Source organism: Melospiza melodia, chromosome 2, assembly GCF_035770615.1.
Source record: "Melospiza melodia melodia isolate bMelMel2 chromosome 2, bMelMel2.pri, whole genome shotgun sequence".
Lineage (NCBI taxonomy): Eukaryota > Metazoa > Chordata > Aves > Passeriformes > Passerellidae > Melospiza > Melospiza melodia.
The window spans coordinates 79,752,756-79,885,606 of record NC_086195.1 but is presented as its reverse complement, the minus strand read 5'-3'; the positions used below and the strand labels follow the sequence as shown (position 1 = coordinate 79,885,606).

The 132,851-nt window shown below is 37.9% G+C and overlaps 2 protein-coding genes across 11 annotated transcripts; one reads left to right on the top strand and one right to left on the bottom strand.

The window, feature by feature from the left end:
- The first annotated feature begins 35,546 nt into the window (after positions 1–35,546).
- PSPC1 (paraspeckle component 1) lies at positions 35,547–94,249 on the top strand. Of its 10 annotated transcripts, none has more exons than XR_010026728.1 (12): positions 35,547–36,038; positions 37,642–37,943; positions 40,459–40,554; positions 41,566–41,762; positions 45,683–45,767; positions 46,733–46,841; positions 63,237–63,294; positions 67,384–67,553; positions 89,231–89,335; positions 92,421–92,524; positions 92,784–93,058; positions 93,691–94,249. XR_010026728.1 is itself a non-coding variant. In XM_063148989.1 (9 exons), the coding sequence occupies exons 1-9, from the start codon at positions 35,658–35,660 to the stop codon at positions 70,885–70,887; spliced, it is 1,584 nt and encodes a 527-aa protein (XP_063005059.1). In that variant the 5' UTR covers positions 35,565–35,657; the 3' UTR covers positions 70,888–79,001. The 10 variants fall into 10 exon arrangements, 3 of the variants coding, with proteins under 3 accessions (XP_063005060.1, XP_063005061.1, XP_063005059.1); XR_010026726.1 differs by having other exon boundaries at positions 92,780–93,058; XR_010026729.1 differs by lacking the exons at positions 63,237–63,294; positions 67,384–67,553 and adding an exon at positions 86,170–86,423 and having other exon boundaries at positions 92,780–93,058.
- A 1,326-nt stretch (positions 94,250–95,575) lies between these two features.
- MPHOSPH8 (M-phase phosphoprotein 8) lies at positions 95,576–122,772 on the bottom strand. Its single transcript, XM_063150325.1, has 15 exons — positions 122,752–122,772; positions 120,352–120,498; positions 119,263–119,904; positions 115,365–115,520; positions 113,648–114,472; positions 110,618–110,714; positions 108,829–108,954; positions 108,654–108,742; positions 107,391–107,531; positions 106,545–106,631; positions 104,471–104,625; positions 100,928–101,082; positions 99,523–99,650; positions 98,798–98,881; positions 95,576–97,917 (listed from the first exon to the last, which is right to left on the bottom strand). The coding sequence occupies exons 1-15, from the start codon at positions 122,770–122,772 to the stop codon at positions 97,876–97,878; spliced, it is 2,895 nt and encodes a 964-aa protein (XP_063006395.1). The 3' UTR covers positions 95,576–97,875.
- Between the last annotated feature and the right edge of the window lie 10,079 nt (positions 122,773–132,851).

The window sequence follows — 132,851 nt, the reverse complement described above, 5'->3', positions numbered from 1 at the left end:
GCCTCTCCCGCTCCGTCCCCTGCCGCCGAGCCAAGGGGCTGGCAGCGCTTATCCGAAGGGTCCCACTCTGCTCCTTCCTTCCCCTCACTAGGGTTTTGAACCTGGGGCCATTTCCATGGTGGACAGAGCATGGGTAATGGAAGCATACCCAGAGGGAAAAGGGAGAGTTCACGTCTCCTAGGGAGGGCGCCTGACCCGCGTCCCCGCAACCTGCCCCGCCGAGCAGCGCCTCCTCAGCCGAGGACGCCTTGCTGCCCCCGCCCGGCGCGGGGGAGGGCGCCATATCAGCCGCCGACATGGCTCCTGGAGGAGATGGTAGTGGTGGTGGTGCTGGTGGTGGCAGTGGTGGTGGCGTCCTCCATTTTGTCGGAAGCCGCTGCGGGGAGCTTGGTACCAATTCGAACCAACGTGAGGCGCAGCTGGGCGTCCATTTGAACGGCCTCCGTCCGGCTTCCCCGCGGGAAAAAGAGCCGGGTGCCCCCGGCAGTGCCGCGGGGTGGGGACGAGTGCTGCGGCCAGGCGCCGGGAGCCAACTCTCCGCCCGCCCTTCGCCAAAATGGAGGATGCGCGCTTCCCTTGCGCGGCTCCTTCCCCGCGCTGGCCATGGCACCAGCGCCCGCTCCTTCGAGGACCGCGAGAGCGCAGCCACCCGTCTGGCGCGCTGGTCCCGCTCTGCTCCATTCACCCATCCTCCTCTGCCCAGAAGAGGGAGAGAGAGAGCGCGATACCCGCCCTGATCCTCTAGCCGGGATCAATCCATGTCAACCACGCGGAGCAGCGTCCCCCGGGGAGAGAGGCTCTTGTGTGCGCAAGGCGCTGGGTTTCAGCGGCTGGCGCCATTTCCAGTCGGGAGCTGGAGCCCCCCGCGGGATCAGCCTGAGGGACAGCCTTCCTCACGGGCGGCGCAGGAGTCATTGAAGGGATGTCGCCTCTCTCTCAACAAACCTTTGATGTGTTTGGCTAATAATTTTCATGTGTGGGAAAGACGAGAAATTTTCTATCATCCATTGTCACAACAATACATCTAGTGTCTTCCCAATGGTGCCACCCAGAGACACAGGCTCCAGCCAACAACTCAACCTAAAAGCTTATCCAGCACTGTTACTCTAGGTTGTTGGGTGGAATTAATATGGGTTTGGGGTTTTGGGGCTTTTTGTTCAAAACATGGGTTTGGGGTTTTGGGGCTTTTTGTTCAAAACACACTGCTCATCAGATGAAGCTTGGAAGGGCTACTTGATGTGGAGGGACAGAGTTCCCTCAGGGCTGGCAGCAGCTTGCTCATGCCTGCAAAAAAATATGTGAGCTGATGGCAAAACAGCTCTAATACAACCACTGCCAAGGAGGAAAGTGCCATGTCTGCATGCATCATCATCCATTTTGAAGATCTCAAAGTTGACCCATAAATTTATATATATTTGGTCTGCAGTATCACACTACCAAACTAATTATGTAACCAGAAAGGTGTTGAAATTTTGACATTGAATCCCATTCACTCCATGTCAGCTGGCTCCAGACCATCTTCGTCATTAGCCTGGAATATCTTCTAGGTTGGTAAAATTCAAAGCTGTTTAAACTTGTCCTCCCTATTACATATTTGCCAACGTTCCTAGTCGTATGTCTCAGGAAGATGTCTTTTGTTCTACAACAGTGTTTATCCATAAGCATTTAAGTTCTCATGGAGTTCAGAAAGAAATTCAAGAGGGCTTAAGCACTATGAATGGATGGTAGAAAACAAGTGTTTTTCTAATTAAGAACACATTAAAAGAAACCTATCATTCTTAGTATTCTATAGTACTAAAAGTAACTGGAGAATACTTTGCATCTTACCACTGCCATAGCAAGAGACATTACCTAATGGTGTTATCTAGGACTATTACATAGCAATAGAACGTTTTCATTAATGTTTTAGATTATAAAGCCTAAACAAAATTTAATGGTTTTGCTTGCACTTTTGGAACTATGTGAAATGTTTTTATATATTAAAGTTTATAACTCCAGAGAACTGTTGTCCCCCTATAGACATGTTACGTTAGTTATAAATTCATATGTTGAAATATAGCCAAAATAATTAAATGCACCGTGACTTTTCCTTTATTTTTTCAACTGACACCAGGAAAAAGGGTGAAAAGTTCAGGCAATGATGTAAATTCCTCTTCTTCTATAGAAACATGTATAATTCAGATAACTTTTAAGAACAATTCATAGAGAGTAATTCTTTTTATGGTTTGAAAGTGTTAGCGTTATTTCAAACTCTTTCAGCAAAATCTCTTCATGAACACCAGAGAACTGAAGCATATGTATTTATAAGCTTCACACCACTTCTTTCATGGATAGGCCTGATGTCAGTAACCTTACTAGAAAATGTCAAATGTACTGACCAGGAGTAGATAAATTCAACAAAGTTGAGCCAACAGTTTGTTTACCAACTTACAAGAAGAATGACATCCTTCTCTCTGTCATGGAGGACTATTTTCTCAAAAAGAAGTCAACTTTGAACTGAGAAGGACTAATCTGATATATTTTGAAAGGTTTATGTTTGAGCAGAAATCTTAAAAGCACTTACCAAGACAACCTTCAAGTGATGCATATTGTATTGTAGTTACAGGATGAACATAGTTTAAAGCCACTTCTTAGAACAACTTTTCTTTTTCCCCCTACCATTTCTTCCAGTTTTTCTTTCTTTTCTGTCCTTAATCTCACTTCTTTATCTACTTACCCTCAGACCCTTTTAGCCACACAAAGAAGAAAGATGTGAACAACCTGTATGGGTTGATGGAACATGTGTTCTCATAGTCATGGCATAATGGAATTCTGATCTACCAGTGTTTGCTCAATACAACTTCAAGAAATAGTAGTGGTTGGAAAAGACATTAAAAATACAAAATCAAAACAAAAGAAAGCAGAATCTTAAAACACCTATAACCAGTAACAGCTTCATCATTTTGGTTTTGCTTCCTCTATTGGTGTTCTGATTTTTGAGTTTCATCAGGCATAGCAGCTATTCTTTGTAGACTAAAGCTCTGAATGAAAAGATACTTAGGAAAAAACTCTTCACTGTGAGGGTTCTGAAGCTCTGGAGCAGGTTGCCCAGAGAAGCTGTGGATGCCCCATCTCCAGCCATGTTCAAGGCCAGGTTCAATGGAGCTTTGAGCAGCCTGGTCTAGTGGAAGGTGTCCCTGCCCATGCTACAGGGATTGGAACCAGATGGTCTTCAGAGTCCCCTCCCAACCCAAATCAATCTATGATTCCATGATACCATATCTGTGTGTTTGTACTCTACATAACAGAACCCTTAGAATTTTTTAAAAACTACAAAAAAATGCTTTGTACAGGATATTACCTGTGGTATTCATTATGGCTGTTGAACTACATATATATTTTGTAATATTTATAAATAAATCACTATGTAGCTATAAGCAGATTGCATTCAACTGTTTTATATGCAGTTTAATTAACCAAAAGTGATCTTTCCAACAGTTAAATAAGGAGACAATATATTCTATTCTATAAGATTATCATTCATTGCATAGTATAATATGCCTTCAAATTACCTTTATGCCACATCCCATATTTAAATTTTGGAAGAGTAAATAACAACTTATGTTCTGGTCTGGGCAACTTCCCCACTGAAGACATTCCCATACTGAAAGAATAAGATTGTAATACCTACCAGTTGTTCTTCTGAAATAATTTTAAGAGAGCTTACAATAATCAACATAATCTTTACTTGCAAAATTTTTATTAATTTTTAAACATTGGAGGATTTTAGTTGGATTCATCTCTTGTCCTAATGGAGCAATGGTATTACAAAACACAAGGTAGGATCTTAAAACTGTAAGAGACTGCTTAGGTCACTGAGTCTACTATCTTGCTATTAGAGGAAACTGTGTCATATAATCCCTTGCAGAAACTTTTCAAGCCCCCTCTTAATGGTAGCCTGATATGTTTACCCCCCACTTCTGTTGCAAATCTGTTCCAGAACTTCATTGTTTTGGTGGTTAGAAACTTCCTTCTAATTTTCAGACTAAATTTATTCAAGAATCCATTTGTTTTTGTGCCAATATTCATCCTTTGGCTTAAATAGCTCTTCTCCCTCCCTGGTGTTTAGTTGTGATATATTTATAGACTGCCATCATATTCCCTCTGAGCCTTCCTTTTGCTAGACCAAACACAGATTTTTTAGTCACTTCTTGCTCAACAGATCTTCAGTCCACTGGTCTGAACTCATCTGTCTGAATGTGAGTTCAAATTCTCATAATAATCCATTTTAGGCTAAATTACTGCATTGTACAGTAGATCAATATTTCCATATCTCCATGGAATATTACAGTCCTGAGTGTGTAGTTGCCTTTTTGTATAAGTGCATTAGATAGCCACCCAGTGGTATCTATGTTCTTTTCTACCACTCAGTTACTGGGAAAGTTCTCCATTAACAGCAAAATTTTTGTTAGCATCCAAGTGCATGACCTTGCATTTTGTATTATGGTAGTTTGTTTTGTTTCCATTAGTTCAATCATCAAGGTCATTCATTGTTTTTCCATATGACATCTCACTGCAGCTCTGTTGATGATGCTGCCTAGTTTTGTGGAACCAGCCACTGCAATAAATTTATTTTCTCTTCTTTGCCAAACAATAAGATTCATCCCCAGAATAAGTCCCAAAGAAACCTACTAGAAGATACTATTCGTTCTGATACTCTTCTGCTTGATACTACCTGCTGCCATTTCCTTCATTCTGTTCTGAAAAATATGACCTTACCTCTGGGATTCTCAATGGGTGGCAAAACTCTTCTGCTACTCAGTCCCTCTTTCCCCAGAAGCACTCTACTTAATGATCCTTTTTATGAACTGTCTTAGCACCTGCCCCTTTAAGAAAGGGCAAATAATTTTAATTTCAAACTTCTGAGCTCCTCCATTCAGTTGACTTGATTAACTAGGTCATAGTTTACCAAAATTTGCCTTTTGAATAAAGGGGTTTAGATATAGACCTGCTTTTGTCTTCTTTCCATACAATTTACAGCATCAACTTTCAGGATCATTTTCTACAACCAGTTTTTCTATACTGTCCTGTCCTCAAACTGTAAGTCCAAGTCTAAAATAGCATGATTTTATGTTGGTTTAGTGACATTTTGCTGAGAAAAACTGTCAGCTATGACATTCAGCTATTTTGGGGGTGCTGCCACCATTAATAACATTTGTTCTCCAACCTACTAAATCAATTAAGTAAAAAAAAAAAGTGAATAGCTTTTTGCCACCTTAGTGAGTTGAAGTGACTTATGTGTCAACCAGGTACCAAAGCCCCCACAAAGACCGCAGAGAAGAGTGTGCAGCCTGAAGGAGGAGAGAATGACTCCGTTTCAGCAGGAGGGAGTTGTTGCATGAACCTAGCTTCTCATCTTACCATAACCTATCTTTGGAGCAGCATCTGTGTATGTATTCCTATATATAAAGAAAATTCCCTATTCTTTCTAAATCCTATTTCTTTCTAGATTTTTCACTTGTGGATCTCAAAAACTATTTGATCACAAGTACTAATCAAATACTGGATTTGCAAGTTAAACCTTTTCTAGTTTCCTGAATAGGATATTTCTACTTAAGAGGTTGAAGATCTCCTCCTGTGGGATGTGTAAGAATAGCACTGAATGAAAGAGCTTCTGTGTACCTTCACCTTTGTTTCTTTCCATTAAATATGGCTGCTGATATTCCTTTTTTTTATCCTGTTATTTCTCTTACAGAATAACTTGAATAAGATCAGGCTCCACGGTTTCACCACAGGCAAGTTGCTGCATGATAAAGCTGCTGCCAAAAGTAGCAGTCCTGCCTTCTTCTCAGTGACTAGCTATAAATTTATGTCCCCTTTCTATGGTGACATGAGCATTCTTGCAGCTAGAAATTGGCCAATTTTCAGTTGGACCAACACGTTGATCTTTCTGCATGTGCAATCAGATGAGTGATAGTGCTTGATAAGGGGGTGCAGTGGAAAGCACAGGGAAAAAATGTATTTTCCTTTTTTGAAACAGCACTACTAGCCTGCAGAAATTGAAGTGATGCTACATATATATAATGGAATCAGTAGTTTTTGGCTGATGATCTGGCTTCTGTTTTATCTCAGTAAGATCCACAATGTAGTTTTTAATTGGTTATTTGCATTGTTTAGAGCTGTCTGAAAGAAAAAAAACAAAATTGAAAAATATAAAATTGTCAAGTGAATTTTATTTCATAATGCTTAAATTTGGTCAGTTTTTAAACCATTCTTTAATATATTTCTTGTAATAAATTTCATTTTAAAATCAAATTATTCAGAATCATAATAAGATTCTCTTACTACAAATCACTGTGATAATAGTTAAGTAATATTTTGACATTTTCTATTTCATAGGAAAAAAATGAAAAAATATTAATTTTTGTGAACATTTTCATTTTCAAAGCAAAGCCATTTTTCTTCAGTTTCATTTAGTGTCTGAGCAATGAACAAAGTTGCTTTTGCTTTTTTAGGTAACTTGTCCTTTCCTGTTGGATGAGGACTGCGCCATAATCAACAGGACTGTCAGGTTGGATTAATGCACTGCTTTTTTATATTCTAAAAGGCCATTTGGAAAAATTAGTTAGGGCAGAACACAGTCAGGGCATTTACTAGAGCACCTTTCCACAATGGCTTTGTTAAACTGTAGGGTGGATGGGTGAATATTCTAAAGAGCAGAGTCCCTTGCTTGTCACGAGGCTCAGAATTTGTCCTGCACAGAGCCTTGCAAGTGGGAAGACTCCAGCCTACTTCCCACAAAGAGAAGATTTTGTGATGGCACTCTCACAAGACTCCTGACTGACCTGACCATTTCTTCCTTTAAAAAGACTACAGACTTGGACTTTGACTTGTGACCCAAAACACAAAATTTTTGCTCTTTAAACATCTGTCATCGTGGTGCAGCCCGTTTTTCATATAAACACTAACAGTGCTCTGTTCTCCATTTCAGACCCCTTATTAGTGCACCATCACCCCCAGAGCTGACTCTGTTGTGGTCTCTTTATTTTTGTGATCTTTCACAGGTCCATAATTTCTTTTTAGTTTTCTAGTGTTTCTTAAGGTACCTTCCCTTCAATCTCTTGCTCTTACTCTAAAAGCATAATTTTGTTCACAGACTTTTCTTCATTTAGTTCAAAACCAAAAACCATTCTTGTTCATCATAACTAAGTGTGCTACACACGAAAAAGTAATTGAAGGAATAGAAACTTTCCAAGGTCTAATGCCTACAGGTTAGGATGTGCAGCATTCCCTACATCCCCATTCAACTTCAGTTCTAAAAGGCCAAATGTGAAATTCACAATGAACTTGTGACATGGCTTTTAAGAACTGCCTTCCATAGTGTCTGCTCTCTGGAGCTGCTGTCTCCAATCCTTGTGTCCCACTGCCTATGTTCAGCTCAACAGGCAGCTCCTTGTCCCTCTTTGTCAGCTTATGGCGATTCAGACTCAAAAATCCCCACCCTGTGATTCCACCTTCAAGCTGTATTGATGTAAATTCAGATTGGATATTAAAAAGTTCTTCACTGAGAGTGTGGTCAACTCTCAGTGAACTGATGGGAAGTGCTCCAGGCCTGTAGGTGTTCAAGTAGGGTTTGAACAAAATTCTCAGATATATGATTTAACTTTTACCTTGTCCTGTGGACAGTCAGGACTTGAACTTTATGATCCTCATGCACCTTTTGCAACTCAGAATATTTTATGATTCCACAGTTCCTTTGACATTTATCACTAGCACATGACAGCTTCACAAACATTAATGCATTTATCCCCACATTATACACATGAGAGAGCATACAGTTAGTGTCACAAATATGTGTTATTTGGCTGCCTGGTTTGGATGGCTATTTGTCAGGGATATAGCATTTATTTCTACACTTTATTTGGCAATCACCTCTGACATCAACTTTGTTTGCAGTTGAGGAGTCTTCACAGCATGAGGCTGGGTGCCCAGAAAGTGAAAAATACCTATTTCTCATTGCCTGTCCCAAAACTGAATTAAATGAGATTCAGCCTCACACAGGATCCATTGAAACAAGACAATGAGATAATCCACTTGTTCAGGAGATATTCTTCTGTCCAGAGAACACACTTTTTCTTCATGAAACCAGGTGCCTCAGTCACTGGACTGTGTAGCTTTTGTACTAGAAAAGGTAAATACAAAGAGTCGTACAATCAGCAGGCTACTCCACGTCTTCTCCCTACTCTGAACACTAGATATCTTGTGTACTGAAATAAGTAAGGAATGGAACATTCTGGTTCAAACAGAATGTGATCTCTCACAGATAAAAGACTGTATCTTCCAGGAGTTTGAATTAAGTTTTTACAAGTAACCCAAGTTCGAGTGCACTCTATTTTTTGTGTGTTTTAATGTCTGTATTCTTAAAACTGCCCAAATTACTTTTAAGAGTTAACTGACCCAGAAAAACAACCATCAGAAATTCTGTCTTGTTAAAGCAAATTTATATCCCTGGGGCTCATCCAAAAAGTTCAAAACTCACAAGTTTATGGAACAAATTCTGGTGACATAAGCCAATAGCAAATGAAAGCAGGAGAAAAATATAATTCCTGAATTCTGTGTAGCTCAATCATTTGGGAGAGACAAGCTTAAATGTTAGGTTGTCTCTTTACCAGCTAACTCAGGAATCCTGGCCCCTGAGCTGTGTTCCAAAGGACCACACATTCCCTTTTCTTCTGCACCACTACCTGCCCTGCAGCCTCTGTCTGATTCTTCCAATTTCTCACGTCTTAACTTCCAGTTTGAAGATGCACGTCCTGGTACATTTGAGGCTTATATCATTGTCCCCTATTGCTTTGAAGCATTGTTCCAGCTCCCATTCTTTCCTTATCTCAGTAATCATCAAGTCCCTTTGAGCATATCTTCTCACATTTATGTATTCCAGTACCACTTCCCTACTCTCAGTTCTTGGCATTGTAGCAAGCTATTCAGGAATAATGTCGGAGTTTGGACCTCAGACTGGAGCATATCAGTTGGTACGTAATCAAGAATTTATGAATCACAAGCTAACTTGTGCATACAGAGAATTTTCAAACTTACAGGAACATATAAACATAAAAGCAGTCAAACCAAGCGTTTGTTTTGCCCAAGATCCCCTCTCTAACAATGGCCAGTGGACATCCTGAGAACAGCAGAAGACAGCAGTACAGTGATACCTCCCAAATATTCTCTCAGCCTCCATCTTATCACTTTTTCAAATATAGGTCAGTGAATAGAAATCAGGAGATAGAGAGGTAGGAAACAACAGGTTGCATATATTGCCATGGATCATAGTTGTTAAATACACTTGTTTCAAGGTTTCTTTTGAGAAAACAGGACATTTTTGTGGGTTTTTATTCTGCCCCATGGCTTTTGGTTAATATTTTGCCACATTTTAAAGATTTGAGATTTCAAGATGCCTCACCTTGATCATATTTTCAAAACAACCTACCCAGCCCAAAGTCACTGTTCTGCTGGAGAACAGTTTACCCACTGGGGTAAGTGGCTTGTTTTTCTGCTCAATTAGATACCAAATAATTACTAGACAAGGAATCATAGAATAGAATCATAGACTATCTTTAGTTGGAAGGGACCCACAAGAATCGTTGAGTCCAACTCATGGCCATTGTGGAAAATGGACTGACTGGCTGTTTATGTCAAAATAGATGCTGTGAGACAGTGGAGAATTGGTGAGGCTGAAACCACAAGCTAGACCACTTCCTCATCTTGTGCCTGGGCTTGAGCAAGGCTTAGCAGCTGAATGTTGCCTGGGCTGAAGCAGAGGCCCCAGAGCCCAGTGTTGTCTCAGTAAAGTGCTGAAGAACCTACATCTCTGTGCCAGCCCTCAGCCTCCTTCACTGTGCACAAGCAGCCTTGGTTTAGATCTGTTCCTCTGAGGAGACAATGATGGGAATATAGACCTGGTGAAGGTCAGAGGGCCACCAGTGCTGCCTCAGCCCTGTGGAGGAGCACACTGAGGTACCACACTTCTGTGCTATGTTTCAACTGTAAATTTTGTTCATACCTTCAATCAAACAAAAATTCTGCAAACTCAGTTTGACTAAAGATAACCAGAGACCTTCTTTGTCCCCTTATTTACATATTAAAACCACACTCTAATTGGTCATAATTCAGAAATAATTAGCCACACCAAGCCTCTCTGATGTCTAAGGACTAGTTGGAGCAAGGGGTTTATTTTCTGCCAAATTTTGTACACTTACTGCACTAACTGTGCAGGACAACCCCAAGGATCACACCATGTGCCTGGGAGCATTGTTCAAACGATTTTTGAACTGTGTTGGGCTCGGTGCTGAGACCACTTCCCTGGGGAGCCTGTTCCACTGCCCAACCACCCTCTGGGTGAAGAACATTTTCATAATGCCCAACTCAAACCTCCCCAGACACAGCTTCATGCTATGCCCTTTATTTCTACCACTGGTCACCAGAGAGAAGAGATTGGCATTGTGAGAAGTGCCAATCTCCCCTCAGTCTCAGGAGGAGGTAGAACTTTGATGTAGCACATTAAAGAGGAAGCTTAAAACCACATAACCTACAAGAGAAAGTTTCATCTGAACTTAAAATATCATTTCTGAGAAATCCCTTTATAACAATGTCAAATGCCACAGATTTTAACTCCCTGCAGTGTAGAGATCTTTAATGTAGTGGAAAAGTGGCAACAGATACATTTTACTGATTGAAAAAATTGAGCATGACATCTAATTACTGGAGCAAGTAAAACTATGAACACACCTATGAGGAAAGATCCTAGGCTGGAAACTGCTCTACAAAGACACTCTTCAGAACACTCAATGTAAAATGGCTGGAGATAATTAGTGGAAAATCCCCATTATGAAGAGCTATTCATCAGGACATGACTAGGGAATCAGAGAGAAGAAATTAATGTAATCATGTGTTTCATACAATCTAGGAATGGGAAAGAAATGAGTTTCAGAATTTTCTTGCTATATACTTGATGGGCTGCTGATAATAGCAGCAAAATTTATGATGGCATAATTTACAGAAACTCTTGCTTTAACTTTTGTCAGGACCCACATATGAGAGATGAGAAGTCACTTTCCACTGTATACAGAAGCAGCACATGTGATCCAGTAAGACATTTAGAAAATGCATTTGGGGATCTTCCTTGGTTTTGACTGTAAGCCACTTTGTTAATGCTGCTATTCTGTAAGCACATGTCACTCTCATAAAATGATACAATCATTTAGTAAGAGAGTGCAAGGAACAAATATACATTTGAATATTTCTACATGAAAACTCATCAGCTGGGAAGAAATTTTACCATCTTTAGAATCCAGGTGCTCTGTTCTGGCCTGTGCTAACTGGGTCACAGTGAAATATGATTCTTCAGCACAGTCTTGTAGGCAAGAGGGCCATTATAATCCTTAAATGTATAAAGAATAACATAATAAGATGTTGTAGGGAAATTATATTACAGCTGAATTTGCCAAAGTTGTGGACTAGTACTGAAGTGACCATTGACTGTTTACATTAGTTAGTTTAGTAATTGTTAACACACAACTTTTGGATGTCATGAAGCCAATCTGTAGTGAGAGACACCATTGTAGTGAGAAGCTCAGGTGATTTTAGCTTTGTGTGAATCCTAACTTTACTTAACATTTCTCCCATGGGAAACTTACATTTGGTAGAACCAGGGCACCTTACTCCTTGCTTATGTGGAGGAGGATAGAACAACTGAAAGAAATGTGGAGGTCAGATAGAACAGCAACAACAACAAAATACACAGACTGCACTGGAAGTGCTTATCAAGCCTTGATATGGACTCTTCATCACTACAAATGTTTAAATTTTTTTTTCCTAAAAGTTGTACTATAACTCACATGGGAAATAATTCTGAGAAAGTCTTTCATTCAATGTTGTTTAGGCACCCAAAGGTCTATTCTGGAATCAATCATCAGAGGAGAGACAACAGCCTTTCCTGGCTTTCTGTCAGTAAAGCCAACCTGGATATCCTTTTTTTTTTCAATAATAGGGCCCAGGCAGTTTAGCTAGAATTAAGAATTAAGAAGACAAATGGAAAAATGTCCTGTGACACTTAAAATACATGAGGTCTAATCAGTTCTTCAGAGGAAGGCTGATGAGAGTATCATGTTACTGTTTATTTAGATGTAATTATCCTAAGTAGAATGCACATCAAGGAACAATAGAAAAATTCAGAATGTACAACTGCTAAAGAAGACTTACTATCACTTTCTTGAAAAAGAAAAATTATTTTTTTGCATATTCCTCAGAATATATATCTGTTATTTCTTTGGAAATAAGTGGGACTGTGTCAAGAAATAACTGACTGTGTTACCAGTTTTTCTTCTGGAGGAAACAAATCAACACCCCAGGTTGTTGGGAAATTGACTGTATAAGTTATTGTATTTTCTTCTAAGCAGTTTTGTGTTGCTGGTTTTGTTCTTTGTGGCAATTGCTAATTTTGGAGAGCTTTTCAAGCTTGATTAAATTCTAAGAGAAAGATAGCAGGAAAAAACTTGTTGTTTATTTATAAATATCAGATAATAACTGTTAACCAGTTATTTCTCCTGAACTGAGTTGCATTTCTTAATTCTAATTTTCCCTCAACAATAAACAGCAAAGGGCTTAATTTACTTTACAGTTGCCTAGATGCAAGTTCAGATAGATATTTAAAATTAATAATTACATTGTTGTCAATGTCTGTATTTGCTAGACAAAATAACCTGATTCAGACATTTTTGTGTGGATTACTGGGTGCATTAAGAATTCAGTGCGGTTCTGTATCAAGTCTGTCACTGCTGTGAATATCATCTAAATCACACTAAATGTATAAATCCAATGTGATGCTTTCAGAATTAAAATGAAACTATTTTACTAGAGCTAGAAGCAGAGAGGTAAACAGGAGTTGGTATAACAAATGAAATTGATATCAAAACCTTTATTTGTTTATTGTAAGATGTGCACTTTTGTAATAAACATTTCTTAGTGTATGGAATGGAATTTCAAAGTGGTTTACTTTTCTTTCTTTCACTGATTCAGAGATGGGTTCAGAAGCTTCACAGAATTCCTACCCCTCCCAATTCCCTCAGTTCTAAAAACTCTAAAGCAGGTGTTTCTCAGACATTTATCACCTTTAAATTTCAGACTCAATGTGATTCATGTAAAAAAAATAGAGAGAAACTACAGCATTTTCCTGTTTTAGTGTTTTCACTTTCCAGTTGTCACTTAGAAGCTGATGTACTGAATATTCCCTCTTATATACCAGCTGAAGTAGCAATTTTCTTCAATGTTTAGCAGTGGCCCAGGGAACCATGATTACTCTTCTTTGCTATAAAATGAAGGAATTACTATTTAATAATGAGTGATTGTGAAATATTCAACCATGTTCATAATTTACAAAAATACTCCAGAGGAAAAAGGGAATTAGCTAACCTTTTAGAAAAGATCACTATGAAATTTTCTGCATAGCACAGGATTTTTTAATGCAGGAATGGAATTTTGTTAATCCAGTGTATTTCGCATTATAGAGAAAGAAACATGAAATTTAAGTGCTTGGACAGTACTATTTTTATATGCAAAGTTAATAATACTGTCTTGAGATTAACCTTCTTTCCGGAACATACTCAATGTCTTTTCCTTACTAGCTGTTGACAAGCTTTATTCCAAGATGAGTCTAGCCAAAGTCAATGGATACTGAAAGCAGAACTTTGAAATTAAAACACTTAAAATCATATCTATATTTTAATAGCCAAAAATATTTCCACCTACTATTTCTTAACAAGCAGTCGAGCATGCAAACAGGCCACAGCAAAACCCACAGGTTTTTGCTGTAAGTAAAGAAGACACTGAATTCAGGAAGACAGAACTGTCAAAGGATTTAGCACCTTAAGTAGTCAGTCAATGTATGTCCACTAACAAAGCTAAAAAGAACCAAAGAAAGTCCTAGTGCACGCAGAGGACTGGCATGAATTGGTCAAAAACAAGTGCCACTGATGGAGTGTCAGGGAAACAACACCAGAGCAGAAAGCAGATCTCAAGAATACCAGTAAGTGCTCAAGAACAAAAGCCAGGAGCATGATTACAACTTAAATGCAAAGAGCAGCAAAGAATTACAGTGCTCATTAAATGTATTGGGTGGATCTCCTGCTAAAACAGAGACAAAGCTCTAGGATCAGCTTCTAACTTGTCCACTTGTCAGGACTTGATGTGATTAGCTGCAGAGCTGTTGGCCCAGAAAGTAACTCCCAGGGCAATCTGACTGGAGGACACAACAGGACGTGAGCCTTAACACCTCAGTGTTACTTGGATTTCTCAGTGGCACAAGTGAGCAGCAGCACCTTTCAGCTCCACAATGTACTTTGCAGCTGAGCATGGTTTTAGAGGGAACAGAGTAAAGAGTTTAAAGCCAAACAAAGTAGAAATGCTACTGTGGACTTGTGGCAATATTTCCTCTTGAATATGGGGAAGAACATTTTTACTGTGCAGGTGGCCAAGCCCTGGAACAGATTGCTTAGAGTAGTTGTGGAGTCTCCCTCACTGCAGATATTCAAGAACAATCCTGTGCTGTGTGCTCTAGGATGACCCTGCTTGAGCACAGAGTTAGCATCAGATGACCTACTGCAGTCCCGTTCAACCTTACCTATTTTGTGATTCTGTGAATGCCACTTAGAAGGTTAATTCCATAATTAAAAGTTGGTTTAAGACATTTTGACTATATAGTATGATTTGCTAAAGGGAATTTTAGTCATTGGAGCAGTTCCATTACCTAACACTGGGCCAGAACAGTTACATTCAAATGAAACGTTAAACAGCAGAGAAGTGAGTTGATCTCAATGGACCAAAATTTTCAGTTGTCATTACATTTTTATAATCTGAAATGATTCTTTAATATCATAGTACATATTTGCATATAACTTGTCATCCTCCTCTAGAGACAAGGAAAGTAATATTTTTAAATATCTTAGGATGATATTGAACACTTTCATATTTTAACTCTTACCTGTGTAGAACAAATCCATGTTTACATGGATAAGATGTTCTGAGAACTGTAAAAGTGTCACCAGCATGGGTATGGAAAGCAACTTATGTCATCAGAGGTAACATTTACAAGTTTAAATTTGCAGTGCTGGAGACAGCTCCTTTGTTGAGTGACACATACATCCAGATGGGCTCTTTTACCCACCACACTACAGAAAGAGTACGCCTCAGCACGTTCCCAGCAGGGGTGGGAATTTGAGACTGGGTGGGAAGTTTGGGAGGAGTTCAACATGATTCTACCCTTCTTTGTAATTGAAAAAAAGGGATACCTGGAATGGCAAGTGTCCCATTAGAGAAACAAATGTTTTCAAAGACTTGACAAAAAAGAGATAAAAAGTAATGACCAGCAGACTAGTAGTGGACTTCTCACATTTTTATCAGTGATGGCAGGTGAGATTATCAAGATACACAACTAGAAGTGGCTCATCTGTTGTGTATGGCACAGACAGAAACCTGTGAATCCTGTGGAAACAAAGAGATGCAACATGAAATCAAAAGTGTGATTGTGCTGGCTATGATGTTATTATATTAAGAAAAGGGACTTGCCTAAGTGAACAACTTACTCCATCTTTATTTGCTTAAAATTACAGTTTAGAATATACCAAAGATAGTGTAAAGTACCAAAACATTTATTCCTGGCAAACTTACTACTATGAGTAGTAAAAATTACAGTCATTACAGAGGTAGTGCAGTATCTTCTGCAAATATAAATTATAAAGTCAAGGAGAATGGCATCGGCAAGAAGTATAAAAGAAACTGTCTGGCACCTTTGGGAACGGCTAATTACTCTGCAGCAGTCTGTGCACACTGAGTGATCAGAAGGGGTCAGCATGTGACAGTGTGCCATACCAGCTCTGTTTAGAACATCAGACAAATGTTCTGGCACTTTCCAGATACTGATCAGAGAATGAATAATTAATTCCATTTCAGCTACTGTGCTGTATATTTAGGTGCAAAAGGTCTAAAATAATCTTTATTTTATGCAATGAACTATAAATTGTTAAAGTACTAAGGCCCACAAAGAAGAATTCCTTGAACAGACAATAAGTTACAGCAGCTCAGTTCACATATTAATAGTTCCAGCTGCTTTTTGAGGAAATGGTATCAAAATGACACATCAGCCTCTTACCCTCCTGCCATGAATGGTTTAGTGAAATGATTCATTCATCTGTTTGAGAAAGCAATCTGTGCTCCATTCCTGCATGGTGTTAAGCTAGCTAGCTCAAGCTAGTTACCAACACAATAATCTTCTGTCTGTAGAAAGGCACTCTGGCACTACCCTTTGTAGGACTTAATTTAAGACCTCACCAGGATGTTCTAATCCTTAAATGCAGAAGGGTACTGAAAATAAATATTATGACTGAATAGTTACAGCTAAAAACAACAGGGCTTTCATGTTACAAAAAATCAAACCAAACCAAAACAAAAAACCCACAAAACCCAAAAAGAAACCCCAAAACAACAACAAAAAAGGATATTATGGAAGCATTTGGAAAGGTGGAGTAATTAGGACAGAGAATGATCCCATCCTCTTCTTCACTGTAATATATGGTAGGGGTAATCCATGATATTAATGTATAGTATAAAATATTGTGAAATCCAAAAGCATGTCTTTGACCATCCCGGCTGGGAGCAGCTGTCTATTTAGATTCAACTCGTTTCTGGACACAAGACAGGATAACGATCAAAGCCTTAAGACAAATTAATAAATCTTTGCTAAATTTTTTATAATTTTGGCTCACGATTTGATCATTTATAACATTCACTAAGCTGAAATCTCATAGAACTAATTAGGTTGTGAAGAAGACATGGAATATTAAGACTGAAAGAGATCTCTCAGGGTCTCCCATTGCTTTGGCTCAATGCAAAATGAATTCTATCGTTATCATCCCCAAACTGCTCTTTAAAACTTTAGTTAGCTTGGTTTTAAACAACCTCTACATCCTCATGAGTTTTATTCCAACTCTTCAACACCTGCAACATTCAAAAGTTTTTTCTAACGTCCAGTTTGAATATTCATTGCTTTTTCAGAACAAATATAAACAGACTATGTTTCTAATTTCTTTCAGTCCTTACTTTCTACAACTCTCGTCATTCTTTTGGGCTTCTCTGGACTCTTGCTAGTTGATACATGACCTTGTCCAGAGCCTTAAATTGAACATGACATTGCATTAGATGAGCATATATATGTGTCAGAGCCATATGTATGTGTCTATTTCCTGTGTCAAGTAGGATGTACTACTGTGCATCCACTCTACTATTGGTGTTTGTAACACCACTTTATGTAGGCAATACACCTGGAGTCCCACATCCTTCTTTGCAGAACAGTCACCTGAGCACTTTATTGTTCTCCATCCTATATCTGATTATTTTTGCCTGAAGGTAGCATCTTTTCCCTGTTGAGTTTTATCCTTTTTCCCCCTTCAGATGATTTCTCTGATTTAATTTTTTGAGTACTAATTCTGATTAAACACAGCTAAAATCGCTCCCATTTTTCTGCAAAGTTGAAGTTTCTATTTAACTACTCAGATACCTTTTGAAATAGGGAAGAATACTGAGCCCTGACCTTGCAGGACTCCAGTCAATACACTGTCCAAACAGTCAATAAAAACTCTCTTAGTACAGTTTTGCATTACAGTAGTTTCATCCAGGGCATCTTTCTCCAGGTTCTTTATTGGACTCTCACATACAGGAATATCAAACCCATTACTTAAGTCAGTATACAAAAAATCAACCAGTTCTTCATCTGTAAAATCAATTAATCTGTTGCAGAGAACAATTAAACTAGCTTGCTATTATTTGTTTTATGCTGTCTATAACTTTTGTTCCTTCTGATTCTTACAGATCATTTGTTACAGCATTTTACAGGAAAAAACTGATTGGTTTATCATTTTCTGATTTATCTTTCCCCATTTTAAATGTTTTCCCTTTTCTAATCTCTTGATACTTTTTAGAATTTGTCAAAGCTAGGTACTAACTACTTCACCCATATACTAGAGAGAGGTTTCTTAGGTTCAGACAGTTTAAGAATTCACAAATCAGTGTATTTCTAGTCTGCTCGTGCTTATTCTTGGCTGAATACTTAATCCTTTAGCTATAGGTTTTGTGCTACCATCTGATTGCAACTGACCTTGATGGAAAAAGCCGATGCAAAAAAAGGCATTAAACTATCAGGTCTGTTATTAACTTCCTTGTGTATTTGTCAGTGGGCTAGTTATTTTCTTAGCATCATATTGCTAATGTATTTAAATATTTTTGTGGATATTGGCCTCTCTGATTTTTGTACCTTTATATTTATGCTATATATTTTTATTTCTTCCTTGGTAATTTGACCTATTTTGCACTTCACCTGTGTTTCCTTGTTGTTTAAGAACTCATGGTTTAACCAGGTTGGTCTCTGTGCATTTACTGTCTCTCCTACACAATGAAAACAGTACACATTTGTGTACATACATTATTGTGCACCTGGTATCTTGCCCCCAGTTTCTGACTGCTTTAACTTCCCAAAAATCTGGAATTCCTATTTGCTATTCCCTCCTTCCTAGGTGTCCGCCTAACTTCACATTTTCAACCAGTTCCTCAGTTGGTTAAAAATATCATGTAGAAGAATCCTTCAAGGAGCTTTCTCCTGCTGCATCAAAAATTTTTCACAGACTGGACAGTCTGTGTTATTTTCCCAACAAATAACAAGCCTAATTATTAATCTATATTATTATCAAATAGTGGCTCTTAACCCCTTGTCTGCATGACCACAATTAGTTACAACTTTTGGTTTGCTGGTCTGTGATAGGTTCCCACAGTGATAACACCCATAATTCCTTTATTCTTTGTCCAGAGATCTTCAGCATGAAATGTTCCTCTGTTAGCGTTCAAAAACACATAATCACGGGGGATTATATGCGGTGCTTTTTATTAAGAGCTCTGGGAATCGGGGTATATTCAACCCAAATCTGACTCCGACCATACATCCGAAATGATCATGTTTTGTACTCTATCGTTACATAACTTTCATGTTAACTATTAAACTTACATTGTTCTATTGTACACATAAATTTAGCCCCTCTCTGAATTTCCAACATAGTTTCTCATTATTCTTCTTATAGTTATATAATAAATATATTTAATTACTAAACAATCATCACATCAAACAATTATATAATTTACCTTACTGCTTACGCAGGTGCAGTTGATCAGGGAAAGCACAAAGCCTAACATTTTAGATTCTATCTTTAACTTTTTCCAGGGCTCCACTATCACCTCTACCATCTGCAGCTCATCGCAAAGCTGTCTTATAAGTCTTTGCTTATTTAATTATCTGTTATAGATGGATAATGAGATGATTGGCTCTCAAAATTAAAAAAATAACTATTGTGTGACTATTAAGAAAAGCTTTAGTGATGTTCAGTTATGTTGTTGTAGTTTAGATGTCCTCTGTTCTCCCCATAGTTCCCTTTCCCCCCCCTGTATTGTTGCCATCAGACAGCCAGAGTTGTCTAGGACAGGTAAAAAAGAAGGTGTGCACGTGTATCCCTTGCATGGGGCAGTTGGGAATGGACAAGCTTGGTGCTTTGGGGGTGTGGCATGGCAACACCTGATCTCCAACCAAGTTACACGAAAATGGTTTCCACCAATAAACGGCAAAGCAGAGCTGACTGACCGACTATGGGAGGGGCCAGGGCTGGCTGATGCAATCCACCCCAGAGGTATGAAGGACTGAGCATCCATCTTGCAGGTGAACTGGATGCGTGGTGTGCACGAGGGGCGGTTCCCAGCACTGCAGCTTTTTCCTTATGTAGTCTTTTGTTGTATTTTTGTTAAGGTTTAATAAGCCTCTTTAATTTTTTAAGTGAGCAGTTGTTTCTCACATTACGTATGTAATATAACAACCGGTTTTACACCATTCTAGTTCCCTGAAAAATAATACAATCTCTTACTCCAAATTTATGATCATTTGAATAATGTGATAGGATTTAAATGTCTTTAGACACAGTTTAAGGGCATGTTCATCTTCTAAATATCAGGTGAAGACTGAAGATTCATGACTGCTTATACTAAGCATGAACTTAGTCTGGGGTTCTGTTTATTTTAACATAGTCTCATCATCCTATAAATTTTTATCCTGCAAAGACTCAGAGGATTCCCTAATCCTTCCAATGCTTAGTGGGGGTCAGCAAGTTCTCAGTTTAGAAGACCTGTCTGATTAATCCCAGTGCACCATCCATGAATTTGTGCAGCAGCATCTCCTAGCCCTCAAAGCAGTCTATGGACTCAGGTATATCATGACAGGGGATTCCAGCTTTGCTGTGGGTTCTCTGCTGGAGTAGTGGTGGCAGGAGCTGCCTTCTCCACTATCCTGGCAAGAACAGTGTCATAGAACCATTGAATGTCCTGCATTGGGAGGGACACACAAGGATCATTGAAGTGTGACTGCTGGCCCCAGCAGGTCACGCCCAGGAATCACACACGTGCCTGAGCACCCTCTGTTATCTACTCCCAGACATGCCTCAGGGGATGACTCCACTCAGGAACAAAGAAGTGACTACAGGAATCCCCATTTCCTTTCTGAGCAGAAGCAGGAGCAGGAAGAGATATGCATAGATAGTGCTCCTCTGTTGCCAAGCTGTTCATGTGCCTTAGTCTGGAAGAAGTCATCTGTGAATTCTTTTGTTCACATAGTTCTTTCACTAAGTGGTGGTTTCCGCTCACAGCTCGCATTTCTTCTTTAGGTATATAGGTTACACACCCTCAGTCACTCACACCTAATTTATGATTGCAGTATTTCCTTCAGAGCCACATGACTGGACATTTGCTTTTTAAATTTTAAATACAAGTCCGAGGTTTTTTTAAAGAACAGTTTTGCAGGAGGTGTACAGCAGTCCCTGGGATATAATAGCTATACATTAATCCTACCCTAGATAAAGTTAGCTCTCAATATCCCAGAAAAACTCTGAAATGTTTTATTCAGATCAGGTAGATTTTCACTCATGTTGTTAGGCTAAAAATGAGATTCTAAGATAGACATTGAATAATCTAATGATTTTTAAACGTGACACATGATAGTTCCTAGTGAACTTACTGGCAGCTCCTAATTACTGTTACCAAAAATCAAACCATACATTTAAAAAAAATAAATATGGATAGGAGATACTAATTTATATTTCCATTAGAAAACTAACAATGTTTAAGGAGCTATAATGCAAGTAACAATCAGTTACCACATACCAAAAACTTTCTCTTGCACCCTAAGATTACATAATGAACTTTCCATGTCTATTATGAGAAAGAAAATTTACTTGAAACTGTCCCCTATTTAAGTAATTTTCATAGTGCACTAGCTCAGTAATATTCTGTTTCTTTAATCTTTCTCAGTCTTTATACAGTGCAGCTGGTATTGTTACTCAGGTGCTTTAATTAAAACCAAACCAAACCAAACCATGCAAATTAAATCCATCAGGTGATTTCTGAAGACAAGCTTCCTCTGCTTGTTTGTCAATGGATGCAGAGAGCCCAGACCCAACTTCTGACCTTTAAAGACATTCTGCACAGGAGGAGGTGCTAGGCTTCCTGAAGTTAGCACCTCTCTTTGGAGGGTTTGCAGGCTTTTGTACAAGTGACAGCAAAGAGAAGGTTGCAGGAAACTTGTTAATTGGTCACCTTGACCGATGCATTTCTGCACATGCTCCAGCTGCTCACTGCAGAGAGGCAATCTGATATTAGCATGTCAGGTTCCTCTCAGGGGCGTAATTTTTATCAAGGTAATTAATCTTTAGTTATCTTCAGACAGCCTTGCTCTCTTCTCTCCAGTCTCCCTAGACAGGAGGTGATCCATCTTTGGCATTAACACACCCTTGTCATTCTTGTGTGTGATTCTCCACTTTGAGGAGGACCACAGTATTGGATCACAATACAGATGATGCAAAGTCCTGAGCTCACACAAACCTACTCCGAAAATTCAAGTGTGTGTTAAAAATGTGAAGGTGGACTGTGTCCTAGAGGATTTGATATTGGATCAGGTATTATCAAGTTACTTTTGACTTCTTGCTGAATCAAGCATACTTTGGCCTCCTACAGACAGTATGAAAAATTATAGCCATTATAAAAGGGGCTGTATCAAGTGCTAGGGTAGTGTGGTGGAAATGCAGTGCTTTGTTCATGCTTGATCTATATTAAATCTGAACTGAAAGTGATCCACCATGCACAAATTTGGAACCAGGTCTGAGGCTTCTCCTGGTCAAGGAAAATACTCCAATGAATGACCAGCATGCTTATTGCACTTGTTATAATTACATATAGTTTTACTTGATTTCAGCTCTGTTTAGGTAAAACATCCCTTTCATTATTTTTCCCAGGACTTTTAAGGGTAGAAGATAAGATAAGAATAGATCCTTCTGAACTAGTGCATCTAGGTACTACAAGGCATTTGGCTATCACATTATTGTGGCTATATAACTTGAATATTTGTGTTGAAGCAATTTTAAACAATATGACAGTTCTGCACAACATTAGGGGTTTTTTCCCCATCATCTAGAACTAGTCTGCCCAACTTTTCAAGTCAAACAAATTAACTAAAATAAAAAATACCAGGAATTTTTATAAAAGCTTAATTGTTCTGAAAACAGCTATACAACAGTAGGAGATTGAATCAATTAGATTGCATATTCAACTACAGTTAAAAACAGTGTATTCTAGTGAAATAATCATAATATTAAAAGACACGCCCAAGCTTCAGCTGAGTAGATGAAAATGCAATATTTTGCCACTTAATAATCAAGTAAGTGACCACAGTTACTTTTTACTTTACAGTTACTTCCAATCAGTATCTGGAAGGTGAGTAGAAATAGATTTGTAATTGTGTAACTATGAAGAAATGTGTAACTTTAAAAAATACATTGTCTAGAACTCCTGGTATTTGGGATACTAGGTACATGTACCAGGGTGTTTTCCTAGGTAGATAGATAGTTTTGTGACCAGTTCCTGCCGAACTGGGACAAATGCAAAGGCAGGACATATACTCCTACAAAAGCAGCAGCTCCAGTCTCCAAGGAAAAACAGGCTGATGAAGGTTCTTCCTTCATCATTATTTCACTGTGCAGCACAACTGTCTGACTGTGAAGTGATGATCTCCAAACCACTTTTTACTGTAATTCCTCTCATTCTACATCAAATAAATTTGGATATTAAGAAGTCCTCTGTAACTTTGGAAGGCATTTTTTCACTAAGACTTCATTCAACCTCAATCTCTCTATGCCATTCACCCATTCATTAAAGCTACCTCAGAGAGCAAGTTTCTATTGCTTTCCACAAGTTTAGAGAAAGAATAAGAGTTGTCTTTGATGACCTTACTGCATTTCTTTGTATAATATAAGCTTTTCCCACAATTCTACAATGTGCTGTTTTCTTCTCTGTTCTATTTATCCCTCTGATCCTCAAACATATGTTGGAAGAAGTAGCAGATTCATACAAGAATATGGAATATATATTTTTAATTCTTGATTAACCAAAACTTTTATCATGCTCTCAAAATTATTTGCATCTGAGGATGCTGGGATAGGTTTCCCTCGAGTGATTCTGAAATACACAAATAATGTTTTGTAACAGTAAATACGGTGCTTCTCACAGGCAACTCTTCTCTAGGTTAAACATTCACACTGTCTGGATGGACAGCAGTCTACGTTCACAGATTTATGTGTATTTTTCACCCATTTTGCACAGTATGGTCTTCTGAAAGTTCACTTGGCAAGAAACAGTTTTTGCTAAGTAAAAAGTGTGAAATCTGGCAATAAAGTTTTAAATTAAACCCAACATTTGTCAGCCTACATTCTGACAACTGCTATCTTACTAAACAGTATCAATTTCTAGCCAGAATTATGTGCCATGTCCACCACCAATATTTCAGAGCAACATACAGCTCCTGAGATACCAGGTATCACAAGGCAACAAAGATGGGCAGGGTTGACTACATCACCTCTAATTGAAGATATGGTGAATGTGACCCAGAAGAAAGAATAAATTGAAAAAGAACAAATAAAATGACATTATTGTCTTTCAAATGTATTGCCCATTGGAGAAGTGTCTGTAAGGATAAATACACCTGGGGGAATCTTGGTCAAGTTGCCATTAAGGTGACTGATGCTGAGTCCTGTTGGCAGAAGGGATTCTGTCTTGGGAGACCGTTCTCAGCCCTGACATTTGCAGGTGCGAACAGATGCATCAGTGTAGACTGAACCTCTCTACTGTACATATATCAAAAAGATAATATACTTCTGAGTATTTAAATGCTCTCTTCTTGAGTACAAATCAGTTACAGGATGGTGTAAATCAATTACTTAGCCAACAAGTTAAAACTGATTGTGTTGATTGTGTAGCCTCAGACTCCTAACCTTTTTCGTCATATGGAAACGAGGTGGATCGTTCAGACTCATGCACTGTTGAAAACCACTGGGACCTCCAGCACTGCATTTTTCAACACTCAGGGCTGTGCTCCATCACTGACCATTTCCCAGTGCTCCCAGAGGCAAGGACGCGCCCTCTACAGAGGGCAAAGCCACAGTGCACCAGCACTCTCCTTAAAAATAAGCTCCAAATTCCCACAGTTCTCAGAGGGAATGAAGCCACTGTTGCCCCCAGCCTCTATTTTGACAGTTTTGTAGCCCTTGGGTGGGCTGGGCCTGCCCCTGTGGCAGGCGGGTGGGCTCAGTTCATTGGGAAAAACAGCACCTGGGAAATGGCAGATCAAAACAAATCAGCCTGCACTCTCAGGAAGAGCAGGACATGCTGGCATTGTGGAAGGGATCAATTATTCATTAGGTTCCTCACAAGTGACTTTATGTACTGCCTCTGCTAAACCTCTAGTTATATTGGAAAATAAAGTAATTAAGCAAGGAGTTTGACTGTTGGTGCTAAATAAGCATTTTAAAAGGCAACCTATGGCAACATATTTGCTATAAGATTAGAGATTAGGATAAGAGAGATGCAATGATATGTGAGGCTATAGGGATGTAGAGTAAATGAGGGAATTTCCATATACATAATAAAAAGCATGTGTTTTTCACACAGGAAAGGAATTTCTACTTTAACCTGGCCATTTACTGCAAGTGCAGCTAGATCTCTTTCTGTTTGTGTAACCCAAGCTCCTTCTCCCAACTCAATCTGCTGCTCACTCAAATACAGCCAACTTTTTGTGCTGATGGAAGCATTTTTTCCTTTTAACACTGTTCATCCTTCTGTCTTTCATGAGAACATACACTGAAGTGAATGGTGTGGAGAATACTAGTGTACAACCCCTGCCAGAGATGATAGCTTCAGCCCTCAGTGTATTTTGACCAGCCATCTCCCCATCATCCAAGCACTCTGTCTCAGGCAACTCTCACAAACAGCAGAAGCATGAAGCAGTGATGGTGATATTGCCCTGCTGTTGAATGAACACTTTCATCTTCACTTGCCGTGCAGGTTAGCACATCCTAGTTCCTCACAGATTATGTTGCATTTGGTTTTCTATCATCTGTGTTCTAGATTTGTATCACTGAAGGGGTACTGGGAAAGACAAAGGTGATACAGAGACTCCATCATCAGAAGGCATGAAAAAGCATTTTATTATTAGAAATTCACGGTTCTTATAGAAAAAATGCTGGACCTAAGACCTGATTGACCTTTAGCAATCCTCTCTCACCTATTGGATAAGAAGGGACAACTCCTTCTTGTAAACATCTTTGACAAACAGAGATTGCCTGCCAAGTGTAGAGATTGAGATAATAATTGTTTTAATTCTTTCTCTGAGCTTTCTCACAGCTTCTCAGGAAAATCCTGGGAGAGCTGAGTCTCTTTCTGTTCAGAAGATATGTGATTACCACAGATTTAGCCTTATTTGTCTGATGGGTGGGCTGGATGTCTCCATTCTCCAGTTATTTTCCTTTTTGTTTCTATTATTCACCTGTATCTGTAGCTTCCTTACATCACCCATATGACAATGAAGCTTGGAAAGGTTGCTATTCTTCAGCGTAGTAAAGTGATGGTTGTACTCCCCAGATGCTTAATTGTGTGTCCCTAATATCAGGTCTTTTCTCCTACTATAGCAGAAAATCTCCTTTGAATTATCTTCTCTTAATTTAAACATAACCTTTGTTGTTCTTTTTCTGTTCTTAATTGAAAACAGGGAATCTGTTCTCTAGTCAGTCAACTGGTTACCAAACCAAAGATAATAAAAGCTAATCAGTTTAGTCCCTGAAACAATATACCTTGATACCTCAAATTGATTAACAGCACTCCAGGTCTCACTTTTGATACTCAGTCTTGCAGCTGTCTGTATGGCAAATTTTACCTGTGCTCAAATTCTTTCCAGTGCAAAACCATTTACATTCCACTGCAATGCATGGTAGTACCTTGTGTAAGTGTGGCCACCAGACAAGTTTAGGTGACCTAGTTCAGAACCAAATCATAGAAAGATCCCACTTGGTTAAATAAGAAGGCAAAAGTAAAAATAAAGATGAGGAGGTGATTATTATTTCTTAATATTTTTTTTGAGACATGAGAAATACTGAGAAAGAATACAGTTTTTTGACACAGAGAGCTCAGGCAAAAGTAATCAGTTTATTGAGATATTATAAGCAAACTTCTCTCACCAGGCCTATCTTCTGTACACAGGCTCAGAGATAGCTCAGAGATCCCTTCACACTTGGACCCTGGCCAGTCTATTCTCTCTTCCCCAAACTGGCCTCTCTATTTTAGGGCTTCAGTGAAACCTGACATGTCTTAGAAAGTGTGTGCACATGTCTGAGGATGCTCTCCTCACTGTGTTTTGCATTCATCACGCTCAGCATAATGTGTCATGATTGGCCTAGTTTGAGAAAAAGTATCTCAAGTGTTCTGGTTGCAGTTCTCCACTGAGTATCCACCAAGTAAGTTAATCTGCAAAAAGCTGAATTAGTGAGGTTTTGTGACCTTACAGTTCCAGGTTTGATTATGTCCAGAGGAACTGGACACAGGACTTAGGACATCCCAGGACCCTGAGTTCCAGGTGCTTCTGTATCACCATAGTTTTTTCAAATGTCATGCCATTTCCCATATAAACTATCAGAGGCATTCATCCCCAGCCTGGCTAGGCTCAGGCACGTGGGTCCCACTGTGCAAACACTGTAGGCTGCTGGGTTTGCTCGTGGTCTGCTTTGTACATAGTAGATGGCAAAGTAGGTTGCATGCAGGATGCCTCTGTGAGCACCAGGTGATCATGTGAGCAGATTTGCAGAGTATTTGTGTGGGTAGCTGGCTTTAAGGTTGGGTTGGACTTTCTAGTCCTGTCCCTACAAGCAATACACTTGGTCCTTTGCCTTATTAAAAAAAAATGACCACAGTGTTCCAATTTTTCTCAGAATTGGAACATCTAATGAATATCACTTTCTTTGGGGATTCATCCTGCTCACATTTCTGCCATAGGATAACTGGGATTCTGTGTGATAATACACAAGTAATCCTGGGAATTTATACTTGAAGAGTTTCCTTCGTTTGAGAATTCACAGTGCTTAAAATTTAATTCATATTACATTACATTACCCATGTGAAGTAAGTAAACATTTTCCCCAGTGCAGAAACTGAGATGTTATGAAGATCAAGACTTTGTAGGCTGTATATCTCATAGACACCTATATAAAAAATGGCCTTATTTTTGAAGGTAGTAAGTACTTAAGGTTTCTACTGACTTTAGCCTCTAGCTTTTGTCACCTGCTTTAGAAAATACTGACTTAAATACATTGCACTGCATCACAAATGATGTGTTAAATGTGTTCACATCAAGAATCTGCCTTTGGCCTGATATTCAAAGACAAATCCTTCTTAAATTCCTTTTACAGTCCTTAATATTAGGGAAAGATATACCAGAAAAAAAAAAAAAAAAAACAACAACCTGAAAACAAAAAACAGACCACTACAACCCAAACCAAAAAGGATCTCATATATGTGTCTCATCTAGAAGCTGATAAGATGTATGTTTGTCCTTAATTTCTCTATGGGAGAGTACAACTTCTAACAGATTTCTTTATTGCTGGGCAACAAAGCAATTTTGCTGTGCTACAGATTTAACCAATAACTTGCAGGAGCTGTCACAGTGTGAGAAGCACCACCAGCACCTGTGGGAGCAACTTATTCCAGCCTGTAACTAATCAGTCACTGGTGCTCAGAAGCACTCAAGGGAGCAGTTCCCTGCTACTGGGTTTAAACAGGATTCCAACAGGAATAGAAGCTGGCTGGCTGCAGGAGAGCTGTTTTTAAGTGCAAGAGGTTTTCTCTGAGGTCACACTATAACTGAAAGGCTGCCTGACCTTCAGGCCTGTGCATCAGTTTACTGTATTTGTTTGCTGAATGAGCTAAACTGACCTTGCATTTATTTTGGGATTAGATTTTGCTCAAGAGATTAACTGGGGAGCTGTGGCCTTCTTTTTTCTGGTGTGAAAAGAGATTAAATGGAGTACATTACACAACTTTGGACTACAACTTTGGGCAAAAAAGTGAGTCTATATTCAAAGTTTTTGCTCAAAGATTTTTGTTAATTTTACTATCATGATTCAGTGTGTTACATTAATCAATTACCTGCTTGGTAGCTGAGCTATTTCCTTGACAAGGTAACTTTACCTTAATCCAAAGATGAGCTGGGAGCAAGAAATACATGCTCAGGTCTCATTTACTCCAGCCTACAATTTCAGCTCAAGTCCACTTTAATGAACAGTGTACTTGGTAGCTGGTAACACTTACCTGAAAGATGACTGGCATAGGGATAGAAAAACTTCAAGCTGTAGCAGGATCTTCTCAAATGCCTTAGGTGAGGTATTTTTGCAGGGACAGACACTTTGTCATGTTCATGCAGGTGGATACCTCCAAATTCCAGAAGTGGAAGGTGCTAGTACTTTAAGGAGTGCTTCTTTCCTAACAGGTATGAGGAAGCCTCCATCAGGTGCTGTTTGAGATGAGACTGGAATGGTAATACCACATTTATTAACCACCAATGCTTGCTGAAGCAACTTTTCACTTGCTCCTCTTCTCCCTCTCCCTTTATTCGTTCAGCTGGATTAGTTCCCCCATCCCATTTACATGTGGCTGAATAAGCAGCAGAGTAATGTGTCAAAAAAAAACCCTGCCATAAGAAATAAGACAGGGACAATCAGAAATGTCAGGTGAAAGAATGGAGCAGAGATTCTACAGAGCAGTGTAAGTAGTGCTGATCTATGTGTGGTATAATTTTGCACATGCACCTGAACTTACAAATACTGAATAGCAACAATTAGCAAGTTAAAAACAGCTAAATGCATTGTTACATAACATGAAATGAGACTTAATTTTCTGGTATCAATTTTAATTTATCAATTTAGAGATTATAGATCTTGCATTATTTTTTGTTGATTTTTTTTAACAGTAAAACTGTATATCTGCTTCCTATATTTACTTCCTAGACAGATCAACACTTTTCCCTTAAACGTTTGGCATTGACTACCTGTCAAAAATAGTATGATTAATAAGACAGGCCTTGAGGTTTCTCTAATATGGCAGTTCCTGAATTTATGTGTGCTACACTACAGACAAGCCACATTCCACCTTAAAAAAAAAGCAAAGTTAACTACTCAAAAAAGTGTCAAAACAGTATTCCGATTTATTTTTTCATTATTTCCTAATTTTTTGTTAGGTGAATTTTTCAAGTTTTTGAATTTTCAGGATAGTAAAATATTTTGACCTGTAAAACATACTCAAAGATTATAAATACTATTTCTTCTCTAGCTGTAAGAGTGATTGACAGATATGAGTGAAATCAATAAGGTTTAGGTAAAAGTATTAGATAAACTCCTGAAAATTGAATTCACGAATTCCTAATTCAGTTTAAATTTCTTCCCTTGATAAATACAAAATTCAATCCTGGAACTGGAGAGCAAAAGTAAAGACCACAGAGAAATGTCTTATACCTTTTCAGATCACAGTCACTGTTCTGATTACAGAATATTTTCAGTCCCAGTGGCACTGTGGAAAAAGTCAATTCACAGAGGAATAGTCTTATACCCCAATTTGAAAGAAAAAAACAAAAGAAAAAACTAGTGAACAAATAAGAATTATGTAAGAAAATTTCCAGAATACATTACCTTAATTGCAGAGGATACAAATAATCAAATGCAAGAGATACATTTTGCTACAGATTGTAAAAGAGATGATTTGGAGTAAAAGAGAACAAAACCCCCAACCACGGGCCATCTACCATATTCTACTGGATCCTCAAGTGAAGCTCTACTGCCTGATGTGCTGACAGGATACCAAATGATTGTTCAGATGTAAATCAAGAGCTGAATATATTTGGGAAATGCTTCCTTAAATCTCCAAGTTTCTGCTTGCCTTAGTACTTTACTGTCATTCATCTACAGAAAAGGTAAAGAAAATATGCTGAAAAATATTAAAAAAGGAGTGCATTGTATGCATTGATTTTATTAGTGGAGAAAGTAGCTTTGGAAAACTCAGGTAATGTTTGTTGAGCCTATATGTCCATCTGACAAGTGTCTTCACAGACACATATATTTTAATGTATTTTCAGTCCTTGAGACCAATGCTGTTTCAAAGAATAATATTGACTATTCAAACATGGATAATTCCAAAATACAGGTCTTCACTCACATTAAGATAGCTATAGATATGGCATGAATTTAGGTGACTACTAACCATATTAGATTAGGTTGTACAGATTTTATAAATGCAATTCATGTACATTTCAATCCATGTAAAAACAATGAAAGAACGTTGCTGAATTCTGCTAGTGTTAAGAAAAGAAAACAGAGAAAGGCAGCCTTCCCACCAAGTTTAAAAATAGAAAATCCAGCTCGTGCTGTCCATCTGGGAGCAGAGAGATGGTATTATTGTAGGTTTGTCATGTGTATTTCCACTTGAATCATCCATTAAAGCGATAATTCCAGTATTTGTCACCAGATGGCACTGCAAGGACGTGATCCCGTAACTTCTCCTCGTGCTCCATTAGCGGCGCCATGAGGCCATCCCCCGGCAATCACAAAGATGCTCTTTCGGATCGCATTAAGCCTCTCCTCCTCCACCCCCTTCTGTTTACCCCATCAGGCCTGCCGGCACAGCTAGGACAGCTTTTAATATTCCTAGCCAGCTGGACTTGGTAAGAAAAGCTTGATACTGGAGACAAAACCTGCCTAAAGGTAATTAGCCCAGATATTGCCATGAGCAATACTGAAGGCAAGAGATGAAGGTCCCACCTCTGTCAGGTCATGCACAGAGGTTTGCTTCAGTTCCATGGCCTTGCAATTCTGAGCAGGATCCCAGCTCAGGCTGTCAGCCTATCTGCCTGTCTCATTACCTGCTTTTTCAATGCAGAATGCTGTGTTTTCCCTTGTTTCCTTTCTCCTCTCAAACAGAGCATCCTGTTCCATGCCCCGATTTGCCTCTCAGTTCTAGTGCTCCCTGATACATTCTGTCCTGGCCTGCCACTGCAGCTTGAATTACAAGTACTGATCCTTTGACTCAACGCAGATTTTAGGAAGTAAAAGGAAATAAACCTGGAAGTCCAGAGATGTATTGAGCACTAAGCTACAGTTGCCTTTTGAGAGGTCAGTTTCAGCCCTACCACAGCTGTCATCACTGGAGTGCTGGCACCTGAGCAATCACATTGAAGCTGCGCAAAGGTAACTACGTGTAGTGTCAGACCCTCATTTGCAGATCAAGGTGTGTAGCATTTTCAAGTTCGCAGCATAAAAAGCTCTCGAGCTTCCTTTCAGAGGTCTGATGCATTCCTTGTATTCAGCAGGATGCTGATATTTGGCAGGAAAGTAATGCTATGATACAGAAAATTAAAGGCTAGGACAGTTCCTTCTGACAGTCTAATATGACAATATGACATAACCTGTCTCTGTAGCAGACAAAATGAAAAATACTGATTTTCACCCCCTTTCTTTTTTTTCTTTCTTCTTTTTTTTTTTTTTTTTTTTTGCTACTGAATGTTCTTCTCAATAGGGCAATAGTGATTGTACTATAGATACTCATGCATATGCAGAATATTGTATATATGCTAGTAAATTTAAATACAAAGCCATCTGTGAGATGATAATCCAAAACAATACATGAGAAAGAAAAGAGAGTCTGGCAGTACATGTAAAGACAGAAATGAAATTAAATGAAATTGCAAAACCCCAAAATTCCTAAATGAAGTGAAAACAATTAAATGGAATTGGAATTACAGGAATGAGCCGAAACTTCACAGAAAGGTTTGTCATTGAAATCTTGAGATTTCATTTCCTTTCATGAAAAGAAGGATTTTCATTTCATGAAAAGAAATTAAATGAGATGTGAAGGAATGAAGGGAAATAAAAAGACAGGAAAGGAAAGGAAATATAATGATATGAAATTAAATTGGAAAAAAATTTCTGAAATTAGGCAAAAACAATTAAATGGAATGGAAAGAAAGGAAGTGCAATGAAATGGGCTGAAACTTTGTGAAATTATTTTCATTGAAATCTCAAGATTTCATTTCCTTCCATGAAGTGAAGAAGTCATGACTGTTTTAAGGTCTTAAAATAAATTCCAAGTCAAACTAAATTTTGTTAGTCAAAATCAGGGCTGTCTGTTGTGGCCTTTTGAATGCCAAGTTGAGTAAATTCAGGCTTCCATAAAACCCCTCAAGAATGACAATGAATGTAAATTATCATGTGATTATAAATATTTCTCCCCCATGCTTCTGAAATCACTTTCATGTAGTTCAGCTACATTAAAAACATTAAATATAACAATACCAGACTAATGGAGAGTGGCTGGAACAGCCTAGGATATAGCTTTCAATGATATGTATTTGATTTAATAAGCCATAAAGATTTCTGTGGATGTTTATAGCTAAAGGAAAACATTGGGACAAGAACTTTAAGGGACCCTTTTTTCTCCTTTGAAAATAATTTTTGGTTAACTGGTGTCAGTGCCAAGGTGTACATGTCACCAAGCCACCAAGACTCTGGGCACTTGGGGAGATAAACTGTCTGGGGCTCTTCTGATGAATGAGTAAATTATTGTGAAATGATGTGTTCATGAAGATGAGGAAGTGACTGAACACAGCAGATATAAGATTCTTTCTGTGTGTTAACTTTAAATGCTTGCCCATGTGCAAATAGCTCCTTCTCAAAAAAGCTAAAACAAGTGCAAGCATTATGGTTATACTGTGAATCTGACTAATTAAGATAGTGTATGGATCCATGAGCATATTAAGTATATATATTTTTTCAGATATATTTCCTTGTTTCTGGAAGGTGGAATTTTGTTGCTCTATTTTACTGAACTATAATTTTTTTTATTGAGGTATTGCTATAGTTAAGGAAAAGTAACAATAGTATGGAATTTGTAAACACTCCTTTCTCTTCCTATTGACATTTTTATAGTACACAGGAAATTGTGGTCGCAATTTAAATGGTTGCAGCTTTTACTACTAACCTGATTTGGAAATCTCTGTTTGAAAACCATGACAGTTTTATTATACCACATTGGTAAAAACAGCCAGACTACCCGGCATCTCCTTTTTTCCATCTGCAGTGTATAGTCACCTAATTTCTAACATGTATTTCACCCCTTTTCATGCTTTATTTACAAAGTTATTGGTTTGGTGTATATTGGTTCCTTTTTTAAACACTTGTGTCTTAACACTTGTTATTGAATCCTAAATATACTTCAAAGCATTGTTCTTTGGACAGTCAAGATGATTAGGCTTTAGGGCTCCCATACTGCTACTCTCATGTTCCTACACTGCCTGACTTCCTGCCTTTTCTATGAGTAGACATCCTTCTCCTATCATCTGTATTTTCTGAATTTCAGAGGTTAAAATCTGCATTTAGCTTGATGCACTACACCCACAAGTCTGCTTCAGAAAGAGGTGGACTGATAAAGCTGGGAACTTGTGTCTTCTCAAGGTCCTTGAACAAGCTCAGAGATAGGAAGAAAGGGACAGATCTTTGTTGTACCTCAAGACAGAGGAACTTCAAATATTCCACAATAGACAAAGTAACCCCCAAGAACCACATTCATGCCCGTTGTAATTTGTTCTTGAATATCATGCTTGATATTGCTTGTTCCAAACAACAGTGTATGCCACAAAGTAGCTGAAGTAACGACTGACCTCATAACATGGTTTGGACTTTTTCAGTGTTAGAGTTCCATTAATGAAACAATTCTGAGAAACCATGCACTAGTTGTACTACTGGTTGAAACACATGAACCAAGCCAAGCAGCTACAAATCTGGCAGGAGAGCAAACCACAGTCTGGTGCTGCAGATGGGGAACATCCGCAGTCTTTGCTAGAATAAGGCATGCCCGAGGGATGGATACGTTTGACTTCACACCTCTCAGAAGAAAGTTGCCCCCTTTATAATGAAAGCTGTTGCTCTGTAAGAAGTTGTCCTGGAAGGAGCGTAACAAATCTGAGTGAAGGCCTCTCTTCACTCAGATTTGTCTCGCACATCTGCTTCAGTGAATGCTTTTTTTGCCCTGTCAGTCTGCAGGTCCTCCCGTGCGGCACAGCAGTGCCCGGACAGCCCTTCCTGGCCTGGCTCAGCCAGGGTGTGGCCGGCAGGAGCAGGGCAGTGACCGTTCCCCTGTGCCCAGCACTGCTGAGGCCGCACCTCGAGTGCTGTGTCAAGTGTTGGGCCTCTTAATTCAGGAATGACACTGAGAAGCTGGAACTAGTCCAGAGAAGGACAACGGAGCTGGAGAAAGGTTTGCAGAACAAGTCCTGTGAGGTGTGGCTGAGGGAGCTGGGGGTGTTTCACCTGGAGAAAAGGAATCTCGTGGGAAACCTCATCACTCTCTGCAACTGCCTGACAGGAGGGTGCAGCCAGGTTGGGGTTGGCCTCTTCTCTCAGGCAACAGGTCATGGGACAGAAGGACACAGCCTCGAGCTGCATCAGGGCAGGTTTAGGTTGGACATCATCTCTTCACAGAAAGGGTAATTAGACATTGGAATGGGCTGCCCAGCGTGGTGGTGGAATTGCTTTCCCTGGAGGTGTTTAAGGAAAGACTGGACGTGGCACTCAGTGCCGTGGTCTTGTTGACATGGCGACATTCAGCCGCAGGTTGGATTCGATGACCTCAAGAGGCGTTTTCCAACCTGATTGATTCTGTGGTTTTTGTGATTCCCTCAGCTGTTCCCGCCGCCGCCGCCTCAGCGTCTCTAGTGTCACGCCTGCCTCCCTCTACCGCAGGGACCAAACACCCCAGGGCATCACGCCCGGCTGCCTTTCCCTCGGGAGAGACCCCAGCGAGAGGCTTCTCTGCCTGGGGACGCGCTGAGGAGACCGCTGCTCTAACACACGGCGGCAGCGCAGCCGCGGAATCACATCTGTCTCTAGAGGGGGACAGACGGCTCTCCGTGGGCCCGGGGCAGGTCCGGCCGTGCGCGGGAGCGGAGGGGGAGCGGCGGCGGCGGCGGCGCGGCCGTGAGGGGGAGCGGGGCCGGGGCGGGGCTTCCCGCGGGGACGGCACAACTCGCCGGGGCTGGCGGCGGCGCCATTTTGAATTGGCTGAGGGTCGGAGGCGGCGGCTGCCGAGCAGGGTTCCGCGTCCCCCGAGGGAGAAGCCGCGAGGAAGGAGCGGACATGGCCGCGAATAGGAACTTGAAGCAAGTGCGGATCGAAAACAGCTCCCCGGCGGTGCCGCTGGGCATGGTGGGGGGCGGCGGCGGCGGCAACCTGAAAGGATTGCGCGGCCTAGAAGCGGAGAGTGAGGCGGCGGCGGCCATGGCTCTGGTGCCGAGCAAAGAAGGCGGCGGAGATGAGGAGCGGGAGGTTGGGTTCACCATCGATATCAAGAGCTTTCTCAAACCTGGCGAGAAGAGCTACACGCAGCGTTGCCGGCTGTTCGTGGGGAATCTGCCTACTGATATCACCGAGGAGGATTTCAAGCGCCTTTTCGAGCGCTACGGGGAGCCCAGCGAGGTCTTCATCAATCGGGACCGCGGCTTCGGCTTCATCCGCCTGGTGAGGATCCGAGCGGGCCCCTGGGGCTGTCTCTGAAAGCGAGGGGCTTCGGTCCCTCGCCCCCCGCCCCCTTCCCCTCCATTTCGGCGGGTGTAGAAAAAGGCAGCATCTGCCTGTCTTCCTCCTCGCTGCTAGCGCAGGTCCCCCCGCCTCTTCTTCCTTTTTTCCCCTCCCCGTCCGCCTCTACACATGCAAGCCAGACCCTTGCATTCAGAGGAGTCTTCCCAGCCCCTGGCGTTTCGGTCCCTGCCTCACCCCATGGCGCTTAATACAGTTAATTTTAGAGAATGGACAGGATTGTTTCGAAATACAGCTGCTCGCACATCGTGAACGCGGAACATAAAATCACGGAGTTGAAAAGGTTGCGGACCGCGGGTTGTTTGAATTACTTGTGCCCAGATAAGACTAGATTTTTAGGGGTAATACAGTATTTGATTAAACGTGTTCGAGTTAAGCATACAAAAAACCGAATCATTCGAAAAGTTTATGATATTGTATTTAAATGGTAATTTAGTATGCGAGATTAGTTTTCACGATTGCTCTGTTTAAAATGCACAGATTTGTATCATTCTGGACATGGCTTTAGAGTGCTTTAGGTGTCTAGTCATGATTTTTCCATGTATCTTACTGGTTAGAGTTTTTTTACTTTTCGGTTGTCATCTTAAAATACTTGTGGCATTCTGCCATGCATCTTTTACCCTGAGAATTCCCCGGCCTGAAATAGCAATTTTATGGAGGAAGTGAGATATACTTACATCTCGTTACTCGTTTTTGTGTGTAATAGAAATTAGATAGAGTTTTTATGTGACCTTCCATTTTCCATTACGTTTAGGGAATATATATATATATATATATATATATATATAAACAGCTTGCCTAGCCTGTTGAACTGTGAAGAAATATATAAAGAATTTATAAATGTCAGGGATTGCAGGTATCCAGCCTGGTGAAGATTTTTGAAGTGAGAAGAAAGGTAGTTGTTGATTTACACAGTCTCACGGATGTGGGTGCAGAAAGCCCGTTAATGTGAGACGAATGAATAGAAGAGCAAAGAAGGTAATTTCACCATTTGTTGATGAAATTTGAATTGGACATTGAAGGCAAGCGCGATATTTTCACTTATTTAAAAACAAAACAAAACCCCAACCCAAAATACCTTAGGTCCTGTAATGTTTGAATACCGTTTCCTGCTGTGGGCAGCCAGAGATGCAGAATATAAACATTGGAGTCGGTAAACGTGAAAAGTATCAACTTTGCAACTCTACACAAAACCTTTATAGAGCAGTAGCATCATAATGAGAATCTGTTAAATCCTCTAATAGGCAAGAAATAATTTGCACCTGTGTTGTTTTTAGAATAAACCATAAGGGGTAATGAATGCATTTTTTTCAGTCGGAGGACAGAGACTTTGTTGATTTGTTTGTTGGGTTTTTTGTTGTTGGCTTGATGTTTTGATTGGAGGAAGCAAGTTGGATGATCTTGTTGCCAATATGCTCAAGTGAAGGAAAACATCTTTGCTGCTTTTTGGGGGGCGGACGACACAAAAGTGATACTTGCTGTCTTTGAAAAGAAAAGATATAAAATACTTTCTATCTCTATAAAGGAATCTAGGACCTTGGCTGAAATAGCAAAGGCAGAACTTGATGGTACTATTTTGAAGAGCAGACCGCTTCGAATTCGATTTGCTACCCATGGAGCTGCCTTAACTGTGAAGAATCTGTCGCCTGTGGTTTCCAATGAGCTGCTGGAACAAGCATTCTCGCAATTCGGGCCGGTGGAAAGAGCGGTTGTTGTAGTCGATGATCGAGGCAGAGCTACAGGGAAAGGTTTTGTAGAGTTTGCAGCAAAACCTCCGGCACGGAAAGCTCTAGAGAGATGCAGTGATGGGGCATTCTTGCTTACAACGTAAGTTCCCAGGTTTTTGTTTGAAGTTGTGAGTATATCTTCCCGATGTGAGCAAAAGTTGCATTCATGCTATTCCCTAGTTTTTACTTGGTTTTCAAATTCTCTCAAAGCCATGAGGTTAGAAAAGTGTTTTGCATGAATACCACAAATACTCTTGTTTTGTTTTTTAAAGAAAACCATCTTTCTCTGCTTACTGTTTATAAGATTTCTTATTACCATATGAGAGTCTGAGAGCAAAATTCTCTTTTTTTTCTTGCTCATATGTAATATTACTTTTCCTTCTCTATATAATAAGGCATTTTCTGTTGAGACTTTCTTTTCATTGGTTGAAGTCTTCCTGATCCCAGTAACAGTGACAAAATAATATTCCTTTGTTTCTTAACAAATCAGTGCACGACATTGCTGATATTTCTCTAGACTAAAGAAAGTGTTTATACCTCAAAAATTATCTGTAGCTTGTAAGGCCAGGATTTTCTCGCTGTTTTAAAATGAAGACTGAGATTCTGAAGAGGTTGATATATGTACCAGTGATATTTGGAAAACAATCTATTTCAAGGACAAGCAAGCTTGCAATAGCAGCACTTCTCCTGCAGCTCCTATTTCTGTACTTGCCAAAGAGAGATGTTAGTTGCTGCACTTTACACAGTCGCAAGTGACATTTTCAAATGCTTTCTTAACAACGGTGTGAAATGATACATATTTATGATTTCTTTTTATTTCTGTGATTCTCATTGGGAAAATAAGGCTGTGGTTTCACAGCATGAAAACTTGCTGCCATTAATTGGGTTTGGAGTTCTTTTCCTGCCCTGGCTGTGCTATTCTTGAACTTCTTGACAATTCCATAAGCCACTTGTGCTTGCTAAAACAACAGAAAAGCATTCATTTGTATGGGGGTCCATTGCAGTCTGCTCAAGCACAGGAAGGTGCTTGCTGATGTCAGGTCCAGCAGAGAATTAGGCAGGAGAAAATGTTGCCAGGAGGAATTGGCAGGTGAGTAAGGGGTCTGGGACTCCCAGATCTTGTGTGCTGCTGAACTGACTTGATGGTTACATAGTAAATTTAATCTGAATACATCTTTACTGTTACCGAGAGGAGCCAGCAATTTGTCCTTGTTCCCTGGGTCTTCTTGGCATGAGTAACTGAATGGAAGTGTGGTGAGCCAAACAAGGGAAGTAATGTAGTTCAGTGTTACATTAGTGCTATTCCTGGCGTGAGAGATGTGGCAGGGAAAAAGAAGCTGGGATATGAGGGGAGAGTATTCTTGTTTTGCCAGCTGGATAGATCAGTTGGATTGAAATGACCACCTAACCGTGTCCTGAGTGAATAAAAAGCACTTGATCATTTCCTTGCTCAGGTGACATGTTCCCTAAGGCACAGTTGCAAAGATAATTAGCATGAATCTAAAATGCTGCTAATCTACTTTGATGTTTTGCTTCAGAGTCTAAAGTTTTACCTTTTTAAGTTGAAAACTCTCTGCCTAATCAGAACATTTTCAGTTCTTGTTTAAATGTATCAAAACTAGACATTTAAAACATTAATGTTTTAACATTGTTTTACATCATAACATGTTAGCACCACAGTTCAGTTGCATTTAAATAGCAGAGCTGTCAGCAATTGCCGTGCAGATGGCATCAGTTGTGGTCTTTGATTCTGGGCTTCATCTTTTTAATGTGAACTTGATGCACAGAGTTAAATATATTGGAGGTCATTGGTTTTGTTTGTTATTTGTTTTTTTTTTCCTGGTTAGGGACTGGGGCAGTAGGGGAAGATCTGCAAAGTGAAATAAAGACATGGAACACAATAAACGAGTGCTGATGTTTTGAAAATCTGTCTCTAGTGCTCTGTGATTTGTAAGCTCTGCTCCCAGGACTGATGCAAAGAGCTTTTTACACAATTCAGAGTTTTTACACTGCTCTCTTTGGCTCATGCTTGCCAAAATATCAAAGAAGCTGTTTTCAGCTTTTCAGTCAGGATTCTAATTTCTGAGTGTGTGGTTGTTAAAATAATGGATTTTAAATAACTTAAGTGGAAATGTTTTTCTAATTATCGCTGTAATATTAATACTAAATTATCAAGCTGTTTTCAGTTCTGTAGAGTAACTTGCAGAACTAAGTTGTAGAAGTCAGTAGAAATATGAATAGGTTGTGCTGCTCTGTTTTGGATTTGTTGCTTTCCCAGTACAGTCATGGCCTCTGTGGTGCCTCACTGATAAAAACAGAAAGGTAGTTCCTTCCTAAATATTTTGTAATTATTGGTAGATGGTTTTGGTATTTTAAAAAAGCAATCAGAACTGTGTCAAGTAAGTTGTGGTTTCTAGGCAGCATAGCTGGATTTGGGAATAAAAACAATTCTTTTCTGAGGGTAATTGTTAAGATTGGGATTCATTTGAATTCTGAGATTTAAGACAAGATACAGGAATTACATGTTAGCTTTCTGGAGTGTTTCTTCAAAATGCTAAAGTAACTTATAACTGCTTCTTTAATGATTCAGTTATTAAATTGAAAATGTTTTCCAGAACACCCCGACCTGTTGTTGTAGAACCAATGGAGCAATTTGATGATGAGGATGGACTCCCTGAGAAGCTAATGCAAAAAACACAACAGTACCACAAGTAAGTTGTGGTTAGCCTTTCTTTGTAAAAGAGTGTTTAAATACGTAGTTACCTTTGTAAATATACACTGATTTTTACTTTTGAGTTTGTATAGCAGGAGGTAGTGCTTTTGTATGTTGTGCTGTTTTGGGTCAAAGGATTAAACAGGACATTCCCAAATTTCCTAATAGTGGTAAAATTCAGACTTGACCTGTTACTTTAACATTCTGTGCATTTAATGTAGTAGAGAGATTCTTGGCCTACACTGCAGTCAGTAGGAGCTTGTTGCCAGCAAACGATAGTCTTTTATGGATTAGAGGTGTGGTCTAATCCTACAGAGACTTTGGATACCCACAGATCCTTATGTTCTCTGAATAGCCCCTGAACTGTTTGCAGCCTCCCTGGCATGTAAATCTTTGCAGCTTCCACAGCTGAGGTAAAACATTGAGCATGACATGAGAAAGTGAATCTCAGTCATGAGATAGAAGTCCCCATATCTGAAAATACTAATTTTTAATATTGTAATTTGCCGTTCATGTTGCTTGAATTTAAAATGTTGATTTTGAGACTGTAGAATACCACTTCTTAAAAATTTGTCACTGTTAGGTACAATATTAGTGTTAGAATGGGAAATGTGGGCTCATTTTAATGGCTGCAGATTCCAGCTATCATTCTGGGCTGTCTAGTAAGCATTGATGTTTATCTAAATAACTGGTTTAGTGGATTGACTGCTTGATTTAGAAAGCTGAACACTGTTAATCTAGTGTTGCAGCTTAGTATTTTGTATTGATGTCAATACAAATTTTTATCTTAAATAAATTGAATCTTTATTTGGGCAATTTTTGGAAAAATGTCTTTTTACTTATCTTAATGTCTGATTTAAGCTTTGGTTTAGAATGTAGTCATCTGACAGGTTGATAAAAAGTGAGATCTACACTTGAAGTGGTTGTGTTGTGTATATATTCTGTGGCTGTTAGAGCTGTTGATCTAAATGTGTCCTTCTGTACCTTTTTACTGCAAAATTTTTATTAGGGAAAGAGAACAGCCTCCACGCTTTGCTCAGCCTGGAACATTTGAGTTTGAGTATGCTTCACGGTGGAAGGCTCTTGATGAGATGGAAAAGCAGCAGCGGGAACAGGTTGACAGGAACATTAGAGAAGCCAAAGAGAAACTTGAGGCAGAAATGGAAGCAGCTAGACATGAGCATCAGCTAATGCTGATGAGGCAAGGTAAAACCTGATCATTTACCGGTATGGAAGTTGTTTTGTCACAGATGGTTTTTTTTGTGTAGCATATTGAGCTGTATACTTGGACCTTTTGCTGGTCACCATTTAATTAAATGCATTTAACTGAGAAAAAGGAAGGAATAATTCTCTGTGCACATATTCCTTGATGATTTGCAGAAATTAATTAAGAATTTTATAAAGAAGTGATTGTCTGTTTTCTTCACTTCCTAAATTTATCTTTAGTAAAAAGTTTACTTAGCCTGTTTTTCCTGAACAGGCACATGTGCTCCCAGTGTGGAGCCATGCTGTTTTTATAAGGTCTGGTACAGAGCAGAAGGTCTTATGCAGAAGATAATAACATAAAAGCTTACCTATATAATAACATGAAAAGCATAAGGTCTTATACAGAGTGTAATACATAGAAAACTGTTTTGAAATGCCAGATAGTTGCTGTGGCACCTGAAATGGCAACTGTTTCTTGGTTTATTTTCCAAGAAAAACTGTTGAAGCATTGTGTTTCCTTGTAAGCACAGGTGTGTGTTAGAGATGAGGAATGTGCATGTGAATATGATCCAAGACTGCTGCTCACAGTACACAGTGCAGCCCTCCTTGGCAGCTGGACACACATTGTAATTTTGTGTGTATGCATGACTGACATTTTTAAAGATGGTTCAGTGCTTAAATTACAGGTTGGATAAATCTACTGTTGACTTCTCTAATAGTTAGTATTTAACAATGCTAATAGTCCAGTTCCAGAACTCATGCTCTTTAATTTCCTTTGAATTTATTCACCTGTTGCTTGGATTTGAGGTCAGGATTAGAGATTACTTTGTCTTAAATTCATATCTTAATTATGTGTTAAGCTGAGATAAGATTACGGTGGCCTCTTCATTAAGATACAAGAAATGGTAAAACATGGGAAAACATCTTTGTGTTTTTGGATATTAGGGTTTCTTTTAAGGACAACATGAAGGAAGAGGTATTCTGCTGTTTGAGTATTTGTGAAATGCCAGTTTTATATAAAAAAAGAGAATTATTCCTTCCATTGGAGAGCCACTAAAACATAAAAGCATGTGGTGCTACTATTCCAGTGGGGAAATACGTTCCTTTTAGTGTAGGAGGAGAGCTTTTCCCCCTCATAGTTTGGTTAGCAGAGTACCTCTTTGGTACCACATAACTCAGAATTTTGTTAGATAGTTGGGTTTCTTCTTGGTTATCTGCTGACACTTACTTTTCAGAGCTCTAGAGATCAGTAAGAATTCCCTGTGTTTTAATCTTCTCAATTCTTCAGCTTCAGTATGCATGAAAATAAGGTGGTTTTTTCTCTTGTATTTATTTTTGGAGATATCTTCCTCTTGTAGCTCTGAACAGTGGGTCTAAGTTCATGCCATGCCAAGAGTATTGCTTATATTAATTGCATGACAGGATTGCAATCCTTTGATTGCATCACTGTCACTCTTGTGCCGAGAATGGCACAGGAGCAGGCAGGAGGCAGTATTGTAGAAAGAGGCTTTATTCAAGAGAACTGCACGGTTTTTATAGAGTGATATGATACATTCTGTTTGGTTGGCTTGTTAACAAAAACACCTTTCTCATACTCCATCCTTGAGAAGAACAGAAAGATGAAGCAGAAAAACACCACCTGCAGATTGTTTATACTTAACAAGTTATCACATCCTTACAACTCCCTGAAAGTTCTCACAAGCTGCTGTGAGAAACTTTTGCCGTTTCTCTCTCTCTGTCCCACGGCATCCACACATCACAGGGTTGTGTAGAAAGATGCAATGAAGTTTTTAAGGCACCAGAACCTAGAATTAATAGTTTTGTATCCCTGGTGCATGAAGTTAAATTTAAAGATGTATTGAAGTCATTATGAAATATGAAATAAAATAGAAAATGTCATGTTTTAGTTGCGTAGGAGTTAAAAAGAAGACAGGAAGGATGAGCTTACTGGTCCATATACTCTGGCAGGTGAAGGTTGTGTTCAAACTGCTCCACGAGAGCTAGTAGGACTGGAGCTCTAGAACGTGTTGGTTTGAGTACTCAGGTTTTTGTGGTGTGCTATTAATTCTGAAGATTTAATTCTTCTGATATGTGTAATTTTTCACTTTGAAGTGTCATATTTTGACAGACTGAGTCAGAAGTAATTTGTAAAGCAGAATACGTGTTTCCATGTGTAAGTAAATTGCATGGTATTTCTGATCTATGTACTGGTGGTGTGCATCAAACATTTGTAAATATTGTCTCGTAATAATGGTTAAATAGATTATGAAAATACTGGAAAACGGGACTGAATTTAACTAGAAGCTTAATTTTTGTATCAGTTACATGGAAGCTTGGCATTTATTTTCCATCTTTAGAAAAATCAGTAGTTAAAATTGCGGAAAGTCTTTGTGGAGTTGATATTCCAGTTTGTAGGATTAACTTCTGAGGTGAGAGAACACCTTCACCTTCTGCTGTCTGCTATGTTAGAAACTTGAAGGTAAAACAAAGCCCTTGTCCTTTTATAAGCACAAGAAAATGCAGAGGCTAATGATAATGCTCTCTGTTTTTCTTTTTTTCCCACAGCTGCTTTAGTGCAGATTTTTTCTGCTCAGAGAAAGGGCCTGTCAATCAAGAATTACCATCATTACAGGTCCTTTAATATGAATGGCTCTTGTGCAGAGCTGGAACCTCTATATCTGTGTTTTCATCCTGCTTAGTAGGCTTTCTGCCAAGATTCAGCAGTTGTCAAATGATACTGAATCATAATTTGCTATGTTGAATTTTTAACATACTAACAATTTCAGGAAAGGCAATAAACTATGCTGTGGAGAAAAATCAGGAGAACAATGAGAAAAGTAGAGTGCTGCACCTTAAGAACAAAGGAGAGTAAATGGCAGTGGTAGAGAGAAAGTAGGAAATCTTGGTCCTGTGTGCACAAGAATTAGGGAATGCTGTATAAATTTGGAAGAACAAAGAATTAAAAAGGAAGCATATTTTCCCATAGTGGACAGTGTTGTGTACAAGTTGGAGGAAACTGATTTGCATAGCTAAGAAGATATTTTAATTAGTGTAGTGAAGAAATGCATAGAGAAAGGGTGCAGACCAGTTGAACTAAAGCATGAAAGCCATGTAATGGACAGTATTGGAAAATGTTACTTGTGGTTTCTATAAATAGTAACATGTGGCCAATATCCTATGTAGTCAAAAAAAAAAAATGCTTTCTAACAAATGGCAAAATTATTATTCATTGAAGAAAGCATAGATTTCCAGGCAGAAATCAATAATGTGACTGGTCAGCAAAAGTAATTACTGTGAGTTATGCCGTGCTTTTTAAGGACATTGGAAGTGCTTCATAGGAGGCTATGGCTGTGCCTTTTTTGTGGGATTAAACTACTAGTCATTTGTAAGTTGCAGTAAGCAGAGCCATGATAGAGCTTCGTGGAGGTTCAGCCTTCCTTCATGCACCTGAAATGTGTATGACTTCTCTTGCTCTGATGTGTGCCATGCAGGGGTCTGCAGTAGGTAGTGGAGAGCGTAAAAGTCCATAAGTATTGTAGTGGTTTTCTTGGTAGTGTGACTTTAGCAGTACAAAACCTTGTGAGAAAATTGATGCCCTTTCCTAGATGTAAAACCAGGATGTGATTTAAGGGATTAAGAGAGGTTTTTTTCCTTTTCTTTGAGAACTTAAAACTTTTGTTTCCGTAACCTGCTCTGGGGTCTTTACCCATTTTGTACTTTTCTATGTTTGTAAGCCACAGATCCAGTGTTTTTTTCAAGTACTAGACTTAGCTTTATGGAAAGAGATGAGTTAAATGCATTGAAAATTTGGTTTAAAACCTTAAATGTTAGAACTGTAATCTGACAGTAATAACAAATTTTGTGTTGCCACATGATTGATTGACAGCTTTTATATTTAAATGCACTTTTAATTCCATTAGATCTCATGCGTCGTCAGGAAGAATTGAGGCGCTTGGAAGAGCTTCGAAACCAAGAACTTCAAAAACGCAAGCAGATACAGCTGAGGTATTTTGTCTTCTACCGCGCACAAGTGTGGCATGCAGCCACTGTAGGCCTGCATGAATTTAGATATGTTAGCTCAACTGGCTTCTCAAAAGCATAATAGGTGATGTTTCTGACAATATAATGCAATATAAAAGATTATTTTCGAGTGTTGCTTGATTTTTTTCACTTATTTGAGCTCTGCTAATTTTGTTGTAAATTTCTGAGATGTCTAAATAGCATTGAAATGTCAGCCTATTTTTTTGTTTCATATTTCTTTTAACATGACCAGAGCATTGCTATAATAGATAGGAACATGCTTCTAAATTTTATGGGCAGCTGATCTGCATGTAGAATCATAGCATTGCAATCGTATAGTCTGATATGGGATTTTTGGAAGTTTTTTCACTTGATATTCTAGTTGTTGAAGACAGTTTTTCTTTTAGGATTTGATTCATGCAAATAATTTTTTTAATGCCTCTTCTAAAGTTTAAGAAAATAGGCATAGTCTCTTCATATTGATTTATATTCTTTGTTAAATATCACAATAAGTGTCAATAAGGTAAAAAGATAAAACAGCACAAACACATCAATAAGTGTCAATAAGATAAGATAAAATAGCACAAACACATCTCAGAATTAAAAATTGTGTCTTTTGGCACTGTTGAAATGTTTTAATCCATAGTGGCTTCTTTAAAACTGGAATATTTTAACTTGTTTACTGATACTAGCTGGAAGAGTAGGTATAGAATGTATTGGTATTGAAATTACTTGTATTCCAGTAAAAAAAAAAAAACCAACAAAATAAACCCAAACCTAAACTTCAAAAGTACTCAGACTCATCAAGTTGAGTAGGTTAGTGCCTTGCACTGTGCAAAAAAATAAATAATGGGCAGTTTTGTTTATATGCTTGTTCTTACCTCTGAGGCTGAGTACAAACCTAAACAGGTCAAGAGACTAAGCTGACATAATTTTGAAACATACTCTAGGCACGAAGAAGAGCACAGACGTCGGGAGGAGGAGATGCTACGCCAGAGGGAACAGGAGGAATTGCGACGACAGCAGGAGGGAGGATTTAAGCCAAATTTCATGGACAATGTAAGTACAGTTCTATGGTGAAAGTCCAAATTGCAAAAGAATTTTTTCATTATATTACTTTTATACTAGTTACTGAACTGCCATCTTCTTGTTGGCTGTTTTCAATTCAGTATTTCACTGTTCCCTGAGCAAATTGCTGCATATTCAGTAGTGTAGTTACTCTTTTGTATGATGACATCACTTGTATTTTTCCAACAAGCTAGTGATGTAACACTTCCATCAAGTGAAGGTGCTCAGATACTAATTTTTTTTCACTTGGGAATTGAAATGTTTCAGTAAAATAATTTTTCTAAGTGGGAGGTGATAGGAATCGCCCATCCTGATGTGCCCTGCTCTACCTGATTATTTAAATTTTAAACCAGTTAAAGCTGCTAAGCTTGTTTGAATTACTGGTTTTGGTTTATGCTTAACTTACTAAGAAAGTTTTCAGAAACAAAAAGGGCAATATTAATTTCATATGGAGCCTAAAATCACTCTCCCTTTTGACCCTGTAAAACTAGATGAGGAGAACATCCAAATCATTACTAAAGCAGAGTTAAAGGTTATAATAGTGAGGGAAAATTTGTCCTCACTATAATCTGTATGTTATTTATATTAGTAGTTTAGGTATGCTCTGCCTCTGAAGACTCATCCTGCAGGACTAACAAAAGAGTGCTATCAGAGGAGTCAGATTCTAAATTTTTTTGGTTAAAGGGTATGACTTTTTTTCTACCAACCACATCAGTTCAGTGAATGCAAACTGTGTTGCAAATGCTTTAGTTTCTCTTGAGTAGGATGCCTTTTACTATAAGAGCTATTCCTTGTGAGGAAATAATGAATAAGCAATTCACACAATGCTCTTTTACATTATTAAAACAACTGTACTTTGCAGGAGGGGATTTTGCTCCCCTTCACAGGTGCAACTTCATACATCAATGAGAAATGAGCTGGTTTCTCAGCTACTTCCTGTGAAAGAAAAACCTGGTTTACATTCTATACCATGAAATTTTCTGTAGGGTTGTGAAAAATTTATTATGTATGTTGAGACATCCTGAGAGGTGTGAGAAAATAAATTATTTTGTCTTGTCAGCAGGACATTTTTCCCCTTGTCTGTCCCTTAGTTTTTTAGTAAAGATGGGGAGGAAGCAAAATAGTTCCTTTGATTTTATTAACAGGTGTGATTTGCTTTTGCTCACTGTGTTTTGAGGGACTCGCATCCAAAGTAGATGGTAATTTATTTCCATATGTTCTCACTGTCAAAGAAAACTGCTTTCAGCACATCTTTTCTTCAAGGAAATGAAGACCAAGGATTCAGAACTCATACTGTCCTTTAGTGTTTTCCAGATATTATCAAACATAATTGGGGAAATAGCATGTTACAGTCGTCTCATGTAATTTAGAAATAGCACTTACTGATGACTTCTGTAGTGCCAAATGTGAAATTTCACATCGCTCTAATATCCTAATGTAGCATCTTTTGGAGTTGCCTGACTTTCTGACCCTGTAAGCCACTTGTCAAAATCTCCTGGCTCCTGTGAGACCCGTGATTCTTGCTGCAGGGAGCTGCCATAGTAGCAAACTGGAGAGCCAAGCCACAGCTCTGGGATGGCAGTAGCTCCCTCAGATTCCATTGCTGTTAGGAAGCTGTGGCCTGTGTTCTGCAGCTGGGAGCAGGGAAAACTAGATAATGTTGGCCACCACAGCCTTTACTGGTTTATTCTTACATCTGTCTTGAGATAGGAGTGTTTAGTCTCTGTGCTTAAATTGCTTACCACAGTTTGTCCATCCTTGTTGCTTATCTAAATTTTTAAATTCCAAACCCTACGTGAATAGAAACTGCTAAAGTTGGTGTGCTGGACTTGGCAAAAATGTAGGATAAAAGGCGGAGAAGAGTGGTTCAAATGGGAGTCACTTCAGTCACTATGCATAATTTTAATGGCTTTTATACGTCAATTTTTTTTAGGTGAAAGGTAGAAGAGTGCTTTGGAAGAGTGTAGCTTTGCCACGCTCATGCATTACTGAAATGGTGTGTTCATATGGACCTAAGTAATACACTGCAAGAATATATACATGTAGTTTTGCAGTAACAGCCCTACAAAAAGCTTTTAAAATTAGATATAAAGGACTGTAGAGTACAGGTGTTGTTTTTAATCATCATATGAAATTGAAGTGGCATATACAATGATACATAATGAAAAAAGGTAATTTTAAGATTAGTGTTCTGGTTATGTCTCAGGTTTTACTTCTCACGCTTTTTAAAGCAGGAAAATGGAAACAAAATAGCGAGTGATGTGTTTACTTTCTTTAGCACCAGTTTCTAATCAGAGCAGCAGTGTGACTAAGCATTTTTTAGATGCTTGTTTTAAGATGTATTTAGATAAGTAGTTGTATAGTGTGAATGAGAGTTGAAAAAGCCTTTGCATTTTGCAGCAGAGAAAAACTGTAAGCTTTTTCTGGAGATTGCAAAATGACACATGAAATCTGATTTCAGCTTAGAATTTCCTATACAACTAATTCGTTTTTATTTGTTCTTACTAATACTTGTTTACTGTGAACAGATTCCATCTTGCACTTACTTCTACTCTCAGATTACTACTGTACATGTACTGGGAAAGTTATTCTCTATTTTCAGAGATTAAAAGTTGACTCTTGGTGAGAATTGCATTTTTTGATACTGTTGGATAGTACTGTTGGATATTTTTTACCATATCAAGTCTTGATAAACTTTTCTGGCATTATACCTACAACATAGTAAAGTCTTCTGCCAACAATGTATTTAGCAGGACAATAATAATTGTTTCTAATCATTGTTTTTGTTTCTTAAAAGCTTTGAAAAGTAAGCTTCCTTCACTTACATCCTATCACTTTTTACTGGTCAGTCTAAAACAGGAAGATAAATGGTAAGTGCAATGGCAACCAGAATTGGACCCTCTCATGTAAGGCTGCAGTATTAGGCTTTCCTATTGAAAGTTTCTATCTGTGTCTTTTCCCTAACTCATTAAACTTGGATTTATTAAAATTATAACTACTTTTGAGAAACATCTTGTAATCAAGTTTAATGCAGGTAGCAGTTATTTGATTTTATTACAGATGATAAAAATATTATCTGTGAGAGGATTTATTTTCCTGGAGCATTCTTGTTGCTGGTGATGATGAACATTAGAAATTTGATTGCATTGATTGCTAATATAATGGGCAGCCTGATGATGCCTAAACAATTTATTATTCTATTTGTGTGATCTCTATTAGATAAATTATGAATAAATACTTTCATATTGGTTAGGGGTTTTCCCTTCCTTTCTACAAGTCAGTTAGTTGAAATGTGCTGTTATAGCTCAACGATTTATATGCATTCTGATTTCACAGTAGCTTAATTGGGAAACTAATTTTCCAGTAGTATTCTGCTAATTTTTATTTTGCATACATTCTTCTGGCTGAAAGAGGAACTTGATGATGGTGATTTATTTTGCAACAGCACAAATATTTTTTAAATAGAAGATACTTCTGAGTGCCAGTAATATATTAATTACTCAAATATGCAATGGTTATTATCCAGTTATGGATGGCTTGCTTTGATTTACATTGTTGAATCTCAATCAGAGGCATTCTACAAAATAATTCTTGTTCCAAGACCTGCTTTTATTTGTGTCACCAACTTAGTGTTTTGCATTTAGTGTGTTAAAATAGCTTCTATCTGTCTAAAACAGAGACCAAAAATATGTAGGAGTTGTAGTCCTGGTTTTATGTGGATGGATTTACTTCTGTAGTAACACTGTGAAATAGTGTTGGGTGGGTATTGTACTTAGTGAAGCAATAGCTGTAATACCAGCCTTAAACTTACCTCTCTCCTTACTGGTAGTTTAAAGAGGGAATTGAGATTTTTGGACATCCTTGCCTACTTCCCTCCAAGGAAAACCCCTTTTTGAATGTGTAAGGGACTGTTTCCTGAAATTTCTTCAGTTTCAATTTCTGAATGCTTGCTGTTTTTTTCATGTAAGACTTTTTCATATATTAAATAGTTTTCTTTTGAATCACATAGTCTTTTCAGGAATTATTACTAGATGTTGTTTTGCTTTCCTTTAGTTTTTCTTGCAGAAGCATTGCTCTCAAGTATGGTGAGTAATTATCAGCATAACATGTCAGCTGCTAAAGCAGTGGAGATGCTTCAACAGCAGGGATTGTGGTGGACTTGGATCAAAAACTGTAAGACAGATGAGAGCAAGAAAGTAGAAAGGCACACTGCAAAACAGCAATGATGTTTATAGCTTCAGGAATGCTATCACAACATAGTTTTTGTTCTAAGAGTTTGGTCCTTTGGAGCAGTTTATAAATATAGTTTTCCATTTCTTACTGTTTGGAGCCCTGTGGAGGCATGTCTTATCCCTCACTTCTAGGTTCACTTGCAAGTTAAGCATTAGGCATGTTTTAAACAAGACTGTCAGATTTCCTTGAACTTCAGTAATTCAGGACTAGATTTTTGCACTTCTTGCCTGTTTAGGAGAACAGAGCTGTGTTTTGATCCTATCTTTTCATAGTGTTGTGCTCAAAAGCTCCGGTAATGTAAGCAGTTAGAATTTTCACTGAATGGTGATTTTTTTCTTACCTAACTCAAAACTAAACTGAGGCAGATGCCCAATAATAAAATAATGAAACATTTCTAAGAATCTTTTCAAATTTGATAAGTTTTCTAACAATTAATGTTGGTTATTTTATCCTGACAGCCTCGTATACTGAATGAAGCTAATGGTTGTAAAGTTGTGTGAGTTCATATGAATAAAATCTGTTTCTTGCTGCTTTGTAAAAGCTCTTCTGTAGAGTGGGATTGCGTGAGATGAATTGCATCCTTACTGCAGTCCAGCATATACATAGTTCATGTATGACACCTTAAAGGCTTTTTAAGGTAAAACTAGCTTGGAAAAAGACAAATCATTAAATGCAGAACTAAAACACAGCAGCCTGACAAAATACTGCTTTTCTTGGCAGTGGTTTTATTTCAGTGATCAAGTTTCTTCCTATGCATAAATCAACACAGGATAGGCCTTTAACCAGGCATTCTATAAATACATAGTTTGTGGTTTTGTGGGCAGTCTTGGTTTTGGCAGTAGCACTAAATTATATTTATTTTTTCATGAGTGATGTAGATCAGTAGACAGATTCTTAAATCATGCATTTCTTCTGTTCCGTGATGTTTCAGATACTAAATTAGTTGCTTTGGGCAAGAATAATACTTCCTTAACAAGCCTTAAAATATTCAATTTGTATTATTTTCAGCAACTAAATAAATTATTTTGAGCCTTTAATTGCATTGTCAGGTAAAAAAACCTTTAGCTGTCATATCTGCTTTTAGTATGAAAAGACATTGCATGGAAATCAATGCAGATCTTCAAGTATCTTTTTGTAATGTATTATGTGCTTATATGTATTAAGTAAAGGTGTTTGAGGAATAAGTTCTTTTGGTTGTAAGTATTTCATGACCATTTTAGGATGGTTCATAATTGATTTTCTAGGTCATGGTTTTATGTGTGTGAAGGATGCTACTTAAAGTAATTTTTCAGTAACAGTTTTTAGGCAGTGGGATATTTTTGTATTATATTTAGGAGACTAATCTTTTGCTCTGTTGCAGTCATCTTCTAAATTGGAAAGTCCCAATGTGTACTTTATGTGAACTCACAAACAGAACAAGTGACTATTCACAAGTAATTTTTATAGTTTATTCTGCTGTCAAATATGCAGTAATCTCCAATATGAGTTTAGGTGTCGTGCTACTGCTTTTAAGCTTTCCCAAATTTGTTCTTTTCTACAGTAATTGATAGAGAATTTTCTGTCCATGTTCTTTAGATTATCTGGTTTTGTTTATAACCTTAATTTCTCTTAGTAAGACTGATGATTGGGATGCTAAAATAACACTGTCCAGATGCTGCTTATGTAATGGCAAAATTACATTAGTCTTCATCAGTCTCAGTGTTTCATGAGGCCTCAGCTGTAGCAGATGCCATTTTTATTCAATTATTGATGGAAAGACCTCACATGCATCTGTACTTGTTTGTAGAATACTCCATTTGCATACTTGACTTTTTCTGTTTGATGGATAAAAATGAAAAAATCTAATCAAAAGCAGATTTTATATGCCTATATTCTATATTTTACTATTATTTCTGAAAATTGTTGCTGCTCACAATTTGAAATAAATGATAAATGAAATGAATGATGAATGATAAATGAAATCATCTTATTCAAGTTAGAGTTCTTCAGTTTTTTATATTCTGCCAAGCAAGAGTACTTAGAAAATAAGTAACTTAAAAAAATTATTGATGTGTTTGATAAATGCCATATATATTTGAAGAAGCTGAAATTAATATTTGCCTTAATAATTTTCATTTTTTCTTCCTCAGCTACTGGAGTTAAGTTTGACTTGGAGTTTGTACACGTATTTACCCAGACTAAGAAGAAACTAACTTTCAGTTTCAGTTGTCTGCTTGGTACCTATTTCGGACTCATCCACCTCTCTAAATCTTGAGATCTTGCTTGGTGGCACTGAGACTTGCAATCAAAGTACATTCCTCTGCTTAGAGCAGTTTGTCTTTGCTCAAGGGATCTGGGTTTAAAGTAAGAATAAAATGTCCAAGAAGCACTAAGTGTGATTTCTGTAGAAATAGTATTTTTGCATGCAAGGAAACCTGTTAATGGGTCTGTTGCATAGTGTAGAGGAAGCCTGTGTAGTGACCTGGTTTCTGTCTCTCAAGCCAGTGCCTTCCACATAGTTTTTTTCTTAAATGTGACCTTTTGATTAGCCTCTAGCATTTTACTTCAGTAGCTCTCACGGAGCAGAAAATACTAATAGTGGTAATGCAGTAAACTGATAGAAATAAATATAAATTTACTTAGTGCTGTTACTTGTCTATTGAAACCAGGATGTTGTTTTTAAAATTAAAATAGTTATTATTTTTCTCATGAATATTTCACAAGCCTCTTTGTCAAATTATTTTTTCTTATTACTGGAGGTAGTGCTTGTTTTGGGTTATCAAATCATCCATGAGGAAAATGGAGTTTAAATCTGATACTTCTGACTTCCATCAAGTACACTTTAATTGTGCAAAGATTGGGTATTACTTTCCAATTAATGAGCACTTTTAATCAATAGTAGGTTTTGGTAAGAAGATGAGTTTCAGTAGAACTATTTTGTAACTGATTTTGTTCAGATGGGGAGTTCAGTAGAAACTGAAGCCTAAAGAGTCAGTTAAATATATTTGAGATTTGCTATTCAAAGATGTTTCTGCCTGAACATAATCTTAAAATCACAGCATGGTTTGGTTTGGAAGGGGCCATTAAAGGCCTCTAGTTCATTGCCTTCTGCAATGAGCAGGGGCATCTTAAGCTACTTTAGGTTGCTCAGAGCCCCATCCAGTCCTTAATGTTTCCAGGGATGGGGCATCCTCCACCTGTCTGGGCAACTTGTTCCAGTATTTGTTTGCTCTCATTGTAAAAAAAAAATTTAAGTTCCTTTCAGTAGTTGGAATAGCCACTCTTAGTTTAAGGTTATCACCCCATGTCCTGTCACAATGGGCCCTACTAAAACATTTGTCACCGTTCTGATTTCCTACAGTGGCTGATGGTTCATTAGTTTAGGCCTAGAATTGTGTAGGATGAAAGAGTGCTTGCATTAGTTTTGTTCTGTATATGACATGAAGCTCTTACTACAGGTCTCAAATGCAGTTTGGGTTATCTGCTTGTGACAGGATAGCTAGTAGCTGTCTGTTTTAAGAATAAGACAATATAATGTTGAAATTAGGCTTTGTTTATCTTCCTACGTGCTTCTGTATTTTATATTACTTTTAAAATGTTATTTACTTATGGAGTCTTCCTGTTTGTTTCCCCCACCATTTCTGAATCATTAAACATTTGTTTTAACTATAGGGAAACTTCTGAGTTTAGGTCAGAACTAGCTATTCATGTTTGTCCCTGTTGATTGGGTGCTCCCCATTGAGTCCCTATCATAATTCTGACCTTTGGGTCTATTGTATGTAAATAAAATAGTAGTTTTTGCTGGATATTTTTGATGAAACCAGACAGTGTAGCTTAAGAGTGTGTGAGCTTGGGTTAGGGTATTTAGCTAGAAAACAATGTTTCTCAATCTGTTTAAATTTATTCAGATGACCAGTGTTTTACACATTTGATGGAAATACTAGAATTGTCTGGTGTAATGTATTATTTTCATCAGACAGAACTTTGTGCAAATGACAAGCATCTTCCTCATTCAAGTCTGCTTCATGTTGCACCAATTTTACAGGAAATGGCCAACAAGTTGTGTAAAATAACTGTGGAGTTGGCTTCCTGTAGAAAGTTTCACCGATGCTTCTCTGTTTTTATTTTCTTATGTTTTAGTGTGCTGTATGTGTGGACAGGCCATAAGTTAATTGGGAAAATCTTAAACGTTGAACTGTTCTGGTTGTAAGCAACATCCATAGCATCTACAAAAGACACTGTATGGGTGCTAGAAGTTTCTCCTACAGGACCTCTTTGTAGGATTGAAAGACTTTGGCTTTCAGCTTCCTTTTAACAAATACTTGCATATTCTATTTACTTGGTAACTCAAATGGATTATGAGTTAACAACTACAATTGGACTGGCTTTTATGTTATAATTTATTTGGCATATATAATATCTACTTGGTGAGGGAAAAATTGATATTAGAGAAGTCTGGCAAAGAGCTATGTTTAGTGCACTGTGGCTGTAACTAGTGGTGCCCTTAAGTTGATTGTGCAGTCTTATAGTTGGCACTTCAACTAAGAAGTAGATTTTCACATAAACATTCCATGATTAAGGGTATTCTTGGCTGAGTAATTTCTCTTGTAAGTAAACATTGATGACTTTCACTGCATTCTACTACTTACCATTGAATCTTGCATTTGGGGAAAACAGTTTTTTTACTCCATCCAGTGTTCACTCTTTAAAATATTTGTATAGATTTGGGATTTGTGCAAAGAAAACGTAACAGTTTGGGAAATCTATAATGCAGCATTGTTCTGTAACTCCTGATTTCAGTTTAGTATTTTAGTGCATTTCAGTATGAGGGTAGAATTAGCCCAGTCTTTGTTACCAGTTAAGCAGTCCTTCAAGTCCACCCCTACCATGGTAAATAGTGGCATGCATCTTAAATCATTTGCAGCCTGCCAGGTTGTCTGTTTTGATACTTATCCACTCTTTTGACGTTTCTTCAGCTCATATAAAACCAGAATAATTCTAAGATGAAATTCTCTGATATGCCTCTGAGGATGTGAATATATTGTGAATGTAGTGTAATTGTTACATGTCTCAGTCATGAACTTGGTGATATGCTGTATATTTCTTCTAGAAAGTACTTTTGTGGGTAAGTAAACAGTAAAGTGCATTTGAAAAATATTTGTATTATGTTCAGCTGTTGATCTCTATTTAATTTGTAGTTTGAATTTTTCTACTATTACTGGAAAAAAAGAAACTAACAGAAATGGGAGAAATTTTTTAATATTTTGGTTCCATGAATCTAAGGTACCTCCTAACTCCAGCAGAACCAGATTAAGTGGCAGAATTGAAAAAGTTGCTATTAAGGGAATTGATATAATGGGATCTCATTTTTCAAAGGATTTCCAAATCTGTTGAAGGTGGTTACCTTCTCTAAGCACCTTTGTCTTGTGAAAATTATTTCTGAATTTTAGCTTAAAATATTTGAGAAGCACATTTTTACCTCTTGTGAGTCTTAGTTGTTAAATCAAGGGGAAAATTTGCCAGAATAACTCTGTGCTTGTTTTCTCTCAAATCATCAACAGCAAAGGCATTTGGAAAAAGTATCCTTCTTTGCAGTTACATCCTCAGAGAGTGCTTCATATACAGTGAAAGGATATGGTAGGATTTTTCTTTACCTGAACAGATGATGTAGTGATGATTTGAGGCATAGAATTAAGATACTCTGATTTTGGTCCTAGCTACTGTATATATATGCAGTTTGTTTAGGGCTTGATTTTTGGCCTCTGTGTACCTTTTTTTTCCTAGATGATGAGTAACTTTTATCTCAAATTATGAGAAAATGAAGTAAAGTTTTTGTCAGTTTTGTAGATCTTGTATATACAATGTTGTACTGTATTTTAACAAATGAAAATGAGAGGTGGTAGAAACGCTCACAAATTATATTAAAGCAGTGGCTTAAATGCAATATTAAAATTCAGTGAAGGAGCAAGTAACTACAAGACAAAATAATGAAGCAGAAAAGATATAAATTGCAATATGGAACCAAGTTCTGTAATCAGCAGAATAGGTTCCATGGTGTATCTTGGCTTCTTTTAGACTATTTTCTTTCTTGTTAACAAGTTGGATTGTAATTTGCATTTTGAGCTGTAATACATTCTGAAAGTATGACTTCTTGTGTAAAACAAAGCAGTTACTTTGCTGTACATTAAATAGTATTGTCTTTCACCTTTAGAATTAGAATTAACTTTTTCTTTAATCTTTAGGACTTTTAAATGTTGCTGGTTAGTGATGTATTCCCTAAAGGTCTTTGTATCGAGAGTCATGTTAGTGTAATTAAACTGCTTTCTTTTCCAATACTGGCAGTTTAGACCTGACTTAAACATTATGTGAGAATTGAAAGGAGGCTAACTGTAGTTCAGAAAATCAAAACATTCTGGGAGGTTCACAGCTGTTTAACAGTTTACTGTAAAAGAATTTTTAAATAATAACTTCAATTTACAATGCTAAATACTTTTGAGGAGTTTTAATTGCGTTTGTTTAATTGAGTGTTTTTTCTCTGTGGACTTCAGCTGTCAAGGACTATCCTTAGCAGAAGGAAAATGAGATCCCATAGGAGTTGAAGACTTTTTGTTCTCAGAACTAAAAGAAGAGAACAAAGATGTTGTGCATAGAGGTTTTTCACAAATACATCCCTATACTTTTGCTGTTAGTTTTGAAAGAAATTCCCCTCTTCAAATAAAATTGATACTTCCTTCCCAATCTTACTGAAAGGACAGGAATACTTAAGAAATATGTTAAACTAGTAATCATTTCTTTTGTAGTTGTAGATTTAATAGCATTAGGAGTGTTTTTCCAATTTGTAGCATTTACTGGAATATGTCTGTGTGATTGTATTTCATGCAATGTGTATTCCTGATTTTACCTGTGTGATACTTCTTTAATGTTGAGGGTTTTTAGTGTTGGAACTTAATGAGTCATCTCCATTAACTTTATTCATGACTCGAGTCAGAAAGCAGTAAATTGCCTTCATCTCCTCTGGCCTTCTTAGTATGTTTTTTCAAACATTGAGGCCTGGTGACAGGTATTAAACATAATGAAAATTCTTTTCATTAGGATTCCTATTTAAAAAACAGGACTCTCTAGTTTTTATGCATGCTATATGTTTTATAGCTACATTTACTATAGTTGTTATCTAGTTTGATATATTTGTGTAGATTTGTGTGAAGTAAGAGAGTTTATATTTTTTTAGACTCTTGGGTGTACACTATCCTCAGTTCTTAGAGGTTGGAGTAGTTTAGGCTGGAAGGGATTTTTGGAATCATCTGGTATGATGCCCATCTCAGAGTAGGGATCAGCTCTAAATTTAGATTTCAGTGCTCAAGAACACAAAAATCTTGGATTTTGAAAGATCAATATTTGTCATGTAAAATTACTTACTGGTATTGTATATGAACTCTGTGGGGATATTGTAACTTTTGGATCTTACATAGAGATCTTAATTGAGGAACAAACTGAAGAGGGAAGGATGACAAGAAGATGGAAGAGAAATCTTTTATTACTTTATCTTCCTGCTGCTACTTAACTTCAGTGCACTTGTCATTCGAGTGAAATAGTGGACTATTCTGAGGAAAAGACACATAATGCAAAATCAAAAGTATACCCCAGATTCTAGTTTTGATTACGAACTAGCAGCTTTAATAACTTGTATGATTTATGCCATTAAAATATAGGTGTCTTTCAGTAAGTTACAATTTAAGTAAGGTTCATGCCTCATTAAGAGGTCTTTGAAAAGAATTTTCCTTTTCCAGAATGAACTTAATGAAATAAACCAGACTAGAAGGGAGTAATGAATTCTAGTAAGAGGCACAGAAATGTCATACCTGTTTTGACAAATATATAGTCTTCTGGAGAATAAAATTCAGTTTTCATGTTAATGAAAAAAGTGAGAATCAGCAGTGCTGTTAATTACATTTTGCTCTACATGCACAACCTAGATAAACTGCTAATTAAACGGTTAATTTTCAAGTTTATGGGGAAAGTGTTCTTTCTTACTAAGGCATTTTTTGGATGTCATGTCTTAGCATTATTGTGATTACTGTACTATGAAAGGTAAGTAAATTGTTGCATGTTTGTATGGTCTGCCATCATAACATTTCTGAGATGTTGTGCTTTTTTGCTGTTCTAAAATTTTTCGTGCCGTATTTTGTTCATACCATAATTTTTGACAGTTTTGTTACCATGAATATTGCATCACTTGGAGACAAGATTAATTTTTGCTGGATTGCTGCAATTGCAAGGCCTATTTTTAAGGAGGAAAAGTAGCACTGGTTTGTCAGTTTAAAAAGTCAGGTTTATGACTATTTGTATTTTTACTTGCAGTGTGACCTGTATAAATTCTTAGGTGTTTTTCAGAAGATTTAGTTTCATGGCTTTGTAGATCATTTTAAAATAGTGTAATATATTTAACTCAGAAGAGTCATCTTGACTGTTCTCTGTATGTTTAGACTGCTGTATCAGTGTGGTTATAGGTGTAAGAACATAGCACATGATACACCTCAAATACTTTGGAAAACTGGTTTCAAGTACTTGGTAAAAAGGGGAGAATTCATACTATATTAAATGTTAAATACATATTTTGAAAACTGAGTGTATTCAATATTTTGTTGTAGATCTACTTTTTACATTTGATGTTAACATTAGTTGGCATTGTGAGAAATACAGTTTTCAATGCTTCTGTCTAAAGTAATTAGTAAGTATAATCCTATAGTTGCCATCATAGCAGTTTTTCTAAAATATTAATCAGATGAATTGGACCTTTTTGAAGGTTGTCTGCATTAGTGAGTTCTGAAGTATTTGAAAAATATCCTGGCAACAAATAATTCGGAAAAGTTTCAGTTTTGTAAACCAAAAAAAAAACCAAAAAAAGCTTTTACAATAGGACATTTTTTGTTTGCTGACTTAGTCTTTTTGATAATGGTTTTTTCTGATTTTCACAAAGTTTAACTTTTGCTTTCCTGCACATTCTTTGTCTTCTTTTCTCCCTGTAACAGCATGTCATCCATTTTTCTTATTCTCTTCCTGTTAAGATCGATTTCCCAGGTATGGGTGACTTCAGAGGTTCTTAATCACCCCACATATTTCTCTCTTAAGGATTTAGCCCTGTTCTCCTCGGGCTGCTCAGTTTTAACTCCCTGTTGTCGGTGGCTTTGGGGGAAGAGTCTGAAGCAGGCTTCTACTGAACAGAAGAATAGGAAGTCATTTAGTGAGGAAAAGAACTTTTGAGAATGTAACACTATCATTGTTAAGCTCTTCAAAAGGCTTGAGTATCTGAAAATGAACCTCTCAGATGGGCTGGAATTACCAACCAGCAGTGGTTCAGCTACTGTGTCAAACTGCCTTTTGGTGTTCCTTTCTGTTATATTTTGGGCAAAACCCATGGACTAGTTGATTTAACTTACCTGTAGTAACATGTTTATGCTCACATTGTAAAGAGCTGTCTAGGATCTGATTTGTGTGTGACAGGACTGAAGTTTTGTTACCATCCAGGACCCCTCCAGATAGAATTTTTGAATACATCAAGCATCTCATGACATAAATGATATATACTGCTTGCTAACATTTGAAATTGAGTCTTTTCTCTGACAGGAAGTGTAAAGTTGCTTATTCTGTGTTACAAGTTTGGAAGAATTTTTCCCGTGCTGAAAAGTCAAGGGAACATGATATGTTTTGTATGTGCAACAGTAGGAATAATTATAAGCAGCAGCATCTTAATCTTGAAGTCATGTTAATAAAGTAATAGGCAGCAGAGACCTTAAGGCACAATTATTTATTATCAGGGTCTTGATTCTATACCTGAAATGTTGTTTATACTGTATTAATTCAACACTGAAGTTAAAGCTTGAAAAATGGCAAATAATTACTTCATGGTTTTTCTTACAAATGTTAAACTAGACTAAACAAAAGCAGGTTCTACCTATCTTTGCTGTACTTCTGTTAACCAAAGACTGGTCGCATTTCAAGACAGGGAAAAAATGGTGAATTGCTAGGAGGAAGACTAGTGTATTTTTTAAAGAAAGTGTACATCAGAGCTTGCATATGCTTCTGTCTTTAACAAAGAAAACAAGTTCTAGTAACTAGTGCAGCTTTACAAATCTGTACTTAACATCATTATCAAGCCAGTATTGTACTTAGCCTTGCATTATGGCACTTGTCGCATTAAAAAACAAATACCAACCAACTTGCAGTTTAACCTGAGATGAATTAAGTAAGGTTTGTGCCTGCTGTAAAGTCTGGTGCTTTGCTTTGCAGTGAAAGTTTGTCACAGCTGTTCATGATGTGTCAGGTTTTCACACAAGCATATAGGCATACACATGTGCACACAGTGTGACTGTAACTGATAGCCACGGTGTTTCCCTGTCCTTTTGGGCCAGGGATGATACACCACTTTCCCTTCTGCTTCCTGATGTCAACACTGAGTTTTACAAGCAGACTGATAATCAATGTGATTGTATGCTGATTTGTGACTAACTCATGTCAGTTTATGGATATGCTTATCCCAATGGGGCTGCTGGTTTTACTTAAAATGTCAATTGATGTTACTGTGAAAGGCCTGTCAGAGTTAGCTGCATGTTCTCTGATAAATTTTTAACGTGGGTTCTAGCGTCAGAAGAAGAGATCCTCCTTAGTGTTCCATGGCCTTTTTTAGCTGGACTTTAAAACCTGCCTGTGTCTTTTAGTTACCAGACCTTATTTTTCCACTCCACATTAAGCTATATTCTTTTGAAAAGAGTGTATACTCTTCTTATGTTAAGTACTTTTTCCAGGTTAATATGAGTTACTACAAACAAAATTGTTGACTTGAGAGCTTTTTATCATATATCCCATGGTATTTTTCTATAGCAGGATATTTATAAAACTGTTGGTTCTGTTCTGTCACATAGTGGTGTCTGCTGCTTCAAGTGGCTGAAGATAGAAGACTCATGTTTGGCATCCCAAATATGACTGACCAAACCAGACTTTGTGAACCTGTACAAATACAAGGAATGTGTTTTGATGTATTAGTATTTCCATGTAAAAGTCACTTATAGACAGATTTAGTTGCCTAGTATGCAGATTTCTTTTCAAAGTGTGTCTGATCTTAGGCTCTTAAATCATAAGTGGAATGGTTTTTCAGAATGAGGTAAATTTTTTTGAGTTTTCTTATTCTCAGCACGTGTGGGTTTGTTTACTCAAGAGAAGAATGCTTGTTAATATTCCTGTAGAAAATTAAGGAGAATTTTTTTTATATAAATTTCATTTGGTTTTGTTTTTGAGCTGTGAATTTGTTCTTTTTGATGTAAACAGTAATTCTGAAATCCCTTGGAATTGTCTCTGCTAGAGTATTTTGTTTTCCCATAGGTGATCTTTTTTTGCCACTCTGGGTACTATCCTTCGAGTATTGTTTCACAGCAGGCTGGCGTTCATGTTTAGTAATGTCAGAAAACTTTTGCTGTTGGGTGACTGACCATCAATTGAATCTTGATCAATTTGATGTGTTATTTGTTCAGTGTAAATGCATGTTACAGTTTCTGGTGACACTACAGTTTTATGCTGGTTTTAAAAGGATAGTCAGTATCTGAACTAACATCAATAGCAAAGTATAATCCATTAAAAAAATACACTACCAGCAAGTTAAGTCAAAACTATTTCAACAATGATGAATTGGTAGGTTGAATTTATATACCATAATATAATACATCAGAACTTGGTTTTCAATCAACACAAGTATTTTTGAGTCATTAAATCAGTTTAAGTATTATTGAACCTTTGGGCGAGTATTGTAATAAGACCTGTTTGTTTACAGGTAAACCAGAAATATTTATTAATTAAAAACACTCCGTAAAGATGGATTCATTTGTGGTTGATCACATAACTATTTGGGAGCTTTACACTGCTGCATCTGATAAATGAAACTTGGGGTGTTTAACCTTTATTATGCAAAAATGTACAGCATTGTTCCCTTGAACTTATTTATCCCTTTGATGTTATAAAAACCATTATTGTAATGGTTTTTGTAAATATTGTCTTTCCTTGCACTGTTTTTGATCAATGGAAACTTTTAAACTTTAACATTTTTATTTTCATGGAGTAAACAGGAATGTTTCAAGTTCTAACTAAGAATGATAGGTTGACCATGAAAACTATGTTTACTTTCAGAGAGAACAGGAAATGAGAATGGGTGATATGGGTCCTCGTGGAGCAATAAACATGGGAGGTAGGGATCTGAAGGAAAAAGGCTTCTGTAATGTAAATTTTTTTTTTTCTTTGGGACTGTACATATTACTCAAGCACTATTAATTACTGCAACTGGTAAAAAAGGAGTAAGCAATATCAGGAAATAAAAAACCCCAGCATATATATTGCTTTCAAGCAGCTTTCCCCCCCTATCCCTGGTGTATCTTTCTTTTACTGCTTTGACTATACATGGCAAAAAAATGATGTGCAAGTTAAGAGAAACAAAAATCAGGGACAAGTGATGCTCTGGGAGTTATCTGATACAAAAAAGGCATCTTATGTTAAAAAAATATTTGGCATTGTTTTGGAGGGACCATCTATTCAAAGAAATTATGACTGTAATTGCATGTAGTGAAATGATGTAGAGGTTAAAATTTGCAAGTTCCTCTTGATGTACTTGGTGTGGTAAATGAATAACATGCTTGGTGTTCTACCAATTTCCTCTGAGTCTGTTATTTGCAAATATTCTGTTAGCTCTTGCAGCTTAAAATACTGTCACTGCTAAAATCTATTACTGTGTAATCTACTACTAAAAGCTAGTATTGTGTAATAGAAAAGTATAATTAGTGCTTGCTCCATGTATGCAGACTGAAACACTTTGGAATCTTACTTACCCAAAATATCTGCTTTTAAACAAGACTGAAACTTAAAATATTTCTTCAAAACCACCAAATCTAACTAAACTGTGTGAACTGTTCATCTATTGGAAGTGTCCTAAGGGTAGTTTAAAATAATTTAAGGTGGTAATTAAAAGAAAAGTAATAAAACTGTTTTCCCATATATTTTAAAATTGGAAGTGCGTACAAAACTCAGTAATTTCAGTTGACATTTTGAGTAATGTGAATTTTTAGAATAAGAAATCTGCTTCAAATTTTGAAACACATTATTCATTATTTCCTTGCATTTATTGAGACACATTTATAGCTGAAAAATAGAGAGGCTTGTGCTTTCAGGGATGATGAAAATTATTTACAAATAATTCTGAAGAAGGACATTGTGAAGTTACCTACAGATATTAAACTGAAGCATAAATTGAGACTTAATTTCTTTTTTTATAGTTGTACTTTTGCATATGATTGCATTATACTTGAAAATTTCATTTTCTTCAGTTAGAAGACTCTTTAAATATTGATACTATGCCAGTTGTCGAGATCCACAAAATACACTTTCTATGTGCAGATTTAAAGTGTGTATTTACTGTAGTTCTTAACAGTGATTATTTGTCTTGCTTTCTAAGTTTTGTGTTACAACTTCATTTTAAACTTAATACTTTTAGAAATAAATTGTATAATCCCCAAAAAAGTTACAGTAACACTGAACTGCTACTTTAAAATATACATAGGAAATAAGTGTAGCATTTATTTCTGCAGAGGCTGGATTTTAAGTTCACTCATCATAGAGATTTTGGTTTTTTCCCAGCAATTAACTCCATTAGTACAACCAAAATAATTGCCCCCAAAACCTTACAGTAGACCTTTAAATAGTAGAACTTTAATTGTTGACAGTAGCAACCTTTCTTAATATTTCTATTGGAATTGTAATTTTATTTTTAATTTACCTTTACCTGTGCCATTTGCGACTTTTTCTAATGTGGGACAGAGTGAGCTGGAATATCTCTAATAACTGAAATACCTGAATGGTAATTTTCTTAGAAAGCAGAGTACCTCTATGACAGATTCAATAAGTGCTGATTTGTGTAGAACTGCTCATTTTTACAACTTTCTGTGACAGTTTCTTAGAAAATATGTATACCTCATCAAAGCATTTAATTGGATCTGTAGTGCTAAGTGCAGATTATGAACTTAAATATGTAAAAAAGGGACTTTTTTGGGGAACCATCTCTCCATTGATGGACTTTCTTGTTGGGTGCATTTCAGACATTTAGAGTGGACTTTTTCAGCCCTTCAGTTTGCAGAAAAGGGCTTTTTTTTAGTATCTGCATTGTGGCATGAACACTAATAACTGCTTTCCATCTGTTGCTGAGCACGGTCCTGTAAATGAATTCCTCACATCAGTGTCCCACCAAAAACAAAGGACAATTAAGTGGTTAGCTCTTAGGGTCTGCTTTGGAGATAGGAGGATTTAGGAGGACCTTTGAGTTACAGCTAATCTATTGTAGTGGCCTCTTGCTGAAAGTATGCAGGGCCCCACTCTCTCTTTGCATTACACTCTGTAGTTTTGCTCCTTTCAGATCTGATTCTGCCTGAAGCAGGATCAGAATTCTAGAGGTTTGATAGTATGAGTTGCTATCTGCCACCCTGGGTACATATGTATGATACGGAGCATGAGAACTTTGTGGCAGTTGACAGATAAGTGACAGTACCTGTGAGTGGCCACCTGGCTCAGGTTAATTAGGCTGATAAGCAAACCAGTAGCCGGTAATTAAGCATGCACTACTGCATGCACTGAGTGCTGCTACCATCATGATAGTCCCACAGAGTGCCTCTGAGAATAAAGGTTTCTTCTTATATTGGCAGTCTAGACTTCTTTTCCTTCTGTGTCTAACTCAATGGGTGACAGTAAAAAACCATTTTAGAGCATATGCTCCTGTAATTTTCTTGAATTGTAGCCCAGTGTTCTACCTGCTACATGAACTGATCATGTGTATGGATAGGTAAGAAGCATCCAACATGAGTGTACCTTTGCTTTGACTCAATGTTATAGGGAGGAGTCTACAGGTTATTTCATTACTAAGCTCAAAGACTTCTACTTTTCAAAATAACAGGATTTCTGTCACTTGTAGTAAACTTGTTTAGCACTTCTAATGTGCTGCTGTGTAGCATGCATTGTTTTTGCTAAGGAGTTTGTGATTGGCCTAACATATATATGATCAAACTCAGGTCTTCAATTTTAGCAGCAATATCTTGAATGCCATGGTTTCACTGGCTGCTGTGACATGGTGTTCTCCAGGCAAATAATTGAGATGTAATTGTGCATGCCTGCAGATAGTCACAGTACTGTATCTGTGTGAAGTGGCCTCCTTTGAATGATGGGTATTTATAGATGCATTATTAAAAAAGTGCAGCTGTGGTGAGAAGTGAGAGGGTTTATTTTTAAGATATAAACAACAAGCTTATTAGTCTAGCAACATGTCAGATTTCTTTATATTATAAAAATGTATACTTAAAGTGTACGCTAAATGCCAAAGGTATGCTTTCTTCCATTACCAAATTTTGGATGCATACTTTGGGCTGAAGAGGATGGATTTTTGTGGGGAATGGGAGGAATGCATCAACACCAGCCTTGAAGTTGGTTTTTCATAATAGTAAGATGTTAGGTGGGTAGAGTGTTTTCTTATAGCAACACATGAAAATACAATTAAGGCATTTTTACCTATGTGTTCAGTAGCTTAGTGACTACTGGCAGAGTGATAATTCTTAGTGTAATATTACAGCTAGATGATCTCCTCAGAATGTTTTCAAGATTTCCTTCTACCTCTGATTCAGACTTTGGGAAGAGATTGTTCTGTCTTTTCAAGTTCTAACAAAACTGCTTAGTTTTCTGGTACTTATACCGTAAGAAATGACAACTAAATGCAAGATGTTATTTATTCTATATTGCAAATTTATTGTGAAGTTGAGTACCATCTCTGTTATTGCTGTTAGACCTTTAGTCTTATCTACTGTAAACTATATCAATTAACATACTATTGGTGGAAGACTTCTTGCAAATGTACATTTCATCTGTTAAGATCCCTAAAGAGCCAAGTTGCCTTATAGCTGCCAATATCTGTAAAATCACTTGAGATTTTTGCAAATTTGTGGTGTGGATACTCCATGTAGATGCAGTATGAACATTTTGATTCCTGTACAGAAACTGTACAGCTATATTTAGCTGTAAAGGTTGGGATTTTCAAATACATGAGGCAAATTACGTAATGCAGAATAATAGAGATTATTTAAAATCTGTTTAAAAGCAGATGATTGAGATAAATGTACAGTCTCAAAGAATATATTTTTTTCCAAGTATTTGAAGTCTTGTACATTTGGCTTTATAAATATTGTAAATTGTTTGTTTGTTTTTATAAAATTAAGATAGGACAGCTCTAAGTATAGATTGTTTTGCATAGATGCGTTTAGCCCAGCACCTGCTGGTAACCAAGGCCCTCCTCCAATGATGGGTATGAATATGAACAACAGAGGAACTTTACCTGGCCCTGCAATGGGTCCTGGTCCTTCCATGGGACCAGAAGGAGCTGCAAATATGGGAACACCAATGATGCCAGATAATGGAGCAGTGGTAATGTATCACAAATTTAATTCCTTTGAATAGCTGTCATGTCTCATGGCCCTTTTTCTTACCAAAGGTATTTTCACGCTGAGTTAAGAATTTGTTACACGTTTTGGATCTGTTAAAAGTAATTGATAAAAAGTTTTCATGCAAATAATTTACAACCAGAAAGAGAAATTTTTTTTTTTATATTACTGTGAAAATCCTACTTCCTTTAGGGAATAAAAATCTCTAAGTTTAGGTTTTTGATGTTCTTTTCTTTAGTAAAGCTAAATTCTGTGAATTAGCCTGTTGGTATTTTTGATGAACAGTTAAATGTTGGAAGGTGCAAAGTGTGAAGATATCTTTGTGTAAACTATTTAATTTTTTAAGAGACTTTAGTGTTCTTTGTATTTCTTTTCTAACACTGTTAAACGCATGAGATTGACAGTAATTGTGCCACTTAGAAAATTGGTAGCCAACAGCTGTTGATAAATCTTATATCAATACAGGAAAAATAATATTGCCCAGTTGCCTCTGGTAATAGGGAATGTCTTCTGTGTGTCTGGGATTTATAATCAAGAGCAGATAGGCCATTGGATGCAGTTAAAGCACTAGCCATTCTTGCTTTATTCTCACAGCCAGTCACTTTTCCTAGCTGTAATGCCTTATGTAGAGAAACAACTGTATAATTTGAAATCTGACTTTTACATATTTTTCAGTACTGTTCTGATACTAGATTGGTGGTGGTGTGATATAATGGAATACACAGTATTAACAGTTAGTCTGTAACAATTTTGTTGGAACACAGAAGCATTTTGTAGCTGTGTTTTTTTTAAATATACCTTCTCAACAGTATCTGTCTGTGATTGAGCAATCTGTATAAGGAAGTTAGAACAAAATCCTTTGTTCCATAGAAGAAAATGAGATTTTGATTTTGCACAAAATACATTGTGGGTCTGGTCTTTATCAGATGAAAGGAGAGAGTCTTATTTCACATCATATGAGCCAGCTCATTTTATCAGTTGTGCCATTACTCACAAAATGGAGAGCATGCTATTCACAAAATACTGAATTTGGAAATGCTTTTGCTGGAGACCACTGTGTTACTGGTCACCTTGAGAACCATCTTTTGTGATTATATAGACTCTGAAAAAGAGGTATATGGAAAAGAACGTGGTATTATAAATCACAGTACCTAACTTAAACTGTTGTTTTTCTACAAAAAGTCATTCCAGGTATGAAAATGTAGGAAATAAACTGACACTTCAAAATGCATGTTTAAAAAAATTCTTTTTCCTTTCATTTTCTTATGCATGCTTCTGAAGGATAAATTAGATTTTAGTGTTTTCTTCATTTTGGTCTTGGAAAATTTTTAACTTGGGAGGTCAGACCCCTACAGAAAGGCATAGCCTTATTGTATTATTGCTGTTGTTAGAAAGACACTTAAAGATCCTTTTAGGGCTATCTACTAAAACACTGTAACAGTTATTTGCCGCTGAGGGAAACGAATAATATGCTGTATAAATTAAAAATTTCATGGTTTTGATTGGATATTTTTCTGAAGCCTCGAAGGGAAAGTTGTAGCATTCTCCCTTTTTGTTTCACTGCAGTTTTTGAAACCTGGATAGTCTTTGAACATAACATTTTAAAAGTAGCTTCCCCCACTTACTAATGTAGGTAGTTAATTACAGCAGTTTTCTTGTTGGCTGGGAAGAGGGGTCCTTATTGGAAGGAGGACTTGACTGATTGTCCAAAAGTCGAATGGTAAAAGGGATCAGGGATATGTAATAACTTACTTGTTGAATTTCATATCTATTGCTAACTAGCTGGCATGCATTAAGATAATTTTAAAACTGTTTTTACCCAGTGTTACAGATTTAAAGGTGCTTTAGCTCAGTAGTATGTCTTTATGCAGCTCAGTGAAGTAACCATTCTCATACACAATGTTACACTTGAAATAATGCACATATATACAACCATGATCTGGGTTGCATGTACTTTTATCTATGTGGATAAAATGCTGCGGTTTTAGTTATGTATGCATATATATATATATATATATAAATTAGCAGATTCCAGAGCTCCTGAGCTCTACTACTGCCACTGGAGTTAGGCTTTCAGAGGAATTCTTTTCTGATTCAGGCATATAAATAAAGGTCCTAATGTCCTCATTGAACTCTGAACACCTGGGGAGTTGATGTAATCTCTGTACAGAAGGAATTTATTCTGAAAGCATAACTGTCCTTAACTGGTGAATGATGAATTATTTCCACATCTGATTGTACCATGTATCTATGCTTTTAAGGTTTAGGTTGAGTTTAAAATTCTCCATGTGGGGTTCTATTTTTAAACACTTATATACTGAACTGTATTTGCTCAGATGGATTTTTTTTTATTTAGAAATTAAGCAAATAAATCTGCGTGAGGATATATACCCTTAGTAATATTAATCATAGAGCCAAGGAAAGTAAATATGGAACATTAGTTGGATTTTTATCTCACACTGATATTTCAGAATGAACCTTAGTTACATAAGAGATTTTTTATAAGCTAGGAATAGTCCAAAATTATGCATTTTGTCACTAATGTAGTTTTGTTTGGACAGAATTTCAGAATTTTAAAAGCCTTAACTAAAGATCTCTCAAGTGCCATGCAAAAGGCTAACTCCAGGTAGCATGGACTTGAAATATCCATATGTATGTGGGTATAGAAGTCTTAAGGCTATTAAAAGAATAAATGCAGTGTCTAGAAATACAAAAGCTGATTTCTTCCCCTCCTAGTTTGACAATGTTTCTCTAATTTATTTAAGGGAGAAGCTTTGTAGTTGCTATGTAAGGCACAGTAGGGCTCAGATATAAAACTGTTTCCTGTCTCCTCTGTTACATAGAGAATACGTATTGCTTCAGATGTGCCTGTAAGGATGAAGTTACATTCAGCACCAGAGTCGGTCTTAAGTATTGTTTTTTAATTTTATATTTACTTTACAAAGTTGGAGCATAACATTAGCACTCTTTAATTTCCAGCTCTTTTTCCATAATAACTAATTGAATTGCTCCTTTCTTCCTTCTATGTGTGATCCTGATTCTGCTGGACTATCTGCTGAACTCCATGACAACATCACTTGTGATTTTTGTTGTAACTCACATTTGACATGTTCCAAATGGACTTGTGCTAGCATAATGAGAGATTCCCTCAAGGAGGCCCATCCCAGATGGGTTCACCTCTGGTTAGTAGAACGGGCTCTGAAACTCCTCAGCCGCCAATGAGTGGTGTAGGTGCCGTGAGTGGTGGACCTGGTGGCTTTGGTAGAGGAAACCCAGGGGGCAACTTTGAAGGACCTAACAAGCGTCGCAGATACTAAACCTAATTCATTCCTTACTGTTTTAGAAATTCCAGTAAAATTATACAGTGATATGCCTTTATAATTTTAGCTGTTACCTGGAAACGGTTCTATTGTTATTGTAGTCTTTAAACCAGTTTTCTTTTGTAAAACGTTTTTTGTATTCAGTCATAGGCTTTGTAGTATAGAGCAGAAACTATGCGGATCATTATGTAAGGCAATGTGTTTGTGACTCTAGCGAAATGCAATGTGTGACTATGCTGTAAAACGTGCGGTTATCTGATTACAATAAAACAAAAATCACTGGAAAGGATTTTGGGAATGTTGTTACTAATACTGAGAAAGAATAATTTTATGCTTTATTATAAGTGACATCATTTTAATTTTTATGTAGTTTCTACTATGTGTCAAGAAAGTTCCATTCTTAATAGTGTTTAGCTGAACTGCATGGTGCGCAGTACATACTATGGAAAACTTAAAACACAACTGCTTTTGTTTTGACTTTCAAAGAGCATAAAATTTTATACAAAGTGTTCTCAACGATGATGTGTCCTTGCATCTCAATCCACCATTGCAAACTTAGTCACAGTAGGCTTATCAACAGAGGTTATCTGTCAGACAAATTATTAGAAAATTTAACTTGGGGAGGGAAAAAACCAAATTTGGAAAGGAATCTCTGTGTATGCTTTATTCATTAACAGTATGAGTGAATTTACCTAAACCATATTTATAGAGGAGAAAATTGGTTGTGACATATGTGTGTTCTGCTGATGGTTAAAGTATCTCCCATTGCAAGGAAGGAGACATTTCTGCACGGTGGTCAAAAGCTTTCCTCTGTGTTTGCACATCATTATTAATAAGTATACATTTTCCCTAGTGGTTGGTTTGAATAAAAACATGTCTGTTATGAGTGAGTAACTGTTTAATTAGGAAGCAAATACATGTTTTCCAGTGAAAATAAGTGTTCACTTCTGGTCAAGTAATACGTATTTGGAAGGATTGCACATGACTATTCTTCAGAAAGGTTTTACAGAACAAGGAATTTGGAAAATCCCATTTACGGCATAACTCAGGGTAGGTTTGCTGCTTAAGTTTTAAGATAAAACTGGTAGTAAAGCTGTTAGGAAGCTTATTATGATTTTGTTTTGTCAGTGTTGGAAGATGATGGAAAAGACCTATTGGTTCTATTCCTGTAATGGCAATTAAGTAGGGATATTGGTTGGTTACTGTTACTTTTTTTCCTGGGCAAAATAGTTGTAAAATAGTAGTGATCTTTTTTATCAGTTCACGTACGTTTTCAGAGGTAGACATAATTAAATTTTATCTGCATGAATTGTGAATTATCAGTATTGGTTAAAAACTGATTTGAAATAACCTGGTGCCCTAATAACATCCAGATGGTATATACGTACCTCAGCATGAGATGCAAGCAGCAGAGAGGGCTTGTGTGTTACTTGTTAATGTGACAGTGATTGGCTTGGTGGATTGAATTTTGAGCAAATGGTTAACAAGAAAATTGCAATATTGCTGACATTTTGGAAATACACTGTTACTTAAATTGCCCATGTATATGGCTTAAGATACTGTTTTCATACAATTCAGGAGTTACTGTAGTGCAACTAAGTATGTAGGTCCTCACTTGTGACATCTGTACCTGCAAAGCATTTTCCTTTATATTGTCTTTAATGTTGCCATTTTTTGCTTGACTTAACACATGCCACACTTTGTAATGCAATACTGAGTTACCTTTATTCTGGAATACTCTTTCTCCTTGGTATATGTATTACATTATAGTACTCATTCTTAAAGTAAACCTCAACCAAACTGCAAATGGTTTTCCTTTACACACTAAAAGGTCCTAAACATCAAGATTTGGGAAAATTACTGTTTTTTCACTGCTATGAACTAGGGCTTGTGTATGGCAACTAGTTAAACTCTCTGCTCTAGTGTCCTTTATGCAGTTGAAAATGCAGTTTACATTGGTATCTAGTAAGGTGTCTAAATATGAGATGACTTTTTTCTAATATTTCCTGGCCTTGTATGTGACCTTTTTTAGAGGATTAAGGAAGTATTGGTGAATTGGTAGTTCTCAACTGTAAAGCTGTACAGGGACCATGTGTTAAGTACAAACTAAACTGCATTCAAAAGGTTGGTTCATTTTCTTCAAAGGAAAAGGCTGTGTTATTCAGGCTTTTAGCTAGCTCCTGTATATTTGTTTAGCTATGTAAACCCTCCTCCTTATAATATCTGAGTATGTTTCAGAAGAACATTAAGTACACTGAATCTTCAGAAGTTGTTAATACTTTCTCTGCCAGCTTCATGCTATTTTAAGTGCATGTTTGTTGCACTGTGGTTTTGATAGCAAGTAGAGATTTGCATGTATTTGAAAGTTATTTTAGATTTTATTTAACATCAGTGATTGTCATTCCACAGTTGTGACCTGCCCCTCCTGTAAACCTCTGACTTGGATGGCTGTGCTGCATGGTAGCAGTGGATTTGTCAGCTGTCCTTACTGCAGAAAATAATTTAATCTATTTTTAAATGTCTGTAAACCAAGTCCTAACAAATAAATACTGAAATATATTTTTGGGCAGATTGTAAGGAGTTAATGAAGAATGCCTTTTGTAGCTGATGATATGCTGCTATGTTAAGCTCTTAAAAGTTTTCTTTAGGCTGCTTGGCTTAACTCTAAAGGCAATGCTTCTCGTTTTGCCAAATGTGGTAGAAACTGATCCTAGCTATAAAATAAACACATAATTTTATTGAAAAAGGAATGGTCACAAATTGTTTCTTTAAAATGTGTAGATGTGGCCAGCCAGTGTTTTTGTGTGAAGGTTCTGCCCTTCTCCTAAAGTGATTAATTTTTCTTGATCCTCGTCTGGTGGAGCAGTTTATAATTTTTTCTGTGTACACAGGTACTCAAGTTTTTAACTACATTTGCATTGTTTGACTGGAAAGTACAGTGAAGTCCTGACACTCTGCTATATGCTATGCTAAAACAAGTAGGCTTGGAATATATGTGAATCTGCCAACTACAGTGCACTTACTTTTATAATGTACTTACTGAGCTTTTACATTATTCCTGAAGTTTCATATTCCTAAACTACCAAATTTTCCAGTGAGATACAATTTTGGTACTTAAAGATAACAAAGCTTTACTATTCCACGTAAGTTAGACAGTGTTCTGACCAATGTGCTCATTAGATAATGCACATTGATATCCTGGGAAACTTTCTGGTGATCCTAATATACTTTACTGTATTAATTTCCTAAGAAAATCACAAACTACTGTGAATTACCTGGAAAGAAAATTCCTGACATGCAGTTCTTTTATTTGTTGTCCATGGGTTTTTTATGCAGTTGTAAATAAAGATATAAGTGGGAGGTTCTTACTAGAATAAAATTTAAAATAGATGGCAAGAAGACAGTATGAACTAAATAATTAAATTTTAAACATAAGCCAGTAGGATTTTGTAGTATGCATTTATTGAGGAGCATTCTGATATAAAGTATGCCGCCATATTCACCAAATTCATTTCTCTCTTTTCCTCTCTTGATTTCAGATATAGAATAATTTGTCATTACAAATCCTTTGTAAGGTACTACAAACACAGTGACATTTATGAACTATGTCTTGCTAAACAGTTGCAATCTCCCTTGAGGTAACTTGGCTCAAAAATGCTGAAATAACCAATCTAAAGGCAGATTCTCAAATGAAAACCAAAACCCTGTAGGCCTTTTTGAAGGGAGAAAATGTGATTGGAGGTGAGATGTTCAGCAATTATCTGTTGTGCTCTGGTGGCATGAAGTTCATTTTACTTTAGTTTGTTGCAGAAACAAATTTTTTGGGACTTCCTAATTTATCTGTTTTTTAGAAGAAGTTGGATCATGATTTTTCCCTTCCTAAGTCAAACTACAGCATTATTGAACCACTGAATTGGCACAGAACGCAGGGTAGCAACTAGAGTCAGTTAATGTTGGACCACAGGTGTGAATGGGGTTCTAAATCCCATTCCTGAGACTTGAAATGTTGCATATCCATGGGTCATTTTAGAGACTGCATGCAGCATCTTTTCTTAGCTTGTGCTTGTGGCCAGGAGTGGGGGACTTCAGAGAGCACATACTTCCAATGCAATCTAATTGTCTTCTCAGGAGCCCTCAAATTATTAATATGACACTGTGCTGTTAATAAGATGCCCATCTTGGAGTTTGGTGCTTTCCATGGGCTGTTAGCTCACGCTAGCATGAGGGAATATTGGACCAAATTTTCCTGACTCATCAGTGGTAAGGAGGGAGTGAGTGTGACCTATGAGAAATGTAAATCCAATACTTGAGATTATTGGATATTCAGTGCTAGTTTGGTGGCAAATGTTGAACAGTAGTAACCTGAAGGCATTTGCTTTCTTAAAAATTCACTTACTGAAATGTAAGAACTTAGTAATAGTAAGAGAATTGACTAAAACCTTTGAACACCGAATGTCAGATAAAATTTTTCCCATTTGATTTTTTTTATGTTACCTTCTGTTAGTTTTCCAGATATACTGTAAAGTAGTTTTAGCCATCTCACCAGTCTAGTGTGTTTTGTTGATGGTTTCATGTGCTTTCCCATAAAGTATTTTAAAAATCATAGCTGTAGGTATTTCAGGTGTGTTTTCATGGCAATCCATGAAATACTGAAGCTAGTTATAAAATTGTCTGAAGTATTACTTGTAGAATAAATAAACTGAACATGAAATTTTAATGAAAACTATTTTTTTATGATTTTAAATGCATGGAAACAAACCTTCATTGTTCTAATTTTCAGTGGGATAGATTTTAATAGGTCTTTTCCATCTTGAACTTCCTTAAGATATTCTGAAAGTTAATATAATTGAAATTTGGAGGGCATCCTTACTAATGACCTCAGCCTGACTCTTAAAAGCAGTGTAAGAAGTTTCTTCTGTTTGGAACAGCAGCCCTTTTCTCCTAATTGAAGGAGCTATTTGGAAAACCATTCAGAGATAAGCACAACATACTTACAGGTAAAACTATTTAAAAACCCCTCTGCTCTAATGTAAAGATTATTGTACACACAAATCACATTGAAAGAAAAAAAACAACTTTGTAAATGTGAGTAAAAACTGAAGTGATTTGTATGTGGTCCCTTGGGTGGAGAATAAAATGCTCATAATAAGAGGTATGAGATTCAAAAGGAACTGGAGTGTGTTACTGCATATACATGTGGATAAGGTTTTTCCATTTGTTTGGGTAAATGATTTGTCTAGAGCTTCCATTGTTCCTAGAGTTACTAGTGTGCTTTTATGTCTCAGTTTCTGTAGAGTAAAGCATAGCTGTATAATTTGTTTGAATTTACATGCTGACTGTATGTGGGATGTTAAGTGCTTGACTTGAAAGAATTGCAGTGAGAATAAAGATGCTGTTCTTGACTTTAAGTAAAAACTGCATAGATCCTTGAACAGGAATAAGTGTGGAGGGTCCTGTATGTAAATTGAACAAAAAAATGGGAGAGAGGGAATAAAGTAACATAACAAAAGTGAGAAGAGTGTGGTTTAATTTTATATCTGCAACAGATTCACAGAAATAACTTTAAGTCTTGTTCTACATGAAAACCACAATGCAACTAATTTTTAATAGAAGAGGTGGAAATGCCAGTTACATTCATGTCTTGGATTTTGGAACTGAATTTAGTTTTGTGCAGATGGCCAAAGAATAGCAGAAAAACTGAAACGAATTAATGTTTTAAAAATATTTTGAAATTCTTGGCTTGTATGGTGGGATCACTGCAGTTGGATATATCTCTTTGTGTTGCTTTTATGAAGTTGATGTGCAGGACTTCATTTTGTGGCTGAATACAGCAACCGTATACAGCGTACACACACCATGTAAGTATGTAACAGCTGATTTTAAGGTTGTTAGCCTCTCATCAAACTAGTGAGAATCCAGTCTTAAACCTGAGTGCATCATAGTCAGAGAAGCACCAAACAGAAGACCATGGTAAAGGAAAATGAAATAGTAAATATCTATTAGTAGTAATGGGATGAGATTAAGGTATTTTCAATTTTTGGCCTTAATTCACTGTAATCAATTTTTTTGTGTGTGACAGGGATATTAATTTTATTATCGGTTAAAGATAAAGGAAAGAAAGAAAAAAAAATCCCCAACAAAACACCTCTTCCAAAGAATCCCCAAACCCTAAATACCTCAGTGTACAGCCTAATCCCAAGCAAAATGTGTTTTCCCACTTGAAATAAATATGTATACTTAAGCAAGGTAGAAGAGAAAATAAATCTAAAAATATGTAAAAACCAAAAGGGTTTACTGTAATTCTTTTTGCATCTGTTAGCTCTTGATATTCTGGTCATTTTAAAGTGTTGCTTTTTTTAAAAAAAAAAAATAATACCATTACTGTTCATTATTTGTTATAAAAGGATTTATTCTACTAAATTTATTTATTGTTACTAAGTTTTCAATATTTTTATATAGTGTAAAATTGCATGAAAAAACACTGCATAAAGCAGCTATTGCAGTACTGTAGAATGCAGTCTTTGAACTGCTAGCTGAATTGGTCTTCCACGCTGCTTACAAATGTTTTAAATATTTGTATGCTAATGGAAATTTGAAATATTTGTGTGCATATTTAAAATAATACAGTACATGCCTTGCTGCAGATATGAATAGCCTTTTGCCCTCCTTGCTGCTTGGTCCTGCTCCCTCTGTGTCCCCAGGCAGGAGACACAGGTAAAGGCAGGTAAGGGAGACTGTGAGAATTATTGATTCTGCTTATTTCAGAAGGAAAGAAGAGCAAGAAGGGGCAGTAGAGCAAGACTCTTCTTACCTGTGCATACATAGGGTAATTTGTGCTGCAGACAGAGAATGTAGTTCAATAAATGTTCTCATTAAGTGAGTTTGGAAGAAGTACATAGCCTAGAACAAATGGGTAAGAAGTGTGTTGAGGGCTTTAGATACCTGAATAACATGGTTATGGTTGACATTCTTGGTGATAGTTGGGCCAAGAGGGCGAATATTTCAAGCAGTGAAAAAAAAAAAAAATTCCACTAAAATGTTGAGCCAAATTTTATGTGAGCTTGACCTGTCTGTTCACTTTCTGCAGTTACCAAGAAGGTTACTTGCAAGCCAGTAAAAAAAATGGGAAATAGTATTCTTCGTGATTTCTCCAGGAGAGATAATGCACAAAGTTGCTTTAAAAAGAAGCAAGACTATTCTCATGTATTTTTCTTGGAAGAAAATATAAAAACTGCCATTACAAAGATGGGAAAAACAGTCTTTTAAAATGCTAACATTCTTCATTCTTTGACATGATAGCCTTGTGTTGATATATCTTGTTCTGCTTTTAAGGGAGAGAGCATGTGCAAGGTAAGCCGGAGCTGCAGTTTTAATCAACTTCAAATAAAAAGCTTTTCCCAGAAGACACACCTGTAATAATGAAACAGTAGTTAAGCTTCAGTTTTGTTTCAGTGTGGAACATTGTGTTTCTAGAACTTAGCATTATACCAGTTCCAGTTCCACATCTGACATTTTCGGAACCAGAGCTGTGCCAAATCATACAAATAAAGTTTTTGCCTTAGTGTGTGAGCAGTGCAATTACTGCAATTCAAAAACTGAATGTTCAAGAATTTTAAAAGAAAATGTATGGAAGAATTGTCGTCTGTTGAATTGCTGGTTTAAAGGTGAAAATTGTCAACTTGGCAGCAGGGATGGCTTTACTTATGACATTATTTTAGGCTATGTGTCAGTTTATTATTACCATGTTATACTGTGTGTCGTTTTTGTAACACCACTTAATGCATGTTTGACATTTTTCTTGCATCACACTTGTGTAGTTTCATATATTATTCACACTGATTAATACAACTTTCTGTAGGTGGGGGGTACCAGAGCATTTGTTTAGTATTACGTAACTTGTTTAGGAGGGTTTTTCATTGATAAGCTTGTTTTCTGTCTTGTGTTTACTCTGGATGTTCTGAGCAAAATACACTTTTTCTACTTTATGTGGGGAAAAAGCAACAAGTAATGAAAAAGTGGTTATTAGGAAAGTAAATGGAAGTTCTGGATGCTTCTTATTGTTTCTAAAATGACAGCTGACTCAGGAGAATAAAATCACTTGGTATACTTTCTGCATGACTGTTCTAGACTTTTCCCTTCTTACAGCACACTTAAGGATCATTATTCAAGGTTGCAAACAAAAATTTTCATTTCTGTCTGATTTTAATCCTAACTGTGTTTACAAGACAGTAAATTAAACGCAAATCTCTCAATGTTTGCTCTGAAAAGTGCTCTTAACTCCCAAAATTGTATTAAACATAAGGAAAAATAATTTGAGTTTCATAATTTTAAAATACTGAATTAGCCAGTCCGCTGGGGGTGCAGTGGGGGTGGAGGAAGCACAGATTTGTGGAGAAATCACACTCTTGTTTTCAGTTGCCTTGTGTTCCTGGGCATGCATTTTTTTACTCTTTACATTGGGCCCATTTGTTACAAAGATTTAAAAAGAAATATAATTTATCATATTTCATCCAGTTGTAAGTTCATGGCTACATTGTAAAAATCAAAATTGGTTAGTTAAGGCACATTTACTTTACTGGAGATTATGGCATGTAGTATAAATATCAGAAATAGGGTAATTCAAGTGTTGGTAATTACTGGTGATATGTTGTTGTGCCTTTAAGCGTGGTTGGATAAAAGCTGATATATGTTGAGCATAACAATGTCTTAAAACTCAGTGCTCAGAACCTTGATGCTGAGTTTGCATTTCTGCTTTATTGCTGTGATAATAACAAAATACTCACAGGTTTGAAAGTTTACATCTAGATATATGGAGGAGAGTAAAGGATTGATTATTGTAGGTTGCTTGGTTTTGAGGTCTTGTGTGGGAAAACTGATATTGTAGAATCTTTTCTATATGATTGCTTAAAAATCTACTGGGTTTTTTTTAAACTGTCTTGTATATTTAAAACTGTCCAGTGTGAAGGAAGCCAAATGATGTGTCTTTAAAGAATGTAGGAAGGCAGTTTCACTAGAGGTCTTACTTGAGCTCTAAATCGTTTACTGGTTTGACACTGAGGACATGGTGTCCTAGCTCTAACCTTACACTACAATTATATTGAAAAATTGTGCCAGCTTCTGCCAAGCTTTAGAAGTGATGTGAGGATGTAAGGTGACATACTGACTGTAGAACTGGGCCAAATTATTGATATTTGATGCTTGTCACGGGCCTGCTCTGGTTATCCTAATCCATTCCTTTTAGGATTTTGTTTTCTTTTCTGTACGCTAGGTTTTCTTTTGTTTAAAAGGCTTTATGTTTTCCTGATAATGTGGAAGATATGAGCTGGATGAAACTTTATTTGGGGATTCTAACACTAAACTCGATGGAAATAGTTTAAAGCAAGGGAAAGATGTCAGATACACAGTAAAAACCAGTTCTGTCTATGATTTGACAAGTTGTTACATACCTCTCCATATGCGTTTTGTTAGTATATATCATGTATGTTTTCTTAACCCATTGTGCCTTTAAAAAGGATTTATGTCTCTTTCTAAGGGGGGCAAAAAATTTTGTTCTGGATTAATTTCATTGTTTCTCTTTTGTGTAATTACGCAATAATGAAGTGACAGAGAGTACACGAGAACTTAATAGATAGTTACTCTTTCTGAACTCAAAGATGTGTGCAAATACTAATACAGAAAAGTATAATTAGATAAGTGCTCTTCTTGGATTTACGGGTGGGGGAGATGCTATTATGGAAGAGCAGGAAAACATGGCTTTATCTCATCTTTCACTTTGCAGCTTTTAATAATTTAGTAACTACCATAGAATTAAAGACCCCAAATACAACTCTAATAGACTTCATCTAAAATTCTTAAGTGTTGTTTCAGAGTTCTGCTATAAACAAAACTAATTCAGTGTAAACATTCAAATAAAATACATGCTTTAATGTAAAAAATTAATTGTGAAAGCCTGTATTTTTTTAAGGTAAGAAGGGTAATGTTATTGGGGAGTTAGGTGTATGTTCTCGTATCTTTACTTTTTGACTACACAACCTTAAAGGAATAGAGGTGAAATTAATGACATGCAGGAAAAGGCTAAATATACAGGACAAAATTTCCTGGGAAAGGACTGAAGTTCAAATATGTGTAACTTAAATACCAGTGCTTCCAGTAGAAGACTTCTGTCTTAAGTTCAGAAAGCTTCTGCTTAGAAACAGGTGCTGCCAAATCTAGTCCTGCTCTTACAGCAGGAAAATGTCATCTTTGCCTTGATTGTGTTAAACCAAGAATAGGATTATCAGGATTTAAATTTATGAAGAACCTAGTTATCTTGCCACAGTGATAAATTTGAATAGCTGAAGAGTCAGCATCTTAGGTAAGTTTGCTGAGTTGGTATATGTACAGCTGCATGATTGTCACAGCCTTCCCAGAACTTGGAATATGGTAGTGCCTTTGGTTGTTTCAGCAGTTGCTTCATGTGCCTCAGTTAATGAAGTTTATTTATGGCCGCTCAGATGCTTTTCAGAGTCATTTTTCTGCTTAGCAAATTCTCTCAGGTAGTGACAGCCACCGCAGTTGTGGATTGAGAGTGGTGCCGTCATGGGGTGCTTAAATCAGCATGTGCTCCTGTCAGCTGCAGTCAGCTTAGTTTGTACCTGTTCAGTCATTACAGTGCACTTCCAAATATTACTTTTCATTTATGAAAGTTGTGTTCTCAGTGAGGTATCGATCTGAGCAAGTTTGAGTAGAGGCTTAAGAAAATAGAGAAAATACAAACTAGTTACACTTGTACTGTCAATGAGACAAATTCCTTTAATAATTCCAGGTGTGTTATGGAAAATTAATCTCTTGGATGGTTCTAATTCCCTAAGTTTGTAATAAAGGTACTTGGATTTTGTTCTACCTCCGTTTTCTGAGGCTCATATTTAAACTGTTTGGACATCTGCATTTATTTTAGCTTTCACACTTGATGTAAACTAGAGTCCTTCAAACTTTATGCATAAATATACCCTGTCAGGGCATACTCATCAGTCAGGTGCTGATCAGATGCAAGATTTTGTAGAGTCCAGAATGAAAGTAAGTGTAAAAGTTGTTAAATAAGATGAAAGTAAGTTATGAGAAGACCAGAACAAGATTGAGCAGAATAGGAGAGCAAACTGCTTTGAAGGCGGTCTGTAAAATGTAGTGCAAAAGAATCTGATAACAAGTACATGTTCTGTTAAATTTTCAAAGAAACGGATGCATCAGGATGCAGAACTTCAGTATGAAATGCAGACTTTTTTGGAGAAGCTGCTGCTTGCTTAAGCGGAGTTTCTTTTTCAAGATGTTGCAAGTAATGTTTGTAGTGTATTAGAATGGATGTTTTTTACTCATGTACATCAAAAGTCACAAACAGGTAACTGAAGTAACAGCTTTTATGTTTTTGTCTGTGTGTGTAACCATTTTCTCATTAATGTGTTGATACTTACAAACTTGGCACCCAAGATAATTTTGATAGCTTGTTTGTAAATTAGTATTTTTAATGTGAGAATTATAGTGCAAGCTTGCATCTTGAAATCTGAATGAGCTATGATGAAAAACAGTACCAGCAATCAGTCTCTTTGATTAAAAATATTTAGTTTTGAATATGATGCCAAGTTACTGCCTTTGTATATAAGATGATATCAAAAGGGGGTTCCTCACTTCTCACACTGTGGTCTTGGCCTAGTCCTGTGCAGAGGAGTGTCATCACTGAGGCCTTTACTTTGCTCTCAGTTGGAGAAAATGGTAGCCAACTGGAGCGACTTTATGGGGGGTATACGGTGGAATGGTTGATAGTATTCCTAACACTCACTAAGATGCCTCATCTGATATTCAGGCTTGAAATTATTTCTAATATAGCGCTTTTCAGTCCTCTGCCACAAGGTAGTAGGTGTTCAGTTTGCTCTATGTATGATGGCTGAGCTTAAAGCTTTTTAAAAATGTTTGATATTAACTTAGAAAGCTATTTCACTTTGGGTAGGAAGAATAGCTTTTATCTTGCAGGTAGTAGTGACTTCTACTAAAATAAGGAATGCTGTACATAGAATTTACAGCATTCTATGGTACTATAAAGCTGAAATAAATCCTGATAGTGCAGCATCAGGAATATGTCCAGTTGTGCAAGGAAAGGACAAAGAGCCAAGTTTGAGTCTCAGCTTGCCAGACAGAGTAGCAAATAGAGAAATGGCTTCTTTATTCAACATTGCTTTGGGAGTTTTTTCAGGAACAGGTAAGTCTATGTCAGTATACCAATATGGGGTAGAACATTTGCAGGATACCCTGCAGTTTATTAATGCTGTTTGTTGTCTTTGTCTTAAAATACAGATTCCATTTCCTGTATTTCAAAACGAATGTAAGATTTTTCTGTTTTCTACCAATTATGATTTTATTATGGTGGAAGCCAGAAGTTGATATTCTGCATTTCTTATAGAATAATCTGTGATGGAAGTTGTCACCCAGTAGAGTTAGTACAGGAGGGAAATTACTTAATTGCACAATGAATCACAGATCTTTTGACAGGACCAGAAGAAATGGGTACACACAGAAACACAGGGGATTACTTCTGAGCATCCGGAAACATTTTTACTGTGAGGGGTGACCAAGCACTGGCACAGGCTGCCCAGAGAGGTTGTGGAGTCTCCATTCTTGGACATGCCACAAGCCATCTGGATGTGGTCCTGGGCACTGGCTCTAGGTGGCCCTGCCTGAGCCGAGGAGTTGGACCAGATGATCTGTAGAGATCCCTTCTGACATTAACAAGTCCATGATTCTGTCATCTAAGCAAAACTGAATTCATTAAACTTTATGCAAATGAATTAACAGTTAAACCCTATTACATGCTTAGGTGTTTGAATCCTTCCTTACTAGGTTTCATTTCAATGTAGTTGAATGTATTGGGTAGTATTGTTAAATTTTACATTTTCAAATGAAGCATGTCAAAGATGAAAGCTCTTGGAGTGAATGAGTTGATGTTAATAAAGACTGTGTGACCACATCTTGCCCTGCCCTTCCCCCAGCACAGTCTTACAGCTTCAGAGATTTTAGCCCCACAAAGATAAACAGTTCTGCTGTCATTATTTTGGAAGAGGAGGTTAGGACACTGGCCTAACTTGGCACCTGCTGCAAAAATGACAGGTAAGGAGCCTTACAGGAGGGAATGGGGAGCATTGTGTGAAGTTCTGTAAAGCAGAATTGCAAACACAGAAGCTGTGTATTAGTGAATTTCACAATTCCTTAGGAATACTGTTTTTTGGTTTTTTTTTTTTTTTTTTTTTAATTAGAGAAAATTGGACTGTGCACAGTATAAGAAGTGTTACATGAAACTAGATTCCCTCTTAGGTTTTGGAAGATAGAAAACATCCTCAAACTAGTGAGGTCATCACTACTATATATCAGAATTATTCTATAATACAAAGCTTATGCTGGTTTTCTGTAGTCTTAAAACTAAGATATGAGAAAATTGTCTCTTAGGCTTTGCATATGCACATTTTTGCTACTTTAAAACAATTTTAAATATTTTTGAAATAAAAAATTAGTCTTAATAGAAGTATGCCTAATTTAACATCCCTAAAATCTTGGTGGTTCTCTTAACTCCTTGCATAAGTTTATATTTGTTTGCATTGTGTGTAGCACAATGGTATCCTGACTTCTGTTAAAGCAATAGACCTGTACTGAGATCCTACTTAACTCTGTGCTAGCTGTGCGGGTTTAATGATATCTTGTTTACAGCAGACTTTTCTAAATCTATGTCTGTGATAGGTGACCTCAGAGTTTCCAGAACCTGGCAGAACTATCTTGTGAAATTTCAACTCTAGCTTCTAGTGCAGCATTATCAGATGCTTTTTATCTGTCAGCTTTCTTAAGTTTTCTTTGTGAAGTCACGTCTATACATCATTATTTCTAGGTGAAAGAGATGATGAGGGTTAAAGGTTATTCTCTTGTTCCTTCAGCAGTTTTGTACTTCTTAGCTGTTCATGATAAAGTATCACAAAATGCTCAGAACTTCACATCTCTGTAACCTGTCATATGAGTTCTGAATGGAGAAAATAACACCATTACTTGGACATTTTTCCAAGATGCTCAGCATAAACACAGTCTTTGAAAGTAAAAATCTAAACATTGAAAGATATTTTTGCTGCTTCAATGACAACATTTGTAAAATGGGTAATTATGAAAATCAGTTATGAGCCAGCTATTCTGGTGGTGCAGGTTCCTCAACTTGAAATGGGAATGTCATAGAGGGGAGGGGGCTGTATTTAAAAATACGGGATTTAGTTGCTGTTTCACACAGGATTGTCTTAATGACTTGGACTACTGTCTCACAATGCATAAAATTTTGCAAAAAAAAGAATGTGTGTATATATATATAAAAAACCCACTTGATGCTATTGTGTCTTTCATCTAGGAATGTAATGACTTGCAATTGAGCAATTTTATTGATTTTATGAAGTGCTTACAAATTTTAGTATCTTTGAATTCAGACCTTGCTGAAGCTGTACAGATGAAAACTTTTGTGTCTTCTGTTTAAATGCTTTCAGACATGCTCATCATTCCCTAAATACTGAAGAAATCATCTAATTTCTATATGGTGAAGATCTGCAATCCAAGCAAAACAGAAACTAATGTCCCTTGATCGCAGATTGTCACTGGCATGTGTTCATTGCCTGGCCACTAGTAACTGCCACCATTTGTTCTTTTTTGAAATCTGATCCCAGAGGAGGAATATTACTGCATTCACATTCCTCATTCTGTGTAAGATGCTAACTTCAGGTACCCTGCTCCTTGTAACTTTAAAGTTGTGAAATGGATGTAAAATATTTTTAACGATCTTGCAAAGGAAATTGAATGCCTTGTTGGCTTAGCTCAAGTAGTATTTCCCTTTTGTTTCTAGGAACTTAATTCTTCCTTTGAGTTTTAATTTGGTATTTTTTTTCTCTTAAATGCTTGCTTGCTTCTACTTCTCTGCAAGTACTTAATATGCACTTATTAAGAGAATTTGACAAACACAAGATTTGGAAAAAATATGTTGCAGTTTGTCTCCTATATAATCCCTGGCAGCTATGCAGTGATGCCAGGTAACAATTGCTTTTAGTCTCTAATGGTTTTATTGTCCTCAGTAGGGACTAGTCATAATTAAGATGAACAGGTTTGGCCAGACTAAAGTTAAAACTAAGAGAAGAATGGGGAGGATAAGATTGCCTGACCATTTAAGAATGTCTAGCACTGTATCTTCTGTTAGTATGTCAGCAGCCAACATTGTTATCTGTTACCTTTTGATAGGTAAGCCTGAACAAATGCAAACATGAACACAGCTCTGCGGATCATCTCGGGTTCCCTTTGGAAACCCCAAATAAGTGGCCACAAGGGATTGTGTGTTTTCCTGAGAACACCTCGGCATTGGAGTTCTTCTTTCTGTGTGCTGGATAGTGGTTCTGCTACTCTCAAAATCATACCTGTGCCTGCTGGTGCAAAATGCCATATGGTCACTTCAGTGGAAGTCAAAATTTACCTGTGCTGCTGTTGTGTGTTGCTAGGTAATTTTTAAAGTAGAACTAAAATAAAGGGGAAACTTAGGGGGGGTTTATTACTCTTACTTAAAGTAACCACCAAAAAGCCTATTAACTCAAAAAATGGAAACAAAAACCTGAACCAAACCACACAACCTGTTCTCTCAGTCAGTCTGGTGAAGCTGCCGTGCATCCGTGTGCAAGGTACATGTGCAGTGTCCTTCAGTGTTGGAGTGTCACAGCTGTTCCTGCTCCAAGTTGGCACCGGCAGCCTGGAGCTTGTCCCACAGAGCTGGTCTGTGCTGCAGATATCCTGCACGACTTGAGATAGCTGCACTTACGAGTTGGTTTTCAGTTTTCCTTTGTAACAGCACAATATATGCACAGTATCACTCCGTTTGTGTGTGATGCCTCTCTCCTCTCCAGAACAGGCATGTTTATCCTGTTGTAAGCCTTTTAGACTAGGTCAGATTCATTTTGTTTACCATACCCACCACACCCACTTTGAGCTTTAATTTAAAGAAGAACTTTATCCTATGGATGAAAATTCAGTCTCTTTGAAAACAACTTTCGCTCGTGTTCCAGCTCACTCTTAGAAATCACATTTTTCATCACTGGCTCCTTGGATGCATTCAGCTCTAGCAAAGTAAATACTACTAATCATAAACAGAGTTTATATAGGGTAGAGAGGTTGGAATGATCTTAGAAGAGGGAGAATTGTGAATAAATTGTGCAGAGGCACATTCCTAGTAGAAATTATAGACAATTTAACACTTCCTAGCTGTCTTACTGGGTGGTTTTAGAGCCTGTAATCAAAAATTGATGATAATTATTTGGCTACAACTTTGTCACTAATATCTACTGGTTGCCAAGAATATGGCACACTGCTTTCTCTTCAGTAAATCTGGGTGACCAAGAAAGAGAAAGTAATATTCACTGTCAGTTACAGAAACTGGAGAGACTGTGTTAGGTCTTGATACTTTAGCTTTCTTGATGGGAAAAAAAAAAAAAAAAGGGAGAAAGTAATTATTGGGGTTTTTTAATAAAAAAATACAGACTGAAAACTGTGCTGTGCAGTTTGTTATTTTAGCCGTCCTGTTAGATGGGTACATACCTATCAATAGCTACATTAATTGCACCATGGGGAGGTGATGTCTCAGAACACTAACACTTCTCCAGATGACAGTTCCAGCCAACTCCCTATGACTGGCAGTTCATCACTACAGCTATTACTGCATTTGACTTGCTAAATGATTGTAGAATCAACACAGTTAGAAAGGGTTAGTGGGCTGTGCTCTTTTATTTGTGCTTTAGGAAGAAAGTGTCTATCTTGCTGAATGTCTGGTACAGAATAGATGACTTCGTAAATCTGATAGATAGCAAGTTTCACCATGGTGTGGGACGGGAGATAAAAAGGAACCAAATGGGAGAATTGATTTAATAGGGCTCAGACATTAATCATGCCAACTTTAAAATGGTATTTATTCTGAGCTGCGCATCTCAGCCTGTTTTCAGCTGTGTCTGATAAGGTAAATGTTAACTTTATTGTAAACGTTTGTGGTTGTATGTTGTAATTTGCACATATGTCACTTCTTGAATTGGTTTTTGGGACTGTTCCTAAAGTGAAGCTAGCCTGAAAGGTGTAACCTGTGTGTGGCTTTCCAAAGGAATTCTTTCTGTAATAAATGCTTTGCAGAGTGTGCTAAGTTTTATGATCATCAAAACGGGACCTCAAGATGTTGGAAAATCATTTTAACAAGTTTTTACTTGGGAGTATGGGGAGTTCTTCACCCCTTTGTGCTGTTGTGATGAGGACCTTTCCAGGCAGTCTTCTCTGTAGACATTTTCTTGGGGCTCTCAGGCTCTGCAAACACCTTTCTGTGCCTGAGTAAGGGATTATGCTAAACCTATCAAACATTGCACTGCTCACATCTTACTTTAAGTCTGAGACACTTATGGAGAAGAGGTGATTTTAATTCTGGGAGGAGGGAATGTGTCTACAGGTGAGAGCTGTTTCGAAGCCTGAATGGCTGGGGCATGGAGCTGTTGAATTTTAAACATTTTGGATAGTTGATTTGCATGTGTACTCTAAGACACTGTGCAAGGTGGATACCACTTACTGCAAATACAAGCCAATCGATTGCAGAAGTTGTAAAATTACAGAAGTCCTAAACTTTTGCATCAATTTCTAATGATTGCAGTATTAAACTGTATTTTAAGAATGATACTTGTATGTAGTTCTGTTGTGAGATGGTTTTTTACTCCAGCTCAGTTCAGGTGTATCATTTTGATAGATAACTTTGCCCCCAGTTAATAATGTCTGCACAACAACATACTGCAGAAAGAGGAGACTGCAGTGAGAGCTATTAATTCTCAAGTGTCACTAATGACTCAGTGTTGTGTGCAGGGATCCTAATCATTTTAGTGGCACTAATATTAGAAGGATGAAATGCCACTTTTGCCATGTGCCTTGGCAAGCCTAGAATGTCCAGACTGTCTAGTGTCACATGAAATACTTATGTTTTAGAAAACCTCCAAAGGGAAATGACTTGGGGCTCTTTGGATAAGAACTGCAGTTAATCTACTCCAAGCAGAAATATGAAAATCTAGGAACAGCTGTTGTTGAACTGCTGAGGTAGTAAAAATTAAATAAAATCTGTGGAGAAACAACTAAGTGGTAAGAATGGGTAGAGAATAAATTGATTTTTTTCTGGTAATGGGAAGTTTTATTATGGTTCATTACTCCATATATTGTGGGTTTCTGAAAAGAGAAGCTACTGCGCTTTCCTTTTTGCTTGAAATGTCAGTTATTTACTGTCTCTTTATTTTTTTAGGTTACTGTTAAAATCTTAAAAATGCAGATGAAGACTGGCTTGTGCAGAATCCTTCTGGTGTCTTATGCAGACAAAAGAGAATCCTAAACCAGGTTTTAGTACAAGGTATGTATTAAGGTATATGGCTTTATCCAGCAGTTACTGAAATCAGTCCCTCACTTTTTGTTCAGATTTGTGATTTGATGTAGTTGTTCTTCTACACTTCAAGTAATACTTGATTTCAGATAATGTAATTCCTGGCCTAATTCCTGCCATGTGTTATGTTTTTAAAGGACTTCAAGCATGTGCACACAGCCTCTAGCAGTCAGCTCAAGCTCTGGCCAGCCATCCAAACCCCACAGTGCCACATTAATATGACGCCATGTCTGAGCTGCTGGATGTTACTGATACATTGCACTCAGACTCCTGATTGTTTGTACAACCAACACAGTAGTTACTGATTCTGAACAGTCTTCGGCATTACTCAGAGGGCTCTGGTCTGGAAGGTGGTGTCCATGCACTCTGGGAGCATGGGGCACAGTTTGATTTGTGTGCACACAGGTGTGTAGTGCCATCTGCCCTGACTTTGGACAGCATTTCAATGGTGTTGACAGATAGCAAGGTTTTAAAGGGAGTTCTGTGTGGCTAAGTTCAATAGTTCTGGTAGCTCCAAAATTCCAAAACACCAGTTATTTTTATGAAGTAAAAGTAAATTTAAACACTAGTGGGATTTGACCAAGATTCTGCAAGTTCTAGTGGTAAAGCAAGAGAAACTTGTGTTAATTCTTCTGTTTGTTTGGCTTGGCAAAAGGACTCAGAGCTGTCTCTGTAGTTGTGTTAACAGTAAATAAGAGAACTGGGAATATAAAGGACCAGAACAATTTATCTGTTTTGTAATCACATGTAATAGGTGTCCCTGACCATGGCAGGGGTTCAGACCAGCCGATCATCTCTCTCCATGTGCTGGCAACTTTCTTTGTAAAGCAGGATGCCATTTGGATGCCTTTGTGGCCAGGTTGCACTCTTTGCTCAGGGTGGTTCTTGGACCTGGTGTTCACCAAGGCCACCATGTCCTTACCTGCAAAGGGGCATTCCAGCCAGCTGGCCTCCAGCCTGTCCTGGTGTCTGGGATTATTTCTCCCCAGGAGCAGGATATGGCATTGGCATTTCCTTGTGTTGAATTCCATGAGATACTGTAAGCCCATTTCACTAGCATCTCAAGGCATAACTGGATGGTGGCATGACACTATGGCCTTAGCAGAACCTCCTCTCAGCTTTGTCACCTGCAGACTTCTGAGGACATGTTGTCCCATCAACCAGGGCAGAAATGAACATCCTGAAAAGGACTGGCCTCAGTGCAGGGATACTCTGCTATTCACTCATGTCCAAGAGGACTTCATGTCACCAACAGCCTTCTAAGCCCATCTCTTTTAGTCCACCTCATGGTCCACTGAGCCTATCAGTAGTCTGGCAGTATCATGACAGGATCAAAATGATAATTGGAGATACTATGGCAAAAGATTTCCTAAGCCAAGGCAGATAATATCCACTGCTCTCCCCGTGTCCCCTGAACTGGTCACATCACCAGAGAGGCGCTCCACTTGGGATCCTTAAGAATTTGCAAATGACCTTGTTGTAAATCCATGCTGACTGCTCCAACTTACCTTCTTGGTCTGGTAATGTTTTTTTGGAGTAGTTGTTCCATCACCTTCCGAGGGCCTGTAGTTCCCTGAGTTCTCTTTCCTGCCATTCTTGAAGACTGGAGTGACTTTTGCTTTCCTCTGATCCTTGCACACCTCTCCCAGTTGCCACACTTAGTCAGCAATGCAGGGTGGCCTTGCAAGACCAGCAGCCAGCTCCTTCAGCACTCATGGGAGCACCCTAGCAAGCTCAGCATGTGTGACTTGTCCAGTTTGTGTTCTCTAAGCTGGACCCTGTCATGTTCTTGGTTCTGGGAAGGGCACTGACAAGATGGGAAAGTTGTTGCACACCTTTTTGTGGTTCTGCTTTTGCCCTTTACTGAGGAGTCCCATTGTTTTTTTTTTCTAGTTGTAGTAAAATCACAGTATAAGAATTATCACACAACAACTGGCAATATAAACCAGACTACTGAAATAAGCAACCTAAAAGCATTTACTCACAAAATCTAAAAAAGACAAGCAGCTAAAGCTCTTTGTCAGAAAAGTAGAAATAAAACAGAAAATGGCTGCCTAATTTTTTCAGAGTTTGATTGAAATGTTTTTGGTTTTTTTTTATCCAGAGGACATTTTGTCTTGACCATGTAGCCATTGGAATTCAGTCTTGTTTGTCACTACATATGAGAGTGCTGCTGTGCACAAGAGCCATTTGGGAACCTCAGTGTTTGGCAGGTTTCCCAGGCATCTCAGAGTTTTTCTGTCAGCTTACAGTTTCCTTCCTGTGAAGGAAAAAAAGGGTGGTCAAGATTCCTTGGAGATACAAGTGTTCCTTTTACTGGCTAAATAACAACTCCTTGTCTCAATGAAGTGATAAGAACCTTTCTTCCTCTTCCCCCATTCCTCACATGTATGGAGGCTTCAGATTGCAGTGTGAACCTGGCTGACCAAGTATAATGGCCCAATGAATTTGTGTTAAGTATTGTGCCAGGCTGCCTGCTCCTGGGCTTCCTGAACAGAGGGAGCTCCAGCTGCCTCCGCAGGGGCAGGGCTGTCTGAAAAATTGCTGGCATTGCTCAGCTCTTTATCCAACTGTATTTGCTGTAGGGGGATAGAATATAAGAAAATAAAGATAGTATAGAAAGTAATCTTACTCCCAAGGAGGTGCAGCTGGGCCACTTATCAAAGACTAGGAACAGGCCTGAATTTAACAGGCCACAGCTGTAAGCAATGAGAAGAGTGCTATAAAAGAGTTGGGTGGCTGGTTGAGAAGGGAACTGGGGTCAGTTGGCTGCTTTGTGAAGAAGGAAGAGTCAGTGCTCTGAGGAGCTACCCATGAGAAACACCAAGAAGGTATGAAATGTTTGTGATAAGGAGACAATAGTATGGAACCCCTGCAATAAGATGAAAACATTTGCTGTTGTGTTGCTCTGTTATTTGCCATTTGAGTCTTAAGTGCTCTACTTTGATGACAAAAGCACACTGTCAATGAAGTTATCATTGAAGTGTCTCTTGTAACTCCTCAGCCTGAATTGTACTTACTTCCTGGAAATGTTTGTCTCCATTCAATGCATTAGGTTTCAATGGAAGCAGCTGGTGGCTGCCCACCCTCAGAACTGAGGCTGTTACACTGTGATGATGTGCAAAATGCTGCTCTGCACCGTGGACAAGGACCATCAGGGTGAGAATGTAATCGTGTTGTCACTTGTTAAAACTCATAATGATACACTTTGTACTCAGTTTTCAGTTTGTTAGTACTATTTTTGTGCTTAATGCATGAATGTTTTTTTTTCCTTGTATCTCTCAGTGCTCTTGGGCAAACAAATAATGCTGTTATCTAATAAAATAGTAACTAAATCCATCACACCTGGCTGAAGGTAGGAGAAGGACAAACTGATCATTCTCAGTTAAGCTTAAGTTTTCTCTCTGCTTGCAGACAGGCCAGACCTATGAGACCTGAGGGAAAAGGGCTGTTTGAAATGACAAAAAAGAACATACACAGCTTGGAGGTGGTGTCCCCCACCAATACCTCAGCTTGGAAAAGACATAAGAATGTGAATACATCTGCTTGTGAGCTCCAAGTCCTCTTCCTACATGAGGAGACAAGTTAACAGCTTTTGTGATGTTACTGTCTTCAGCCTCTGGCACAGAAGGTGGTGCCAGTCCAGCATTTCATAGCAGAGCTGATGTTGGCCTGCTTTGATGTGTAACTGAGGTACTGATGCCCTTTTCATCTAGACTGCACTCCAGGCTGATTTTCTTTTTAGAAACAATAGTGTTAAGGGAAATGGGTGTAACTAAAAGGATTAAAGTTTGTATGTTCTACAAGAATAATAAGAGTAAATTATATATTAAATGACTGCTCCTTGGTTTAACTGATTGCTGTTGGACTTTTAAAAAGCCTTTTAAAAAGTAAGAAAATATTTTTGAGCCCTACAATATATGACAAAAAATAGGAAAGTGGTAGGGTTTAAAGAAAAAGCCAGTAGTGTGGATTCTGTTTATGTTGCAGTAGTTTAGAAGAATATGAAAGTATTAATTACCTGGAGAAAAACGGTATGAGGCAGTGACAGCTGGAAAGAACTGGAAGGAAATGCTAATCACAGAGGAGATTACAGCTGCAGGAAGTTGTCTGTGCTGTTGAGTAAGGAGTTATGCTACAAATGCCAGCTGTCTTAATGTAGCTCAATAAAAAAAAGAAAAACATGAAGAATGAAAAATTAATTTTACGTGATGTGATTTGAACACTGGCCTGTAACATACCACGAGGGTTTTTTTCAAATTTCTATAGCTGTTGTAGAACTGTTTCAAATTAGTAACAGGATGTTTATTTTTTATTTCCCAAAGTCAGCAATGCAGTGGACATGAATTGAAGACTTGACTGGAACCTCACAGTTAAATCCTGCAGTGGGAACTGAAGTAAGCTGATGCAGTTGTAGATCCTGGTGGTGAAGAAGCTTTGCAGAGGCTGATGTGGGTCCCGAGGGACAAGTGAAGATGAAGGTGTCCACCCCCATGCTGGGCTCCATTAGAAGATCATGCCTGAGCAGGGGCCAGAAGAGCAATCTCTCAGTTCAGCACTTCTGAGACTGCAGCTGAAACACTGTGCCCAGTTCTGGGCTCTTGAAGACAAGAAGATGGAAGTCATTGGGCAGTCAGAAGGCTGTGGAGCACAGGAGCCACAGGGGCAGGCAGCAGGGGTTTTTCCAGCTGGAGAGCAGGAAGTAGGGGTGGTTAAGAGATCCTGTTAATCTGGCTGCGCAAGAGAAGCGCGTAGAGAAGATGGGACCAGGCCCATGGCAGTGGTGCACAGTATGGTGGCAGCTTTGTTCCATTGTTTCAGTGCATGGCAGTGGTGCACCATGCTCCTAATAAAAGCAGTACAAGGCAGTACCGTGTGGCTGTACTTACCTGGACTCCCTGCACTGTGGAACCATTGGGGGCTTCCTGGTAATCCTTTGTTTCAGGAAGGGTGGGTGCAGAGGACTTGGTCTGGAGGTTCACTTGTGGTTTTAGGGATCTTAACCCTGCTATTCACTGAAAGAACTACTCTGATATTGACACAGCAGAGCTGACAGATCTAATAAAGGTGAGGGAACACCCAAAGTTTTGTATCTCCTGTGCAAGCATACAGGTCTCAAGCAACCTTGTAAAGCCTTTTTGAGAAAAACTGTCAGCACAATCTTTACAGGTGGGAGGGGCTGGAACAGCACCTTCCCCTCTCCCCCACTGGAGGGCTTATTGAGTGTAGGACATGCAGCTGCTTTAACAGGGCTTTCTTCCTGAATTCATCAAACTGTTCTTGGCTAGGGAAAGTCCATACAAGTAACAGCTACAGGGTGCAAGACTTCTCATCAGGAAGTGGGAGTCTGCACTACAGATTGAGATGTCACCACATGGGTAACCCTGTCCCCTCAAGCTCTGGTGGCCCATGCCCACACAGTTGCAGTGAATCCAGTTTTGGAACAGGCCCTCATCTTCCTGGGTGTGTAACAATGTCTTCAGTTCCCATTTGCATGGTTTGGGTCTCTCAGCAGCATAGCTGTGCCTTCCTTTAAGAGCAAGAGGCACAGCAGCAGAGGGAGACAATGGGAAGGTCTGACCCCTCTACTGTAACTGCAGCAGTGTGACCAGTAACTAACTGATCAGAGGAGTTCCTTACACTTCAGATCATGCAGGAACTATTACAGACATTCTGGAAAAAGATTCATTTCTAGTTACCACGCATGACTGGTTTGCTGTGGAAAAACAGGAGACCTGAAGTCAGAAAGAACCATCCTCTGCCTGGTTCCTTCCTGCTGTCTGCTATACTTGAGGTATCTGAGCTTTAAAAGGGTTTCTCAAAGCTTAATTTTTCCTGCTGCCTCAGTTCTGCTCAAATTTCTAGTGTGCGGTGTCTTTTTCCAAACTTGTCTTTGTCCCTCACTCAAACATTTTAGCCATGTTCAGAAGGTGAAAAGTACACATCTTTCTTAAATTCAGACTGATGAAAACCCGTTTTGTTTTTGCAAATGGGTGCAGAAAGCACAGAAGGCCTGTGACATGGTCAGCTGCATCACCCACCAACCTTCAGCACCGGTGAAAGAAGCCAGAACAGCAGTACTGGTGCTGGAACAATGAAGGTAAAAACCCTGAGCCTTCAGAACCATCTGCTACCTCTGCAGTTCATGGGAACTGCAGCTGCAGCCCTTGCTGGTGGCAGCAAGAAGAAACTGAGCAAGTACTTCACAGGTATTTCTCCACAGTGCCTAAATAATTGTTTTTTATTGTAGCTACTTTCTCTTCATCCTTTGTCCACCAAAACCTTTTTCAGCAATCAGGCAAAACCCATACAATAAAAACCGACAAAACCCAGCTTCAAACAGCTTTTCATACACTTCTTATGCATCTTCAATAGGGATTCTGAATTTATACTGCCAACTAAAAGAGAAAGATGGCTGCAAAATATTCATCCCTAATAAAAGCATAATGAAACCCAGATTTTATTCCCATGTTCTGTAGAACTCCTCCCTCTCTCCCAAGTGCCTCAAGATAAAAAACAAAACAACTCCCCAAATCAACAGCCTCTGACAAACTACTTGCTCTATCAACTCTTGGAGCATTACTAGACATTTTTAGGTTAGACTGTACAACAGTTTCTAAATAGCATCTCTATCATTTGGACATTTGATCAAAACACCTTTTATCCCCGCCTGGAGCAGCTCCAGCATTTCCCACTGGCAGGTACTGTACAGAGCTTGTGCCACACACACTGTGCTGCCACATGTCCTGCAGGAGTGACTGCGAGGGGCAGCCGTGCAGATGAAACCTGGCACTCCAGCATGAGGAAACACAAGTGTCCCCTTTCCTTATGCATCATCCAGGCTTATGCACAGGGACTACAATTTCAGCTACACAAAGTCCCAAGTGTTGGCAGTGACATACCTGATTCTCAGCCAGTGCTTTTCATGCATCTCAGGTGTTCACACTTAGCAAAGTGAGGTATCTAACATATTTCAGAGAGGTGGAGGTATAAAGTCTGTTCAAAACCCAAATTTGTTACGATTTCATCAATACTGTGCAAAAACATAAGCAACTATTCTAAATCAAAACAGAAACGAGTATTTCTATGTCATGCTGCTGTTCTAGTTTTATATAGCTTAATGTGACATTCCACAAAAATTGTGTCCTTTGTTACTCATTTGGCATCTCTTAAGTATGAAAGATGTAAAACTTTAAGAACCAAAAATTAAAAACTGGTTAACTGAAATTTATATTAAAAAATCACAGTTCTTAAAATGATACTTCATACAGCTGCACCATTTGGATGGTGAGCAGTCAAAATTATCAAGAATTTATGCACAAGTCTTGCTAATAATATAGGCACACAGTGGCATGTAAACTACACACGACAACTAGAACAGCAAAGGCACGATCTGGTTTGCTTTTTCCTACCTTTCAAGAAGTTGGTTAATTTACAAAGAAAGATATTCTATACTCCATGCAGAAGTATTACATTTATATTTTACAGCACAGGATCATTACAAAACTGCTGTCATCTGATAAAACGGGTCATTTAAATAAAATAATAATATAATAATAAGATAAAAAGATAGCAGCTTTTCGCACTGAGGAACTGAATTTCTGAAGTAAAGGACAACACACGTTCTGTCATCTGTCAGGCTGAGGACACCTGAAATTCTCTATATATCTTCTCGTCTACAAAAAGCACCTCCTGGACACTGAAGGTAGCTACAAGTTTTCTGGTTTGCTATTTTCAGCTTGTATTTGTTCTTAGATGTCACGTAAGACCTCAAAAGTTAAGATGTCTGTAAAACTACCAGATGCTTCTCTAATACCAAAGCAGGTTAAAGCAGAGATTTAACTGGGAACCTGACGGAGACCCTTCTGCGAACGGAGCCTGTTCAGATGTCTTTGTTCACACCTGCAGACTGAATGAACTCTGTTAGTTCAAAGAGAATCACTCTAAGCATAACTGGGGTCTCATTGAGAGACAGGAACAGAAGCAGTTTTAAAACAGAACACAGCCCTCAGTAACTTAAAAGTTAAACCTAATGCAGTCATTTTAAAGTGTAATTTCTTTCCATGGCTCCAATAATATGACAGTTCTGCATTTCACATAGAAATGTTAGAGTAAGTAGAAAATTTTAGTTTACAAATGAAGATCTTTAAAAAAGACATTTCATGTAATTACCTTAAATAGTTCTTATATGCACCATTCCACATTGTGGAAAAGCTGAAATATGCAGTCTGGACTCCACAAGTTAAAGAAAAACAGAGTTATATGTATTGGCACAAATACTTACATCTACATCTGTACAAAGTAAAAAAAGCTGACAACCCTGTCCCACCAGTGCAGTGTATTCAACTGCTCTCCAACACACACTTCCTGCGACTGCCAACGAGCGGCGAGCTGGGAACTGAGTCTTCAGTGTGGTGCCAAAAAGTTCCAAACTGCTTTGTCAGTCTCTGAACAGAGGAATCAGAAGTATATCCAAAAAAGTGTCAGTCCACTCACGGCATGCTCAGAGGTCACTGCAGCTGCACTCTGTAAGCTCCTATGAGCAGCTTCACCTGTAAAAGAAAACAAAGGTTTCCATATCAACGCTGGCCACAGGTGATTACTCTGTTAAACGCTCCTATGTGCCACAAGGAAAGGCACACAATTGCTACTGACTAAGAAAGGAAAAAAGAGGAATTATAAAGTCCTTAATAAAATCAGTTTACAGTAGCTCTACTGAGATATGGATGGCTTGTTAGAGGACTCCAGTAGAATACTGCAGCATCAGGTGGTGGTTGAACAAGTTAGCCCCAAATCTGAACCAGACAAACATATACTTCCATCTGAATACACCTTTTTCCACAAAAAAAAAAAAAAAAAAAAAAAAAGTACAATAAAACATTTAAGACTATAACTTCAGTGCAACTTTTAAATCTAAGGATATGGAAAATATACTGCTACATCTTTCTAGGATAAAATAAATGCTACTAGAACAGAATTCATCTTGCAACATATAGTGGGGAATATTGCCCAAACCACCTGTAAAATGCAACAGACTATTTAAAAGCAGAGCGCAAACCCCAGTAAGTATTTCCAACACACAAGTAAAAACATCTGTATGCAAAAAAAAAAAGTGACCACTCCACGTATCTTTCAGTCATCAAATTCACAATATAGATGGAGAAGATGTTTAGCTGGAACACTAGTTTATACTAGCGTATGAATTATTCTCACCACAACATAAAAATGTTTAATTATAACAGAACTAACACATGGCAATGTTCCCAAGTTCTGGCTATGTCACAGGATGTAACTCTAACTGATGGAAATTGGGATGAGGAGACAGAGGAAAATCTTTAAGTTTTACATTTGCAACATACAGGTAGAAGCATTCAGACAATAGAAGAGTACAACAAATGAGCATGCACATTTCATTTTGAGAACATTTTGTACCTTGGCAGTAGGAGCTTCTGCCAACCGTATGAAAAGCTTGTTAAGGCCTGCAGTAGGGCTGAAGGAATAAATAAAGTGACTATCCTACAAGGAAAAAGACAATGGACAAAGTTAATGGTAGGTTATGGCTGAAAGAGCTGTGTGAGAGGACTAGCAATTCAACATTTTCACTATGCTTTTTTTGAAAGGACATTGTATATGAACCTTTGATGCAACGACTGAGAAAACAAGAAGACTTCAAAATTGTGCAGAGTGATGCATTTAATAGATTAAAAAAAAAAAAAACAAACTAGAAAATAATTATTAGAACTTTGAGGTAGGTTGTTAAAAATTATTTAAGAACTTTCTTGGGTCAAAAATATGAGAGGCTTGGTCAATTAGAGAAGAAGCCTCAGTCCCAAAATCACAGAAGGCTGGAGAAGATCTCTCCAGGGCATCTAATCCAACCCCCTGCTCAAGCAGGGCCACCTAGAATCAGTTTATCCAGCACTATGTCCCTAACTTTTAAGTCATACATTTTTATGGAAACTAGTACAAGCAAACATTATAGTTCTCTCCATATACAAAGAAAATTAATTTTCATTTTAGAAAAACATCATAATGATAAAAAGTATGCTTCATCACAATACTGTAAATTCAAATTACGGCACTGAGATTTCCCAGGCTGCTCTATAAAGACTTTACGAAGTAGTTTTACAGTCAATCAGCTATATGAAAAGATTTACCAAAAATACAGGGAGCTGGAATTTGTCGTTTAAAACCACAGCTTGTACACTGCATGGTCCACAGAGCCGAGCAACAATGTCTTTACCGAAGAAATTTGCATGGAAAACAAAGAGAAGAATTCCAGATCCTGAAAGGGAAGACAATTCAGTTACATGAACTTAAAATCAGATCCATTATCTAGAACTGTGTACACTAGACCTTTGAAGACAGGTGCAAATACATGTAAGTAAAAACCATCATATGGTGTATATATTTATTAACAAACCAACATGCAAAACCCCCATTTCCCAAACCAGTGGATCCAGAAAACAATTGGCTTGGTCACCGAGTTAAGGACTTTTCACAACAGAAATAATTTTATGTGGCTATCAGAAAGGAATGCAAAATGGAAACAGCAATCCTCAGCACGGTTCACTTCTGTGGTTTCAGGTTTACTCAAAAACAGTTATGGAAATTAGTGTGGTTTGGGTCTAGTCAAAAGAACAGACAACTGAGCCCAGACGTTACAGATCTTTATGAACCGCACTGGAATTCAATAAGCAGCAACTTAAGCTACCCACAAATGTTTCATTTTAATACACAAACTTACGTTAAGTTTCTTAATTCTAAAAGATAGGATATCTATATTAAGAACTGGAAGACTTATCCAACAACTCTGAACAACCAGAAAACTGAGCAGACATACGCACTTTCAATCTCAGTTTAAGTGGATTCTAATAGTCACACTGAGTTATCACTTTAAGAAAAATCAGTATCAGTAGATACTTCCCTGATACACTCATCAAAAATGACTTAGATAAGCCAAGCAGCAGAAAATAGCATCTGAATTCCTGGAAAAATAATTAAATATTCCCAAATACATTGGGAATTTGATTCCTGTCTTTTTCAAAAGGTTTGTGGGGAAGACAAAGTTGACTGCAGCTGCTTCCTTTTCCTACTATTTCTAGACTGCATTTGTCTCAGGGCACTGCTGGGACTACATTCCAAGCCTTCAGCACATGACCTACTCTCCATGAAACAAAAGGATCCACTACAAGACCTTCTCTAGATAATCTAGTAAGCCTAGATTTTCCTGAATCATTAACTCTAAGGTAAAGGTTTACTCTTTTCCTTTCCTATAATGCCTGTCACTGAGCTAATGTAACCCATGAACAGAAAGAAGCTGACACTCTGTATGTGGCAATTAAAAAGCCTTAAAAAAATACAGACAAACCCTACCCATAATACATCAAAATATAATTGCTCTCCCTATGTTCCATAATCAGAGTGTTCTTAATGTGATGTCCTGCAAAATAATACAAAAATAATTTTGCATAGGAGATAATTTAAGACATGCTTTAAACATATTGTTCTACCTTTTTTAAACAAACAAAACCCTCGCGACAACAACAAACCCCTCCCTACCTTCTGGCACATTCTGTGGAGGTTTATAGTTAAAATCCAAAGAAAAGTCTGGCCCTTCGCAGAGACGATGACACGCAATTGGGAACACTGGCTCCAGCAAAGCAAGGCGAGTTTCAAAATAATTCCTGATGGTATCTTCTGCTACTTTTGAGAGCCTGAAAGACCAAACAATGAGGCCTGTGCTTCACACAGTGAATTATTTTACCAGATATAGGCTTGGTGAGACATGACATACACACATGCAAAAAAAAGCATTCCAGATCACCTTTTTAGATTCCTGATTTTCAGGAGTGAATGCCCTCCTCACTTGCATTTATAGATAGATGAACCACAGGTCCCAGTACTGTTAATAAAGTATTTTATCAGCAATCTGTTTGTGAAATTCAACTACCGGCTCAAAAAAACTAAAATGTTAATACAAACGCACTGCAGTAGATTTAAAAAAAAGGATTTTACTAGCCACATATTTTGAAGGCTTTATATACAGAAAGATATCCCAGAAACATCAATATATACTTGGTGGCTAAATAGACATCCCCACTTTCCCAGCATGACTGAATTATCAATCTGCCTGCAAGTAAAAATAAAGAAGCACATCCCTGTAGAATTTTACTAGAAAAATGCAGTTCCTAGTTAAACTCTGTGAATAAAACAGTGCAAAGGTAGCCATTCTACCACTAAAAGGCAGGCAAAGTGGGGGTTTTGTTTTTTTGGGGAGTTAGGGAACCAGGTGGAGTGGCAGCCCAGCTTTCAAAGAGAGACCACATTACGAAGTGGTGTCTAGCACCTTTGCAGGCAGATCACTCAGTAATCCTCTTCAGAAAGCTGTTTGGTCAGAAATGGGTTTTACGTGCTTTAGCACAGCAGAGGTCCTGCCTCTGGCAGCTTTATGGCTTTTCCAGTTATTATTCAGAACACACTTCCCCACCCTGCTAACTGGGACTATCATCTGCAAAATCTAAAACTTCAATGTTTCACTGGAAGGAAACCACAAGAACTGCCATGCCTAAGCAAGCCCCAAAGCCCATGTAGCCTGTTTCCCAGATGCTTGACAAAGCCATATTAAATATGAGAAATTAAACAGTAGGTTTTTTTGGTACACTGTCCTATTTTCTAGCAATCTGATTAAGAGCCATCCAAAACTAGAAACTGCAGCCAAATCTCATCTTCTTAGATCTGCTTAATCCCTTCTAAAATCCCATGTATTTGTGACCACAGCATTCTGCAACGAGATCCATGATTCAGTTTTGCTGTGCAAAAATATTCTTCCACTTCAAACCTATCACTAGATCATTTAGTAGGATGGCCTGCAGAACCTGTCTCATGGCTTTGGGTTATTTTTTGTTGTTGTTTCCTGATTTCACATTTTGACCATTTAATAATTTTATTTTCAGCTTCACTACTACTATAATGTCATCCTCTGACTGACAAAAAACACTGAACTGGTATTTTCAGTGAGTCTAAAAGCTTCCCGAATTAGCAAGAGCTGTGTTACTTCCTGTACAGTTCACATCAGCACAGTAGTACCCCCAGACATGACTTTGCAATCATCAATATTTAATTTCAACTGCCACTTGACTGGCAAAATTACACGGTCAAGATCTTCCAAAACTCATTTAGATTAGCCAAAACTGAGGGTGGCAGATGTCAAAAAGGAAACAAACTGGAAAGGTCTCACTACACACAAGTCTCACACTCACAAAGTCTCACTACACTGAACAGCAGATACCAGATCACTTACTTATCCTGCATGCTTGCTGTTCCCTTCAAAACCTTAACTAAAAACAAGTCATGATTTGCTTCCCTAGGCCAGAATCAGCATACTCCATTCACCCACTTTAGCTGCCCCTGCTCACTTTAACAGGTTTCTAATTTCTGAAAAATAATAATTACCTTTTATGTTTTTAGCACTGTTTCTTTTAGCATTCTACAAGAGAAAAACATTCCTTATAGTGTTCCTCTGCTCAGGACAGAAGTTTGCTTTGGTGATCTACAGTATCTCAGACAAGCTTTCCAGGGCACTAAAAACAGTGGCATCACAATACTTTCCTCTTGGTATGGAACTGGATCCAAACACGTTACTTCAGCAAAAATCAGTAGCACAAAATCTAGCTGGAAACCAATCACTGCTGGTGCACTCTGAGATCAATAGTGGGTCTGGTCCTGTTCAACAGCTTAATTAATGACCCTGTGGAAGGTGCAGCAAACCCTCAGCACTTTGGCAGATGAGACAAAACTGGGAGGAGTGGCTGACAGCCTCTGATATCCACAAGAGACCTTGACAGGCTTGACAAGTGGGCTGACAGAAGCCTCACAATGTTCAGATATCTTTACAAACTTTTCAAGGACCTGACAACCTCTCTGAGCAGCCTGTGCCAGTTCTGCATCACCCTCTAAAGGAAAAATTTCCTGATGCTTAGAGGTAGCCTCCTGTGTTCCCGTTTTTGTCCACTGCCCCTTGTCCAGTCACTGGGAACCACTAAAAACAACCTGACTCCATCCCCTTAACCCTGTCACTTCAGATGTTTTTTGATTGATACACCTTGACCATTACAAGGCAGTTTCTGTAAAGACAGACTTAAGAAGTCAGCTGATGGGAAACACAAGAGATATGAAGCAAAAACCAGCCAGGGCTTTCTATACACTGGAAGAGAATAAGTTTGGATTACAAACTACTTGATAGATTGCCTTAGATTACATATAGGTGAATCACGAGGATTACATCATCATGAAACAAGAAAAAAATCTTGCACTGAGACAGTGTTCTTCCAGCACTAACTATGCATTCATGGCAAAATCTCACCTGCTGTAGAAGCCACAAGACCCTCCCTAAGTCTTCCCCAAATTTAGAGATGGCTGGTTTTAATTTTCTGCCCATATACATTAACTACAGTATTCCTCCAAATGGATATTTGGAGAGCTTGCTCCTTCTCTGTATGTTTGTCTCAGTGTAGCTCAGTATATTTTGTCATGACCATATGACACCAACACTTTACATGTCACATACACTGCACTGCTCTTCAGTCATTCTGCTGCATGATATTGATGATGATTTCCATCATCTATTGGCATGAAAGCTTTATCCCTGGCACTTTCAGCTCATAGCTGACGTTTAAAGGTCCAAACAACACCACAGCAACACAACAACTGCACAGACTTTTCATGGTGTTTCAGCTTGGTGTTCTTTTGTTTGATTTTTCCCTATGCTTTCTAGCAAGGTATTTTATTTGGCATGCCCTACAAAGAGCTTACATTCAGTGGTCCAGTGCTTATACACTTGTAAGTTTTCACAGCTGCTATAGCTTAAGTAATCTTTCTCGTCTAGGAATTACCTTTTCCTCCTCTCCATACTCAGTGTTTGAGCAAATGTATGCCAATTCTGCTAGCTCACATAATTTTGCTTTCACATGATTTATTAGTTAGCTTGCTGCCCAAATCAGATCTGTTTTCTTTCCTGACATTTTCCTTGACTTAAACCAGAATGATGACATGCCTAGCATGGCAAACTTCAGCAGAACAAACTTCCAGGTACATTTTACTCACGTTTCCAAGTGGCTCTTGAGCTGCTCATACACCAGTACGTTGTTGCACTGTTTAGCAAAATGCATGGCGCTGTTCTGGTGCTTGGACAAAATGTTGCAGTCGGCTCCGCTTTCAATCATGAGCCGCACTATATCAGAATTCCCTCTTTTACAAGCCTGGGTGGGAAGGGAGAAGATGGAAGGACAGAAAACAATTACAAACCCCTCAGAACAGAGTATACATGACAGCAAGCAGAACTGCAGAAGTGAATTAAAATCCAAAATTAGTTACAATTTAGAACTTTAATTATTTGCTCTGTGAATGGTAACACAGCTTGAAACTCAGGAACACGCTCCATAAATATTTTATCTTTATCCAGGCAGAAGCAGCAACAGTCAGGATTACCAAGCAGACATCATTAGAAAAAAAATAAAGAAAGCAAATCCCAGAAGTTCTGTGAAGATAACTGATTGGCTGGAGTTCAGTAACTGTAAATTTTCTTACAATTGTTTACCTCAGTAAATATGTTTCTGTAGAACCATTCAGAAATTACTGAGGTAACATTTCAAGTGCCTGTTTTTCTATGCATCTCAGTTTAAAATGGTACTTTGGGTATGCAATTAATTTACAGAATTTGTCTCAGACTGGTACGTAGCTATGTCAGAAAGCCACTTTTATCATCCTCTGCATAAATGTTCAAGGCTGTGCACTGTTACTTACAGCAAGATTTTCAGGGCACATCAACCATAAACTTAACAAAAGGACAGGAAAATCTAAAAAAGGTTTCACTTTGAAGAAAGCAAACATGCTCTTGATCACTTGTTTTCAAACACTTCACTCAGAAAAATTAGGAAAAGGCACAAGAGATAAAACACTTTTATCACTGTAGACCTTTTAGAAGACAGCTTCTGAAACTTCTCTCTGCTCTGAACTTGGACCTGTGCCTTCAATCCATCATCTTCCATAAACAGTACAATCCACCTGCCTTCCTCAAACCAAAAAACCAAGAAAAATCTCACACCACCTGACAGAAAGGAATTGAGTGCAAAGATATTTTTTCTCTCCTTTTAGAAAAAATATGATCAAACTCCTAAGGTTAAATAAGAGTGACTTGATAAACACATTGATAGGTTATCCACAGAGGGCTAGCTTTGTCCCAGTAAGTTACTGGAAATGAAGATCCTATTCTTTGTATCTGCATTGTAAAACAAACACCTGGAATAAATCATTGTAGGCTGCTAATTGGTTTGTACAGCTGTGCATCACAGACTAATAAAAACTTTAAAGAAGGTCAAGACTGAGGTTCATGGAAGTACCCAAATTATGAAGAGATTTTGGATTGAAGTGGCTGAGGAAACCACAAGTGAGTTGTTGCCTTCAGAGAAAATGTGAAATCCCCACTTGTTAAGCCTCACAGAGAGCAGAACAGAAACAATACCACATGGTCTGGGCAGGAAAGCTTCTGTAACCTCTCTGGCAAACAAACCACACAAACAGCCTACACATAAATACAGCAACTTCATCCAAAGGGGAACTTTGGTGAAATTCATCCACATACAGAAAAAAATATTAAAAGCACAGACTGTTTTAAGAGTATTAGAATTTTCCCACTGCAAAAATTTTTTTTTAAAAAAATCAAGATTTCCTTTGTGACTGGGGGAATAATGGTGCAGAACAGGCACTGAGAATCAGACTGTAAATTGGCTATTTTATTTCTTGCCTGCAATAAAACAGCAAGTGCCAATCACAGAAGCACCCAAGTGAAAGATTATTCTTTCTGGAATTTTTCTCTTCCTGCTGACAATTTGATTATCTCAGCTGGAAGACCACATCTGCATTTCTTTGAGCCAAACAGCACAAGAGGATGATGAGCCACATTTAGCACTGCATGCTGAAGGCATCTGTGTTTCTTGTTTAGATATTACAGTACATTAAAGAAATGGATTAGAACTCTGCTTAGAGTAACTATGAAGGGTATTTTTATTTCAAATCTGGAATGTGTTCCTGAAATGAATTCTATAAATAGGTTTTTATGTTTTACTAGTTTGACAAAAGTATTCCTAATAAACCACATAAGGACAAACAGAGGATTTACCTTCATTAAGGCAGTCTCACCACTGCTCTGCTGCATGTTCACATATGCCCCAGCTTCCAGAAGAATAGCTACCGTTGTCAGAAAATTCTGGGGAAAAAAAACCAAACCAAACCCACAATACAAGTAAGTAAAAAATATTCTGATTTTGTTTCAGAATATAAAATGACATTTACTTAAAATTCATCCATAGAACCCAAAACATGAGTCATGGTACAATTAACACTGTTCTCTCCCATGGTTAATAAAGAGCATTTCAGACTTAGGCAAGTGGATAGTCCTAATTATTTACAGTTCTTACATTTTTTTCCTAAATCCTGCAATAATAAACATCACAGAGAGGAAGCAGTGTATTTGCATCTGCCACCAAACAGGAATGAGGCTCCCTGCTGCCCTTCTATCTACTGTTCGTGGGACCCACCTGAACAGAGGAGTGCACCCATGAAACCCTGACTTGCTCTTACTGCTTGAGCTGTCTTACTTTGGGAAGAGCTTGCCACGGTGTTCACTGCCCAACTGCTTTAAAATACCAAATCCTGTTTAATCAGAGATTTTCTTTCTAAGTGTCTCCAGTTTGTGTTATCATATCTGTGTAGCCAGATATGATAACAAGCAATTCTACCACAAGAACTTCAGCTCCACTTTTCCTCTTATGATATTCTCTGCTCAGGGCAGGGTTTGAGATCAGAACTTATTTATACTACAATAACCACACCTGCTGAAATTATTATTATTCACCCTGCTGTATCTTGCTAACTACTTTTTAGGCAGCATTCAAAGGTAAAAAACTGTCTACTGCCTTCAATCATAAGAGCTCAGAACCACAAACAGAACAATAACCAAGCCAACCTTTTCAGCTGCATGTATCAATGCAGTTGTTCCATTTTTCTGTCTACCATTAACTTTAGCTCCTTTCCTGATCAGCACCCGCAGAAGGTCGTCATGCCCTCCAGCAGCAGCAAGCATTACCAGGGTCATTCCACTTGGGTCCTGGGGAAAAAAAAAATCATTTCCATTACAGAAAAATAACAATAAAAAAAATACTTCAAGATAAATCAAAGCTGCAAGACAAAAATTTCAAGTGCATCAACATGTTTCACAAGGATTTCCCTCCCTGGCAGAAAAATTCACACATACATGGCTGCCAGACATCAGCAAACTATCACCTCCCACTTCTCTGGTCTGCAGGTCTCACACTCTCAGCTCTATAATCTGCAAAATCCATAACATTCTGAGGATCAGAACAAGAAGCAGAAAAACCAAAATGAACCAAGAAGAAAGGCTGTAGGGTATTTGAGAGTGGGGAAGGCAGCAAGACTGTCAACACCCATGGAGAAAAACCACTATGGCTCAAGTCAGCTGCTCTCACAATACTGCCTTTTGATTTTAGCAGAGTGTATGTACAAAGACACTCTAACCAGCCAATCTCCTCACTCATTCCTGCATTTTCCACCAGACCTTACAACTCACAGAACACGTGCTGGCCTCAGTAGTTTATTTCTCATCTTCCCTACAACACCTCAGAAGACTCAGCATAATGTTGAGTTCTCAAAATGCTGCATAACACAGCTACACAAGATCACCAGCGAAAATACCGATATTGGAGATTTTAGAACTCAAAAATGGAACTACAGTCCTATTCAACAGGAAAATAGATGCTTGAAAGTAAATCTAGTAAGAACATAGCTGATAACAAGCTGGCAGAAAACTAATTATGAAGTGGTCCCAGTATGTCAAACACCTTGCAGGTTTTTGGGGCTTTTCAGAGTTTTGTTTCTCATGTACAATGTTTTACACAGTTCAGCCACTTGTACTGATGGTTATTGTTCCTAATAGCATGCAAAGTTCCACATTTAGTCAGTTAAGTACACTGGGCAAGTTGGCTGGAAAGCTACTGGGATGGTTCTATCAAACTTCATTTTTTCTTGGAAGAAATGGATAACAAATACTGAAACTTCCAAGTCTGTGCTCCTTTTTAACCCTCTGTGCTTTTTGTTTACTTAGGTGAGATGGAAGTCTGCTACAACATAAGAGGGGAAAGCATTTCAAATAAATCAAAATTTGTATTCTTCCCTCCAACTGTCTTCCAATACTCTACTGCACAAAAATTACCTCTTGATCCAAATTATATTCCTCATTTGAAGAAAGCGCCATTTTCACCGTCATGTAGTCTCCACTTTTAACAGCATCCCTGAGGAGAGCTAGAAAATAAATTCAGTGTTGTTAAAGGATATTTCCCATTGAAATGTGAGCTAAGAAATACCCCTTCTTGCCAGAAAATACTCACCACTTGATATTGGTTCTGTTGATACATGATTCTCATCTTCTCCATCCAGATGCTTCTGGAATTCTTCTAGTGTCAGCCACTCTAACTGCATGTCCATACCCAAACTCAGGACTTGCTGCTTGCCATCTATCATGTATTTAATTTTGTGGAAGAAAAAAAAAAATAAAATAAGCAAGGGCAAGCTAATGAATGCTCCCTTGCTTCAATGATCAGCAGCTTAACAAACGACTACTGCTACTTTTCATTCAAATAAACCCTGGCAGTCAGCATGGAATGGTTCTCAGCAGTAAAGGCTACATTACAAACAAACAAAAAGCTTTTACTTGAAAGAAACTGCCAATTTGTGCTAATAAATAAGGCTGAAGTGATTATGGGAAGGTGAACACTCCATCACTGTGGTAGCACAAGCACTGGAAACACACTGAAAAGGTACCAGTGAGTTTCATAAGAAAACTTCATTGCAGCCCCCTGCAGAGACAAGAACTGGAGCACTCGAGATGCAAGCAGGAATGGAGAAAATCTTAACTACCAGTGTTCTCCATTTGACCCACATCCACTAGTTCTCAATCACCTTCTGCAGCAATGCAAGTCCATCTCTTTGCTTCATCCCTTATATTTCTCCTTTCTTTGTACACCTTGCTCTTTTGATTCTTCTATGAATTTCCATTCTAGCAAAGATTCTTTTCTTTTGCAGTTATTCTCATAATATTATTTTTTTTTCTTCTGAACCTACATTAAACAGCTCAAATGCACTTTTGATGACCTTAAAGCCTAGAATATTAAGACAGTTACCAGGAGTGACTACTTGAGCCACTAAGGACTATCACACAACAAAATTTAAGCAGCATCAATTTAGAAAAGATCTGTTCTCTTTCTGTAAGGTACTGGAGCACGGTAGCAAGCTTAGCATAAGACAGAACTCAGGGAGAGCAAGTCCACCTCCACCTATCCTGGCAAGTCTGATTTCTGGCTGCTTTACACATGGTACCTCCTTCCTTTTAATAAATGCTGCTTAGAATTGTGCATAAATAGTATTTCTGAAGTATGGTTCAGTATCTGATTACCACACAAAGGACAAGTGCTGCACAGAAAATACTCATTCTGCTTCTTACCACTTTTCCTAAGCACTGTAAGCATCTATGCCACTTTCAGAAAAAGGTGCTTCTCTAGTGAAGGAATTTGTCCTGAAAAAAGTAATCCAGAGCTGTTCTGAGATGAAGAGCAGTAACACTAATAATCCATTATACTATTAGGAACAGAAACAGAACCTAGACATTCTTTGTTGTGTACCTAATCATCCAGGGTTGTATAACATAATTTGTCTCTGTGGCTGAAGCAAGAGGCAAGATGTTTGTCTGATGGGAGCCCCTACTATTTTTTCTAAGTATAAAAAAGTATATACTCATAATATTGTCAGAACACTTCTGAAAGTAGCCAATAGTGGGATGAATTCTTCTAAAAAAAGCTACTATTACATGCCAGAGAAGCACAGTTGTCAATCTTAAATTAGAAAGGGTAAAGTTAACTTGTCTACAAAAATGTCAGAGACTTCTATATATTCTGTGCTTCATACATGAAGCATATATTAACATTCTCATGAAGCATGTATTAGCAAAGCCATAGACCACAAGACTTTTGCTTCCTAAAATAAACACAGAATTCCTTATTTCTGGTGTGTGTCTTTGTGTGTGTGTGTGTTGCAAAACTACACAATATCTGCCTTATAGAAATAAGAAGAGAATGCCCTGAATAGTCATTCCCTTCTCTGTTTCAAGACGTTAGCACTTACTTTTTAGGACCTTCTGTTCTTTTCTGGTTTTTTCTTCTTTTTCAGGCTCCTTTTTTTGAGATTTTTCTTTAATTTCAGTTTTCTTTACTTCTTTTTCCTAAAATTGAAAGCAAAGACCAAATTTTAGTGGTGGAGAAAAAAAAATGGAAAATTAACTCCTTTCACCACTCCAACAATAAAGTATATTGACAATTAATACTACTGAAACCTATATGCAACAGACTTGTAGACATTCCTAAGAATTAAACAGGTGAGTCAGGAGTTAAGTCTGTGAAGGCTTTTTCCCTAACAGTGGAGTTATTATTTCCGGAACATAACTTCAATTCATAATTTTACTGCATCCCAGCCATTCAAGTTGCCTTATGGAAGAGCTGCAAATATGACAAAAATCAGCATTTTAAAGGAAATTCAAAACGAGAAACTTTTTGTTTGTTCCAAAGTAAACCTGAACAGAATGTAATTATTTCAGAGTATTTAACAATTTTGTAGCACCGTATTTGAAGCATTATGATATCATTGAGTTGAACCTCAACTGAGAAAACTTGACAGTTGGACAGAAAAGGTTCCAAGCTTTGCAATTTACACAGACAGAATGTTATGGCAACAGTTATTTGTGAACAACAGACACTCGGCAAAATCCACCCAAAGTCATTATATCCCTGCAGAAGTTTGAGCTTAGCAGTATCTAATATCACAGAAGAAACTTATTGTAAATGTAGATATATAATCAAATTTGCCAAAATGGAATCCAGCTTTCTCTACCAAAGTTTGCCTTTCTCCTTCTGTAATCCTCTCTCTCCACTCACCAAATTCACTGCAGGTTGGACAAGGCTCCTTGGCATGGCTTTGTATCAGTCTCTGACACTAACCTGGCAAAGAGAGTAGCACTGCCTTTCTGACAAACTGCCCCAAAAGAAGTCTTCACAAAAATTTACATATATGCTACCATGTGACAGAGCAAAAACCTTAATTAAACCAGATTAATTTGGTGTATCATTATGTATCAGCAGAGCTGAGACATTTAATTGCTTTCCTCACCACCCCCTTCCCTCCACAAACCTTGGCTTTTGATCACTGACGTGATTAATGCAAACACAGGCAGCTGTTCATCCTGCCAGATGCTCAGTCTTTAAGAGGAAATCCATAACTTACTACTTACAGATATGTGCTACAGTGGGGCTGTTAAAATCAGTATTCTATTCTAGTTAAAATCAGTATTCTATTCCAGGTAAAATCAGAATTCTATTCCAGTTAAAATCAGAATTCTATTCCAGATTTCTAATGCTGATCAGATGCAGAACATACCCTTTTTTTTTGGAGGCAAACAAAATGGAAGGAATGGGTCAGCATGCAGACCTGGCCCCAAACAGAAAATACTGTGTTATAAATTGACATGCCTGGTGCTCCATAAGCAGAGTTACATAAGGAAAGACAGGTACCTGAAATATATGTGATGATTTTCTTTGACAGGTATCATCTTGTCTGGGCCAACAATTTAGTGAACAAAAAATACCCTGCAGAACTCTCCACCAAACCTACCGTGCAAGTCCACAGCTGCTGCAGAGAATAACTAACCAGTTACAGCAAACACTGTTTAAGCCTTCTACACTCAGAAGCAAAGAGCAGAACGCCTTCCATACTTTGCTGGTACCTCAGAGCATGACCTTCCTTGGAGCACAACCACCAGAAAAGCACAGAGATAACTCACTGAGAATGCTGACTGAAGAGCCACAGGCAAACCCACTGTCCTCTGCTCTTCATTCATTCATGGTCGAGGTGACAGGATTTTTACACTACTGGTAAATAGAACAGAATTCCAAAAATTTTTTCTATTCTTGTCTCTCTCACAAACACTATAGCCTTGAACTGTAAGTAAACCATTTGGGTAATAAAGGACCATATCACTGCAACTAATTAAATAGCCTTCTGAAACTGGCCTATGCCTCACAGTAATTCCTTGTTTTCCAGAACTTTCAACACTAAGATCCTGCAAACACACTCTTCTGTGTAGCTCTACTCTGAGATTATGACACATAATTCTCTATCCCCAAAATAACTTATTTAAGGTGACCTACTCCATACACAGAACAATCACAAGCAGAGGACCACTGCTGAACCTGCAGAAGAACTTCCTACCATGGAATTATGGTCTCAGAAGTGGCATATAGTCCAGTAAGTAACAATGTGTTTTGGCTGCATTCCTGTTAAATCAGAACATGGCTACTCTGAGCAGACAACGTTTTATGAACTGCAAACTGTATTAGAACAGGCTGAAGCAGATGAAAGAAATTATACTCCCAGAAACATTACAAAAACCAGTTATTTTTGTGATAATTTTCTTCTTTTGCCTTTACAATACTGCTTTTCTTAAAGCACTACTGTATTAAACAAGGAACAATAAATATCCTGGTATTTGCTTATTTCTTACAACAGGTACAGCATTTCTATTTCTATTTAATATGAAACCATGTCATGAAACGAAACATTTGCTGTAAGCACTATAGGAATTCTAACAAGACAAACTTGTTACACAATTATTTGGGAGACCTGGATTTTAGAAGTGATTTCAGCATTCCAGTTCTCAGGCAGGTGCAACCACAGGTAATCCCTTTTGGAATGGCCAGTGTCTGAGAGAACAAGTGTTGCTCAACACTGTTCTGCCTTACTACACAAGTAAAAAAAAGTCAGATGGGGAAAGTCCTGAAGGTGGGCACAAAGCTCAAAATAACAGCATGCCTTGCAAGAACAGGAAATTTCATTCTAAGAAGACACAGTAAATGGAGAGACATTTATCCTTTCACATTTGTGCTCTCCTTTCCTAAAGCATCCCCCCCCTTAGAGTGTTCAGAACCCAGACATTTCCCAGTCTCTGTTATACACTGTGCAGTGGGTGTTTCTTTAAGCTCATGCAGCTCAGTACCTTTCCAATCTGTACTTTTCTCTTTGCCATCATGAACAGTCATGGTTTGAGGTATGTGTACCTTGAAGATGACTGACTTTACCCGCAGGGCCCACGCTAACTGTGCTTACCTCCCCAGGGGAATCCATGGGCCTGCACACCCTTTCATCAGCGCTCAATTTCACACCCTTCTGCACTGGTGAAGGAGCAGGTGACACTATCTCCAACTCTCCTGGTACTTTTTCTTGACCTGTTTGCTTTTTGTGCATGCTCTTCTTCTCTAAATGACTATCCTGAATTTCTACTTTTCCATCTTCTTCTCTACAGTCTTCTGCTTTCTGAATTTTCTTCTTCCTTCTTTTAGCCCTAGTATCAATACCATCATCTTCATTACTTGCTGATCCATCAAGATATTTATCAGGAATGCCATATTTTTCATCAATTTCTTGTTCCAATCTCTCTTCTCCACTTATTACCTTTTGTTTCTCGTCTTTATTTTCAGAATTTATGTTTGAATTTTCATTATAAGTCACATGAGAAATTGAATCATCCACAGGACTTGATTCTGAGTCCAACTGAACATCTCCATACTTCTGTGATTTTTTATTTTCTTTAGAATCTTCTTTAGATTTTATTTTTAAATCTTCTCCCTTCTTTTTCTTGATTTCTTTAGTATCTTCTTTCCTTTGCTTCTTTGGGTCCTTTGAATCCTCCTTAGTTTCTAAAGTCCTTTTTTTTGGCTTTGAATCTAAAACCAAAGTATCTTCACATTCTGTTCTGGGTTTTTCCTTGGCTTTTGGAGACTTAGATTTTTTCTTCTTCAGCTCATCTAAACTTTTATCCTCTTCCTCTTTTGACTTCTTCTTTTTCTTCTTTGGTGAAACATCATCTTTTGTTTCACTCTGCAAGTCGCTGTCAGACTCTGCTTCAAATATATCATCATTTAGAAGTGGTTTCTAAAAGGTAAAAAAAAAAATTTAAATTTTTTCTTCCCCAATAAACTATCACTTTGGTACAAAGTATACAAAAATGGTAGTGGTCATGCTTGAGAAAAATAAATTTTTAAGCATTTTAATCTTTTGATCCCTGCCAAGAGCATTCCTCACTGCCAAACTGCAAAATGTGATAATACAATTCTAGCTTACTTACCTAAATTACATAACTAACTGCTTGGATGAGAATCAACACACAAACAATTCAAGTAAACCAATTACACATCCAACCACCGTATTCTAGAACAGAACAATTCTGAGCAATTTTGCATTAAAAACAATTGATTTGATTTTGTAGGATTTACGTACAGGTTTCCCAGAAGCAGGGTACCAGTTTCCAAAAAGGATCCTTTTACTGCTTTTTCAGGCTAACTGAGCTGTTAAAAAGAAGAAAAAAACCCCCCGATATTCTGCCCTCTGGCATGTAATCTTTCTGTATTCCTCTCTTACCAAACTTAATGATTCCATGTTCAAACTCACTGATCTCCTACAGAAAGCAGGAGGATGACTGGAAGACTGTGCCCCGCTTCAGACACAAGACAATATGCATGTGGGTGGGGAAATGGGGTTATTTATATTGTCAAAAACAAACTAAAATGACCATACATTACTTACATAGTCCCATTAGAAATGAAATTGAAGTTTAGACGTATTCAGTCTACAAGCAAACTTGTCAACAAAAAGAAAATCCCTACCAGAGAACAGCAACAATATTAAGTTTCACAAGAAACAATAAAGTTTTGGATGAGATTTTTTAATTCCATGTTTCAAATGCCTTCCCTTCTCCCTTCCTCTCATTAGTAGAGTCTAGATAGGGATTATGTCTCCAGGGTAAGATACTGAAGTTGAAACACACCTGTATTTCTTTTTTAACAGATTTAGGCTTGTTATCCACAATCTTTTTTCTGAATTCAAGAAGCACTTCTTTGCAGTCTTCCAAGTGAGCCTCTGGTTCCCAGGTATCATCATCAGAGGTGTATCCTTTCCACCGGACTTTATAGAGAGTTTTCCCCTGTAAGAAAAACCCACAGCATTTAACACAATATAGCACAGTATTGCATCAGCTAGTCAGTTCTTGAGCATGTCAGTGGATATACAATTTTGTGTATACACAAATCAGTATTTCTGTAGTTGGAACAGTTTTATCCAAAATACTTCCAATATCTAACATTTGTTCAGAACCACAGCTGCAATGTACATATCATAAATTCCCAGTCAGTTTATCAAAATAGGTTTTCTGACACTTCTGAAATGATTTTTTTTCAAGTTTTAATATTTCTTCCATAAAAATTTCAAGATTGACGGTTTTCTCTTTGCTGAATAACTTGATATAAACCCTTAGCACTTCTAATGAAGTACCACCACTCACCAAGTTCCATATTGAAATTTATAATTTATGCTATATTTGTAATCAATTCTATTTTTGATAAACTGAAATACCAACAATAAGGAAAAAAAAACCCAGCAAAGAAATCAGGTTAAACCTAGACAAAAATCTGAGTGTGTGCATCTCAGTGGAGCTAGTTACAGAGAATTTGGTAGATTACATACAAAAATCCGAGACCAATTGTTTCAACATTACTGAACTTCCCTGAGGGATAAAACTGCACCTTGCAGTCTCTATCTAGTTTTTTCTACTAAATTATGAAGTTCTTTACCATTAAAAAATTATTTTTGTAGCAAATGTACTTAGGAAAGCACCTTTTGAGAGGCAAAATAGTACCTCTCACTTTCAAACATGGACTGATAACGCTCTGAAAGACATTACAGCGCTAACCAAGCCTGGAGAAAAAAAGCTTTGGGAAGAATTGCCAATTGGCACTTACTGTTATATGTCTATGCATAAATTTTTGCCTGAGCATAATTAACCTTTGACCAAGTGTATAAACATGCCACAAAACTTCAGCAACCAACTGACCAACTCTATTTATAATCTTCTGTACAATCTTCTTTATAATCTTCTGCTTCACAGACATCTAAATAAATAAATAGCCTGTATTCAAACACCTTAGTTTTAACATTTCTCTTAGAATTTAGCTTAACCCATCTCTCTTGATTTAGGAGTTAAGTTTCCAAAATCATATTCCCCTCTCCTCTTTCTTCTATTGGGGTTACTTACAAAATAAGCAACCAGAAACTTCCTCATTACAGTCACAGAGTGTGTTAGGTTACAAAGGATTTCCAGAGCTAACAAGTAAAATGCCCTCTCAAAGCAGGACTGCCTCCATCAGGCTGCTCAGGTATCTGCCCAGTCAGCGTATCTATGCAGGTGTCCTTGTGTTCAGGCTTGTGTCCTCTTGACTGTCACATCCTTTCCCTGTGCACCCCCAGGAAAGATCTGATTCTGTCCTCTCCACATCCTCCTGTCAGATACAGATATTACTCTGATCTCCCCTGATTCTTCTCTTCTTATGGCAAAGCAAATCCAGCTCTCAGCTTCCTGTTTTCATTACCCTCCTCTCTGGTATGTACATGCCTTTCTGTCCTGGGGAGCTCAGAGCTTCACATGCTACTCAGGATGCTTCTCAGCAGTCTGAGAAGAGAGAATGAAGCATCTCTCGATCTTCTGGCTACACTCCTGGGTGCTGCTGGCCTCCTCTGCTGCAGGAACTGCTGACTCATGTTCACCTTACTTGCCTGTGGGGACTCCCAGCTCCTTTCCTGCAAATCTGTGTCCTAGCCAGCTGGACTCTCACTGGCCTGCTGGCACAGGGTTATTCCCTTTCAGATGCAGGACTTTGGCTAGGTGCAGTTAGGAACATCCTTGTAACTCAGGTACTAAATAAGCTACAAATCCTTCTTTCATTAATTGAGAAAGTTACATGAAGTCTAATGCAAATGCAAAACCATTTGGCTGTTGAGTGACTATATCCTGTACATGGAGAGTGACAGAAAAATGCAGCTTAGCATAGTTTTACAAAATTCAGCTTAAGTGAAGGCAGAAGAGTGATTCTCCCACTTAAGAGGCACAGTCTTACACTCCCCTATCAACACTCTCTCACTCAGTATTAGTTTTTTTCCCTTCTGTTATCACTCAGAAAAAACTGAATGCTTCCAAGCATTTTTATACTGCTCTAGCTTCTGTGAGAACTAGTGATGAGCTAGAACCAACTTGTATGGAAAAGGATACTACCATGTCATTAAACAGACCAGTTAAAATTTCCCACTTCCACTGGGGAACATCACAATTTGCACCAGAGCCTGTTGTTGGAGTATAACTGAGGTGCAGAATAAAAAGCTTTATAGATACACTGACGACATTTCCAAACTTTCACTGCTTGCTCTCTTAAGTAGGTCACGTTAATGTTTTATTTATGCACAGGTCTAACTCCCCAGCCCAATCCCAACCCAGGAGTGCTGTCCCTCATCCCATCACCAGGGATGATGGGATGCCAGGCCCAACACCACCAGCAGTGTGTGTGGGAAGAGCACCTCCATGCAGGGCTCTGCAGCTGTGACACTTCTGTTCCGTGACACACAGCACCCCACGCCACGCTGCCCAGTGTGACTCCCTCTGTGGTGACACCTGGCTCTTCCCAGCCCTTCTGGAAGTTACACCTGAGTGTGAGCTCCTGCCTTGCCCTAGGCTTGTGGAGCACAGCCCAGGCTGCAGAGCAACTGAGAGGGCACCTGATGAGCTGGGAGCTCGGGCACAAGGCCACAATCACCCTGTGCCGGCTACACCCACTCGCTGGAGCTGACCCAGCCTGGAAAACTCGGGCACACAGAGCTCAGGATGTGCTGCAGAACGGGCTGCTTGGAGGGGAGGGAAAAGAGACACGCTGTCACCACCACGTGCCAATGACACTTTTTAGAGATGGTACTTGATGTATCCCAGTACTCTCTAATGTCTCACCACCATGACCACCTACAGACTTCAGGTTCCATCACTTGGAGGTGGGTGGAAAGAATAAAAAAAATAAAAAAAAAAAAAAAAAGGGAATCCTCTTGTTTTCAAGCCTAACTTATGTTGACCAACACTTCACTTCTATAAATACTGTGTTACCCTGAAAGCACAACATAATCTTAAGACATCAACATACTTCAGCTAAGGTACAATTTAATAACATCACAAATATCGAAGAAAATGCTGATCTGAAGGCTCTCCAGACTAAGGGTTTCAAGACTCTGATCTTTTATATGAAATTGACAGATTTTTATAATGTCATAGACTGAAACTTGAAATTAAAAAGCATCAATTAGTTAAAATAAAAATCATTCAGGCACAAAATAATTTAAGAAAACCCCTGTGTTAATTATTTTTTCTATTTGAGGTTTAGGAAAATTTTTAAAGAACTTCAACCAGTCTAGGTTGCCTTCAAAGAAACAAATCAAGGCCTGGTATTTCATTTTAAACAATGCAAGACTACAAGCTTATTATTTCAATTGGGAGAAGAGTCTCTTATTTCAGGAGGTCTTTCCCGGTTTTGTCTGTGACCGTGGTCCCTGGCAACATACCTTGAAAACACCTCTAAGCTCACAGTTCTATTCAGCCCTGCCCATCTCTGCGCTAAAACATTTCACACCTAAACAGTGCCGCAGTTCGGCGTCAAGAGCCAAGAGCAGTTTCATAATGCAGACAAAACCCAACAACTTAGCAAAGACCTATTTTTGGCTGGGGGCACAGAATCCGGAGCAGGGCACAGACAGCCTCCTTGCAGAGCCGTGCACAGCACAGCACACGCTGCACCCCTACGGGGATTACCCTTTTCCCGTGCCCCCCGCGGCCCGGTGCCAGCCAGCCGCGCACTCACCCCCTCGTTCTTCACGTCCAGGATCTTCTCCACCTCGAACACGTCCTCCCCATCCTCCTCCTCGTCCTCCTCGCTCTCGCCGCCGCCCGCCTCCCCGCCGCCTGCTGCCGCAGAGCCCGTCGCTTTGCCCGCTTTGCCCGTCCTGCCGCCGTCTTCCTCCCCGCCCTCCCCATCCTCCGCCGCCGCGGCCGCCGCCGTCTCCTCCTCTCCCTCCGCCCCCTCCAGCCTGGCCGCCGCCGCCGCCGCCTCGGCCCCGCTCCCGGCCGCCGCCGCCGCCATCTTGGGCCGAGTTTCGAACGACAAGGGCGCAAAGCGGCTGCGACATCCGCGGCCGGGCGCGGGGGGCGGGGCAGCCGCCGCCACGGCCAATGGCCGCGCGCGCAGCCCGTGACGCACGGGGCCCCGTGCCCGCCGCGCGGCCGCCGCTGGGCGGGGCTTGGGAGGGGCCTGAGGGAGCGTCCTGGTGCAGCCTCGGCCGTGGCTGGGGACGGCTCCGCCCAGGGATAGGGACGGGGACAGCTCCCATGGGAACGACGGCCTCCCAGCCACGTCCGACGTGGCCGCGGACACCTCCGGGCATGGGGCAGCCACGGCTTCTCTGTCGCCTTTGACACTTCCAGTCGTGGGGCATCCACAGCTTCTCTGGGCAGCCCGTGCCAGTGCCTCACCGCCCTCACAGGGAAGAATTCCTTCCTCACATCTAATCTAAGTCTCTTCTCTGTAGTTTAAAAGCATCCCCCCCCTTGCCCTGTCGCTATCTGCCCGTCACTCTTCCTCGTTTTTATAATCCCCCTTTAGGTACGGGAAGGTGCTACGAGATCTCTCTGGAGCCTTCTCCAGACTGAACAATCCCCATCCCCTCCGCCTGTCTTCCTCCCTCCCACTGATCATGCCAGTGTCCCTCCTCTGTACCAACTCCAGCAGGTCCCTGTCCTCCCTGTGCTGGTGCCCCAGAGCTGATGCAGCCCTGCAGTGGGCTCTGAGCAGAGCAGAGGGGCAGAATCCCCTCCCTGGCCCTGCTGCCCACCACTGGATGCAGCCCAGGACACGTTTGGCTCTCTGGGCTGTGGGAGCACACTGACAGCTCACGGCCAGCCTCCCATCCTCCAGCAGCCCCAGGTCCTTCTCAGCAGGGCTGCTCTCAGTGAGTTCTTCTCCCGTGCTTGGGATTGCCCCAATCCAAATGCAGCATCTTCCACTTCGACTTGTTGGATCAAAGGTATTCTTTGTCCTCAGCTGGATGAGGTTTCGGAGAAATGCACAAGAAAGATGTACATGGACATCTCAGGACAAGGTCCTGCTGTGGCATTGATAGGATTTCTTACTGAGGAAAAAGAACTGCTTTTAATTTCATAGTATTTTGCAAGTTAAAGCACTTGGCAAGTGTAGCTTTTTTATGTAACATGTAGGAGGAAGGAAATAGAAGACTTGTAAGAAAAAGCAAATAAATCACACACTATTTGCTTATTTCACTGCCTTTTGCTAGAGCCAGAGTGTCAGTATATGGGTGTGATGGTGTTCGCAGGGGTGTTAGGATGAGGGAAGAGACGAGAATGTTGACTCTGTGTTTCAGAAGGCTTGATTTATTATTTTATGATATATATTATACTAAAACTATAATAAAGGAATAGAAAAAAGGATTTCATCAGAAGGCTAGCCGAGAATAGAAAAAGGAATGAATGATAACAAAGGTTGGTGTCTCGGACAGAGAGTCTGAGCCAGCTGACTGTGATTGGCCATTAATTAGAAACAACCACATGAGACCAATCACAGATGCACCTGTTGCATTCCACAGCAGCAGATAACCATTGCTTACATTTTGTTCCTGAGGCCTCTCAGCTTCTCAGGAGGAAAAATCCTAAGGAAAGGATTTTTCATAAAATGTGTCTGTGACATATTGGATCTCAGAAACAGATCCTTAGGGAACATACATCACTGACCCAAAACTCGGCTTTTAGTGTGACACACATACCCATGTGGGATGTATTGCTGCAGGAGTGACAGATGTACTGAAGAAAAACAAAAATTTTTCCTATTTTGGCTAGCACTTGCTTTCTAAGGAAACTCTAGTAATGGAGCAATTGACCATGCAAAGACTGAACAGCAGATTTGGAAGCTAGTTTATCATGGTCTCTATTAAGGAATCTTTCTAGTTTTTAAGAAAGCCATACTCTAGCTCTTCTCATAGTGTAGTACAACAATTTCTTTGTATTGTTACTAAAAAGAGACAGTGTCTTCCATGTTGAGAGGAAGGATTCAGAGCCCCTTAGAAACAGGAGGACATTGAGATATCCCTCCTGGCAAGGTCCTCTACATGGTCAAGTGTATCTACTCCACCCTTAGCCTGTTTGTTTAAATTCTCAGGAAAACCTCTATGGAAAAAGTTCTGCAGTTTTCCTTAGTAACCTCTTAGTTCTGTGTAACTGCTGGGCAGCATTCTTCATTTGCAAAGGCAGTATCAGGAATTACTATGGTACTGCTGAATCCCCTGCTTCTGAATATTTTCAAAGGATGGACAAACAAGTGTGGAGTATGCCCCACACCCACCTGATCCCTCAGTGCAAGCCATTGTGCTGTCTCCAACTACATTTCATCAGGTACCAAAGTGTTGCTCTTCTGTGCAGCTCCTTAATTTAGAAGATGTAGTGTATTCATTAAACACCTATGAAAAGCCCATTAAATTAAAATAAATGTTAGTCTGGTTTTGTTATTAGGCTACAGTGTTTGGTCTGGTAAAATAAAATAAATTAATCAGCATAAAATCAGAATACAGAGTAACAACAGGAAAGAAAGAGAGAACTCTTTCCTCCTAACAAAACTGACCTATGCATTCACAAATAAATCTATGATCAGTAAGAAAAGCAGTGCAGTAGAAAAATATCCATTCTGCTGTTTGCATTTCGAGGCACGCTGTAGGAATTACAAAACCACCGATTAAGAACACTGATATGTTATAAAGATATTTATTAGTTCCTTGTTAATCTCACTCCTGTATCTGCCAAAACATCTGCCATACTTCACTGAATCGCTACATTATGCTGTCTTTACTGTGCCATCAAAGTACATGAGATTTTAGAAGAAATCAAAACAAAGGTATTATAAAAGTACTTTACAATGTGCAACAAACCAGAAATTAGCATGAAAAATTAAATATTAAGGTATTTTAAACAGTTACAGGTGAGTAAAAGATGACATATATGTAAAAACAACACTTAATAACTGTAAGCCCCTTTGTTTCTATACCTTAAAGTGTGTGACTTTGAAAGTTAATATTTAGTAACAATATAAGATCAAATGTCCTTAACTTAAACATTGTATGTTAAACTGCAAGGAAAGCTAACTCTGTTATTATCTTAAAGAATGATGGCATTAAATATTTTATGCAGGAGGATAATTCATGTTAGATAAAGTTGATATCCATTATCTCCTTGAATCCCAGTCTTTCCCAAGTTCAGCTCGATAGCAAAGAGATGGAAATTGCCTTCTTACCAACTCTATTGCTTTCTTCATCAACACAAAAGCCCAATCATTTCCACTGTGAGTAGAAATGAAGTATCATTATAATAAAATCCTATAAGTCCACCAAAGGAGCGGGAAAAATTAATTTCTTCTAATGATAATTATTTTAAAGACAAAATTTTCTATAGTATGCTGATCCAGCATGTATAAAATATCATCTGATGCAGAATGAGTAATATAATTCCTCAAAAGAGGAAGGCAGATTTCCAGGGCTCTCCTGACTGTTTCTGTATCCTTTTCCTACATGCCCAGTAAAGTATGAAGTGTATACATTTTCCTCTTTTAGCACAAGGAATCTATTATATATTGGTTATAATATTCTTTAATATAGCCATTGAATCTTTATGATGATACTAATTTTTGTCTGTTGGGAGGATTTATAGATAAGATTTTTTTTTTAATACACACCTTCAATTAGATGAATCTTCCAATTTCATTAGTGTTTAGAATAGATAGGGAAAACTATCCCTTTCAATTCCTTTGTGCATCTTGTGAACTCTAGCACAAGCACCAGAACAGTAGCAATCAATGGCAGCAGCTTTTCTTTTCCATTTGGAACCAAGGAAGAAGAAAAGGGAAGCAACATTACTGTTTGAATGATTTCTTGACAACAATAAAGGTACTTTCTGCAAAGGCCTTTAAGCCAGCATTTGCCTAGTGCCAGCTAATTGTTTCACCATGCAACCACTACTAGGGAGAGATTTCACATTAGTGGTTTGTCAAACATGCTCCTGGGTTTCACACTAACCTTGGTAATGGGCTGTTGGGAATTTTGCAGTTTGTCTTTGCTTAGGTTCTCATCTACTTCTGGCACAGATGAAACACAGCATTAACCAAAACCTCCTCCTGCCCTAAGTAGTCCACATCTGATCCTTTGTTGGTAAAAAGAACATTTTTGTTGCAAAAGCATTTTGGTGGCAAAAGCATTTTCCTTTTCACCAAATATTATTTGGTCTAAATGTAGCCTTCAGTTACAAATTACAGATTTCAGAAAAAAAACCAAGTAATTTCTGCTATGAGAAAGCAATGAGAGTATAAAACTTCAAAAGATATATTTAGGGGGAAATAATATTCAGATGTGACTGTTCTTGTTGTTAGGACAAATTTACTTCAAATAGACTAAATTAAACTAATAGTCTAATTTCATTAGACTAAATTTTAAAAGCTGGCTTAGAGAAAAAAAAAAGTTGCATATTAGAGTCTTGCAACAATAAGCATTCCATACAAAGCATTCTTTAGAATATAACCAAATTTATTTACTTACTGTAGTAAAACCCTTCAGTAATGCCAAATCATGTATGATGTTCATGGAAAATGAAGAAAACTCTGTGAAATCTGTGAGTAAAGACTGATTTTGAGACCATTAAAATATTAAGCATGGAGCAATGATATGGAAACACAAGCTTAAGATTTATGACTGAATATCAGAATAGAAGTATTACAAACTGCTACACATTCCTGGTTGTGGTTCAGTGTGCTTTGCTGGTTTGACAATAACAATATGCATAAAATTAGGCCATGACAAGAAAGTAACAGCTGGCTCCTCAGTAAAAAGTAAATAGAGGAACTGTATTTCAAGAAGAACTTCTATTTCAAGCCAACTTTGACTGTATTCATTCTTTCTCTGAAAAAAAAAAAATAAATTCCAAAACATGTAAAGCAATTGGCTTTGCTTGGTGTAGAGCTGAACCTGCCATAGAATTGGAGCAATATATTACAATAATCATTTCATTGGACAAATGCTTTTCAAATGCTGTTTCAAACTCCGGTTGAAACAGAAGCATGCAAGCTTACAGGAGGAGAAGCAAAATCATCAGGGCAGTGGACAAATATTATTTCATTACAAGTGTACCCAAACATCTTCATTATTCTTATTTTGGAATAAGAGCAGAATACAGCTATATTTTAGAGTTTTAACAAATATATGTGTCATTTACTTCAAATGCCTGAAAAGAGAAAATACTCTGCCTTTACCTATATCCCAGGTATCACATGAAAAACTGTAAAAGGGATTTTGTGGTTTCATGTTCTTATCCAATTTACTGTTCTGCAAACAACACTGATTCTGAATCTTAAAGAAATCACAGATATAATCTTTTAGTCATCACTGCCACCATCAGTTTTTGAGAAGTATTAGAATTAAAAAGAATATGTAAATCAGAAGTGCATACTGTCCTTGCTAAGAACAGAGATGCTATAAAAAACAAAGCTTTTCAAAAATGGAACAATGAAATGCCTGAAGAATGAAAGTGTTTCCGCTAGGGAAGGAAAGGTTTGCATAAATAGGAATCACTTTCCCCTTTCCTTGAGGGAGTTGCTGTATTATTGCAGCCATCAGAAAGAAATCCCCAAACTAATACATTTAAACTAAGCAACACTGATGAAAAGGAAGAAAAGAAAAAGACATGATGGTTGGAAAGAAAATATTATCTGTCATCTCACTTATTTTAATCAATTTCAACAGCAGATGGACAGATTAGTCATGTGGAGACTTTGCCTTTTACCTCTACAGCATTTTATCTTATGTAAGGAAAAAAATATATAAAAAGGAGCTGAAAAGAACTAAAAGTGTCAGGACTTCATAAATGTGTGGGACAATAATAACCTGGAATCACATATTTTAAGATACTCTCTTGAGTTTTAGGGGTATTTCTCAGGCAAGGAGTTTCTGTGAGTGAAATAGGGGTTGAATTGATCTCTGCTTTCCTACCTAACCTTTTATTAATGTTTTCCAGTGGTGATAATGAGCTTTTCTGTAACACAGCCATACCTGGATTCTGTTTGTGGGTGCTTCAGAGTGCTAGAAGTGCCACCTATGGCCTTTGCACATTTTAGTGAAAAAGATTCAAATACCTTTGAGAAAAATCACTGCAGCAGCAACTACAGCAGAATGCAAAATCTTGTAAGGCCAAATGGCTTAGAATAAAATACTGACAGATTCTATAAATATTTGTGTGTAAACTGTAAATACAGTCCTAAAAATGTAATGGTTTAGTAATTTGTTTATATTTAATTAGTGTAGCAATTACATGACTCATAGATGCCACTTAGTTCCAGCCTCAGCTGTAACTTGTTTGTTCACATCCACTGCTCCAAATGCAACATCTGTATCAAACACTGTAGTGACATTTCTAGGAAATACAAACAGCAGCACAACAGTTGGGAAAAAACTGTGATTTAACAGAAATGATTGGACACTGTGTTGAAATGTTTTACTTGTATGAGGCAAAGGATAAAAAACCTCCAAAAGATTCTGTGTGACTGAAAAGAAAATTAATTTCTGGAGAATGCTCAGCTTAGGAAAATTAATCAAAATGCATTCCCTTCCATGGTGTGAAATACTCATCAAAACTAAGCTGCTCATGTTTATGATGTTTTAGCATATTCATTATTACATTATGAACAGTACAAGTTATGTATTATATTATATCTCGTTTTGTTGGGATGCTTCTCTACCCACTTTTGAGGCAGGTACATCTGAGAAATCTAGATATTTAGAACAAAACCTCATTAACAAATTTAATTACAGCCTGGCAGTTTGTCTTCTAGAAGACAAAAAAAAAAAACAACCCGTAAATATTCATTTAATAACAAGACAGTGAATATTAATTATTTTGTAACAACAGAGAATGCAACAGTAGATTTAATAGCGGTAGTTCCCAAGGCCTGTTCCCAAAGAGGTTATAGCAAGTCTATAAGGTACAGTTTCCATTTATGTTTTATGTTCTTCAAAACATCACTCACTTTCCCCAATATGCTTTTAGATAAGAAGATAAAGCAGAAAGGCTTCAAGCACAACAGAAATTTTTAGCTGAGAAGAACAGAGAACCAAGCTGCTTGCAGAATGAACAGTAAAGCCAAAGGGACGAGACAGAAGTGTTTTCTAGGATAAAACTTCCATTTTAAATACACAATGGAACTTCCAAGGCAGAAGCATGGCTACAGTGAAATTCATTTACCTTTATCTGTACAGCTATGTATGTTTTTAATATTGAATGGTATGTCAATACCCATATCTATGGGTATGGAAAATCCACTAAATAAGAGAAAAAAAAAAAAAAAGAACATGAATAGCACTCCAGGGAATTTGATGTTTAATCTGCATGCCATGACAAATCTATGAGAAGGAGCTATGTTTTCTGTCCTTTTAAACTCTTTAAACAAAAGCGAGGAATACCAAATTTGTTAGACAAATTTTTGTTCTTAGGCTACCCAAAGAATAACCACATTAATTCATTATGGGTATTCATAGCTTAAAAGGTTAGAATGGATCAAGAGGTTGATTTGGCATGATCTCCTCTTTAACACATTACATTTATTTTCTAAAGCAAAGCTTTTTAACAGCCAGCCAGACTGGATTTCAAAGAAGGTGAGTTCATATATTCCCTGGCTAACTGTTCCAAACCTCACTGGTAAAACTGCATGTCTTTTTTTTTTCTTTTTTAGCTTTAATTTGCTATGACCTTGTTTCTTAGTTTACTTCCACAATAGCATTAAAAAGCAATTTGCTAGGTTAAATAATACACTCAAGATACAAAAAGACACAAGACACCACATGATGTTGTCAAACCACCTCCCATTTTGCAGAGGTGCAGGCCAAAGGAGAAGCAGCAGCACAGCACAGCAGATAACTCAAAAGAGTTGTGCCAACACAAGTGAACTTTCCAAGTCCTACAGAAGCAAATGCATCCTTGGAGATAGTTACAAAGCCTTCTACCAATCGCAGCAAGCCTAAGTTCATGGTTTAGTTGCTTTATGACAAGAATGATTACAAACAATTATCCTCAGACAAAAGAGGAGAAATTGAAAGGAAAACAATCATAAGCTTATTTAAGTCTCTTGTGTAACTACATTCCTCCAGGCATGGAACTTTTGCTTCTTAACAAGAGGTTATTTTAAGACTGTGTTTTAACAAACCTGCGTGTTTTCATTCAGTGCTTTGTCCTGTTGCCATAGTGACACAGAAGCTGGCACATGAAAGGAGCCACAGCCATTCTGAAAACTCAGTGCAATGACATAGGTGATTAGATCACAACTGTAGAACATGAAGATTAACTTCCAACACTTATTACAAAAATATCCTAAGAAAACCCCAACCCAAAAACCAGAAACAAGATTTAATGATCTCATTAAAGCCCATGTTTTCCAAAACAATGATCTAATTAGTGTTTAGAGACACTGAAACTAAAAGCTAAATCAGAAACTACTATTTGATTTGATGAAGTGTTGAATTGATAATAATAATATGAAATGTCAAACTTTTCATAATTCCTTCATTTCTGGCAAAACCCGATGAATGGTATCAAATGTATGGTCTAATTAAGTCCTCTTCTCAATAAAGACACAACTCAGCAAGGAATCTGTAAATGGACAATTGTAAATTTTCTGGTCAGCACTAAGCCATGATATTGAACATACTGGTGCATTTTGGTCCATTTGCTAAGCTCTATCACCCTAATAGCTTTTTGATATTACCTGTTCTTTTGATTCACCACTCTTTTCTTTAACCTATGAAAGATTTTTCCAAAATAAATAATTTAATCTCTATAGACAGAAAACTTAGCCAATATTCTCTTAAATGACATGCCTACATTGAAATACTGCTAAATGGCAACAACAAAAGATGTGAAACTAAGATTAGCATTGTACATCTTCATTACTAATTAAGTGGTTTCAGACCTTGAGATTGAAGGAACTACATCAAAGGCAAAGTACAATAATATTTTATCTCTCCAGTGATGAGTTTTCCATTGATAAAAGCGTCAAATCCATAAACAGCAGCTTTATCCTCCAAAGGAGAGATATATTTAGCTTCAATTGATTTATGGTTTTAATTGGTGTAAGGCTGTAACATCACTACCTGAAATGAGTATTTTTGTGCAATATGAAGTTGTGATTAAAACATCAACACTTTCAGTGTAATGCTGCTTTCTACTACAAAATATCAATCAGCATGCCACAATTAGAACTTCCATTTATACTTTAGAAATGAAGGTACAATATTCATCAGTGCTTGAAAAATAGACATCTCCAGAAATATATAAGGAGCTGTAGAATCTTAATCTCTAAATCACTGATCAATTCTCTTCAGAAGAAGAGGAAAACACGACCTTCTAAAGGTCATTTGATGCACTGTCAGAGCTCAAGGTGTCAAGCTATGGCCTGCAAAAGAAGTCACTACTGCAGTAAGTCTATAATGGTACAAAAATCATTATTTGCTTTTATGAAGCTGCTTTGGCACTGAAACCCCTTGAACAGAGACACGTGACAGATTTGGTGAAGCCACAGCTCCAGCACAATGAGACTGCTTGGGGCAGAATGTAGTTGAAAGGGGAGGAGATTGTGGAATTATGTTGCAGGATTGGAAAAGACTTGTGACTTGACAGAATGTGTTCTTAGGGAATATGTACTAAAAACCAAGTTAGCCTGCCTGGCTAAGTTTTATTAACCTTTTTTCAGGTTAGAATAGCAACTTTTCTGGAATAACAATAGCAACACTATTCTGGAGTGATTGATATTTTACTTGTAACAGCTAACTTAGGTTGTCTAACCAAAGCCAAAACCAAACCACAAATACATTTCCAGAAACCTTTTATGATCGTAGGTATTCCTCGTGGTTTACAGTCCATGGAGGTCTTTTAAAGAGGACAGAATGTGTATGCTGCTGCAGAAAGCTTCTTGACAACAGTCAATTGATTACACACAGGCAGAAGACAGACTTAAAAATAGAGCCAAACCTTTCACTGACCAAAGAATTTTATGTATTTTTTTGACTATACATCTCTAAGAATAAAAACTATTTCTACTCAGTTTCAGGACTTGTCTTAATTTAGAGATTGAATTGCATCCCCCCTTTTTTAAAAAATTTTTATTTAACTGAATACTAAATTGCATTTTTACTAAAAAATAGCTTAACAAATAGATTATCTTTTCAGTGCTGAGTTATGGAAAAGGACAATAAATAGCATACTCTACCTGGGCTACAAAGCCTATTATCCTTGCCATAAAATAAACATTTTCCAGAGGGAATGCATTTCCCAATCTGTCCTGAAGACCAGTTTTTACAGGATTACAAAGATTTGCATTTGGTAATGCATAGGCTAAATAAAGAGTTATGAAAGATTAAAAAGCTATTTTTGAAATATACACTTGGGAAGAATGATTAAAACGAATCCTATATCAATGGCCTACATTTATTTATGAGGTTCAGAACACAAAGGTATCATTCCATTTCTGTGTTGTGCACTGCTGAGCTGTACGCTGTCTCTCAGAGGGATCGTGAGTTCAGGATCACTCTTTAGCTTTACAAGGTCTTTCTTTGGAAGCTCATATTTGAATTATTTAAAGACCATTTGATGATTTATGTAGAAGTACTTCCTTTGCTTCTCTTGAAACATTCTGTGGCAGGATTGCAACTGCTGTTGGTGTTTATGCCTGCAAGAAATCTGTTAAGCGATGTTACACAGATGTCACACAGTAACCACTAATTTGGTAACATCCGCAAACAAATGACAAATTACTTTTTATTATGTTGGCTTCAAACAAGTACTCAAAAAAGGGTTCTGATAAGCATTTATGAAACTCAAGGGGCAAGTCAATATACAAACAGAAAAAGAAATTCTTACTTGCATACTGTAAATGACAATGTAAATGTAAGATGACAATGACTCTGTGTCATTGCTCTCTTGCACCACTTCCGTTCCAATTGTAGGCTGGAATGGTTTTATTTGATTGTCAGCAAGGCAAGGCTTCTGGATATCCTTTGCCAAAAATAAATCCTCTGGCAGGATCTATGTATTTATATTGTAATTGCATTAAAAGAGGGAAATTTCTATTTGCTCTGTACCTACAAGAATGATGTGGCTATTAGAGTTCTGACTGTGACCTCTCCAGAGGGCCGGGTGGCTTGGTCTCAGTGTCAGCCTTGTCAGCACAGCTGTGAGAAGACTGAAAATTCCTGCCTCTCCTCTGCTCACGTGCCTTTGAGCTTGGGCTCTTACCCGTGGTCTCTCAGCTGAACTCTGTGGCCAATATGTGTGCATCAGCCTTGCACCTCCCTGGTTCTGTCCCAGATCCTCACGGACTCAGGTTCCTGGTTTGGTCTGGACCTGCAGATGAGCCACCATGAGGAGGCCAAAGAGACTGACTTGGCTGCTCTTACCAGCAGTGACAGCCACCTGCTCTGACCTTCCTGTGTGGGTCCTGCCTGCCCAGAGCCGCTGCCAGTCCTCCTCAGCAGGCTGAGCACTTCCCCACTAGTTTCTGCAAAGATGAGGCAATGGACTGGCTTGCAGCACAGTAACTGATCTGACTGACTGAACTCCTACCCAGCTTAAAAATGAAGGAACTGACACAGAATCTTAGGGGGACTTCCTTGGAGAAGGCCCTAGGCAGACCAGCTGTGCTTCAGCTAGGTGTTATCTAGATATGCTGGCTGACTTATTGCCCTGACAACCCAGGCAGTCCAAGGAACTCCCCTGAGCAGTTTATGCTGTAGGTGAAGGAGAAGTGCAAGCTGTACATGGATTGGTAATTTTAAATAATCTCTGGAAACTGTTCTGGCATATGCAGGGAAGGAAAGGGTACACAGAACAGTCTATGCGTGTAGTTACAAACCTCAGATATATTTTTGCACATTGGTGAAGATAATAAAGAGAAATTTATTATGTACATGCTGGAGTATTTGTTAGGGTCAGCTGGAGGATGATTATAACAGTTCCCTGGTTCTCCTTTGATCCATCTGAAGATGCCCTCATAATGATTACAATGTCACCATTTAGAGAGCAATTGGTCTTCCTGATGAAAGCATCGAATTCCCCCCATGAGTGTTACTCAAATAATAAGATTCCAATAAATTAATTTGTTTTAAACTTACAGCCTGTGAATTTACCAGTTATGCAAAGTACCCTGTCAATTTATCTAGTAAGTATGTTCAGAACTGGTGTGTAGCACAGGGTTTACAAGCAATATGGAAAAGTTATCTGCCACAGGTCCTCTTTTCTAGATAACAACTTTTTGGAAACTATGTATTCTATTACAGTTTGGTGACATCTAACTTGATAGAACTCCATCAGCATTTTTATAGTGCCTCATCACCATGTCCCTCATCCAGGTGCATTTTTAACTTGGAGTAAAATACTTTCTGCTTTGCTCACCTTTAAAAGAAGAGACTCCTAAACTGAAAGCTATTGCAAAATTTCAGAAAGAGCACAAAGCAACAAATACTGAAAATGGATCATTTAAGTCCACACTGAAATAAAATTTTAACTCTTGTTAGTGCATGAAATATATTATTGCAGCTAGAATTGGAAAATAGTATTTAACAGTTGGATATTATTCTGCCCACATCCTGGGCTACTTGCAAAGTACCTCAAGCAGAGTTAAGAGACAGTAAAATAACCTCCCTGAAATAAAATGGAATATAAATCACATTGAAAGAGAACAACATTGTGTTGATTCACATTGCCAGCTTTAATGTATTTATGAAATAACATAAAGAAGATAATAAATTTCTTACTAAATGTTTCAGTGCACCACATGATCCTAAAACACACAGTAAAAGTCTTATTTATAAAGTGCAACCTACAGATGCAATGATAGTAATGAATGTTCTATTATTTTGTCCTCTCAAGGCAAGAGGAAAAAGGCAAAATGCTCTTTAATTCAGATGAACTACAGGCAACAGCTAGTAAAATGTTGACACAAGAGGCTGCACAGCAATGTCTTACTGCAGTTCAATATTGATCCAAGAACTAGTCTCTGTCTCTCAAATGTCTTTGGGACAAAATGAAACGTTAATCTAACTGATCAGCATCCCACTTCTTGATTATTGTGTGATTTTTTTTTACTGATATTTTTTTCCTTCAATTTAAATGCAATTTCTCTTGAAAATTAATCATAAGTGGGAAGAGTTAGTGAAAGCTGTTTTATTGTATTCTTACAGATAAATGCACTGAGATTCAGAATCTTTTATGTCTCTGTGGTTCAGTTATTGTAAAAGCTATCAATGATTGAACATTATTTACCAAATACTTACCAGATTTCACCTACATTAAATATGTCAGGAATCT

Bases quoted from the DNA above. Each gene is read 5' to 3' on its own strand.
- PSPC1 (XM_063148989.1), top strand. From the start codon at position 35,658: ATGGCCGCGAATAGGAACTTGAAGCAAGTGCGGATCGAAAACAGCTCC. The intron at 40,555-41,565 runs GTAAGTTGTGGT...AATTTTTATTAG, and splicing joins AAAACACAACAGTACCACAA to GGAAAGAGAACAGCCTCCAC. The intron at 41,763-45,682 runs GTAAAACCTGAT...TAATTCCATTAG, and splicing joins GCTAATGCTGATGAGGCAAG to ATCTCATGCGTCGTCAGGAA.
- MPHOSPH8 (XM_063150325.1), bottom strand. From the start codon at position 122,772: ATGAAGAAAGCAATAGAGTTG. The intron at 120,499-122,751 runs GTAAGAAGGCAA...AACCTCATCCAG, and splicing joins TGAAGAAAGCAATAGAGTTG to CTGAGGACAAAGAATACCTT. The intron at 108,743-108,828 runs GTGAGTATTTTC...TTTATTTTCTAG, and splicing joins AACAGAACCAATATCAAGTG to CTCTCCTCAGGGATGCTGTT.